This window comes from Sturnira hondurensis, unplaced genomic scaffold (assembly GCF_014824575.4).
Source record: "Sturnira hondurensis isolate 20B ecotype Veracruz unplaced genomic scaffold, ASM1482457v3 Scaffold0004136, whole genome shotgun sequence".
Lineage (NCBI taxonomy): Eukaryota > Metazoa > Chordata > Mammalia > Chiroptera > Phyllostomidae > Sturnira > Sturnira hondurensis.
Window position 1 is genome coordinate 56,095,177 of NW_028076767.1, and position 144,179 is coordinate 56,239,355.

The window sequence follows — 144,179 nt, forward strand, 5'->3', positions numbered from 1 at the left end:
CATTCAATATTAGCTTAATGTACATACAGATTACATAGAAAAATATTTGTAGATATGTTATGTATACATGGGATAATATACACACATATATTAATTTGTTCTGTCAGCTGAGAAGTCTTAGGAGCATTGATACCCTAGTAGTAATGAGCAACAGCAAAATTTAACAACAAAATTTTGGTTTCTACTCTCCAATAAGGGAAACAAGGGTTCCTTAGAGAAATGACTGATTCTATGACGGGGGCATAAAATGTACAAGAAGAGCATGGACTATTTTGTAATGCCAGAATAGAAGGAAGTATTTAAAAAACAGAAACAAAACAAAATCTTACAGTGATGGGGATATAGCAAAGGGACACAGAAGCCAACTGAATGAGCTTCCAATGGCCGTGTATGCCACAGTTTGAGCAACAAAATAAGTAAAAGAGCATTAGATTATAACCCCAATGTAACACAAATATCCATACATGAGTCCATGTATACTGATATAAATAAATGGCTGAATAAATAATAAATGGGGTGAAGAGACCAATCTCCTATGCAGAAGAATTCCAAGTAAGTTTTGTAGATACTGCACCCTCAAGGAGAGGGAGTATAGTTCTTCATTCCTTAAACATGGTGACTTTTTCCCATGAAGTACAGCATAAAAAGGGAAGAAAGAAGGTACCTCCACAGTGGAGAAACCCAACAAACACTATTCAGCCAGGCGATCAAGGTCAACATCAATAGTGACAGGTCACCTTTATGATGTATGTTTGATATGATGTAGAGAGAATGGCACTTTATCCTTCTTATATCCACAACATGGGTCTAATAACAAGAAATATTAGACAGATCACAAGAGAAATTCTACAAAATACCAACCAGTGCTTCTTAAAACTGTCAAGGTCATCAAAACAAGTAAAGTCTGAGAACTGTTATAGCCAAGAGAAGCCTAGGTAGACAGGATGCCTAAATATAATGTGGTGTTTTGAAAGTCATCCTGGAGCAGAAAAGAACATTAAGCAAAAAAAAATTATTAATAAATCATGGGCTTTAGTTAATAATAATGTATCAATATTGTTTCATTAATAATAACAAATGTGCTATACTAATATAATAGGGGAAACTGATTACAAGGTATATAGAAACACTCTGTACTATCTTTACAAATTTTCTATAAATCTACCACTTTTCCAAATAATAAAATTTATTAAAATAAGGACATGGAAGTTGATTAAAGATAATAAAAAGAAGCAATAGAAACAAGAGTGGAGTAAAAAAATTAATATGAATTAGAGAATTTAAATAAACATAACTACATTTTTATTATAAAAATTAGTCTTGAAGATAAATTTTAATGATGTGTGGAACAACATATGACACATAGATAGTGAGAAAATTTGTGAACTGAAAGATATAGGAAATTATCTTAATGTAGAGAGAAATAAAAAGAGAATGAAAGTATTAAACCAGGTTAAGAGTGTGGAGAAGATAATAAAAAGGCCCAATATATATCCAATGGACATTCCTGAAGGATGAAAAGGTGAGAGGGAGAAGGAGAAAATGAGAGAGAGGTGATATTTGAAGAACCAATGATTGAGAATTAGAAGGACTGATAGAAATCCGTGCATTATTATAGTCAGAAAGTTTATGTCTTGAACTGGGAAAATAAAAATAAGCCTGCACTCATGCATTATAGTAAAACCACAAAAAGCTTAAGTCAATGAGAAAATCTTAAAAGCTACCAGAGAGGAAAAACAGATTACAATGAACAATGATGCTGACAGAATCATGAACAATGATGCTGACAGAATCATGAACAATGATGCTGACAGAATCAAGTTTCTAAATGTGTAACGATGAGGAGGAAACCTACCACTACTAAATTCCTCCTGGTAAAGAATGCCACTCTGTGATATCTGTTGTGAGATTGTCTACTAGCTTATCCTATGTGCACAACTTAACTCACTATTGGTGGCATGTTCAATTCTCCTTTTTATATGTATGTGGATACTAGATAAAGAAAATATTAAAGGGACAAGACTTTTGGTGGGCAAATGAGTACATATGTTCAATTTTTTGTTTCCTTAATCATCCAAAAGTCAATGAACAGTTTTGAACCAATTCTAATCATTGGGAACTGTGTTAGAAACTCAAAACAAATAAAAATTCCTCGTAACAATACTTAAGAGTTCTGTCAGAAGACAAATATTTATAGTAGAGTATGGTAAATTCTAAGGTAGCGCAGGGAGAATAGAACCCCCAGAGACCAGTGCTAGAGAGTGGGAGCCATACAGAAACTCTTTTAAAAGGTGAGCTGAGGCAAGTGCCAGGGCTTGGCAGGGAACAGGGTCACACACCTGTGTATGCAGGAGGGGAACAGTGGCTTTGCTAACCAAAAACTCAAGAGGCAGAGAGTACAATGAAGGAAGGGGATGACCTGACCCAGCATGACTCTGGAGTAGAGGGCAACTCAGAGTGGAGAATTTGGGCAAACCTGTGAGAGAGCAGCAGGCTCAGGTCTGAAAGGCAGGAGTTGAATGCCTGAGATTTGCTGCAGCCAGCCAGAACCTTTCACAGACAAACCCAACCCCCACTGGATTACAGACTCTGGCTTGGTGAGGCCAGGCTCAGGAGTTTCCTGCTGTACACATTTCTTCAGGGGAAAGAAGAAAAAGCACTGATAGGGCCTTTCTTTAGACACTACTCTCCAGACGCTACATGGTGCACACAGCTCCTTAGGCCCCAATTTACTAAACCCAGCAGAGCAGCGATTATAGAGACAGGCACAACAAGGCACTATCTTCTCTCCTGCAAAGCTGTTTAACATTGATTTCATATCCTTCAAGTCTGGGCATAATATAGCATCAGGTTTATAATATAGTTTATTTCAAATATCATATATTGCTGTTCTCTTCTTCCATAACTTCGTTCTTCTCTCTTCATATTTTTGTTTTAAATTCTATCTTCTCTCTGGCTATGACTTGTTTCTATTCTACACTCTTACTATTGCTTCCCCCTCCAGCCTCTCAAAACCATTTATAATTGTCATTAGTCATATCATATTCTTTAGTCATCTCACATTCTTTTTTCCCATTCTTAAAATACATTTATTCTCTCTCCATGTTTATTAATCTTTGCTTGTAGCTTGTGGATAAGGTGGTTGTTATAGTCCTTCAATCTTATTTCTAGATAGTATCTTTGTATTTCAAATCTCAAATTTCACTGTTTCCTTCTCCTATTCCATTTTACCTTCCTCCTGCCCTTTCCTTTTTTCATTTTAAACATCATTTTTTCTCTGTCTTAGGTTGATTTTCATCCTGCATTCTTAGTATTCCTTCTCTCTGTATCCTCTCAAAATAACTTCTCTTTCTTCTACACATTTCTTAGGCTCTCCTTTTGCTTTCTTACTCCCATCCCACCTATATAAATCTTAGCTCATTGGTTGTTGATATTTCTGTGGGGGAGCTTTTTCTGCAATTTGGTACATACATATATATAATCTTTTTGTTGTGGTTGTCTGTTTCCCTCTCTCACTCTGTATGTATGTATGTATGTATATATATACAGAGAGAATATAAATATAATATATAAATGTATATTAATTTCAGTTTTAAAATGTAACAATATATGTTTCACTTCTTTTACTCTATTCCACCTTTCCCCCTCCCTTTATTACTTATTAAATAAATTTTATTTTCTTTCCCATTTTGCCTTGTCTTTATTCCCTACTCTTCTTAGTGCCCCTCCCTATAACCCTCATAAAATATCTTTTCTTCCAGTTAGTCATCTCATATTAGGTTTTCTTTTCTTATGATAGTCTTAATCTCTTTACACCTTTAATAATGTTGGCTCATTTTCTGTTGACAGTGTAATTGTGGGTGGGGATTATTTTAGCAGGTGTGAGTCTCTTTCCTGGGCTGTTTGATTTTTGTTCTGGCAGCATCTGTACAACAGTATACAAGATGTGGAGGAAGGAGTGACTCTCAGTCAGTCAGCTGGAGGGAAGAACCCACAAAAGAATGACCCAACAACAACCAAAACCCAATTACAATCAGAGAGCCCACATAAAGGGCAGTGCAAGAACATCAAGCTCAGCTGAGCAGCTGAGCACCACTGAGTCCCACAGTTCTCCTACCACAGAAGATCATTGAAAACAGGGACTCAGAGCAGATCAATATAACAAGCCAACACAAGCAAGAAGAACCACCTAAAATGGGGAGACCAAGAAATAACCACCAATCAAAAGGAAAGGAGAAATAAAGATTATTAAATGAAATTGAGATAACCAAACTATCAGACATTGAGTTCAGAAATGATGGTTATAAGGACGCTCAAAGAGCTCAGTGAGATCTTCAAAGAACTCCAGGAAATGTTCAAGGAACTTACTTTGAACTACACCAGCATGAAAATGTACATAGGAACTATCAATAAGAATTAGGAGGAAATGAGAAATATAATATGTGAAATGAAAAACAAAGTGGAAGGAATTAAAATCAGGTTAGATAAAACAGAGAATTAAATCAGTGAGCTGGAGGACAATATAGAAAAAAATTCCCAGAGTGAAGAAACAAAAAAAGACTCAAAAAGAACAAAGAGGGGTTAAGGGAGCTGCAGGACAACATGAAACATAATAATATCTGTAGAACGGGGTTACCAAAAGGAGAAGAAGAGCAAGTGATAGAAAACCTCTTTGAAAAAGTAATGACAGAAAACTTTCCTAACTTGATGAGAGAAAAAGTCACGCGAGTCCAGGAAGCACAGAGGGTCACAATAAAGATGAACCAAAAGAGGCCCACTCCAAGACATATCCTGATTAAAATGGCAAAATTCCAAGACAGAGAGAATCTTAAAGACAGCAAAGGAGAAATAGAAAGTAACATACAAGAGAGCTCTGTTAAGGGTAGCAGCTTGTTTCTCAACAGAAATAGTGCAAGCCAGAGGGAATGGCAAGAAATACTTCAAGTAATGGAAAGCAAAGGCCTGCAACTGAGACTACTCTACCCAGCAAGGCTCTCATTAAAAATGGAAGACCAAATAAGGAGCTTCCCAGACAAAAGAAGGCTCAAAGAATACACCTCCACCAAATCAGCATTGTAAGACATGCAAAAAGGACTGCTTTAAGAAGATGAAAAGACCTGGCTGGTGTAGCTCAGTGGATTGAGCGTGGGCCTGCGAACCACATGATCGCAGTTCGATTCCCAGTCAGGGCACATGCCTGGGCTGCAGGCCAGTTCCCAGTTCCTGGCAGGGGACACACGAGAGGCAACCATCCATTGATATTTCTCTCTCTCTCTCTCTCCTTCCCTTCCCCTCTAAGATAAATAAATAAAATCTTTAAAAAAAAGAAGATGATGAAAAAGAGTGAGAGAGAAGACCACAAGTATAAAGGAAAAAAATGGCAATGAATAAGTATCATCAATTAAGTACCTTAAATGCACTAATCAAAGACAGGGTAGATGAATGGATAAGAAAACACAATCTACATATATGTTGCCTATAAGAGACCCACCTCAAAACAAAAGACCTATACAGACTGAAAGTGAAAGGATGGAAAAAAATATTCCAAGCAAATAGATAGGAAAAAAAGCCAGGGTAGCAATACTTATATCCGACAAAATGACTTCAAAACAAAGGCCATAAAAAGAGGCACAGAAGGACATTTCATAATACTCAAGGGAAAAATCCATGAAGGAGACATAAATATTGTAAACATATGTGCACCCCAAATAGGAGCAGTCAAATATATAAGGAAAATCTTGGAAGATTTCAAGAAAGATGTAGACAGTAACACACTTATACTAGGGGATTTTAACACTTCACTCTTAACAATGGATAGGTCTTCCAAACAAAATATCAATAAGGATATTGTGGCACTGAACAACACTCTAGATCAAATGGACTTAACTGAAATCTACAGAATCTTTCATCCCAAAGAAGCAAAATACAATTTTTTAACTGCACATGAAACATTTTCAAAGATAGACTACATGATAGGACACAAAACAAGCCCCAACAAATTCAAGAACACTGAAATCATATCAAGCATTTTCTCGGATCACAATGGCTTGAAACTAGAAACCAACCTAAAGGAAAAAAACTCAAAAACAGTCAAATTCATGGAGATTGAATAACATGTTATTAAGCAATGAATTAGTCAACAACAGGATAAAGAAAGAAATTAAAAAGTTTCTGAAAACAAATAAAAATGAACACACAGCAGCCCAAAATCTGTGGGACACAGCGAAGGCAGTCCTGAGAAGGAAGTTCATAGCAATATAGGCCTATCTAAAAAAGATAGAAACATTTCAAATAAACAACCTAACCCTACAACTTCAAGACTGGAGGAACAACAGTAAACAAAACTCACATGGAGTAGAAGGAAGGACATAATCAAGATCAGAGCAAGAATTAAATGACATAGAGACTAAAAGAATAATTCAAAGATTAATGAGTCCAAGAACTGGTTCTTTGAAAAAATAAGCATGATGGACAAGCCTTTAATCAGACCCATCAAGAGAAAAAAAAAAGAGAGAACTCAAATAAGTAAAATTAGAAACAAAAGAGGAGAAATTATAAACCATACCACAGAAATACTCTATTTTGTTAAGTATAAAGAACAGCCATGTTTTGGGCCCAAACTTTCAGGAAAAAAATCTTCTGTTTTAATTTTTAATTCAATTATTTATTTATTTATATTTAGAAACAAAACCAATGATCATATTCCAAGGTATTAGTTTGTTTACAGCTATTGTTATTGCTTTCTAGAATTACACTTTTAATGCATAAGCATAAATAAAAGAATTAAAACATTTACATAGATATAGAATTAGTACTACACATATATACTAATTTTTTCCCTAAAAAATTTGGACAAAAAAAGCATGCATTATACATGGCAAAATACTGTACAAAGGATTGTAAGAAAGTACTATGAACAACTGTATGCCAAGAAATTTGAAAGCTTTGGAGAAATGGACAAATTTCTAGAAACATATAATCTAAAACTGAATAAAAAAAAAAGCAGAAAGCCTGAACAGACCAATAACAACTAATGAAATTGAAGCAGTAATCAAAAAATTACCAGTGCATAAAAACCCTGGGCCAGACAGCTTCACAGGAGAATTTTAACAAACATTTAAGGAAGAGCTAACCCCTATTCTTCTCAAACTATTCCAAAAATTCCAAGAAGAAGGAGGACTTCCAAACTCTTTTTCTGAGGCCAGCATCATCCTAATTCCAAAACCAGATGAAGACACAACAAAGAAAGAAAATACAGGCCAATACTGCTGCTGAACAAAGATGTTAAAATCCTTAATAAAATATTGGTGAATCACATTCAGCAATATATTAAAAAGATCATACACCATAATCAAGTGAGATTCATCCTAGGGATGCAAGGATGGTACAATATTCAGAAATCACTAAACATAATATATTACATAAACAAAATGAAACACAAAAAACACATGACCGTATCAATAAATACTGAAAAGCATATGATAAAGTACAACACCCATTTATGATAAAAACACTCGGCAAAGTGGGAGTAGAGCGAGCATGCCTCAACATAATAAAGGCCATATAGAAGAAACCTACAGCCAACATAATACTCAACAGGCAAAACTAAATGTTTCCCCCTAAGAATAGGAACAAGACAGGGTGTCTTCTCTCACCATTTCTATTTAACATAGTATTGGAAATTCTAGCCACAGAAATCAGACAAGAAAAAGAAATAAAAGGCATCCAAATTGGAAAGGAGGAAGTAAAACTGTTATTGTTGCATATCACATGATAGTGTACACAGAAAACTCCATCAAAAACTACTCAACCTAATAAATGAATTTGGTAAAACAATGGGGTGCAATGTCAATATTCAGAAATCAAAGGTATTTTTGTACACCAACAAGCTATCAGAATCAGAAATGAGGAAAAAAACCCTTTTTACTATAGCAACAAGCAAAATAAAGTACCTAGAATAAACGTAACCAAGGAGGTAAAAGACCTATACTCAGAAAACCACACAACACTGAAGAAGGAAATTAAGGAAGACACAAATAAATAGAAGCATACATCATATTCATGGACTGGAAGAATTAACATCATTAAAATGTCCATACTACCCAAAACAATTTATAGATTCAGTGCAATCCCTATCAAAATACTAATGATATATTTCACAGACATAGAACAAATATTTCAAAAATTTATATGGAACTACAAATGACCCCAAATAGCTCCAGCAATTTTGAGCAAGAGGAAAAAAGTAGGAGAGAGCACAATACCTGATGGCAAACTATATTATAAGGCCACTGTAATCAAAACAGTCTGGTACTGGCATAAGAACAGACACACAGATCCATGAAACAGAATAGAAAGCCTAGAAATAATGTCTCTATGGTCAATTACTATTTGACAAAGGGGCGATTGCATAAAATGGAGTAAAAATAGCCATTTTGATAAATGGTGTTGGGAGATCTGGACAGGCACAAGGAAAAAACTGAAACTAGACCACCAACTTACACCATACACAAAAATAAACTCAAGATGAATAGAAGATTCAATTAAAATCATAGCACCATAAAATCCTAGAGGACAACATAAACAGGAAAATTTCAGATATCCCATGCAGCAATACTTTTACCAACATGTTCCCAAGGGCAAGGAATATAAAAGAAAGAATAAATAAATGGGACTACATCAAATTTAAAAGCTTCTGCATGACTAAAGAAAACATCAGCAAAATGAAAAGGGAACCAACCATATGGGCAGACATATTGCCAATGATACCTTAGACAAGGGTTTGATCTCAAAAATATATATAAAGAACTCACATGACTCCACACCAAGAAGAAAAACAATCTAATTTAAAAAATGGGCAAAGAACTTGAGCAGATACTTCTCCATGGAGGATGCACAGAGGGCCCAGAGACGTATGAAAGGATGCTCAACATCACTAGCCATCAGAGAGATGCAAATTAAAACCACAAAGTGATACCAATTCACATGGGTCAGAATGGCCATCATAAACAAATCAACAAACAATAAATGCTGTTGAGGTTGTGGAGAAAAGGGAACCCTAATTTACTGTTGGTGGGAATGCAGACTGGTGCAGTCATTATGGAAAATAGTATGGAATTTTTCTCAAAAAACTAAAAATGGAAAAGCATTTTGACCCAGTGATTCCACTGCTGGGATTATATGCTAAGAATCCTGAAACATCAATTCAAAAGAACCTGTGGACCCAGCGTTCATAGCAGCATTATTTACAATAGCCAAGTGTTAGAAGCAGTCTATGTGCCCATCAGTAAATAAGTGGATCAAAAAACTGTGGTACATTTACACAATGGAATACTACCCCTTCATGAGAGCATGAATGGAACTGGAGAACATTATGTTAAGTGAAATAAGCTAGACAGTGAAAGAGGAATACTATATGATCTCACCTATAAGTGGAACCCAGTCAACAAAACAAAGGAGAAAAATAGATCCACAGACCTGGAAGTAAAGAACAAACTGACAGTAACCAGAAGGGCAGAGGGTGGGGTATAATGGGGGAAATAGGGGAAGGGTCCAGTCAAGGAACATGTATAAAAGACTCATGGACATAGACTACAGGGTCGGGACTGACTGTGGGAGCAGGAGTGTGTGTGCAGGGCAGGGGAGAACAACTGGGGAAAAATGGGAACAACTGTAATCAAACAAAAGATATATATATATACACACACACATATATGTGCACACACACATATATATGCATACATACAGATAGACACACACACACACATATATCCTGAAATGAGGGTTAAAAAAGGATATGCAAATATTTTAAGAGCCTATATAAAGGCCATCTAACTCAGACAGGATTTAGGAAAGTGTTCNCAACTGTAATCAAACAAAAGATATATATATATATATATATATATATATATACACACACATATATGTGCACACACACATATATATGCATACATACAGATAGACACACACACACACACATATATCCTGAAATGAGGGTTAAAAAAGGATATGCAAATATTTTAAGAGCCTATATAAAGGCCATCTAACTCAGACAGGATTTAGGAAAGTGTTCATTATTTTTCATAAACCTTTTTGGAAAAAAGTGCAAAGAATTTCACTTATGACATTAAATCAGGCATAATAAATGAAGTTAAATAATTGTTAATCTAAGCAATTCATGTTGATTTGAAGAAATATTTCCTTTTCTTTAAAACAGTGTCAATTTTCAGATTATGATCCAAGACCATCCTAGTTGGACTACAAATTTATTGCTGATAAAACTGTTCATGCTCAGATTAAAGAGCAGAGAAGATTGGATAGTACCCATTTTCTCTCCCAATGGCCATTTGAAGAGAGTATCTTGCATTATTATCACACTTGTTTCCTTTCTGAATCTGCAAACACTAATGAACTGGCAATACCAAAGAGAAAGCGAGGAAAGGGATAGTATTTGCACTATTTGGAGGGTAAAATTCTGTAATTGCCTTGACCTTCTAATGCACAGAACTAAGTTAATAAATAGGTCAATATATCTTCAAATCTCATCACTACTTCAGCTAAATAATACATAACATGAGAAAGAAAATAATTGACTAAACAATACTGTTTATAATTATGCAATTTCTTCATTGTAGTTAATCTATACTGTTCTTGACCATCAATAACTAAGTACATTTTTAAGTATTTTTAAATTGAAAAATTGGTAAAACATCAAAGATAATAATGAGTATGGGTCTGATCCTTACTAGCTGTCCTTGCAGACATAGTTGTCATTTCCTCACCACAGTGTGCGACACTTTTATTTTAGTTTCAAAACTACACACAGAGATACTGATTAAAAACAGGATGTGGTTGAATAGTCACGCTTAAACCTCACTGGACTAAACATGAGCTAAGATAGTGGTTCTGAAACAGCAGTCTTCAGACGACGCTGGCTTGCTGCATAAGAATCACCTTGAGGTGGATATAAGAGGACTAACTGGTAATGGAAAAACATATAATAAAGATTAAATTTAAAAAATGGAAAAACAAAGAGTGAGTTAGGAGGCTTACTAAAAAGTAGATCCCCAGGCATCGAATTTGAAAGAGTATGTCAAACAGATCTAGGCAGGGTTCAGGAATTTTCCTTTTTAACAAGCTTCCCAAGATGTTCTCTCAGGGGTAGCCAAGGAACCGCACTTGGAGAAACACTGCCCTAGGAACTAGCTAACTATTTCTCTGCTAGCTCTGGTGCTGGTAAAGGGTTGAACTCTGAGTGATAAGGAAAGAAGTATAAGAAAAATTGAGAAATGTCAAAACTATTAAAAGTGTCTTTAGAAGAAAGCCACCTCCTAGTAACTTCCTGTTAGATTTTCCATCATGGTGTGTGAAATCTTTACTCTCTCCAACCTTAACTACTCTTCCATTTTCGGTGAATAACTCTGACTCTTACTCCAATGAAGTGGAACCTATCTGAAAAAATGTTGTTAATTCTCTTACTCCCAAGAATTTTGTGTTTCTTTCCCTTTGTACTATTTCTGAATGGAGGTACTGACTGTGATAAATTCAGGTTTTTCATACCTCTCACATATTTTTTGCTTATCTACAACTTTGTTCTGCCAAACCTATATTTTTTATTTTCCTCATTTGGAATTTAACAAGTTAGATCTGCTTTACTTGCATAAAAAAAGAAGATTATACCTCTTCAACAGTTAAATTAATTTATGAGCTCCAGATTTGTTCAACTTAAACAAGAGGAGACTATCATGCACGGACCTTTTTCCATCTTCATCCCTAAATCCCTGAGAACTTTGGGGACCTATCTTGCTCTGCTTCCAAACTTCTGAGAAGAGAAATGGAGAATTTGGAAAGCCACTAGTGGGCCCAGGTTCAGTCACTTCTGTTGCTGTCACAAAATGTCATTACTGAAATCCTGCCCTGCAGAATTCAAGGCACTGACACAGTTTCTAGTCGCGAGCCTTCAGAATCTTAGTATTCTTGGAAAGAAGCCAGTCTAGCCAAGAGAATGTGAGCTCGCAAGATGGCAGGGTTTGTTTGTTTGTTTTTGCTTTTTCTAGTTTTCATTCACAAGTGCATTCTTTTGTCTTCAGGACCCCTTTTGTGATTGGATGGCTGAATTGGAAGGAGCTGTCGTCTAGTTTTCACACTGGAGTAACCCCTCTTTGCATGCTTAGCAAGGTTCTGGTAGTGAGCAAAGACCATGAGTTAAGACTACCTACTTCCCTTTTGGTGAAAGCTCCTTTATGAGATTTTGCTGTTAGTGGAACTAATTAAGTACAATATCGGTTCTTCAGAAGTCTCGAGTAACTAATTTTAGAGTTTAAACAGAGGGCTTGGTGTGTCATTTTTGGTTTTTTGGCTCTCCTCCAAAGGTGTCCAACTGTGCATATCAAGGGCAGCAGTTGTTAGCTGATGAAAGGTCTTGCAGTTACGTCTAGGACAGATGGTCACCAAGTGTGTTACACTTAGCTAATGGAAGAGCCACTCTAGTGATTCTTCCCTTAACAACAAAGTAAGTTTAGTTGCCATTTCTAGACTTGGAGAAATCTGTCATAATTTTATATGCCTCTAATTTATAGGTATATGTACATGTATATATGGACACATATATGTGCACACATGTACATATATCTGCACGTATACACACAGGTCCACATATACATACATCTATGTATATATACATCTTTTCTTCATTGATTTTCCCTTAAATCTGCTGTTGCTGTATCTTTTTCCTTCTCTTAACAATCAATCTTCTGGGAAAAGTGTTTCCCCCATTTACCGTCCCCACTTTCTTCTAACCCAATTACTCTGTTCATCCTCTGTGATCAAGTTTCTGCACCGCCACTCAAACAGAAGACATTCTTGTCATTGACTACCTCCTAAAGAACACCGCTATGACTTTTTATTGAATCTTGTCTTCTTCAACCTCTTTCTAACACTTAGCTGATGATACCTGTGTTAAGACTGTTTTCTTTATGAAATACTCTACTTCTGACTTCTTGATTATTCATTTTCTCACTCTTCTTTCAGCCGCATAAATGGAGACATTTCTTAAGCTCTGTCCCCTGCTCTCTAATTTTCCCTCCATACACTCTTTCCCTTGGGAGTCTCATTTTCTACCACAATTTCAAATATAATGTCTGTGTGCCTCAGCCATTTTCTCAGACCAGGATTCCTTGCTTCTAATCCACTCCTCTAATCCTTCCTCTCCATTTCTGCTACACTCTCTGTGTGCCAGTTGCTCGAATAAACCAACTCTTCTGTCTGTGTGATTACAAAGACTGAGCAGAATGTGCAAATGCGTGGTGTGGGCCGGGAAAAAGGCAAGTCATTTTGTAATCAACAGAGCCTCAGTGTGGGGACGACAGTGAGAGGTGGCACCAGAGAAGGCTGCATGGACGGAGGCCGGCGGCTATTCTGCTCCAGTAAATGTTTTCTAGGTTATCGGCTTTTATTTTTATTTTTTAAATTAAGTTGTACATAGTCTCCTGGGTTCTAAAAGGAAGACAACTAAATCTTAAATTTTAGAAAACACAATGCAAGCCAAAGAAAATGTATTTACTAGCTATATTTAGCTCAATCATTTGCAACTTCTGACCTAAATCTCAGTTATTGAAGAAACTCCCTGAAAAATCCATTCTCTTGCTTCAGATTCTGCCTATTCCCACTCACCCTACATGATCGCTAAATTAATCTTTCTAAGGTTAAAGTGAAGTGTAGATCAAGTTATTTTCCCAAGCAATGATATTTCATTATTCATCAAATTGACCATAAAACTTTAGCAGAGCTCTAAATGCTGTCCTCAACATAGTCTTGCTCTTCCTTTCAGCCTTATTTTTCCCTGCTTCTCTACGTGTACTTTCTGTCTCTTGGCTGCAGTAGAGGTCTTCTTAGCAGATCTGTGCTGACCTGCCTTACTAGACTCACTCAAGCTCTCCATTCTGTCGTGCATTCACGCCTGGTGTGCTCTCGACTTCTGCTCCTTCTAGATGAGGAGGATGCTATTTGAGGTTTGGTTGTTTTTGTTTCCAATTGTACTTGTTATTTAAAAAAATGGTTGCTGAAATTGGGCAGGATGGTATAAAAGATGGAAAGAAAATAGTAAAAATGGTCTAAAGATATTTATTGACATTTTGCCTTAAAAATAATAAAAAATATTAAAAAATAATAAAAAATAACAAAAACTTGGCTAGCAGATTAGAAAACAATAGAAATATCTGTGTCCTTTGGGCTTATTTTGTAAATAAAGAAGACTTTGAAAATGTCAGCTTTGTAAGAGCAGAATCCCCTTGTGAGGTGCCAGACCAGGGAACTTAAGATGCTTAACAGCAGTCAAACATGGATACTGAATGTCCTCGAACGAGAAAGTTCATGAGCCTTGCAGTGACAAAACAATTTTTATATTCTTAATAAGTCAAATTAAAAATGTTCCCAGTTTACTCTTAGTTTCTCAGAGGTATTGCTGTTAACACTTTAGCAAGTTTATTTATAGGCCTTTATCTGGTTATATGTTTAATTATACTTTTAAAAATAATGAAAAATTATATGTTAAATTGTAGGTGTTAATATCCAAAATCCCTAGTATTTAATATACTTACTTAAACTGAATTATGCTGGCTGTGATACTCAGCTATACGATGTTTTAAATTTTATCAGAGTTATATTTTCTGTGCCTTTGACATATAAAAATTTCTCTGCTTTCTCAGGTGAACCCTGTACTGGTAGCATAGTGCATTGTGGGATCTCAGTCCTTTCTCAATACAGTAATTAATATTTGGTTTTGGCTTCTAGTTTTGAGAATAAACAATCCAAAATCCATTTGTTCTCCTTCGATGGGTTTTTTCAAACACTTGTTCCTAAAATTAAAAATTTTTGCCTATAAATTAAACTAGGAGTACGACTGGTATGTGTTTTTATAAAACTTGTCTAAATTGATCTTTTGATCTTAAAATTCATCTTCTTTTTTCATCTCAATGATGATGGGCTTCTGTTTTTTCCTGTGGTTATTGCCTCTGCTCCATCTCTTTTTTTCCTCTTTTTCTTATGTTTCTACTTTTTATAGTTTAAAGATCTAAGTAATCTCTTCTTCAAGTCTTTTTCTTTTTTCCTTGCAATTTCTATTTTTCTTCTTTGTTTTTGTTTTGTTTATAGAAGTGTTTCTTTAGAAATCAAGGTCTCTTTTTCTATTCAGTAATACACTTATTTTTGTAAAATTCAGAATTGGGTTTTTAATATCTAAAACCTGTTAAATTTAATGACACCACCTTGAAATTAGTATTTATATGTATTTTTTCTTCTGATTAGCATATTAACTTGATCTTAATGAGAGTCCCCTGTTCTTTGGGATTACCCTTGCTCATGCTAATGATTTTCTGCTTTTCTTATTGTTTGCCTCTTGGTTGCAGACACTCAGTCACTCCACTGTACTCTGTGCTCCCTATCCCATTTGAAGTTTAAGGTTACCTAAACTTTCCAGTACTGGTGAAGGTCCTTATTATTATCTGAATCATCTTCCTTTTTCTTATTGTAGCTCTGTGAATTACCAAGGTAAAACTAGCCTTAGGTTTGAACTGAGTAGTGTTTGCTCTTTTTCTGTTCTCCCGAAGAGAAAAAAAATTATTGTTATAATTTTTTAAAGATTTTATTTATTTATTTTTAGAGAGAAGGGAAGGGAGAGGGGAAGAGAGGGAGAGAAACATCAGTGTGTGGTTGCCTCTCTCATGCGCCCTGCTGGGGACCTGGCCAGCAACCCAGGCATTTGCCCTGACTGGGAATAGAACCAGCGACTCTTTGGTTTGCAGGTCAGCACACTCAATCCACTGAGCCACAACAACCAGGGCTATTATTATACTTAAAATTTTTTTATTGTCGACACTACTAGAGATGTCTCCCATGCCCGCCTCCTGATCCCCGGCCTTCACCACACTGTTGACTGCGTCCATGGGCTATGCATGCATGTTCCTTACCTGATCCCTTCATTTTCTTTTTATCCAGCTGCTCCAACACTTCCCCTCCAACGTTTTCAGTCTGTTCCATGTATCCATGCCTCTGGTTCTGTTTTGTTCATGAGTTTATTTGTTCATTAGATTCCACATGCTAGTGAGATTATATGGTGTTAAGTCAGAAAACTGACTTATTTCACTTAGCATGATATTCTCCAGGACCATCCATGCTATCACAAAGGGTAAGATTTCCTTCTTCTTACAGCCATGTAGAAAGATTGACAGGCTCTGTTCCTTGAAGGCTTGGTGGAAGTCAGCTGTAAAATTACCTAGGACAGCTATTTGCTTTGCAAAAGAACTTCTAAATATATTTTTTATTTTCTCTACTAATGTTATTCAAGAATTGAATGTTTCTTGTTCAGACATTTTTAACAGTTTATGTACATCTAGAATTCTGTTTATGTTGTTTAAATTTTTAAAGTTTTTAGCAGAATGTTCTTCATAGTACTATTTTATTTTATTTTTTTTAGTCTTTGCTGAATTTTTAGTTGTTACCTTTGAAAAACCTGATATGTTTATGTCTTTTTATTTTTCTTCTTCATCTTTGGCAGAAGCCTGTCCATTTTATTGAAGATTAAATTTTATCTTTGTGAATTTATTGTATTTTGTCTTTGAATTTATTAGTTTCTGCTGTTTTAAAATTTCTCCTTCCTACTACTTTCTTCAAACATAGTGTACAATAATATTTCTAATTTCTTATGATAAATTTGTATTTTCTAAAGTAATCATTTCTGGCTATGAAATTCTTTCAAATTGCTAGTTTGGATGCATCCCATGGGGTGTGAAAAATGTTTGATAAGTATTTTTAAAAATTATTATTTAGTTTTAAATAGTTTACAATTGCATCATGATTACTTATTGTACAAATGAGTTCTATAAAATTGTGTTTCTTTCCAAATGTAAGGGATACTTTATTCAATCTTTTTGTTACTTATTTTTAACTGATTGCAATGCTAATGATAAGGTTTACATATATGTATTGTTTAAAGGTAGCTGAGATTTGCTTTCAGCTTGTTACATGGTGGATTTTTTTTTACTTCATGTGTATTTGAACAGATATGTATTCTCTAATTTCTGGCTGCAGATTTTTATATAATTCAATTTTTTATTCTTGGCCATTAAATTGAGACAGGTGTTTAAATTTGTCAATTTCTTATGATTAAACAACATTTTGGTTTATACATTTAAAAGCTATTTTATTAGATGTATAAATGGTTAGAATTACTGTGTCTTTCTGATGACTGGCAAATTTTATCATTATGAAGAGATGACTTTGTCTCTACAATACTTTTTGTATTAAAGTTCAGAGTTCTAATATTGATATGGATATTACAGAAGCTTTTATTGTTATTATTTGCCTGGCCTAAATTTTTCATATCTCAGTATTTTCAAATATTTATTTTTTGATGTGTCTCTTATAAACAAAATATAGCTGGATTTTAAAAAGTCCATTCTTAGCTTTGGCTGGATGGTTCAGTTAATTAGAGCATCATCCTGATACACCAAAGTTGCAGTTAAGTTAGAGCACATCCAATCTCAAGTCAGAGCACATCCAAAAAGCAACCAATGAATGCTTAAATTAACTGGAACAACATATCAGTGTTTCTCTCTCTCTTTCTTTCCCTTCCTCTCTGTCTCTAAACTTAATACATTTATTTATTTATTATTTTAAAATATTTTATTTATTTATTTTTAGACAGAGGGGAAGGGAGGGAGAAAGGGAGAAAGAGAAACATCTATGTGTGGTTGCCTCTCACATGCCCCTAACTGGGAACCTGGCCTGCAACCCAGGCATGTACCCTGACTGGAATCAAACCGGCAACCCTTTGGTTTGCAAGCTGGTGCTCAGTCCACTGAACCACATCAGCCAGGGCACAATACATTTTAAAAAGTTCATTCTTAGAAAGTCTATTTTATGTTTGGAATGTTTAGTTTTATTTTATTTACTAGTACTTTAATTACTCATTTATTAGCGTTTGTCCTACTATTTTATATTATGCTAGTGATTTGCTCTTTGTATTCTTTTAAAAATACTTCTGTTTAAATAAATGAATTTTGCTTTTGTTTTTCACATTTGGGTTGGGTTGAAGGGTATATATGCTATTTCTATTCTTTTAATAGACACCCTCAAACTTGTAATATGTGAACTTAATAACCCAGAAATTTCTGAATTAATAATAACAGTTACCTCCTCTTTTGAAGAAAGTAAAGATATAGCTAATAATCACCCTTCTCTAATCACCCTTCTACTGACTTGTATGGGTTTTTTTTGCAGTATTTTAACCCTGTCTTCTAACCACACAAGTTAAATATAATAACAATGATTATTTTGTAAAAGCAGTATTTATTCTCAGTATTTAAAGACAGTATCAATAAAGTAAAATTATTCTTTATCAATTTCTTACTGTTTTTCTTTCTAATATTGATTCTTTAGAAGATACTTTAGGGAAAGTCTAATGCTAAACTCTCTTTTTAACATAAAAATATTTCCCATCTTTTGAAATAAAAATTTTCTGGGTTCATAATTATAGGCATGTAGCATTTTCTCTCAACACATAAATTTTCTATTTCATAGTTTTCTTTATTCAGTTTTTGCTCTTGAGATGTCTGCTATCAGTTTATTATTTTTTCTGGGAACTTTTCAGCTACATCTCTTGGATATCACTTCTTTTTCATTCTCTCTAATTTTCTGCTAAATATGTAGTTGGATGCATGTTAGATAATTCCATTCTATGAGTCTGTGTTTTAACCTTTATTTTGCATTTCCCATTTCCTAGTTTCACTGTGTTTCATTGATTTCACTGTGTTCAACTTGATTTCTTCACATTTAACTAATTCTCAATAATTTCTTCATATTGTCCTTTCAGCTGTGTCTAATCTCCTATTTGATCCACCCGCTGAATGTTTAATTTCAATACTTATGTTCTCTAGATGTGTTACTTGGTTCTTTTTACAATTCTCATCATTTCTCAACCCTCTCTCATTTGTTGCTCATTTAAAAAAAGAATATTTTATTTGAAAAGTACCTAGTACATAGTTATTTTATATTCTGTATCTGATGGTTCTATTATCTGAAGATCTTAATGATACAATTTGTTGTTTCTGGTGACTCTTACCCAGGGTGAATTGCTTCCTTGTTGTGTTCTTGACCCCTTGTAGCTCTTCATGGAGTCCCTTAGAGTTCCTGATGCCATTAATTTCATAAGAGCATAGAACAGCATAGCTTAATTTTCTTCTAGTTGTTAGTGTATTGTTTAACTTAACATTCCCTGCCCATTTTTTTCATTGAAACATTTTTTGTAGCTTGTGGTTGAGTCTCACATTGGAATCTTTTTGTTTATTAGCCTTTTTTGGATGAGGAAATTAACGTGCACCTGCACTTTGAGGAAGAGCAGCGTGGACCAACAGCACTGGCTGGAACTGGGGCCATGGACAGCTTTACGCCAGGAACATTACCTCCGAGGTCCCCATCAAGTCAGCATTGCTTTCTGACTTCACAGCACATTACACTTCAGGGTGGGAAGGTGAACTTGTCAGAGGTCATCTTGGGTTTCAGCAGAGCCTCTTGGTTTACCACTGTTTTAAAAGTGATCATTCCAGATTTATTTCTGCTCAGTTGCATTTGTCTTTAACTGCAAGTTTAGGCTTTGTTCCCATTTTATTTTTCTCCTCATGTTACCTCCAGATGGTGTTTTGAGGTCAAATATTCAGCTTCAGCGGCAGTTTCTCTCATGCTATTTACAACAGGTTGACTTTGACATTTTTAGGGCTATACCTCGAGTTCTTTTGCGGCCTGCCATGCCCTATTCCTCCTTATTTTGTACAAAATTGCCAATGGAAAAGTCTTCAGTGATCCTCTGGCTTATTTTAAGATGTATAAATTTATAGCTTTCTTTCTCATTTTGGTTCACATTTTACTGAATTGCTAGAAAATCATGGGGTGTGCCCCACGACTTTTTGTTTGTCTGTTTGTTTTAGAGGCCTTTTTATGAACTTGTAATGTTCTTCCCCATTTAAAATTTTTTTGGTATTTTTAGTAGAGTCCAAGGAAAAGTATGGTATAAATATGCCTTTAACATGATATATTTTCCTGAAATTCCAAACCGAACAATTTGAGAAGGATAAGGCTAAAGGCAAGGCCTGCTTTCTTTCCCAACATAACCCTGCAGGGTAGCCCTTTGATGTGGTGTGATAGGGGATGCCATCTAAGGTGGCTGGCCTGAACCACAAAGCAGGATAAAAAGTGCGTACACTACTAACTTCTTCCCAGAAAAACATTTTTAGAAGGATCTTTTTCTCCAAGTTACTTCGATAATAAAAAAGTGACACCTTGCCTTTTCATTTCCATCCAAGAAAACCTTATAGATATTTTTGGGTACAGGAACACCGTAGGAGCTTTCAGGAAGAGTCTCCTCTCCCTGTAGGACTCAGACACCAGTTTATATGGAGAGTGGAGTTTGAGCTGATGGACAGATCCAATCAATACTAACCACCACCAACTGTAGCCTTTTAGCGGTATGTAATCGGGTTCAGGTCATTCCAGGAAGCTCCTCTGTCCTATAATTATTGCAGCTTGAAGCTTCATGAGAACATTGTTGGGTAGAATTGAAATTTTGCTCAGCATTTACGTAATATTTAGTATCTGTGCTCTAGCTCTCTTCAAATTCTTCCACAGATCACCCCACATGGCTCATCTAACTCACAGGGCCAGTTGTATCATTACTCCCATTTTTCTTAGAAGCAGACAGTGGCTCATTGTGCTTATATGTCTTGCCCAAAATAGATAGTGAAATATGATATTAGTCCAATTTTATAATAATGAAAAGTTTGGGTTTGTAGCCACGTCACTCTGGAAACAAATCCTGTTCCTTTTTTTTCTCACATTGTGATATGCACTAAGCCTCGGTTTCTTCAGTCATACGTGGACATGATAGTAGTATCTACCTGTAGAGACCTTGTGAGGATTAAATGGGATAAATTATGTATAGAGCTTAGCACAATGCCTGGCACATAGTAAGCACTCGATAAATGCCAGCCTTGAAAACAATAAATAATTCTTACCTTTACTGAAATTCATACCTAGTGTTATTTGCAAGAGAAAAAATGAGTAGTTTTGTTTATAAATTCATATGGGAAAAAAATAGGAAGCCGAAATAGAGACTTTCATGGGATCTTTAAGAAAATAATAAAGTATAAGACTGCATCCCGTATTATACTGCTCCTTTTGAAGAATTCAATCTCATAAAGTATGGCTAAACCCCAGCAGGCTGTAATTGGTAGGTGGTAATGTTGGAGCAGAAATTCATGAGATTTACCAATGTTGTTAATGAGTGGATTGAAGTAGTTGAGAGCTTGGACCTTAGAATCAGATGATGATGTTCTCTTTCTTTTTTTTTTTTAAGATTTTATTTATTTATTTACCTTTAGAGGAGGAGAGAGGGAGAGAAATATCAATGCATGGTTGCCTTTCGTGCGTCCCCTGCTGGGAGTTGGCCTGCAGGGAACTGGCCTGCAACCCAGGCATGTGCCCTGACTGGGAATCGAACCACGATCGTCTGGTTCGCAGGCCTGTGCTCAATCCACTGAGCTATACCAGCCAGGGCAATGGTGTTCTCTTTCTAAAAATTGTATAATCTTGGCCTATTTTCTTGTCTTTATTTTTATTATATTTTTTATTACCATTTGTCCCCCTTATATTCCCCTCTCCTTGCCATTACCACACTGTTACCCATGTCCATGGGTCCTTTTTCTTTTTCGTTAGGTCCCCCCACCCCCAGAGATGTCATCTGCTCTCTATCTATGAGTTGGTCTCTATTTTGCTTGTTAGTTCAGTTTGTTCTTTGGATTTCACATGAGAGAAGTCATATGGTATTTGTCTTTCTCTGACTGGCTTGTTTCACTTAGCATAATGAGGTAGCAAACACACACAATGGACTAAAGATAATTTATTCAACAAATCATGTTAGGAAAATTGGACATATACATGCAGAAAAAAATGAAATTGGGCTACCTTCTTACATCACACACAAGAATAAATTCAAAATGGATTAAAGACTTAAATGTTAGAACTGAAATTATAAAAATCCTAGAAGAATACACAGGCAGTAAATCTTGGACATTGCTTTTTACAATATTTTATCTGGTATACCTCCTTAGGCAAAGGAAACAAAAAAATTAACAAGTGGGACTACAGCAAACTAAAAAAAAATGCACAACAAAGGAAACCATCAACAAAATAAAAAGACAAGCTACTGAATGAGAGGACATATTCACTCATATGTCCGATAAGGGGTCAATATCCAACATTTATAAAGAACTTACAGCCCTGGCTGGTGTAGGTCAGTGAATTGAGCACAGGCCTGCGAACAAGCGGATCATGGTTCAATTCCCAGGGGACATGCCTGGGTTGCAGGCCAGTTCCCAGCAGGGGATGCACAGGAGGCAACCATTCATTGATATTTCTCTCCCTCTCTCCTTCCCTTCCCCTCTAAAGATAAATAAATAAAATCTCTTAAAAAAAGAACAAAACTCAACATCAAAAAACAATACAATCCCATTAAAAATGGGCAAAGATACTTCTTCAAAGCTGACATACAGATGACCAATAGACACATGAAAAGATGCTCAACATCACTAATCATCAGAGAAATACAAATTAAAACCACAATGAGATATGACCTCGAATGGTCAGAATGGCCATCATCAATAAATCAACAAACAACAAGTGCTGGCAAGGATGTTGAAAAAAGGGAACCCTTTTGTACTGTTGGTAGGAATGCAGATTGGTGCAGCCACTGTGGAAAGCAGTATGGAGAAACCTCAAAAACTTAGAAATGGAACTGCCTTATGACCCAGCAACTCCACTTCTGGGAATATATCCAAAGAAACCCAAACCACTAATTTGAAAAAAACAAAAGCACCCCTATGTTCATTGCAGTGTTATTTATGATTGTCAAGATATGGAAACAGCCCAAGTGCCCATCAGTAGACGAGTGGATAAAACAACTATGGGACATTTTTTCAATGGAATGATACTTGATTGTAAAACAGAAGAAAATTTTACCCTTTGTGACAACATGGATGGACTTGGAGAACTATTTCCTTATTTTTAAATTGGAGATCAAAATGTTGCATCCTCACAGAGTTGTTGGATGGTGAAATGATATCATTAATGGAAACTCTCAGTACAGTGCCTAGTCCATAATAAAGATTCAATAAATGTTAATTATGCTTAAAACTGCCATACTTGTCACCTATCTCCCCAACTCTTTTAAAAAGGGAAAGGTTGAGAAATTATTTTATTGGTTCTAAAATGTCTCTTTATTTTTTTAAATGGAATTCTATGCTGCAGAAAGGAAGAAGGAGCTCCTACCTTTTGCAACATCATGGATGGAACTGGAGAGCATTATGCTGAGCAAAATAAGCCAGGTGGTGAAAGACAAATACCATGTGATCTCACCTTTAATAGGAATCTAAACAACAAAACAAACAAGCAAGCAAAATATGACCAATGACACTCAAATATGGAACAGGCTGACAGGGTCCAGAGGGGAGAGGGGAGAGAATCATAGGGGAAAAGGGGAGGGACTCACATGAATAAGTATAAAGGACACATGGACAATAATTAAGGTAGGGGGCAGAAATGGGAGGGAGGTGGGGAGTACTGGGGGGCAGGGCTGGGAATATAAAACAGAAAACTGTACTTGAATAAGAATTAAATAAAAAAAATAAAAAATAAATAATTTTTAAAAAAGATTTTATTTATTTATTTTTAGAGAGAGGGGAACAGAGGGAGAGAAACATCAATGTGTGGTTGCCTCTCCTGCACTCCTAACTTAGGACCTGGCCTGCAACGCAGGCATGTGCCCTGACTAGAAATTGAACTGGCAACACTTTGGTTTGCAGATGGACATTCAGCTCACTGAGCCACAGCAGCCAGGGTTTCTCTTTATTTATAAATAAGTCTACTTGATTTCCTATAACTCACATCATTACTTTCTTATTTTTAAAATATTTTTCAATTACAGATGACAATATAATATTTTAAAAAATTGTTAAGTATATTTTATTGATTATGCTATTACAGTTGTCCCACTTTTTCCCTCTCCTTTATCCTCCTCTGCCCAGCAACCCCATCCACCCTCCAGCATTTCCCATCCCACCTCCTTAGTTCATGTCCAGGGGTTGTGCATATAAGTTCTTCGACTTCCCTGTTTCTTATACTATTCTTAACCTCCCCCTGTCTATTTTGTACCTACCAATCATGCTTCTTATTCCCTGTACATTTTTTCCCCAATTCTCCCCCTCTCCCTTTCCACTGGTAGCCCTCCATGTTATCTCTATTTCTCTGGTTCTGCTCCTGTTCTAGTTTGCTTAGTTTCAGTTTTTGTTTTTTAGTTTTAGTTGTTGATAGTTGTGTTTGTTGTCATTGTACTGTTCATAGTTTTGATCATCTTCTTTTTCTTAGACAAGTCCCTTTAACATTTCACATAATAAACACTTTGTGATAATGAACTCCTTTAACTTGACATTATCTGAAAAGCACTTTTTCTGCCCTTCCATTCTAAATGATAGTTTTGCTGGATAAAGTAGTCTTGGATATGGGGACTTGCCTTTCATGACTTTGAATATTTCTTGCAAGCTCCTTCTTGCCTGAAAAGTTTCTTTTGAGAAATCAGTTCATAGTCCTATGGGCATTCCTTTGTAGGTAACTCTCTGCTTTTCTCTTGCTGCTTTTAAGATTTTCTTTTTCTCTTTAATCTTGGATAACTTAATTATTATGTGTCTTGGTGTGTTCCTCATTGGGTTGACTTTCTCTGGGGCTCTCTGAGCTTGTTGGTCTTCCTGGAAGTCTATTTCCTTCATTAGATTGGGAAAGTTTTTCTTCATTATGTGTTCAAATAAATTTTTAATTTCTTGCTCTTCCTGTTCTCCTTTTGGCACCCCTATAATTTGGATGTTGGAGCATTTAAAGTTGTCCCAGAAGTTCTTCTGCTTCTCCTCATTTATTTGATTTCTTGTTTCTTCATTCTGTTCCTGTTGGATGTTTACTTCTTCCTTTTGTTCCATGTTATTGATTTGAGTCCTGGTTTCCCCCCTCCACTGTTGGTTTCTTGTATATTTTCTTTTATTTCACTTTGTATATCCTTCATTTCTTCCTTCATTTTGCAACCAAACTGAATCATTTCTGTGAGCATCTTGATTAGCAGTGTTTTGAACTCTGCATCTGATAGGTTTTCTCCTCCTCCCTTAGTTCTTTTTCTGGAGTTTTGATCTGTTCTTTCATTTCGGCCATATTTCTTTGTCTTGGCTCACTGTTATGTTGTAAGGGATTCTCCAGGACAGGGCAACCTCCTTCAGTGCATTGTGGTGCTGTATGTGGGGGAGGGGTCAGAGAGAGATTAGTGCTGCTTGCTCAGCTCTTCCCCCACTTTCCATCACTTCCCTCACTACCCACAAGTGGATTGTGCCCTTTCTGGTGCTGATTCCCAGGTGGTCGGGTTTGTGTATGTTCTAAGACTCTGTGGGCTTCTCCAACAGACTCTCCTGTGAGACTGGGAGTTTCTGCTGCTTTCACAGATATGATTTTTACCACCACAGAATTTTACAGCCAGAGGCTTTGAGGCTTTATTTCCCCGTGTCAAAACCCTGGGTTCCACAGTCTGTCTAGCTCCCCTGTTGTTCCTCCCAGTTCACCTGCATGTGAATGTGGGAGAGCCCTACCTGCCAGCCCCCACCTCAGCTGCATGGTCTGCCACCTGGCCTTGTAGTATATCTACCTCGGCTGTTCATCTCTGCCCCTCCTGCCAGTCTGGATGAATGTTTCTTCTTTAACACTTTGGTTGTTGGAGTTCCATGCAGTTTGACTTTCTGGCAATTCTAGTTGTGTTTTGTTTTTAAATCGGTTGTTATCCTTCTTTTGGTTGTGTGAGGAAGCGAAGCATTTCTACCAATGCCTACATCTTGGCTGGAACTCTTATAACGTTTCTAATATAATATTATATTATATTGCTAATAATGTATGTCAGGTCATTATTTTTCAACTAATAAAATTTACCTAAAATAAATCTATATTTAGTGCTCTTCTATAGAAACTCTGATCTTTTCTCTAAAAATTTCTTTGAGAAATTGCCTGCCCTGTAAGCCTTTCCTCTAACTTATTCTTTTTATCTTTAAGCCTATAAAAAAAAAGGGCAAATTTCCCATTACCTTCTATCCTGACATTCAGGGCAATAAGAAGTGTATTTGTGTCAAGAGGTGGTTGATTCATTGCCACGAAAAAAATGGCTTGATGTAATTACAGAGGAAATGCAGTATTTAAAAGGAACATAAATAAGGAATCCTTTCAGTTCTCTTATTTCTTGAATGGAATCTGATTGCCGTTAAATACAAAGTGATAAAGTTTTGCTACCTATACTAGCAATGGCACTGTGAATTAGATGTGAAGGTCCTCTAGATACTACCTACCATAGGTCAGGTGATTTGAAGGTGACATCTTATGTCCTAACATAGCTCTGTGAGATAAATTTTTGAGTCTTAACTTCACAGGTAAGGACAGTGAGAATCAGAAGTGTAAAGTAACTGGCCCAAGATTATCTGGCTGGTAAGTGATAAAGTATGTCTACAAACGTCATTTTTTACCAAGATGTTTGTGCTTTTTAAAAAAATACCACATAACTTCCCAATAAGTCATGAATTAAGCTATAATACATGATCTTGCTTTTGACATTATTTGTTTACGGATTTCCTACAACCGTCCATATATACCAGTTCTTTTTCCTGTTAATGAAAAATATTGTTTATAGAGGTGCTCACTGATACTTGCTGATTATCAATAAAAAAGGAAAATGTGTTCTTTACTTTCATATCACCAAATCCAATGTGTCCCTCCCTTCAGACCCATTATCTGATTTACCTTGGCCCTTTACCATGAAAAGTTCTATATAAATACTTGTTGAAGTGAGACCTCCAATTTTAACTCAAAGTACCACTTTGTTTTATTTATTCATGTTGACAAACTATTTTCTGTAAGCATTAAAAAATTAGTTAAAAGAGTTTAGAACTCTGAAACTTTAAATTTGTTCTGTTCCTTATTCCATTGCTAGAATGAGCTATTTCTTGTAATGAGCTGGTGAAGTTGGATGCTTACAATTGCCTTGAGAATTATAGAAGTAAAGCTTTATAAAATTTTCTGCAACCTAAGTCTATTTTCATGATGTTTCTATTGAAATTCCTTTGCATCATTTATAAGATTATGAATCCAGGTTTACCAAAATACCAAGGACCATGAACTTCAAGGCAGAAGCTTTCCATGGAAGGCCTTGTGTAATCATATTTGCACTTTAGGACTTAGCTTTGAGATCCCACAATATTTTTCCACCAAGTACAAAGGGTCTTGGGTATTACTTCTGTAATATAAATACAGGTTGTAGACTTTTTCTCTTGATTGTTAATATTCACCTCCATGAACACAAAGCTTTGACAGCTGTAATGTGATGATTTCAGATTCCCATTGCAATGAATTCAGACTTTTGCATTGCCTGTCAACCTGATACACAGTTCCTAGATCAGCCAACAGAAAAGATGAAGCAGACTGAGGGTAGAGGACTGATGTTCAGTAGTTAGGAACCCGATTTTTTGTAGAGCTTTTCTTCCAGCATTCCATAAACGTTGGTTTGGTCAACTCCTCTTTCACTAAGATAACTAATTTATTAAACCAAAAGATTTAGATCAGATTTTTTCCTCCTACTGAGCAGCTCATTAGAGGACTTCCAAATTTGCCTCCCTCGAATAGTCAATTCAAGTTTTCCTATTAACAAGGACATTTCGTCAGTCTTGGCCACCTTTTGAACTCACTCAATTCAAGACTTCCTTCGTTTGAAAGTACACAGGAACTGATGATTAGAAATGAGCTTACTTTGTAATTCCAAGCATGTTTCAGGCTTTTCTCCTCCATTCCACTTGTTCTCTTTGCTTCTACATATGTTTTCACTTTGATTTTATTTTCTCTTGTCTACACCTATGCTGACCAAATTTTATTTTATTTGTCTTTTTAAAATTTAATTATTGTTCAAGTACAGTTTTCTGTGTTTTATTCCCATCTCAGCCCACCCCCCAGTGCTCCCCACCTCCCTCCCATCCCCCCCACCTTAGTTTTTGTCTATGTGTCCTTTATACTTGTTCCTGTAAAATTTTACTGAAATTAGATAATAGGGTTGTGGTGCTCAATGAACTATCGTGCAAATTTTATAGTCTTGTATAAAGTGTAAAGACAGAAGTGGGCAACCTGTTATAATAGAGGAAGGAGGTGGAACATTTCACAAACCCAGAATCCCTGGTCTTCCTACATGGACCGCAGGGCCAGAGACTGTACTTTTGTTTCTGCAAGGGCCACCCAATCTGTTGTTCTGTGACTCTCTAATATCTGGTCTATCTTCTCATTCTCATACTTTCTGTTACATGGAAACTCAGTTTTTAATATCAACTTTGCATTCTTACCATGCAATGGAGAGACCAGTACAAAATAGACTGAAAAAGAAAGTACAGAAGTTGCTGCTTTGCTTCAATTCTTCTTTTTCATTCACAATGTCATATAAAAAATCTGGTTTCACTTCCAAAATATAACCTGAATCTGACCACCTCTCATAGTCACCATGTCTTCTCTCCTCCTGCCTGCAACAGTAGCCCAAACCATCAGCAGTTTTTGTCTTTATTACTGCATGTTTCAAAAACCTAGATGATTTCCCTACTTCCAGTTCCACATGCCAAATAGCCAGCATAAGCTCTTAAAAATGTAAATGAAACCCTATCATCCATTTCTTAAAATCTCTCCAATTGTTTCCTGTTGGACTTCTGTGAAAATCAAACTCCTTGTGTTTGTGAACATGTCCCTGCAGAATCTGGCTGTTGTCTAGCGTACTGACCACATTTCCAGCCACATTCTGCTTCTGCGCTGCAGCCACATTGGCCTCTCTTCCTTAAACAGGTCATGCTCACCACTGTGGTTCCCTCTGTTGTAACCATCTGGTGAAGGAAGTTCCAGCGGTAAGCTTCTAGTCACTCAGTTGTTTACTTCTCCGAGCCTGCCATAAACACCCAATCTAACTAAGCTCTTCCTCATCCCCATCCCTGATGCTTTTCTATATTTTATTACCCATTTTCCTTTGTAACACTTATCTCCATCTACAGTTATCTATTAATGTGTTGCCGCATTTACTGTCTGCCCTCCTAAAGCAGAACTGTGAGTTTGTGAGAGCACAATACTCATCCGTCTTGCTGACTGTGGTGTCTTCAGCCCTGAGAGCAGTGTCTTGCATGTTGTAGATGCTCAATAAATGTTGAATGAATATCTAAAAAGAGCCATGCATTGAGGGGGAAAATGGTGCAGGGCATCTTCTACTTAGTTCATGAGCTCTGTCTGAGTTAGCCACTACAGAAAGACTGGTCTCAAACAAATTTATTGTTATGAACATAAAGGTATTTAAATAACCCATCCACTTTGTTGTTTTAGTAACCAAGAATTTACTGCAGCTTCCCGGCTACTCAACAAAATGAGTCTCAGAGGTTAAATATGTAGTGCATTAGAATAAACATTAACAAAAAAACCTTAGCTACGTGTATGACAGAAACCACATGGGAAATCTATTTTAGTGATAGGTCATGTGATCTTAATTATTATCTTTGCTTATGCTAGAGAACAAGAAATGACAGTCTCTTACATATATCTTCTAAGATTTATTGAATAAGCTGTAACTCAATTTGGTTTATAGAGATTAATATGAAATATAGAATAATTGGTGGTTCTATATTTATGAATCATTAAGGGGTATCGAATGATAGAAATGTGAGGAAGGAAAAGATGAGAGTCATGGCTATAGTAAGTTCACCTGCAAGAAGGATCCCTGAGATTTTTTGCCCCCTTGAAAGTTCCAAATACTCAATTGTCTTCCGAGTACCAAAAAGTACTCTATAGTTGCATAAAAGAAACTACTTTGTTAACCTAAGATAGAGAGGTTCTGTGATTTTATTTCTGAATTATTGGTTAAGGGTATTATAGATCTTTTTGCAATGTATAAAGAACTATTATACTTATAAGTTTTGATTCCAACACCCTGAAAGTCAGGTAATAGTCCCTCTATTTTTCAAATGAGGAAACTGTGTCTGAAAAAGATTCAAATCTGCTTCAATTCAGCGAGTAAGAGCCAGGGTGGAACATGTAAAATTGATTCTTGTGTCCGTGTATATTTATATCTTGTTTTCATTTCTCGTTTTTTGGTCTCACTTGTTAATAAATGATCTGGATGAGAGGCTGCTGTTGAAAGAAGTAATATTATGTTCAATTTTGCCCTGTACTAAATATGGTACCAGTCAACCTATTATATACATAAGATCTAAGATTTAATATATTAATGTGAAGCAAAATAATGGTTTAGAGTTATGTTTTACTGTAATAGAATATTAGTATTGGAAGGGGCTATCAAAGAGACCTCATTTAACCGCTCATATAAAACAGAAGCCCCTTTCTATAGATGGTGGTATGGGATGAGCCATTTAAAGTGTCGGCCATTTATATCCCTTTTTAAGAACTTTTTTTCATCAGGTTGTAATGTTTTGCACCATGTGACTATATTACTCTGGTTCCAGCTGAGTAGACTGGGACTGGGTAGCTGGCCCAAGCCACCCGGAGGAAGCAGTCTGTAGGACAGCTTTTTCTTTCTCTTTGTGAGAGAAATCTAGTGATTTCTAGTACAGTGATGCGCTGTACTCGGCACTGCCAGGCCAAGCCAAGAAGATGATCTCCCAGAAGGTTTTGTGTTAAGTCAGAGAGAAAACCATCAGGTGGCAGAGCTGTCAGAAGCCAAACCTCAGAGAAAGGAACTAGTGAGGAGAAGGCATGGGGTGGGTTTTCTTGCCTTACAGCACAAGGAGCCATGAGTAGGTGAGGCCATGTGAAGGAAAGAAGTTAGTCAGTGGTGGGACAGGTGACAGCCTCGGAGCACAGTTCCGAGCACAGTTAGTGCTGGGTCAACGGAACAGGTGTTTGATAACCGAGGATGCCATTTAATTCTGGACATCAGTAAATAAACTTCTATTTCTTTTTTAAACATAGCTATGAGATTTCTGAGGCTGTCTTTTTCACTAATGAATTTTCAGAGTGGAGCCTGTCAAGTGAGGAAACTGGAAAAATGTCCCTGTTTTTTTGGCTAGTTCTAAGAATTTGTCTAACCAGCCTTCTCTTTCATGAGCCATTTTCTTCTGAGACAGCTCACTGAATCATTTTATTATGTTATACCTAAACTGAATTTCTTACAACTTTAATTTGTTAGTCTTAGTTTAAGACTGTATAAACACACCAATTGAGTCCACACCATTATTTTTATGACAATCTTTTAACTCTGGAGAGACATCTACCACATTCTAGCACCTCAAAACTCCAACTAACTGATTACATTCATAAAAATATGTCCAAATTCCCCAGTAATGTCATGTGACACAGTTCCAAGACTTTCAGCTTCATCATCTATGCCTAGTTCTCTTTTAATTTGTCAGCATTCTATTTCAAGGTTTCATCTAGAGCCAGACTTATACCTTAACCTCCTTTGATATAGGCAGTATACCTCTATTAATGTAGCCTAAGGTTTCTTTAACTTTTAACTTTATCGTTTTTTGACTCATGGTAGTGCTTCTCTGAGCATTTTAAGATACGGTGGGATTGAATTTTGTCCTTGCATATTTAGACTCTCAAAGTATCTAATGTGAGATTTAAATTTATCTGTATTAAATTTAGTCTTATTGGTTTAGCTCTACATATTACAGCCTTTCACTGTCTTTCCCGAAGCGCTTCCTGTGGAACATTTATGGACTCATGAAGGTGGTGAGAATACACACACACTTCCCATAATGTTATAAGTGTGAGAAGTTATGTGTTAAAAAGTGGTTAAAAGATTTATCTCTACATGAGTTTCAGGGCCTAATCTCTAGAAGAGAGAAATAGAATAAACTGCATTTCAAAAGTGATTTCCCACACAACTATTTTTGTACACCATCCATAAACATTTGGAGGAACACAGCTATCTTTGTGACCTCAAGGGCATTATGAATCTTCTGGAATCACAGCCTCCTAATCCATAAATTAGAGGTAATAATATTTATCTCATAAGGTTATGATGACTATTAAAGGAAGTCATGAATTTGACCCATAGAAAGGGCAGTGTGTTCCTCTTTCTTAGTCTCCTTTGTTAAGACTTTTAGTTCACTGTTTGCGACTTTACTTGATATATTGTCTTATTTAGTCATCTAAATCCAAAAAAATATTTATGCTTGTCTCTAATTTTTCAATAGAAATACCAAATACCTTCTCCGATTCTTTCTCTATTCTTCACAGCACATACTCTCATCTAGAATTATTTTAGTTTCTATTCAAGTACTAAATTAAAGTTCTACTTAGTTAGTTTGAAGTTCAATTCAACAGCTATTTCTTGGGAATTCATGCTGACCCTGGCCTTCTGTGCTGTGTCGTGAGTCATCATGCCCCTCTCCACCCCCTTTCTCTCCTCTCTGAGAGCCATCACATGGGCATTTCAGATTTTCTTTGACCCTCTAACTCAGCCTCTAAATCAGACACACAGCTTTGCCTACTGAGATGAATCACTGTTCACAATAAAGTAATTCTTTCAATTGATTACTCAAGTCCCAGAGTGATTTTAGATGATATATGCAAAGCTTCTCAGATTTTTAGTTTGCTTGTTTTTTCTTAATTTGCCTGTGGTAGAAATTGAAAGAGCATTAAAGAAACACATGAGCATAAAACAGGGATTAGGATCCTATCTGCAACTTCTCTGGTTTGCTGGATCCTCTCCTCACACAGAAGTAGCAGTGCCTCCTCTGTGTCTCCCTGCTCAGGTGTCTGCGGCAGTCCCAGATCACGTCCCAGCTGCCTCTTTGGGCTGCGATACACAGTGACCTAGAAAAAGAGCAAGGTGGTAAAGGGAAGGAAGCCAGTGTGAGGGGAAGATGTAGCCAAGCCAGCAAAGTGACTTCAAAATAAGTCCTAATTATTTGGACTATTACGATCTATTTTACTTCATTTTCTCATTGCTCTCTCCTCTGCCCCTAATAATAATTAGTCCATGAAAAGTGCTATGTTAGGAACTTACATATTGGCCAAACTGGTGAAGTTACTGAGTCTACCCTTTCTTCTCTTTTGAGAATCTGTCTTCCCCAACCTGGGTGTCACTGCTCTGGAAAATTTTATTTGTGCAAAATACCTGTTAGCCCTTCACCTGCCAGGTAGTAGGTGGAGATTATATAGGTCTTATTCAACATCCATGGGGAATTAGCATCCCCACCTTCATACTACAGTTTCCTCGTCCACTTAGTCCCATGTATGTTGGGACTAAGTCCCATGTATGTTTTATACCCACAGACAGACATGGTTTTGATAAATAAATGGTGTGTGTGTGTAAATTATACTGGCAAAAATTCAAGAAGATAGAATTAATCTTTAGCATGCCCTTCTGCTCCTAGTTTCCTCCATAAAGTGCAGGCTCATCCAATTGTCCTCCTGTTCTCAGCAAGATCCCAAACTTCCCCGCTTTTGCCTTTAGACCTAGGATTCTTTTTCTGTGTGCTGACCTGGAAGTTAACGGGTTAATCAAATACGTGTCTTCCTGTGACTCAAAAGATTTGTATTCACATTGTCACTATGCTACTTTCTACCTGGGCGATTCTGGGAAGTCTCTTGGTAATGCTGGGCCTCAGTTTTCTCATTTGTGAAATGAGGACGTTGGGCTAGAATGACTTTGAAGGTGCCATCCAGTGCTAAGCTAAACTTTAATTAGCCAAAGAGTAGTACATGTGTCCCAGGTGGTGGACATCCCCTTACCTTCACCAGTGTGCCATTGATTTCTGGGTGGAAAGAGCACGGAGCACAGAGCTGGGTAGCCTATGTTCTCAAAGTCACTTTTTGTTACATTATGTCATTATCTGATGAGGAAAAGAGAAACCGCTGTGGGGGACATAGTGGACTCCCTATGACTTCAGACACACTGATATCTTTTCAGAGAGATGTGGAGGCTTGTTCTCTGTGGAAATCGAAGAGTGGTGATGATCAGCTGTCCTACTAAATGAAAATAATAATGGACTTTCTTTCTCTTTAATATTTCATTTGTATTTCTGAAAACTGGCTCAAAGATGTCTAAAACATCATAGAAACATTATTGGGTTAGAAAATCCTATTGGGGTCTCGTCTAACAATTGGTTTTGGGGAGAATTCAGGGAAGAGGGGCGCAAAGGTAGAAGAGGGCATGACTTGGGAAGAGTAAATAGGAAGAATTTTGGCCTAAGGCTCTGGTGAGGAAATACAGTACTGTTAAGGAATACGAAGAAGAAAAGTATCTGGATACAAAACTCATAAACTACAGGCTGCCTTTATATGTAAAAAACAGGTGGCAACATGCATTACTGATCAGAACATTTGAGGATCACAGCCTGCCCTATGAAAATGTTCAGCAGGCAGCCAGTTGTCCCAAGCTTTGTTTTTCTCTGGATGAAAGCTTGTGTTGTTTAAGAAAGCTAAATGGATCACAAAATATTTTCCCAAGGATTGGCTATCCAAACATGATGGGAGAGTTATTTGGAGACCACTCATGCTTATTACATTGCCAAGAGCTCTAAGAAATGCTGGTAATGAGCACCTGAGGTATGCCTTTCTTGAATATAATAAAAAAGCAACAGTCAAAAGTTATCAATGGCAACAAAAACAAGGAAGGTAAAAAAAAACAAAATGTAGGCAGAAACTTGGAGTCTGAATAGTGGACAAATTGTAAGCGTCAGGAAGATATGGGAGCCCATTTATTTTCTGTGTTTTCTGAAGTAGGGACAAGGGTATAGAAGTCACCTTTGATTCTAACCAGATATACATGAAGTAACAGTAACAGCATTTGAACGGAGGAGATATTTTATCATCAAAAGTTGCTAGAAGTGATACTCAATATCTGTTGAAGAATTAAAGTTCTGATTGGATGGATGAAGGAATAACAGTTGCTTCTTACGGCAAGTGATAAACTCACTTTGGATGTAAGTCAATTGAAATACTTCTTTTAATATTCTACATCATGCTTAAGATTGACATCATGAACAACACTGTTATGGAGCTGGCTGGTGTAATAGAAAGAGAATGGATTTCGTAGTCAGATAGGCCTGGATTTTAACCTTGCTATGCCCTTCACAAGTTCCATAACCTTGAGTAACTTATCTAACTTTCTACATTCAGGTTCCTACTCCATGCAATGCAGACAGCATGACTGTTTCATTGGGTTGGTGGGAGAAGGATAGGAGAAATCATACACAAGAGAAAAAGTGGAGCTTGGTCGCTCACAGAGCACTTACACCAGACTCCTTGAGGGCAGATGGGAGACGGGTAGAATGCTGTTATCGGCTAACAGTCAGCCAGCCCAGCGTTCAGGAGATTCAGAAATCTAGGCTCCCATGAGCAACCTTGCATGCCAGACAAATGTCAGAATTTTGGCAGTCATCCTTGTTGCTTTTTTTATAAAGGACCTGAAGGCCAAGAGTCAAAAGTAAAGGAAAAGCTTAGTACTAGTTAAAAGGATTACATAGGCTTCAAGAAGCAGCTGAACAAATGGACGTGGTATGAGCTCTACTCATCCAGCTCCAAGAGCACAGGATTCTAAATCTACCTTTGGGTGGTCTTCTTCTGCAGCCTTTTCAAAGAAGACATTTTAATTGTAAATAATGGTTCTCATGAATAAGGAGACATCGGCCAGCATGAGGTTTTTGAAAACATTTGCACTGAGTTTGGGTTTAGGACTGGAAGATGCCTTCTTTGTGATGAGAATGTAGAGATGCTATTTTTTTTCTTATCCATTATCTAGGACTTAGGTATTTCAGAAATTAAAATGTCAGGAGCCCACAGGTAGCGTTAGGGATGTAGATGAGATCCCTGAAGAGAAACATCAAAAGTTCTCACCTTTTGGCTGTTGATAAAGGCACTATTTATAAAACACATTCTCACCATGATAGGGGACAGAGACTGAATTGGGAAGGGATTAGAGGAGACATTATAGTATAGGAAAAGGGCTTAGTAAATATACACTTGGGAGAAAAGTGCACGTCCTTGATCTAGTCGCGAACCTCATAGAGCCTGCTCACAAGGTTCTGGCAGACATTATAGAATCGACAAATAGCTAAGGGTTCTGTGAGCCAGGCTGTTGTCTCTACCTTACCTGAACTATAACTTCAAATCTGAGTGGGAGTTGGGTATAGACATTGTCCTGGTAGTTAACATCTGGAGGTACTTTTGAGAAGAGTTGGGGGAGCACTAATACCTTAAACACAATTGGCACTTGATGCACCTAAGTGTCAATTCAACACATCTGCATATTTACTTAGCAACAGCTGTGCACGCAGCACTCTGGTAGTTACCTTAGCACATACGAAAGAGGCAGGACGTTATCCCTAACCTACAGGAGGTAAAATCAGGTATCAAATGCAAGTTGCACCTTTATTATTTATTTATGAATGTTTTTTAAATTCTCTATAAGAAGCTTTGAGAAGCTGGCTTAGGAACCAATACTATGCACCAATTTTTCAAAGATGTATTTTTTCATAGTAATAATTAAAAAGAAGAAACTTCATTGATACCAGCATAATACATTAGAAACACATTTTTATAGATTATTTTTTATATACTAAGTTTATGAATTTTACCAAACCTTAACCCACCTGTACTTACTTAATATAAATCTATTTTCTTTGTATTTAAAATGTTTGAAAAAGAATGGAAAATTGAATACAAATATTGCTTGTTATAAACAGAAGGTAAGAAAAAAATAAGTACAATTAAAAAAATAATGCAATTAAATTCTAGATAAATGCTGTTATCTGTGAAAGGAAGGCCTGTGATCTATTCTCTCTTTGTTTAAAAGGGAGATTAACAAGTTCTAGAAAGGTGGGAAACCACACTAACACCAAACAGATTTCTTCTACTTATATAATTAGAAGAATTAAAAGAGAATTGTATTCTTTACTATGCTATTTAATGTTATTTACTACATGTACAACAGCCATCCAAAATCACCATATTCCACACTTTAGAATTCACTGTCTTGAGTCTCGAAGGTCATGTTCATATAACTGCACTTACCCTAAAAGAACCATGTGCAGTTGGTGTTAACAGCATATTCATTTAGTTACCCAATTTTACAGATGTGGAAGCAAAGGCACAAAGAGATTAAAAGACCCCCTGTGTTTATTCCGTGTTAGGTACAGACACAAACCCAGATTTTTGAAAACCAAATCTTTTTTCCATTATATAATCAGCATATTATATTCTTATGTTATATACTATTATTATATTATATACTATACAACTATCATTTTGAACTTTTTTCTCCTCCCCCAGCTTCATTTCGATATAATTAAGTTGTAACATTGTATTATTTTTAGGTGCCCAATGTGTTCATTTGATACACGTACATATTGCAAAATGATTACCACCATAGGGTTAGCTAACACCTGCATCACATCACATAGTTACCATTTCTTTTCTGCACTGAGGACATTTAAGATGTCTCTCTTATCAACTTTCAAGGATGTGATACAGTATTATTAACTGTAATCAACATGCTGTACATCATCCCCAGAACTTACTCATCTTGCAGCTGGAAATGGAAACTCTTTGGCCAGCACCTCCCCATTTCCCTCAGTCCCCAGCTCCTGGTACCCACCATTTCACTCTCTGTTTCTATGGGTTTGGCTTTTTTAAGATTCCCCATGTAAGTGATATTATACATATTTGTCTTTCTCTATCTGACTTGCATCTTTGAGCTGTTTTGTTATTGCATAGCTCATATAAATGAGTAACAATCGAAATTATCAGATATTTTTATCAAGAAAATGGGACATTGATTATCCTCAGCTCAATACCCTGATAATAGGCATTTTACTAACTAGAAAGGCATTTGCATCTGCTTGTGGTTTATTTCAACAGGGATCTAGATTGGTAGGTAAATTTTATTCATCTTCATTTGTATATAGCGTAATAGATGTTTGGAGCCAAAGAGATTGGACCTGGATGACAGTATAGAAAGTGAACTGGACTCCTTAGTTACATTTAGTACAAGAATATGATCGTGGAAGAACACGCTCAAGAATGGGGAGGTCGTTCACAATTAGGGTGTGAAGGTGATTGACACACAAGAGTAGGACTCTTCATTCCTTTTTGCTTTCTGTGGAAGAGACTGACTTCTGCACTAAATTGTGCAGAGTAAACATTGGTAAGAAAAATAAAAGTCAGATATGGGGCAAAACAGTATAAGAGATAATCCTGTTGCTAAAAATGAGTTCGATGTCCTTCAGTGGACAAAGCAAACCTTAGGCTGCAATACCTCAGTGGGAAAATGAGGACACGGGTATGTCAAGAAATTTGAAGGATGAAGGGAAGATGAAAGACGGGAAAATGCAAATGTAGATTCACATTTTAAAAAGAGGAACAAGAAGTATATCCTGGCATTTCAGACCAGTAAACTCTGAAGGAACACTGGGCAAGGTTCCAGAATGAATTATTAAAGAAATGACTCATGAGTTCATTATGAGCAGTTCATGGCAGAATAACATCATTTTATTATTTAGCAAGACATGTTGTCTGTTTTATGACTCTCCCTGATAGATATTGGGATTTCTTTCATGAAGTTTCTGGGGAGAGGATAGATACAATGGATAGAAGAATGGATTTAATGCAATGATCGATACCCTATTGTAAGATGGTTAACATGTATATGAAGAGAGCTGCTTAATAGAATGATGTCACACAAAGGAGGTTCGTAATGCTCCTTCTCAAGATTCTTTCATGTTTAACATTTCTTGCAGGACAGGTCTGCTGGTGACAAATTCCTTCAGTTTTGTTTGTTTGAGAAAAGTCTTTGTTTTATCTTCACTGTTGAAGGATAACTTCACAGGATATAGAACTCTGGGTTGGTAGATTTTTTTTCTTTCAATCACCTTAATATTGCACTGTACTCTCTTCTCTTGTGCTGGGGCTGAAAAGCCCAAGACTTTTCCCAGCTTCTAAGTTCCTGTGGCTGGCTAGTAGTCCAGACGACAGACAGCAGAGGTCCCCAACCTTTTTAGCACCAGGGACCGTTTTCATGGAAGACAATTTTCCCGTGGACTGGAAGGGAGAGGGATGGTTGGGGGGTGATTCCATTACATTTATTGTGCACTTTATTTCTATTACTATTACATTGTAATATATAATAAAATAATGATACAACTCACCATAATGCAGAAGCAGTGGGAGCCCTGAGCTTGTTTTCCTCCAAGTAGATGGTCCCATCTGGGGTGATGAGAGACAGTGTGTTGCTGATGTCCAGTCTACCCTTTAATCTCCTTTTGGTTGCTGTCACTGCAGAAAACCCTGTTGAAAAACAAGGTGTTGGAAATAGAAGCAGGATTTTCAGTGCTTTTGTGGCAATCTCGGTATATTCCACCTTAACTTTAATCCAGAACGTATGCATATTTGCAGTTGTCTCAAACATACTTCTGAGGCCACCGTCATTTGTGATCTTAAGTAGTGAATCCTCTTCCAGCTTCACCGGCCTCATTCACAAATGGGTCGCGGATCCATTCCTTCCCAGTTCAGGAGTCTTTTGTAGCTAGAAAGTAATTCTCAAACTCTTTTGAAAGCTGGGATAGGTGACCATGCACCAGCTGGGAGAAAGAAGGCCCTGGCTCAGTCTCTTTTAAAATCTCTGGTAATGTTTGAAACATGTCAAACATCCCAATGTTCACTTGTCTCCCCCATAATTCCAGTTTGGCTTTCAATGCAGCCACTTTATCTGCCAACTTGAACACACTGTCATTTTCCCTTGAAGTGACAGATTGAGTTTGTTGAGCAGGTTGAATATGTCACACAAGTAAGCAAGTTTTGCGGACCATTCTGTGTCACTGAAATGTGCTGCCTGTGGTGACTTTTTCTAAAACAAATCTCTGGAGCAGTTCTCATAACTAAATAACTCTGGCCAGTGATCCTTTAGAAAGCCAGCTCACTTCTGTGTGCAGGAGAAGACATGTGTGCTCTGGGCTCATCTCCTTATAGAGCTGTGTGAACAGATGTAAAGGGCATGTAATTTAACGTGGTTGATCATTTTCATCACATCCTGCAAAACGTTATTAAGTTGAGGTGACATTTTTTGGCTTGCCAGCATTTCTCTATGGATGTCACAGTGAGTAGACTCACATTCAGAAGTGACCCCTTTAGCCCGAGTAGTGAAACCAGAAAGCCATCCAGTCATGGCAGCCACTCCATCCATGCATGCATGCACTGACACAAAATGACCAGTTCAGGTTCCTGATATGTAATCATTCAAGGACTTGAACAGCTCTCCTGCTGTGGTGTGGGTCGGCAATGAAAGTGCACATAACATATCCTCACGCACATCCTCCTGAAAAATACATCGCACAAAAACAAGCATTGTTGCCTTGTTGTCAGCACTGGTAGGATTGTCAACCTGGATTACACACAACAGTGACTCACTAATCCTAACACTTGTGCCTCAATATCCTCTGCTGTTTCACCAATTCGTCTAGTCAGGTGCTGGCTGAAAGAGGAACACTTTCCACCTTTTGAACTGCAGCCTCTCCTATAAGTTCACAACAAATGTCCTTAGCCGCAGGCAAGGTCAGCTGCTCACCAAGAGTAAAGGGCTTCTCGGCATTGGCAACGCGGTTAGCCGCTAAGAATGATGCTCTCCATGCTGATACATTTGATGAAGTCATGGCCTTTAGCAATTGCTTCCACTCTTCGTATTCATGTTTCTTTTTTCTTTTGAAAAATGCCAAGACTTATCTTTTTATTCAGGGTGTTTGGTCTCCATGTGGTGAAGCAGTTTTGAAGGTTTCATGGCTTCGTTTGATAGTCGGTCACCGCATATTATACAAAACAGACTCGGAGAATGTGAATCACCTGTTGCAATAAATAATTCAAGTAGGACTATTGGTGTTTTCTGTTAAATTCCACTTTCTTTTTGTTGGCAGTCTTAGAGTCTCCTGCCGCATCATCATTGGGTCTCCCCTTTTTTGAAGAAGCTCCCCAGTGACATTTATTTTTACTCATTTTGGCTAGGGTTAGCTTGTGGGCTTACCGGAACTGTGGCTGTGACCAGTGTGCAGTGCGGGCGGGCGGGGTGAGAAGAGTCAGAAGTGATCAATAAAATAGTGGGTGGGCCACGCCCAGACTAAAATAAGTGTCGGATTCCGACTTCAAGCCAGCCACCAGATACAGCTTATTGTCATTTGCCACTTACCGATAAGGTTTTGCTATGAGTCTACAAGTAACGTTGCTATGAGATATTATGGACTCTGTGCAGTCAGACCCCTCTGCTAACCATAATCTGTGTTTGCAGCCAATCCAGGTGCTGGCATCACCGCCTTGGCAGCACCTCAGATCATCAGGCATTAGAGTGTGGTAAGGAGCGCAAAACCTGAATCCCTTGTCTGTGCAGCTCACAGAAGGGTTTGCGCTCCTATGAGAATCTAAGGCCCCCCTGACCTGTCAGGAAGCGGAGCTCAGGTGATAATGCGAGTGATGGGGAGCAACTATAAATGCAGTGAATCTTTACTCATTCTCCCACTGCTCACTTCCTGCTGTGCTGCCCAGTTCCTAGGGCCAGGGACCAGTACTGGTCCATGGCCCAGGAGTTGGGGATCCCTGATATACAAGAAATTAACAGAAGAAAAATATTATTTTAACATGTGTACACAGGGGATTCATGTGAGCATGACAATTCCAAAGACAGCAAGGCACGATTGGGTGTGTATGTCATTTTGGACAAAGGAGAAAAGGTGGGACAAGACCTTAGATTTCAAAACTGCAAGTGGATGATTTACAGGCAGCTGAGATAGAGGCAGACAAATTCTTGCTAGACAACTCAGAAGATGATGGGACACAGTAGTGGAGGTAGCGGGTGGAGAAATCTAGTCAGTTAGGCCCTTGCTTGAGGTCTCTCTACCTACCAATACTGAGTTCAATTAGGCTAAGGTGAATATGGTAAGATGAGGCACAAACATTCTTTCTGAGTCTTTTGTTTCTTAATAATCAGATTAAAATTACTATTCCAGAAGACAGTCTAAGGGTAGCAAAACTTTTGTCTCCTTCACTTGCATGGTTTCTGATGAGAAATCTGCTATGATTCTTCCTCTTGTTCCTTCATAGGTAAGGCACTTTTTATTCCCCTCTGGCTTCTTTCATGATTTCTTCTTTTTGTGTTTGGTTTTCTACAGTTTGAATATTATACAACTAGGTTGTTTTTTTAAATCCTGTTTGGTATTCTCTGATCTTCCTGGGTCTGAGAGTTGGCACCTGTCATTAATTTTGGAAGGTTTTTGGCCACTACTACTGTGAATATTCTGTTTTAGTCATTCTCTCTTGGTTTTGCTGGTATTCCAGTTACACATATTATGGCTTTTGAAACTGTCTCTCAGTACTTAGACACGTAATTTTTTTCTCATTATTTTTTCTCTTTGCTTTTTGGTTTGGGAAGTCACTGCTGACCTATCTTTGAGCTTGCTCTTTCCTCAGCTGCACTGAGTCTATTGATGAGCCCATCAAAGGTATTCTTTATTTCTATTACAGAGTGTTTTCTTTATTTTGAAATTTTTTGTTTGGTTCTTCTTTAGAGTTTCTATTTCTCTCTTTATATCATTCTGCTTGCATCACTCATCTGTTCTTGCACGTTGCATACTTTTTCCATTAAAGCCCTTGACATATTAATAATGGATATTATATTGTAAAATCCTTGTCTGCTCATTTCAATATCTGTGTCATGTCTGAGTCTGGTTCTAATGATTGCTTTGTCTCTTCAAACTTTGGGGGTTTTTCCCCTCTTTTCATGTGCCTTGAAATTTGTTTTGAAAGTCAGACAGGTAAATAGAAAACAGACCTTTAGTGTAAGCATTTCTGCCATTCTGGTTCGCAATTGGGTTGTGTTTAATGTTCACTATAACTGTATGTGCCAGCAGCTTCAAACTCTTTCTTATTTTTCTCCCTTTGACTTTGGGTTTCCCTGTATACTTTTCCTTAAAGAGAGTCTGCGCCTTGCAACTCCCCTCAGCTGTCACCCACTGTTGTTACCACAGAGCCGCATTGCTGTGCTGGGAAGATGGTGAGGGGATGTCAAAACAGAATAATTAAATCTCATTCTTTGGGGGGCACGTGTGTCTGGGCTCCCACCTTTGCCACAGGTCCTCCAGTGGCACGGCATTTTATGTTTCCCCTTAGGTGAGACGGGAAGGCTAAATAGGTCTGGAGCAGGGAATGCCTTCCCCTTGCTGAACTAAGACTCAGGGAAAGGTTTTTCCTCCCTGGACAGTAGACCACTGTCGTGGAGAAGATGCTGGGGATAGTTCACAAGGATTATTCTTTTCCATTTCTTGCCATAGCCAGTAGGGCTTATTTTTCATATCTTCCTTATGAGTACCTGGCTGGGTTCCTGGAGGTGAAGTCCACAAGAGTGTGGGGGCACCTCTGAGACTGTGGCCCCGAGGAAATTTCCCTCACACACCGGTCCTCGCTCAACTTCTAGCCATTTGTCAAAATTACTGTGAGTGTCTCTAGTGGTATTTGAGGTTCTAGTACCTTCTGCTCTAAGGAAGCTTATCAACTGTGTTCCTCCAGATTTAGGGGTAACATTTTTTTTCTGAAACCTCGGTTCTCTGATGGGTCCAAGAAAAATCATTGACTTTCAGTTTATTCACATGGGTTATATACAAGGATGGAAGCGATGACTTCCAACATCTCGTTGCATGTTGGAGCTGAAAACGGAAGTCCTTGATTCCTCTACGTTTAATATTTACAATCTTCAGTCTAGGTGAAGATCTAGAGACTGTGGCCAGCCAGTCTGAGGATGAAGTAAATGGGGAGGAACAGTGGTTCCATAGGGTGGCTGAATTATGATATTGACAGGTTGGAACAATGGCATGAATTTACCTAATGGTAATCTAAGAGGGATAAAATTAAGTTCCTGCCCTTGGGTTCAAGACACATTTTTCAAGGATGGGAAAGGGGAGTTGATCCTTAACAATGAGATTTATAAAAAATATGTGAGGTGCTGAGTCATCCTTTACCAAGCTGAATGAAGATCCACTTCCAAAATAATTTAAGCATTGGTTCATCACAGTGTTTATGGGCATTAAACAAGAAAAGGGTCAAGCTTCAAATACACTGGGTTAAAACACTTTTTAAATTGAAAAATGTCTTAGAATATTTGATGTGCTCATGATTTTCCAAGAGGATATAGAACCTGTAGCATTTCTCAAATGTATTTGGTTACCAACCTGTTTTTTAATTCTAACTCTGCCATTTAAGAGTTGTGAAACAATAGGCAGGATATGTAACCCCCGAGGATCTTAGTTTTCTCATTTATGGAACGGGAATAATGATGAGTGCTTCATAGTAATGCTATGACAAGTACATGAGAATAATGCTTGGGAACACTTGCCGTAGTGCTAGGCACAGAAGTGCTGAATAAAGTTGTTTTTGAAAAAAAAAATTTCAGGCATTACCTTTAAAATGATACTTAAGAATGGATCATATTTAAAGTATTCAGCAACTGATATGATTTGTTCAGTTACTAACCAACAAGATATTGGCCTAAGACCAACCTTTGGTTATCAGTTTTAGAGATGAGGGGAGGGTCCAGGTGAGGTGTGATGGAAATGGCAGGCATTGAGGGAGGGACTTGGAACAATGGGTTTCTTTAAATCAATAATAGTGAAAAATATTTCAATATTTTAATACAGTGTGTTTATAATAGTATATAGCTGCTTACTCTTAAATATGAACATAGGCAAATAAGAATGTGTTCAGAGAAGACTGTTAAACAGTATATACATACCCAGTACAGTGTTATATGAGGAACAGCTAAAGGAACCAGAGATGTCTGTCCCAGAGAGGAAGGGAGAGGAGGAGGGCCTGAAAGCTGTCTTCAAATACCCGCAAGTTTGCCAGTGGAAAACAAACTGGACTTATTCTGTGTGGCTCTGTAGGGTTCCATCAAGAACAACCAGTCTGTATTATATATAGGAAAGTAGCTAAGAAAGTAAGTCCTATGAGTTCTCATTGCAAAAAAAATATTTTCCTTGTTTTCTTTTTATTGTACTCATATGAGAAATGAATCTAGTTGAACCTATTGTGGTAATCATTTCACAATATATGTAAATAAAAACATCATGCTATAAAAACCTTAAATTTATACAGTGACGTATGGGGGTTAGGAAGCATAGTATTGCTTATGAGGCTGTGTGCCAGAATAACCTAGACTCTTATTTTTAAGGCATATTCTGTGTCTTAACCAAATCAGAATATCTGGGAGTGTGGTCTGGAAACCTGTGGGTTTTTTTTTTCAGTTTTCAATCAAGCTTTTAATGAAAAGATCATGAAGTAGTAGTTTCTCATCACTGTACATTAAGACTGTGCACTTCTGAATGGAGAGATCAGTCGTCGGTGAATTGCTTTTCTACGACACTTGAAGGCTGAAAACATGCAGCTCTGACTTGAATGTATCCAAACTGACAGGGGCAGTGAACTCAACGCGATGACTGGCACAGGCAGTGGCCAGTACAGGAGTGCGACCACAGTCCCTCCCCCTTTCTGGGAAGTACAGAAAGTGGGACTGAATCCCTTTTCCAGTTCCAGTTAAACAAAATAGCTATAACACATCCTCCCCGTCCCCCTAGAGGTATTTACGAGCGGGCCAGTGCCCAACCTGGGGTCCCCAAAGAGTGAAACGAGTGATGGGTAGGTACAGAGGGGCTCCCCTCAGCCCCTGGCTCCACAGGGCTCCGCCAAGCGGAGGGTCTCCCCCTTCACTAGAAACTCGTGTTTCCAATGAGTCGCCCTGGAGATTCAAGGCCAACTGTAGTTCGAAGACAACTGAGTAAAGCAAGAAAGAGCCCACTTTTCCTTTTCATAACAATAGGTTCATTTCTAGAGCACATATTTTTTAGACACCAGCCGTTGAGCTCTCTGAAGAGGATCCTATTTAACCTGCACAACGGCCCTGAGAGCGCAGTTTCTATCATGGTTTCAGTTTCTCAGATTAGGAATTACAGCTTTCATGGGTTCCATGATTTGCCCACGTTCTCGTGGCGAGGGGTGCACCGAGGGATGGGATGGGGGCTTCCCGGCCAGAATCGTGGTATGTCCCGAAACAGGTCAAACAAGTCACCCTGTCTGAGCACATGCTTCTTTGCTGAGGCTTTCTGTTCTGGCAAACCTCTAAGTTCGTCAGGGCTGATGGAGAAATCCCTCTACATAACGAGTATATTAGCAAGTGTATACAAGCATTCTACTGAGAGGCCTGTCCGGAAGGTGTGTGAAGAGCAGAACACTGAGAACAGTCCTGTGAGTCGGTGGAGCTGTGTTCATTTATTTTTCTAACTTAAATTCTGCCTGTCTACCAGTAGGTGGCGTCTCCTCTATCTATACCACATTTCTACACTGTGGAAAACAACACCACTTCGATCCTGAATCCCTAATATTTAATTAAAATAGATTTAAACATATTTATAAAGGAAGGATGAAAATGGGGTCAGGAGTATGTTCAAATGAATTTTACTGTCACATTCTATTGCCAGAAACCTCTGTTGTTGACTCAAATCGTATGTATACAGCCTAGACAACGATTTAGGTGCTATGCTTGTCGCCACAAAATTGAGAAATTAATCACACAAAGTTCGCAAGGGAGGACCCCCAAATATATTAACAAATAGTGTTATTACTATTGCTCAGATCTCACTATATGTCAGACAGTATACTGGTTGACTATAAGATGCACCTAGGTTTTAGAGGAAGAAAATAGAAAAAATTTGAAGCAAAAAAATGTGACAAAATATTTAATAACCTGTGACTCTGCTCCACCTCTACCCCCACTCCACAGCAAGCCAGGTAAGCTATGTTGGGACTAAAAGACATACCCCTGCTTTCCTCACAAATTTGGGGGAAAGTGTATCTTTTATTCCAAAAAATATGATATATATATTTTCTTGTACAATTTAATAAAAACTTCTATGAGACAGGAATTTTCCACATGCTCTAAGATTATGAAAATTAGGTAATTTGCCCAGCTTTTCAGTGGCAGGACAGAGACTTAAATCAGAGTGTTTTAATCACAACATAAGCTTTTTTGGTAATTAGGTAAGACAATTGCCTAAATAATTCAAGGAAACACGAAAACAGCATAAAGTGCTAAGGTGCTCAAAGAAAAGTACCAGTAGTGCCTTTGGGTCAAAATGTTGTACAATACTTTGTAGTGGATGTAGTACTTGAGGTGGGGCTCTGCCTTCACAGGGAGAGTGAGGACACTGCTAGGTGATGTGGGGAGGCAGGCGTTCCAGACATAGGGAAAACAAGAAGCTAAGACATGGACATGGGATATTATGTTTGGTGATATGGAATAGTTGTCTGTGGCACAGGGGAGAAAGAACTGGGTACTTTGGGTGATAAACCCAAAAAGTCGCTGGATCATATCATAAGGAGTTTGTACTTAATACGAGACAACAATGGAGAGATGAGCAAAAGCTGAGTTTGCGTGTGTGTATGTAGGAGATGTTGGCAAATCTTTTAAAATTAATTTTTCTCATAGAGAGTTTACTATGGCTGTGTGATGTACTATAGGATTTACAATATCATCTCAGTTTGGGAGTTGGGGGCAGAGGGTTGGAGACCGGAGGTGGGAGGCCAGTTTGAAGACTATTCCAATGGCCCACACAGACAATTCCAAGAGACTGAATTTTCTTTGTTGTGTGAACTGCCTTGCATGAGTGTGTGCTCTACACCCCATGTTTCTCTGGGTTGCAAGACTCCTGAAGTACATTTCCTGTCTGGCTTTGAGTTCTTGGGGATGAGTAAGCTAATCAATAAATAGAGCTTTAAAGTCATTTCTCTCCTCCTCTAAAGGTTAGGAGTACAGCTGTCCAATATTCCTTTTTTGGATTCAACAGGAAGGCTTTACAAGAGATTCTAATATATCTGCAGATATATTTCCCTCACTAAAATCATACGAATTTTTTCTGCTTTCCCCCAGTCAAAGTTCATAGAGCTAAATTATCAGAGGCATCTTAGGAGAAATTGTATTTGCTCACAATCACATCATTTGCACCTTCTTACAAAATCAGAGAGGACTGGTTTTTAATTTGTTCCTTAAGGAAAAATGTGTTTAATTATTTTGTTGTGTTTCTTCACTGAAAAACATGTCGCCTTAAACTCCTTAGTGACATTCGAAATAGTTCAGGAAGAAGGCTACTAACGGTGATAATACTTCCACTCAGCTCTGCTTCCCCAGGAGGATTATAAATGTTTTCAAACTCCCAAAGTGTGTGTGCAAACACACAGTTCAAAATTCTCTTTCTTTGCTTTTATAAACATCGGCACAGATTCCATTTCAATCTAGCTAACACTTACACAGAGTCCCCGTGAACAGAGAAGTCATTCTTTCCATTGAAATGTATTAAGAAAAATCCCACTGTAAGTAAGACAGAATTATAATTGCTTGGCTTAATGCTCCAGAAAGCTTAGTCCCTAGGGGGAGCTCTCTTATATCTGCTCTCTAAATTAGGACCAACAGAGGGAGACTAGTTTGTTTTGTGGGGCTTTCCACTTGCTTACCTGTGCAATTGCTCTGCCATGGTCTCATGCATGATTCAGTCTCTACTGCATGGATTCCTGAGAGAGAGGGATCAGTGGGCAAGGTCTACAGAGTCACCCTGTTATCTCACACTCTTTCAGGATCAATTTCCAACCAGCCAATGCAGTGGGTTGTTTGTGGTGGCCATATACTGGTGCTCACACACTAAACCCAATCCAAGGGAAGGAGAATGAAGCCATAGCACTCACCCAAGTTGTGAATTATTAGATAAAACAGATTCCACCATTGCTTGTAGTGACCCCTTGCAACAAGCCGTTCTAAAGGATGCCATTACTGAGTGTTTCCTGGGGACTACAGGAAGGAATAGGACTGAAGCCACATTAGGTCTAAACTCCTCCACTGGGTGCACCCTCTCAGGAGCAGGCATGTCACCATCCCCACATGGCTCCTACTGAGTAGAAAAAGAGCCTTTCGGTTATCTAACTTCACCCATCTCAGAAGTAATTTCAGAGTTTGGCTTGTTATGAAGAATTCTGTAGATGAGATACGCCCTGTTTTTTCTGGAGACTTTCCTTCTCAGACAACAGTAAAATCATGTGCACTCCTTAAGGAGGAGTGAGGAGAAGCGGTGAGAATTCCTTCAGTCCTGATTGTGAAGTTGGCCGTCATTGCTGTCAACTGTTTCCTTGAGTCTTGATTTAGACCATTTCTGACTGAAGACTGAATGTTAGGAGATTCAGTAGAAAAATATCAGGATGCTGGAGTGTTTGTAGTTTTTTCACAGTTCTTTGTAACCTGCTACCAGCTTCAGTCAAACTTGTAGTGTCGGAAAGATGAAGGAGAAGAAAATACAACCTTATTAGCAGAGGTATTTTTGGCCAGTGAGAAGCAATTCATGATAGTTGAATACCAGAATTCTTACCCCACAGATGGTTGAAAGTGCTGACTTTTTTGCCCCTAGCCAGTCAATGAAAATCGAGCCAGAGGATCACTAAATGGAGGGTATTGGTTTCCTGTTACTGCTGTGACAAATTACCACAAATTTAAAGACTTAAATAGTCCGAATTAATTTTTTCCAGTTCTGGAGGTTTGAAGTTTAAAATCAAGGTGTTGGCAAGGCTGTATTCCATTCAGATGCTCCAAGGAAGGATCTGTCTTCCTGCCTTTTCCAGCTTTCATAAGCGGCCTGTGTGTCTTAGGTCTGGAGCCCGTGCTCAAGTCACGCGGGCCTCTCGCTGTGTGGCCATGACCCGAACTGCTCTCTTCAACCTCGTGTTCCCTTCATCAGGACCTGCGGGATTATTCCCTGGGATTCAATCTGATAATCCAAGATAATCTCATTTTAAGACTTTTATTTTAATTGTATCTGCAAAATCCCTTTCATCGCATAAGGCAACATTCACAGGTTATGGGAATTAGGACTTGGCTGCTTTGGGGCTGGTCACCGTTCAGACTAACACATTCAGCTGGAAACTTCAAAAAAGACTGGACCCTCAGGTCCGTGCCTCCTAATAGTCACCTTCCTTGTAATCAAGGGAGAAAGGTTACCTGTGACATTGTTTAAATCCTTGGACCCAAATACGTGTGAAGCCAGCTTGGAACTTTCTGTGATGCAAACAGGCCTCACCCGAGGTCCCAAACCAGCAGAGCTGGGATTTCACTCCAGGTCATCTGCCTGAGTCTATCCTCTTGACCACTCTAGGGGTCACCGATGGGAATGCCCGTTTGTCCTCTGTTTGAGAGAGCCTCTTAATTCTTGCTTAGTGCTATCCCTCCCCCTCCCTCACCTCCGCTGTCTGGGCCACAGGGACTTACACCGGCCCCTTTCAGAGCCCTTCTCTCCACTAATCTTCACCAAATTACTGGCCTTTTTTCCCCAGTGCTTTCCTGATGTGCAGTGACTCGCTGGATTCTAGGACCATGAACAGATACACCGTTCCTGGGGTCTAAGAAAGGCTTTGTTTTTAGAGAAATGATTGACAACCTCCTGCCCCTCCACGCATGCACGTAAATGTGACTCACCCCTAAATTTGAAAAGCGTGCTGAATTTTCAGATTCTGTCACAGTAAATTCTTAAAACGGATGTGCTATTCAGTGGCTTTTGGGAGAAACCACCCTTTACTCTGAGATCTTGTATCACCAAAATGACAGCTGTTGCTTCACACTAGGCATAAGCGTAAACACAAGGCACTGAGATGGCACAAGGCAATCAACTTAATTTAATTTATACTAAGTGGCAGGCAGTAATTGTTTCTAAACTAAAATACGTGATTGGTTTCATCGTGTTATGACATTTTATATTTCTATCTTTTCAACTTGTAATGTTAATCCCTCAAGTGAAACACTTCAGATTATCTTATCCCCTGAGGGACATTCAGGGTTACACACTTCCTTGAAGCATTACTCTGTTTCCTATGGAAGATTCTGTGGGTTACTGTGGGGGCAGGTGGGCTAAAAGGGGCATTCCTGGGTGAGACTGGGAGGGCAGAGATGAAGCAGCAGCTGTTTTGTAGCTCACACAGGCTGTTTCTGGTCTGTCTGTTGGTTCCTGTGCGTCGGGCCGCATGGGGCCTGCAAGTGCTCCCTCTTCCCCACATCTTCCATCAGCTTCTCTGAGCCCCGCTCCTGACAAGGGGACCACTTCCCCTGGAGGACTCTGGTACCACTAGGGTCAGAGGCAGTGAGAACTGACACAACGTTTAGTTTGTCGCCGTGTGCCCCGCCTTGTTCTTCTCTCTCCAGGTTGCTCTTGCCCTAACCATGCATTTTCCCTCCCCACTTCCTGCCCTGTGGATGTTAAGTTCTGACTGCAGACTTGGCAACAGACTTAAGAAGACAACCCCAGCAGCAGCCACAATCCTGTAAGATCAAATCCCTTCGGAGTGATAGATCTCTTACTGGTTCTGCCTTTCTGTGTCAACCCTGATGGGTACAATAACCCTGTGTCAGCTATGCAAATATCTGCTTGTGTAAACATTGGCTCCAAGAAGCCAGGATAAAAAAAAAGCCACTTTTTAAATACATTTCCAGTTTTTAACTCAGTGCTTTTGGCTGTATGAACTATAACATTCACTTGTGGCTTGACTTTTCACATATTATTTAAAGGTCAGGAGCTTATGACTTTTCCTCAAATCTTTTTTCTGGACCCCAAATGGCCTTAACATTAATCATTTGGAGTTTGACAAGTGGAATGTAGATTATTCACATACTTTTATTTTGATACTTCACATTCCCACATGAAAATCCTATCATTATCATATTTTGTTATAGGTTTGATAATTGTTACATGGCATGATGCCATATTAACTCTTAAATATAATAACTGGAAAAAATTCAGTAAATCATCTAAAAAAGTCAGGTTTCAAGCAGTGGAGATCATGCAATGGTGTTTGAGTTAAGGATCATTAAGGCAAATTCTAACATACCTTTCAGATAATAGGCTGTTACAAACAATGGGCGGTAACATACCTCTTTGTAGATAAAATGCCCTATGTTTTATTTTTTTAGCTGGATAGACTCATGGTGGTGCTACATGTATTTTGTGTTGCTGACTACTTTCAGGAAAAATAGTGAGTGTTGTGAACCAGTCACCTGACCGCCATTGTTCTGCAGGACAGTGTAGCAACACTGCTTTTTATAGAGGGGAACACGCTGGTTAGCTGATGCTGCTGAAATATGGGTCATTTCTCTGGTTTTCAAAATATTAAATAATTCTAATGCCAGGAGAAACATGTCAAAGCATGACATGAAAAAAGAAGATACTTAAAAAATTAAACTCCCATAAATTCTAAGCCAGAGGTATAAATTGCAGGCTGCTATAAGGTCACAGAAATCTAGGTGTGGGAGAGATAAACTGAACCTGTGCACTCTGCTGTGTGCTGGAACTGAAGTGTTTGGCAATCTCCAGGAACATGAGAGGGACTGGAGACAGGTTTTTAAGGCAAATGTGAGCATTGCTCTGCATGTATGTTGCTGAGCATTGGGTAGGAATTGTGTCACTTCCTGTTCTTAAGGTTCTCACAATCTTGTATGCCTGGCTTTGATGTTGGTTTCTGTATTTTTCCATCTAACTCCATGAAGTATTTTCTTCACTGCCTTAGACCCTGGGCTATTTCCACTCCACGTCAGTGAGATGAACTGACCTGGCCCATCCAGCTTCAGATTCCGATCTTTGAATTAAGGGATTAATCCTTTTGTCCCTGGTGATAGGAAACTCCCTGGCCCTCCCAACAGTGTCCCCAGCAGCTGGGACGTCTATCTTGGGAAGGGCTTGCTACCACCTCAGGCACTCTGCTAACCTTTCCTGGCCACAACTGCTTCTGGCACACTTTACTGCCAAGGTGGGTAACTCATCAAGCTGGAGCACAGTGGGACTCACATAAGCACCCAGGCTGGATGGCACCATGCTGCAGATGCCCACTGGTAATCTTTCCAGCTGTGTGACTTGAGCAGTTTCCTTAGTCTCTCTCTGCTTTGCTTTTCTAGTCTGTTAAAGGGGATAATAATAGTACCTGCTTTACGGGGCTTTTGTAAAGATCAAAAGTGTTGCTATTTGTGAAGCAATTTGAATAGCACATGGCATATTGTAAGTTCTGTATAAGTGCTTGTCAAACAAATTAAGAACAAACGAATGAAGGGTAACAGGCTACGCCACCTAACCAAAATATATCTCTTTGGCATTAGGATTATGTTGAGCTGATTGATTTTGAGAAACTGCAGACACTAGAGAACAAAGTTGAGGATTTAGGAACATCCCGCTTTTGTGGGGGAAATGAGCATTTACAAAGAAACTCTCTATAAGTGTGTCTCCCTCTCTGCACCAGCAAAAGAAGGATGCCCCTAAACCACGAGAGGACCCAATCAGTGGAGAAGGCATAACAAAGTGGGTAACAAACCTGGCCCCATTCACCCTGCTTTTCCTGGTGACCCCTTGTAATGCCCCACCCTCTTCCTAAAACCTTTCTTCCTTTTGTCTTTAGTCGAAAGTGATATTTCAGTTGGTAGTAGCCTGGGCCATCTCAGGAAGTCACTTGGTTTCCCTGGGTATCTCCTATGCATTTGTGAAGTACACATGTTAATAAACTTCTGTTCCTTTTTCTTGTTTTTCTGCCTTTTATTATAGGGCCTTAGCCAAGAACTTAGGGGAGTAGAGTAAAAATTATTTTTCTTCTCCTACACAAACAAGTAATTAGCATGTTGGGGAGAGAAGCACTGATGATGACAAAGGAGAGGCATCTAGGATCTATTGGAGATGTCTTATAGATGCTTGGGAGAAGGATGGGACAGAGTCATGTATTTGTCATTCTTGACATAGACCTTAATGAACGAGCTCATCCTAGATACAATTTTAAAGGTGATAAATTTACAATTACTATCCAACCTTTCTTCTGCTCTTTAGAAAAGGATTAAAATGTATTCTCTTGGGAGTAAAATTTATTCAATTATATATATATATATTTGTTGAGTACTTACCTACTTCAAGGCAGATGTTAGAGTGGGGACATGTGTAATAAAAGTACACATGGGGCCCTGGCTGGTGTGGCTCAGTGGATTGAGTGTGGGCCTGCGAACCACACGATCGCGGTTTCGCGGTTCGATTCCCAGTCAGGGCACATGCCTGGGTTGCAGGCCAGTTCCCAGCAGGGGACCCACAAGAGGCAACCATACATTGATATTTCTGTCCTTCTCTCCTTCCCTTCCCCTCTAAAAATAAATAAATACAAATCTTTAAAGGAAAAAAAAAGTACACATGGGTCCTGCCCAGACAAAGCTTCGATCTAGTTGGTGAACGAGGCACTGTAGCTACTGACATCATCACTAGTTTAGTAACAGCTGTGAGGAGCACTCTGAAGGACAAAGAAAAGGTGTACAAGAATCCTGTCTTAATTCTGTGGGTCAAGGAAAGTGTCACAAAATGTTATTTCATCCTCAGAGCTGAGACTTCAAGGAGCTGGTTAAGACAGGGGGTCTGACCTTGAGGATGAGAAGGCTTTCCAAGGAGGTGGGGGCTGGGTTGGGAGAGGCCACATGGCAAAGGCTCTGAGATCATGTCGTACTATATGAGATAAAAAAAAAAAAAGAATTGAATTCTTCTTGTAAAAGGAAGGTGTGGTGGTGGCAGATGTCTTACATTATCACCTGTTCCCCAAAGGGCGGACTGTGTTGGTGCTATAGTATTTTACCAGCATCATGCACCATCAGCCAGGAGAATATTTCTGATCGAGGGAGGTGAAACTTCATGAAGGGAATTATACTAAAGGTTTTAAAGGATGGGTTGGGCTTCAATAGATATAAATAAACTAAAGGATAAGAAGCTGTAGACCAAATGTATTGCTATAAAATTGTAACATTTTGGTATTAGCAAGATGGCAGAGCTTTTTGTTTGTTTTTTCTTAGGTCTTTTCTTTGGGCTCCTGAAAGCATACCAGGGGACCTGCTGCCAGAACCACTTCTAATAAAGTTGTCTCGTGTACAGGTTTCTGATAAGCTGTCTTATTCTTGAATAAATAAGAAACGATGCCATTGTTCCCTACAAAATAGCTGAGGTTTTACTTGAGCAAAATCTGTTTGGAAATGTTAAGCTGGTTACACAGAACTAATATGCCTCAAGGTGGTCATTCTCTCTGGATTAAAGCTGTGGAACAATGGCAGCTCCTGTTACAAGGAAAATGACAAAGGACCATTATGAAGAGGGACAAAAATCTCTGTTCCCAGAGGAGGGCTGACAAGCTGAAAGTTCCCCTCTACACACCAACACAAAAGGCTGATTGCCTCAGATTGTTTGTTTATGTAAATCAAAAGGCAGCCATTAATTCTGCAAGTGGGACTGCTAAGCAACAAAGAAAGTGGTGGTTGGTCGATTAGTGGGCTGGTGGCATATCTGACAAATCCTATTGCTTTTGTTCCAAGCTCCTTCTGGGCACCTGTAGAAAAAAGAAGCTAGTTACTATGCACTAAAGTAAATGTTCTTGGAGTAGGAGTTGGAACTATAGGACTTGAAGGCAACAAAAAGTATCATCAAGGATCTGCTTACTCAGTTTCCTCAAAGCTTGCTCTAAGTTGGACTCAACTGCACATCATGACAGATGCTCCAGTGACAGTCAGTCAGGTGGAGTGTAATGGGGATATACCACCTGAAAATGGTAAACCACTGATCACTGAGGCCAATGAGGCAGTCAGCGATGTGGAGAGCACCCCACCCTACTTCAGGGTAGAACCCAGTCTTGCAGATTCACTCACAGAAGGAAATCAGGAGAAAAGTGAAAAACTACAAGGGAAGAGAATGCTTAACTGGTCCATGGATGAGAAGATTCTAAAAGGTAAAACATTTTCCTTCTCTTCAATTTGCCCAATTTGATTTGTAAATTCACTCAGGATTTCTTGATAAACTGTTAGGACAGGAATAAGCTGTACATCTTCCCACTCCCATCCTTGGCCAAATGTGTTCCCTTTTCCTCGGGGGGTAGCATAGCACAAGAACTAAACCTCTGCCGCAGGTCAAACCCAGACTCATGCATGTCATAACTCTATGACCCTGGACAACTTTCCTAGTCTCTCAAAGACTTAGTTTTCTCAGTAGAAGGCAGAAGAATGGTGCCAACATTTGTTGGGTTGTTGTGAAGATTAGTTAAATGTTAACTACTGTTATTTACTATTATTACAGACAGCCCCATTATTATTTGAGCAAAAAGAATTTCAGAACTTCAAGGTTTCCTTCTAAATATACCTTAACATGTCTGAATGGTGGTTATATATTTTAGATATTAAAGGAAGATCATTATGTTTATAATTAAAAAGGAAGCAATGAAGAAATGAGGCAATAAAATCATTGTTTTAAGTGATCATAATTAAAAATCAAAGAATCTCCCTAGTTAGAATCTAAAATGATCATATTGAATTAACCCTGAACTACTTAAATATTAAAATATTAATCTTTGGGGGGGGTGTTTCCAGAAAAATCAGAAGAGAATCTCTTTATTGTTCATAAGGCCATCACAGATCTTTCTCTTGAAGAAACAAGTGTTGATGAAATGACATTAAGAGAAGGTAAGAGGAACTGCCTCCACTATGCACACAGCATTTGTTTGACTGGCTGTGGATGACAGTTTTGGCAAGGGATGATGCAAGTGTGTGGTGTTGAGAACATAATCCAGGCAATGCCTTTCACCCCTCAAGGCTGCTATAGGCAGATGAGGGAATCTTCATTATCTGGGGGTTCCACCTTACAGAATATTCTAGACAATTCAAGACTGAAGCCACATGAGCTGCATAACTGATTGGCAAATTCTGACCTGACAATGTGTCTGTCTCTTATTAAGCTTGTCCACTAGATCAACCTTCCTTTTTGATTTAGTGTCTCCCAATCTGCATCAGGCACCTTGTGAAATGTAAATGTTTATCCTAAAAGTTTGGCATTGACATACAATTTAAAATAACCTTATAAATTTATTTGATCTAAAAGAAAATTCCAGTCCTCTGATCTAAGCAGAAAATGGTTACCTAATTCTTGTTAAAGAAATCTCCCAGGTGATAACGTAATTTTAATTGTGTTTTTCAGAAAACATGAGAATTAAAGGAACAGTGATTTTTAAGTGACCGCATTATATTTTAAATAAAGTCAAGGGACTAAGAGACATACAATCTTTTAGATTTCTCTTCTAAGGGAACACCTACATTTAAGCAATTTCCAAATACAGTGAAGGATAAAAATCTATTAATTAGTTATTTATTTCCTCTCTTGCAGCCATAAATGTCTCATTTCAAAGATGAAGTCAGCTTGTTAGACCTAAGCAGTTTAGTTTAGTTAGAACCTTAACAGGAAAAATATTATAGGGATTATTGGTTGAATTATTAGAGCATCACATAAAGAACAGATGCCAAGGAAGACACAAGTGTGGTTGGCAGTTTCCTGGATTTGCCACGTTGCCTGGACACCTGTCAGACTGTCCGCCATCCACATGCAGTGGTCCACTGTGTGGACACAAGGAAGAATGTAGTAAGCAACAGGCATTGTCAGGCTCTCACATTATCATGGATAATTTATGGGACTTCAGACTTAAGCCCCTATGAATGGCTAAACCTCTTTGCCCCAGTCTTTCTGCTCCTAATTAGTTCTTGAAGGCAGGATCACGATCTTCCATCTAGAGCCCTTTTCAAGCTTCTAATCAGAAGTCCAAAGGAGACACCAGTTTTTTTAAAGGGTCTTTCATTTTTATCAAAGAGAAAACAAAAGCAGTCTGAATTTTAAGGTAGTGGATCTCAGTGTGAATTGTCCCCTGAATGAATCCTTCTGTTTGGTGGAACATATGTTTTTCCTGTAAGCTAGATGTAGGTATATATTTCGTTGCCTTTTATTTTCACAATGGCGAACAGCTATAAAGTCTTCAAAGAGAATACCCCTGGTTCCAAAAATAGAAAGACCCTAAAAATACTGAGGAAAAACTACAATTTAAATACAAGAAGTAATTTTATATGTGATGACTCTATGCCCAAGCCATGAATATGAGTGAAAAGGACAGTTTCTTTGGTTCTTGTGGAAAAGAAGAACATAAAACAAACCTCAAGATGATACCAGACATCCTAATGCATGCTTATTTATAGTGTAAAGAACATGACTAGGTACCTGTGTGCAACTTGGTCAGAAGTGATAACCCATCTTTAATTCTGTCTTTGTAAATTTACAATTTGTTTTGTATAGCTGGGGAAAAATAGAAAAATAAAAAGGGAATGAAAAATTTTGATGGAAATGAACTTGCGAATATCTTTCAGTGAAAATAGAAAATTGTGGAGGAGAATGGCAAAGAGAAACCTCATCTCTCACTTTGGTTAAAAACCCCCACAGTGTTGAGAGGGACTTTGGTTAAAAACCCCCAGTGTTGAGAGGGAACAGTGAATCCAGGCCTGACAAGGGACTCTGCTCAGGCAGTGTTTCCGAATCATGCACTTTACATACTGACGCTTCCCACACAAGTCCCCCAGGGATGAAAGCTCCAAGAACTACCTCTACTCTTATCACTGATTCTTTTTTCCATTCATAGTAAATATTGTTGAGAACACCCTCTTATGGTCTGTTTGTAAAGTGAAGTTTGGAGTGGGTTAAGCTCCTTGAAAGTCAGAGAAGTGAACATCACATGGAGGATTTTCAGTGGGGAGGGGGAAGGGAGGAATGGGGGAAAGGTACAGGGAAGAAGAAGCATAATTGGTAGGTGTGAAATAGACAGGGTGAGGCCAAAAAATGGTATAGGGAACAGAGAACTCAAAGAACTCATATGTACAACCCGTGGATGTGAACCAAGGGTGGGGAATGCTGGAGGGTTAGGTTGTGCAGGGTGGAGGGAGGATAAAGTGAGGGAAATTGGGAAAACTGTAATAATATAATTGATAAAATATACTTAAAAAGATAAAACAATAAAAGTCATGACACAGTACCAAACAACTTGAATTAATCAGTTGTCTTTAGGGACATGTCTAAAATAATAGGCTAATCTAGCACTATGCAGATATGACCTCAAAATTGAAATCTTGGCTGTCTAGGAATTCATGGCAGGAATATTAGGCTGAAGCATGTGTGCTTTGGTGGGTGTTTCAGTTAGCTTTAGCTCATGACTTCTGACCATCTGCGCTCCTCTGTGGAAGCACCAGCTTCCACACCTGGTGCTTTAGGCCAGCTCTGAGAAGCACGGTGGCAAGTACTAAATGTGCTACTGTGAGCATGGCCAGGAGTGGGCAGTCATTGTTTCTACTATTGGAAGAAATCCATTTTTCTCCTGTGAGATATCTAGTTTTCCTTGAAGGGTGTGTGTGCCTGTGTGTGTAAGATAGAAGTTCAAATATTTATTTTATATATTCACATCCCATCATGACAGGCCAAACAAAATTTTTAGAAGCGTGTCTCAGGGAGGACCAGTCTCACTCAGTACAGTGGCCCACAACAACAAGAAAATCCACACTCAAATGAACTGAAGTTGTCAACTTTCTTGGAAATTTACAATGTTTATTAGCATGGCTTAGAATAATTCTGAAGAAAATTTCTTAACTGTGTTTAATTCAGGGTTTCCCAAACTAATTAAACAATATAGCCCATTTTATTGTATGAAATATATTAGTAACCCACAACATAATATTTCACAAAGCATATGTGGGGAAATGATTGTCCAGAAATATAATTTGGAGAATAACAGCTGAGGATTTTGGAACCTCTGCACATCTCAACTACCAATTGATTTTGCTACAGGGCATCAGTGGGAGAAGATTCCTCTGAGCGGCAGTAACAAGGAAGTAAGTGGACAGAAGGAAAGAATTATTGAACAACCTCTAGAAGAAAGAGAAGATGAGGGCAGGAAGGACATAGCTTACCAGGCAACTGAAATTGAATGGCTGGGTATTCGAAAGCCTTGCCAAGTTGATGTGGTACCCGAAGAGGAGCAAGAGGTTTGGGATGAAGAAATTAACAATGAAGACGATGATGAAGATGAAGTTCGAGTGATAGAATTTAAGAAGAAAAATGAAGAGGGTTCTCCCTTAAAAGAGGAAGGTGATCCAAGTGAGGACTCCCCCGTCAGCAGCTCCAGTTCCCAGCCTGTGACACCAGATGAGCAGCCAGCTTTTGGGAAGAAGAGTGATATTTCCAGAAGTACTTATTCAAGATACAATACAATATCCTATCGAAAAATCAGGAAGGGGAATACCAAGCAAAGAATTGATGAATTCGAGTCTATGATGCATTTATGAACTAACTGGATCTGAGATGTTCTCATGCCCACTAATGCAAAAGCTAATTCTATTTTCCTGAGATGCATCTTTGTGTGCTTTATTTCACTTACCTGCTTTAAAGTTGTGGAAACTTACTTCCTGTTTTTCTGTAGAATAATGTGAAAATAACCTGAGACAAAATTCAGTCTGGTAATTTGAAATCAAAATCTTTAATTTGTGGACATTTGTTTTTTTTAAATTTCACTAACATAGCATTATGGGATATGCCCTAAACAGCCAGAACCTTGGGGAATCTGGCATAATTTGGCTTTAAAAGGACCAGTGCTGGGAATGTATCATTAAGTGAAGAGACCTATTTGAAATGGTTCTTATATTTTTTCTGGGGTCTTTCTTCCTGTACCTTGAAGCTGACAGCAAGTCTGTTAACTCTTTCTTAACTTTTAAACACTATTTTCTAGACTCTGGCAATAAACTTTTCAAAATACTTTGCCTTTCCTATCATCTTCAAAAAAATTGGAGTGGTTTTCTTGGTATCCATAGAGTGAAAATTCTGTATGGGCCTTCTTCCTCAGTGTTACCATTCACTGAGTTTTCTCACTAGAGGAGCTGAACAATTGTTAGGAGGATTCTGTTTACTAAATGTTGCCTTTATGCTCTCAAGATGAATTCAACCCATTGTGAAGTAGACATGGGGAAGGGCTATAAAATGGGTGGGCAATAGACTAGAGTTTTATCGGATAATTTTATTTCTGTGATGGAAAATAAAATCTTGCCTAGCAAAGTTAATGTCATTAAAAATGAAAATGAGAGCTTTATCACATTTTAAGGAAAATACTCCCCTCCTTATTATCATGCTTTCCCTTATTAATAATATGTCAGAATAATTTTCTTTCCTAAGAAACACAAAAACTCTAGTCATAACTGTACTAGTTACTATGAAAATGGAAGTAATTAACTTAGAATATTCTCAAAGTAGAGTGTGAGTATATATTTTTAGTGAGAAAGCTCTGATAGTTGTTGGGAATATATAATTTACTGGACCTAGCCCAAATCAAGATGCTTAAAATTGTGCCTATGGAGTTTAATCAAACCAGTGTGTCAAATAATGTATTGAATATTTATGAAAATGAAGTCTATATTTATGTAGATTTCTTAGATAGTTTCATAATTTTTTATTTCATGCCTCCATATATATTACCATGTACTTTCTGTCACTACAGATAAAGATATATTTTTTGGCCCTGCAAATAAAAAGACAATTCCTTATTGTCTGAATGTAATACAGTCTTCATTGTACTATTCAACCCTTTGTTTATTTCTTTTTCATTCTGTAAAAAAAAAACCCAGTTTAGCTCTTCTTAGATTATTGCTTATTTATGTGTAACAGATCCCACACATTTTAATGGTAATTTCTTTAATTCTTCCTGGTCATATAATATATTTCCATAGTATCACATACTATTATTTAGTGTTTACAAGACTCGCTTTTGAATTAAGATCCCCGTGTTCCTTTTATTCTTTCAAACAAATACTTTGCAACTTGATCGTATAAAAATTCTGCCATACTTAATCTGTAGAACCTGTAGATTTCATTCTCGACAAGGCACATTTTCAAAATAAAGCTAGGAAAATCAGGCCTTTATTGATAAACTTAGGTAGAAAAGTGATATACTAGGACAATTCCCTGTTTGTGTAGATCCTCTAAATCTGTCCATCTGGACAATCTATTTCATTTTCTGGATTATTGATGACCCCGGCAATTTTCTATCTAAATTCAAAGCCCAGTGCTGTGTTATCTGTCATAGAACAGGACCATATTGTTACTCTACCATCAACAGAGCTTGCATTTAAAATTATTCCAGGGGAGGTGATGATGTGGTGGTGGACTATGACCGTGTGATATGGCCAAGCAACTAGCTGTCCTGGGGCATGCATATAGATGACAGATAGGTGATAGATAGATGATGATAGACAGATAGATAGTACTGCTGGCCTTTTTACCTCTGTACTCTTTAACCAGATGATTAACCAATCATGAAAGATTTTGTCAACAAAGACTTTTTCAGGGTATATTCAAAGAATAAATACTTACTGCTCATGGATGAGGCAATGTACTTGCAAAAGAAAAACTGTTCTTTGGCATTGCCCTATGCCACTGTCTTACACTAAGGCCATAGAGTTAAGTGACCATTAGTAACATGACACTGATGGGTGGCTGTTTGGTTCTTTGTAACCTAGGAAAGACAAGGGTCTGCTTCAGATTCCATGAGGGATATTATCATATTTGAAACTCACATGAGACACATTAAAGTACAAATTGCTAACTACGCAAGAAAGTTTACCACTTCTGTGATTCAAGGTTCAGGGTTGGAAGGACTCTGGTACCTCAGGAGGGAGAATTAATTTGCTGTGAGAATGCTGATATTTCTTACATGATTTTCTATTTTCCTTAGTTGCTGGGTGAATAAGAATTAATAATAGCTCTATTTCTTTGTCAATATGAAATTTACCTTTAATATAGTGCTAACTTTGAAGGCAGAATGTGTTAGAATCTATCTATCTATCTATCTATCTATCTATAATCTATCTATCTATTTATCTAGTAACAAATAAATTAAAGAACTTTTGTGTCTGACTCACTCTGAATAAAAGTTTGTGTCCTTCTTTTTGGTGTCTAGGTTTCATTTTCTTTGGCTGCCCTTTAAAATTAGGTAAAAACACTTGCATATCAGCAACTATTAATATGATCAATAAATGCTGCTTCAGAAAGCAAGAGAACATATTACTTTAATTCATTTGTATTATTTATATCAGATAGTATTAAAATGATTGTACATGAAGTTACAAGAAAATTTAAAATGGGTACCACATAATGTTCATGAAAAGTTCCCATTACTTTTATAGAAACTGGGCTATTGTTTTAGATGCATTACTCCAAAACCTGAAAACTATATCTTTGTAGTCATCAGGTAATACATGTAAACTATACTGACATTTGTATAGTAGTTGTTTCTGCATATTTACATAGGGTAGTATTTTTGAAACACTTTCAAATGATAAGTGGACACTGAAAAAAGATTTCAAATAAGTAATAGTAGAGAATAATGGGAAAAGATGAAGCACCAGAGTATCATAAAGAAGAAATACGTTTGACAATATGAGAAAGGCAACCACTTATTTTAAAGCCTGAACTTTCATTGTTCTATAGGAAAAAAAGGGCTATAAAAAGTAAGGTCAGAAGTTATAGCAAACATTTAACAATATTAAAATATCAGACTGTAACATAATAAATATGAATACCAAAACATATACGCCATTCATGAAGAATACAAGGTGACCAGGCCATGCACCCAGCACATAAGCAATGACATAGACGGGAGTCAGTTGCAGAAACCACTCAGATACATGACAAATTGTAAACTCAAATGACAATGTGTAGTAATTAATTGTCAGTTAGGGAACTTTTGGGAAATGAATTTGGAAAGTAGTTTAAATTTGCATGTAGAAACCTAAAAATCAAACATTACATGTTTGATACCTTCTTTATAATAACTTAAGTTGGTCAGAGGCAGAAACATTGGGTACTTAAAATGTTCAGATTAGTTATAAATTCCTTTATACTTCTTTATTCTAAATACTCCTTTATCCTAATTCTCCCATTAACAAATGTTTTCAAAAACAAAATTCACTATATTGACCTTTGCATTCTCTTATTTTTATGTTCACCTCTTACAGTTAATAGGTATAAAACTAGCAACAGTTGTGGGCAGTTGTTTGAAAGAGAAGAACTAAGGTGTGTATAACCCTAACTTCAATAACTGGCATTTTGAATTTAAAATTTGATTACTCCTTCCACGTCTGAAAAACACTGGAGTGAGAGTTAATCTGCACTTCTGTCCAGAAGGCCAGATGAAGACAAAGCTGTGCACTTAAAAAGAGTTAAAAATATCCAAAAATATTTCTTAATTTTCTTTATTTTAAGTAGAAACTCTTGGTTTTACTATCTCCCAATTAAAAATAAAAATATACAAACTCATATATACATACATAAGCATATAAATAAATATATGTGCATATATGTATATGTCCATATACACAAATATACACATATATTTACAAAGATTGATGTGTTTTTGAATGGTGAAGTACAATCTGTGCTTTATTTACATAGAGATTTATGACCAATATCCTTAAATTGGAAAACATCTATCAATTGATAATAAAATAGAAAACCTCTGTTTTAAAAGAAAATATTTCTTATTTGATGACATTTGTCATCATTAGGAACTAAGCATATTAAAAGTTGCTGTATTTCTGGAAGATGAGAATTTCATGCGTGTTTTTGCAAAGCAAAGATTCACATAAGCTTGTAAAGAGACTCTAATGGGAGTGGTAACTCTTAGGTGACTCATTAGGTTGAAAACAGAGACAGTAAGTTTGCTTAGCGTGATGGTAATTTTCATTTCCTTTCTTGTAGACACAGGCACCATCAACACCTAACATACCATCCATCAAAGCTCATCAGGAGTATATAATACTTTACATGGTTTATTCAAACCTGTCCACAAAATGGCTATTTGCCAAAAATAAATATTTTCTACATTAGCTTTGGTTAGTGATCCTGTTCTTTTTGCAAGGCATCTGGGTTTGCAGCAATTGTTGAATAACCTATGCAAAAGCATTATGGTGGCAGCAAAATGAAGGAAAAGTTACAAGTCTTGGTTCTTGTTTTAATTAAAGGATTCCTCAACTTTTCATTTCCCACCTCTGTTCAGATCTGTCAGCTTTGATTAATGGTTGGGGGAAGAAAGGGTTGGTAATATTATTCACAGAGAAGCAAACTCTCTATGTTCACTTCTTCCCCTCATATTTGTTCCAGGAAATGGGAAAGATTGTTTCCAGCATGAAGTCCAATAGGTCGACCATCGCAAGGCACGTGGGGATTGCTCTCCTTAAGTCTACACTTCCGTTGTACAACGGAAAGGGGTGTGGCTTCTATTTCCTGTCTGTGCAACGACCCTGAGAGAAAACGAAGAGGGATTTGACTCCACAACCAGCGGAGTTTGACTGAGCCCCACTGAGCTTACTGCCTACTTAGAAAAATACAATCATAGCAGTATGGTGTGGGGGAGTAGACTCTCCCTCTTTTTTCTTCTTTTTTTTTGATCCAGATAGGATAGAAACTGGGTTCTTATCTCCCACAAGTGAGATGATGAGATGACACTAGACAATTCCTCCTAGCCATCCTCTTATCTGCATGATGAGGAGAACCAGACCCACCTCACTGAGTTGTGCACTACAGTGAGATGGGGTGAAAACTGTGCCACCAAGCACACAGTAGATGCTTAATGATAATTCGTTCCCATTTTTTCTCTTTCCTCCTTGTCATTTCCTTGCTTTAATCCAAGATATTGGGGTCTTCATCTGAGGCATAATTTATTTCCTGTGTTTGAACATGGAAATTACACTAAAGATGCTAAAACAAATAAAGATGGTACTATTTGGTGTTCCTCAACCCCATTCTCTTGCAGAAGAGCCCCTTGGAAACCATTCTAAGCCATTCATGAAATCAAAGTTGACTAGGGGAATTGAATTTCTGTGTTATAACTATGCCTTTGCCCCTCTATAATCCCTATTGGAAGCAAGGTGTTTAAATATCTAAATAATGTTTTCAGATTAGTGTGGAGAAGCTGACACTGCATTGCAACCATGACACATGGTGGATTTGGCCTGGTGAGTGACGGCTGATTGAATGTCAGCAAGCAGAATTCAGGACACTCAATGCTGGTGATAGAACACAGTTGTACCAACAACAGCTGTGCCATCCTTCGGAGAGAGGAGGGTGGAAGCTTTGGGTAGTTGTTGAAAAAGAGGAAGAGTTGTGCAAACTGAAAGGCTCAGAAGCACTCAGATGGTTTGGTAAGTTAGTTTTTCATCAAATGAGTTCTGTTAAATATTAACATAACCACACTTGTGTTTAAGTTGATGAGACACATAGACATTTCTCTAAGAAGGGCAATAAGTCAAGCCAATTGAGGGAAAACTGTGAAGCACCCAATAACACAGCCCTCTAAGGAAAAAATCAGGGCTGGTGAGGACCCTAAGGTGCCCCATCCAAAGATTTCTTATTAGAAGTACCAGAAGACCTGGAGGCCTTCGTATCTTTATTGCAGTCTTATGAAAACAAAATTTAGAGCACAATGCTAAAGAAAACTCTTGGTAGTAGATTTTACAACTAGTCAAGACTGTTAAGCTTAGGCCTATAAAATTCTTAACTAGTGATTATTTATTTTGCTTCATAGAATAACTGAGCAAATACATGCTAAAAGCTGTTTTCAAAATTCTACCCAAGAATAACTATGTGATGTATGAAAACAATCCTTTGTTATATTGACAATACAGATTCAAATATATCTTCATATAGTGCACATGTCAAGGTAAAGTCAGGAAGAACATACACTGAACAGACTATAAGAAGGTCTTTTGAGAAAAACATTCAAATTTCTTCTGCTCTTATACCCAAAGTGAAGTGTATCCAAAACATAGTTCACCTTTTTCTGAACAGAGTTGGAGTTTTTGGTATAACAATAGAGTCTTTAGACTGGGGGAAAATAAACCTGCAACATTGCTCTGCTCATGAAGAATTGCACTCAGCACTCAGCATACTCAGTTCAGTCAGCAGTTCAGTAAGGCGTTTGGCAACCGCCTTGTGTTTTATCCGCTGCATGGCTCTGTGTGGAAAGAGTTGTCTCATAATCTAGTCATTCTCTGATCTCATCTGCAATGTCAATTATTTGTAAAATGCACCCCAAATATAATGTAAAAAAGCAAAACTTTCCCCCTTCTGATTCTTGTTTTATTGCTCTGCTCTTGTGGAATTAACTGGGAATTAAAAATAAACTTTAAATTGAAAGACAGAACTAAAGATGCCCAGGTTTATCATCAGCTCAGCTGAACAAAGTTTTTTTTTTTTTTTAAGATATTAACAGGCATATAGTATGATCACCCTCCAGGACCCAACTCAAGCAAAATGGCTTATGTATCTCTTTCAGAGAAATGCTGTGGAAAAGATTTGTTCAGGCCAGTGCGTGGGGCAATAGAATGAGCCTTGCCTCTGGAGATTCACGTTCTAATCCTGATTCTCTCACTAACCAGCCTGGGATTTCAGATGGGTAACTCGTCAGCTAGGCATCAATTTTCTTATCAGCATGAAGGTGAAGGGTATCAGGATTTCTAAGATCTTCTCTGATGTGCCTAAATGTTGACATGCCAGGGATTGGGGGCTCAGTTCGAATCAAAGGAATATTGGACTTTCCCCAGTGTTATCCTTAGCTCCTTATCTGAGGCTTTATTATCCACCCTGTTCATCAAGGTGGCAAATCCTCTATTACTTTTGCCATGAGTAAAGCATTTTCTTACCCCTTTTTCTGAGGATTGCTTACCTCATTCTCTTCCTCTTTTATTGTTTTCTTCACTTTATTTCTTTTTAAAAATCATTGCAGCCCATTTTTAGCATATTTATCTTCTAAATGCTGCCATATTTAAGACAGTATTTTATATAATAGAATCTTAATATTTCTGCGTGCTCTAGTTCTCCTTTGTTTCAACTCCACTTACTTGGACCTGCATTAGCATGTTCGGGGATTAAATGTATTTTGGGTTACCACAATGTGTTGTGATCAAGCCTCTTTTACTTTGCCTTTTTTGTTTCCTTCTTAATATTCATGTGAATCTACGAAGTTACTAATATGACTTTTTAAGTGTAGTTTTAAAAAGCACAAAATAAACTGAAACAATGTCCACATCTAGAATGGAATAAGTGTTTGACTCCCCAATTAAAAAATTTTCCATTGACTCATCTTGGTAAAAAGCACTATGTAGCAATCCAGATAAAATCCTGCCATCAAGGAGTATGATATGAATACTATCTCACACTGTAAGGTAAACCTGCATGTAGTCTGGGGATTTTCACCAAGGTGATAGCTGTGTGTTTATGAGGTCTTCCAGCCATAGAAAATAAATTTTTTGATGAAAAAATAGTAAACAAAGGACCAGGTTCTCACTGATTTTAACCTACTTTTGGGCCACAAGAGCTGGTTTTGACGCAACACAGTCATTATGATTATGATTGTACTTCTCCAAGTACTTCTGTCTTTATTTGCGGGTCCTTGGCGGGTTGCTTGGGGACGCTTGAAGGCTGATACTAGCCCAGGGCAGGAAGCAGGCAGTTCAAAAGGGTTCCTGGTGCTGGAGAAGGACTCCAATTCAATGTAGGACTGTTTCCCTGAGTTAATGTTTGGTATCTCAAATATTATGATTTTTAAAAATCTTCCATTCAAGTGTTATTCATTTTGAAAATTTAAATTACCATGGAGAAACATAGTCACTGAGTTTACTGTCATTTTCACAGTGTCTGATGGCCTTACTAGACAAAAACATCAGTGCCTCTTCAGTCTTCAAAATATTTTTCAAATTTCCACTTCTGATATGGCTTCTTTGGGTCACAAGCAGCAACTTTCAGGGTCTTCTGAGAAAAATTTCCTTCCAAGCATAATAACTGATGATAGTTTGCAAAAACAATGTGATTTACCTGCAGAGAAAGGTCATCTGGGAATGAGCCACAGACTGAATTTGACCACTGAGATGTAAAGAAATGGAAACCCATAAAAAATAGGTATTTACATTTTTGATTATTTAGGAATTATCCTAACTAAATTCATAACATAAACACAGGCTTTAGACACTATTAATTTTGTCTCTCTCTCAAGATAAGTTCTCACACTTCAAAGATGAATTTTCTGATCATATGGCTGATTACTATATTATTTAAAGAAAATATTACCAGATGGCATTTGCTATATTTGATGGATGATGGTCCCTCACTGATGGTAAGGAAGAAAAAAACACAAACCATGACAAATAGTGAGTTAGTTCATTTCTTAATTAAATCCATGCCTTAGAATGCAAATTTGAAATACAAAGTGCTAGAAAAATGATGTATTTAATTTACAAGCTCCCCATCATAATCTCTGAGTACATAATGCCTGATATCCAGAAAATTCAAATGCAATCAGGAAAAACATCAAAGGTACTTCAGGGCTCTATTATTACTTAATATTTATTGATATCCTAGAAATGGTCAATAACCTACTTAGAACTTGCTTATAACTTTGTAATTTTTTTCACTTATCACACTTCTCAATACTCTGGTTTCTCTTCAGATCATATAAATCTTTCGCCTTTTCACTTATCACACTTCTCAATTATCCAGGACTATGACAAAGATAATTTTATATNATAACACCTCTCCACCACTAGAGGTGTTCTGGATATTATATATATATATATATATATATATATATATATATACTATATATATAGTAATACTTTAAGAATATTATCAAATGGGAGGACTTAATAATTTATTTTACAGATATTCCTACAAAAAATATGTTAGAAAAAAATAGACCTCTGGTAAAATCATTCTAAATGCTTTTATCTATTGGAGCATTCAGGATGTAACTGAGATTTAACTTAAACTTAGATTACCAAGTGTGACCTCTGCACAGAAAGGGGGCTCCTAGACCATCAGCCGCATCACCTGGGAGCTAGTTGGGAATGCTGGGTCTCAGCCCCGCCATGGACATGTTGAATCAGACTCCGCAACATAGCAAACTCCATTGTGGAACTTTGGAAATCTGGTGCTTGTATAAGCTCAAGATTTTTGTGGAGGAATTAGACTTGAGCAAAATTATTATGGATTATCTACAATATTCTGCTGGTGGATTGTAAAGAGGTAACTAAATAACTGGTCCCCAACCCAAAGGCACTTGATATGAGAACTAGTGGTGGAGAGGTGTTATATTTCCCAAATCCTAGAAGCCACTCATGAAACTATTCACTTTTATGCGGCCATAACCTGGAGCATTTGGGGAAGGCTCACCTAGAGAACATCTTTTAAGTGCTGATTAATAAATGTGTAACTTGAATAGCTCACTGGTGTCCAGAGTCGAGCTCACTATTACCATTCCTCCTTCCATGAGGCTCCTGACTCCTAACACTTTCTGAAAGGAGAGAGATGCTTCTGCCAGTTAAAGTCTTATTTTCCACTTCTTTTGTTTTTTAAGACTTTCATGTCTTGGGGGACTTAGAAGGTTAAGTATGAAAACTACCAAAATACTAAAAAAAGAAGAATGACAATTTTCAAGATACTCATCTCCATGACATCTAGCAGCCTGAGATGGGGAACCCAAGGCGGAAGGGAGCTATGTACTGTGTTACGAGTCATAGGCACAAACAAGGTAGCAGAATAGCTTTCTATTTTTTGCCATCTTAATTAAATCCCCTTCTTCACAAATTGGCTTACCATTTCAGGAGACTGAAATTAAACCTACATAAAAATCAGCTAGCCCTGGCCAGGTGGCTCAGTTGATTGGAGCATTATCCCATGCACCAAAAGGTTGCGGGTTCAACCCCCAGTCAGGGCACATATCTGGGTTGCAAGTTTGATCCTGTGGCATGTACGGGGAAGTGGCTGATCTATGTGTCTCCTTCCTCACAGTGATCTCTCTCTCTCTCTTTCTCTCTCACTCTCTCTTCCTCCCCTTCTCTCTATCTAAAATCAATGGACATATTCTTGGGTGAGGATTCACATATAAAATGAATCCACTAATAAGCCTTAAATTTCTGAGTGGGGCCAACCCAGTTGGGAAATAGCCCTATGTGATTTAAGGATGACCTCCTTCTAAATCTTTTCTCACCAGCCTAAAATATTTTCTATTTTCAGATTCACTTCTGGAGATAAAGATTTTGTTCTCCTTCTTACATTCTCTCTCTCTCTTTTCCCCCTTTCCTTCATCCTCTCTCTCCCATCCTTCTTTTTCTTGCTCCTTTGCCCCTTCCCTCCTTTGGCACAGAGTTAGGGAAGCAAGAGGTAAGATGTAATTTATTTGGTATGTAGTTCTAGAATTTTCTAACGCTATATAACATAAAAATAGCAGTTTATACACTAGTAATTCCTCATTTTTAAAAATAACTCAATAATAACCATTGTCATTAAAGAGAAAAAAAATGTTCAGGAGGGATTAAAATGTAACAGAGAAAATTAAAAGGGAGGTAAACTGGAGAATGTGTGGCTCAGGCCCTGATTTTGACCCTGGGAAGGAAGAAAAGTATCCTGAAGAGAATAGTCACTGGCTGCGATATCAAAAGGGATGGAGGCACTCCAAGTAAAACAGCGTGCTTACTTTGGGGCCAGCCCTGAGCAAAAGGATGGTCTCCTATCTCAACGCATTTAGTGTATTTGTGGCTACCTCCTACTGAGATAGTGGAAGATTTGAGAAGGTAGGCCTGACAGTATTTCTGCCACTCCAAGATCCTATATGAATGCTTCTGACTTTGTACCCTGTTAAAATAGAATTGGGAAAAGCGGAGAGGACTTTGTGTGAATGGGGTATTACAGGGGTATTCTGGTACATATTAATCACTGGACCTCTGGAAAAATGCCCCCTGACTTGTAGCTTGGATATAAATATTCCCATCATGGCCTCTTTCAAGTTGCCAAAGCAGTAGCACTGCAAGTGTCCCTGGTGGGCTGGTGGGAGCTGACTCCAGCATCCCCAGAGAGCCCAGGCCTCTGGAAATTGAGGGCGCGAGACGCGTTCCTGTTGGCAAGAGGCAGAATGTGCATGCAGCTGCATACTGAAATGCAGGGCTGGCGGGGAGCACACTGCTTCTTGCTTTCCCCATGTACTCTCCCTATAAGGTTTTCCGGTAAACAATGCAAACCAATTCTCACCCATAAGCTTGCCTTTTGACATTGTTAATTGGCTGAAGCAAATAACTTTTAGAATCAGATGATGAGAACTACATAACTAACTAAATCTGGTGACTACCATTTAAAATAAAGGATTTTAAGTAAATTTGTAAAAGAAAAAAAGAATTTGATGATTTACAAAAAATATGCTTATCTCTCTGTAGGAACTTTTACATTGTCTTTATTGTCCCATGCTCTTTTATGTCACATTTCCTTGAAGGTTGGATTTGTGGTAAAGAAGGGATACAAAGATTGTGCTTACCAGTCCCGAATGGAAGGCTGATGTTGACTTATGCAGCCATTTCAGCCCTTTGTTTCTGTTGTCACAAGGGTGCAGCCTCAGGGCTCCCTTATCAGGGATGGGAGCCAAGCACCATTCTTCATGTTTGATGAGTCTTAACCAGGTGTAATTAAATTGTTGTAGCTGTGGGAGAACGAGTAGGAGAAAAGTCACTTTGAGCTGAAAACACAAGTATGTTAGTTAGTTGCAATGATACAATTTAGTACAGTTAGTACATTCATGTCAATAAATGCCCTTTCAGGTGTTCTGAGGCCCAGACAATGCGGGTGCTTGAAGGATTGGAGCGTGAGAGCACCACAGGATTATGGCCTTGAGCCACGGGGGCTACAGGGAGATCAAAGTCACAGCTGTAAACCACCTTGGCAGAAATTATTATGTTTCTTTGTTTAATACTATCTAGACAATTGGACTCTTAGAAGGAGTGTTAAGAATCTTCCTTTGCTGGTAGCACAAGGGGTCATCAGGTTGCTGCTGTGAGTGCCCCCAGTTCATAGAAACTGCTCTTGAAGAAGTCTGGTTTGGGGGAGTCACCAGGTCTAAGGGTCTAAAATAAACACTGATTCAGGGAATGGAACCACTTGTCAATTTTTGTGTATTTTCTCCAGTTATTTACAATCTAGTACTATCTGCCTCTTTGGTATACTATAAGGTTCAGGTCTGTGGGAAATGGTTGTTTTATACCAATATAAGCATATTAGGAAAAAATAGGCTGCTGGTAAAATCATCCTAAATGGTCTTATCTACTGAAGTATTTGGGATGTAACTGAGATTTAACTTGGATTACCAAGTGTCCAAGTGTGACCTCTGCACAGGCAGGGTGCCCCCTGGACCTTCAGCTGCATCACCTGGGGGCTAGTTGGGAATGCTGAGTCTCAGCCTCGCCATGGACATTTTGAATCAGAATCCGCATCATAGCAAATTCCTCAGGTGATTTGTGGGCACATTAATTTTGAGAATGTGAAAGAAAAAGGGGTTTTATGGGAAATAATTACAGGGTGATCTGATCATAAATTCCTCACTGGGCAGATCATGGTGGGTATTCACCCCTGTCCATTTTTCTGTGCATATAGGCTCAAAATTCTTTAAAAATATGTCTTGTCTTTTTTTATTACTTTATCTTTATATGTAATATGTTATTTTTCACTTGTTTTGGTTTCTGTTATAGTAGTGAACATTTGTGGAGCATGAAGTGTTAGGTATTATTCTACATCCTTCAAAATATTGCCTAATTCAATCCTCACACGCGCTTTAGGACAGGCACTCTTATCACCGCCATTTCCCCAATGGTTAAGAGACTTACACAATTAACACTCTTTGCAAGTGATGAAGCCAGAAACTGTGCTCCGGGCAGGCTGACTTCAGTACCCACATTTTTACATTTAGTGGTGGAGTTTCCCATCACCACCCTGGTGATTATATAAAAATTAACTATTGTTTCTATAGGAAAAAATAAATTTCTAAGGATCTGATGACTGTGTCACACCTTCCACTCATCAACTACTCCAGGGTCATCGACTGCACCTGCTGTGAGAGCGAGACCCCAGCTCAGCCTACCTCGCTGGTCCCGTCACACTCTCCCAGAGTGGCTGTGGTGTTCTCAATGGAAATGCACTTTCCCAAGGCCACGTTAATAAGCTAGGAAGCAAAATATACGATGTGCATTAAGAAAAAATATTTTAAATTGGAACAAGACATTCAGAAAACACAGAATATGAAACTACAATAAGGTTAAATGATAGCTAATAGCTTAGCAGTACTTAGCACTATAGGATTTTAGTGGTTGCTATCTCTAACAGAGACATAATGTGATCTTGCTAAAGTACAGCTTCAATCTGTCAATTTAGGCCTGTGATATAGCCACCGAGCCAACAAACAGAAGCTTTTAATTAACCCTTGCCTGGAATGCTGAACAGGGAATGAGCAAAAGGTGGCATGGGAAGTAGTTATTTTCTTGGCTCAAGTTTGATGCATATATTAAAAGTCATTGCATATACTTACAATTTAATCAAACCAAGAGTTACAAGGCTCTCTTGCCAGGCTAACCCCTCCAAACTATCTGACTGCTTAGGTAGTAAATCATAGATAAATTGAGTCCTTCAAGAACAGCAGATTTCCAGCTGATTCTCTGTCAGAATCTTCCTAATGACTCAGGCAAGCTACAATTGATTACAGGAAAGTCACGAAAGCTAATACAGAGCCAAGCTTAAAGGCAGTTCCTGGCAGGCCCCCAGATTTTTAATGGATTTGCAGGGTCAAATATGGAGGCAGCTTTCTATAAGTCACCATTTAATGCAGAAAGATGTTGATTATCTTGCTCCCTTTGATATCCTGGGCAGGGCTAACAAGATGGTGGGTCAATACTGCAATTTAGACTTCTCCAATGCATAGAAATGCTGCATAGAAACATGTTTCTACTCTGGAAAGCCTGCTGACGTGGGAGGCAGTGAAGGGCTAGTTGCCAGGGACACTGTCAGTGTGCTTTCCAGTTCCAGGTGCCAAGCACAGAGTTTGAACTCTGGGGTGCTTGGGATGCAGACTGTGTAGCTCGCAGAATTGCCAGTGTTCTTAACTCAGTGCTCAGTGGGTTGTCCTCACTTTTACACGCATAGCTTAGTTGGCCAGAAAGTAAGGGGCCAGAAAGTAAGCTGGCCAGAAAGTAAGGGACCAGAAAGGGCAGAGTTTTAAAAAAAAAACCCAAAACTAAAAGCAAGTGGAAAAACTGCAAATAATGTAAGTAAGGGACCGACGTTTTAAGGATAGGAGAAAATTTGGCCATGGATAGGGCAGAGAGGTAGAACTGTGGTCTTCCACATGAAGATTAAAAACTAGAGCAAGACCCTCAGTGGAGTGGTGTCCTGGGAAAACAATTTACCCATTAAGGGAGTGAACAGGGAGGCACAGGAAGACCACAGGGGGGCTAGATTTTGCCTGGGCTAAAACCTTACAGTGACCTTCCTTTGGGTTTGAGACGCACATTTACACTACTTGTGTCGCATATGGACCCTGATAGACCCTCAAGACACAGACACAATGTCAAAACAGTACCAAGTTGGTTAGTTCTGGGATAGCTGGAATGCAAATACCATTCTAGAAGGAGAGGAACTCTGTTGGGAACCCTCAAAGAAAGCCCTATTCACACTTTAAAATGGCAAAAATGGAGAAAACCATCCACCATCAGTAAATGGGAGCAGTCACAATGCACAGAAGGAATCAACCACTGTGAACTTCAGAGAAGAGAGTTAAGAGAGATGCATGAAGGTAGAATAATCCTGGAGACTAAAGAAAGGAAGTGCTTTCTCAACGGCTCTTTGGATCTTAACAGAGATAAATATGAACCCCTGTACTCGTGGATTGTTTAGAAAATATTCTGGCTTTGACAAAACTGGCTGCCATGCAGCTGCACAGGTGGTTTTCCTCCAGAACTTCCCAGAGCCTTCAGTACGTTCATGTTCGGCTTGCTGCTCTGAGAGGAAATTCGTACGAGTGGTTGCCCACTGCATTTGACCAAGGATTCCTATTTTTGGCAGCACAACTAATAACATTGCCCGGAACAGTATTTGGAAACGCCGGGTTCAACAGATTTCTTTGTATTTATTTTGTATAATTTCTTCTTCCAACAATGAAAGGTAAGCGAAATCTTTTCCAGCTTTGCCCCCCTTCCCCACTGCACCCGACGATCTGTTTCCCTTCCCTCTTATCCTCTTATCAGAGATTACTGGAGAAGTTTCCTGGAGACTCTGCTTTTCTTCACAACAAAGTCTATGAAGTGCTAATAAACTCTTACTGTGTATTCATTAGGAATGACTTTTAATATGGAGTATTTATGTTATTTTTAAAGAATTGTATACATGATTTTATGACAAATCATTTAAATCTCTCTTGGTTAGAAAATCAAGTAGTATATCAATTTTGAACTTTTCATTTTGAATTATTTTACTGCCTAATTTAGTAATGGGAGTTACTCCCATAGTTTATCACAGAATTGTTACGCATTCAGCTATAGGCCATTTGCTAAGAGTTTTATCCAATATAAATACACATTATTGGTGAGGTTATTTTATTTATGGCAACTATTTTCATTTTAATAAGAAATGGTTTGTTCTGATTTTTTAAAAATAACTTCACTGGATTTAATTCCTAAATATATAGGTTGAAAGAAGGGAAAATGTCAAGCAAGTAACAAAAGTTGTGAGTCCATTTTCTTGGAACTTTTCAAGATCGTCTATCCAAAATAAAGGTCTAGTTAATCTTACTCTGCATTGCTTGGAGAAAGGTCCTATTTTTTTTTAAATGGTAATAATGCTCCCTACTGGTTGCTTCAGAGGGAAGCAAATGGCATCTTTATTAAAATTTGTCTAAGAAAAATGACAAATAGTGAGGAAAAATAGAAGAAAAACAACTTGGTAACATCATTTAGATTTTTTTTTTTGCATTTGATATACAATAACTCCCGTATCAGCAGATGGCTGTTTCATTAGGAGAGTTCTTAAAAACTTTTGTAGGCAGGCAAACGAAGCAGCCTTGCAGAGGAGGCAAAAGACAGTTTTTTAGTTCCCTCTGGTGGTTAAAGTTCAGTACTGCTCTTGCTGAGATTTTGTGTTGTTAAAACCAGAAAAATGACTATGGTGGCATTTTTTTCTTTCGTTCTCAAGACATATTAAAAATATAAATTTATTTTACAGACATAACACTTTTAAATTTTATTTATTTATTTGTTTTTAGAGAGAAGGTAAGGGAAGGAGAAGGAAAGGAAAAGAAACATCAGTGTGAGAGAGAAACTTCCACCGTTTTCCCTTCATGTGTGCCCCAACCAGGGACTGAACCAACAAGCCAGGCATGCACCCTGACTGGGAATCGAACTAGCAACCTTTTGCTCTGCAGCACAAAGCCCAACCAACTGAGCCACACCAGTGAGAGCCAGACATACCATTTGAATAGTGTATAAATCCAGGTCATTCTTCCTAATGATTTCTCTAAGAGAAAACATCGGATTGAACCACCTCAAGTAGTGCTATTCTATTTGGATCTATAGAGATGGCAATTTTATAAAATATTATAGTACATACAAACAAGTCATATGTACCCATTTGTCAGTTGAATTTTATAAAAGCAGAGCAAATTTTCAGACTAGTTTCCTCTCTTTCAAATTCTTCCAGGATCTCCCTATACCAACCAGGAGAATGGCTTTATTAAGTCCTTGTCATCAGGGAATTTACTGGGAAGAGAGTGATTGGATTGCAAAGTCTACTTTCTAGGAAGAACTGGAAAAAGTTGGCTTTCAGTTTTCCCTCTTCCTTGATTTTTTTCTTAGCTTCGTACTCTATCCAATCTATCTAGTTTGGTTTCTTCCCTTCGGTACATTACATTGTGCCTTGGAATTTTCTTTGCTATTGTCAAACAATTTGTTATTTTCAACCCATGTTGGAAACCTATCAAACTCTGATTAAATCATGTCATCCCATTACTTAACCCTACTCAATAACTTACCATTACATTCAGAAGAAAAGGAAGGGGTGGGGGAGGAAGGAGGGAAGGAAGGAAAAAGAGAAGGAAGGAAGGAAGGAAGGAAGGAAGGAAGGAAGGAAGGAAGGAAGGAAGGAAGGAAGAATTCTTACTCTGCCTACAAGGGTGTAAATAATCTGATTCTGTCCTGTCTTTTCAATTTCATCGGCTACCATTCTTTCCTCCTTCCCACCCTGACAACAACATTCATCTTTTCCCAGTTCTTGAATGCCTCAGACAGACGCCTGTCTTAGAGTTTCTGCACAAGTGTACCCTCTACCCTTCTTTAGAGCTTGGCTGACGGATGGACTTTCAGGACCAGCCTTCACCATTTCCTCAGAGTTGACCACTCAAACTTAGAAGACTTTTCATTTGTGGCTGATTCCCTAAATGAGAGCTATTATATTTATTTATACTTCATTTGCTTGTTTGTTTATAATTTTTTTCTATTTTCAACTTTGGGCCTCACAAAGAAGAGGTCAAGCCTACATTATTCATCCTTCTATTACCCAGTTTTGAAATATTGCTTGGTTTATTGATACTCAGTAGGTATTTGCTGAATTAATCATCAACATGGCTGCCTGTTGAGGAAGCCTTCCTCAAATTTACCTTTATTTACTCCTCAACTCTGTTTTGTCTCATCTGCACTCATACTTGCTATTTATTTATAATGTAATAATATTATTCCTTCCCACACATTTTCAAAAGTGTTTTGGCACTTTATTTTTATGGAGTCAGACTTTAAATTGCTGCTTGAACTTACCACACCACAAGCCCTCACAATGGGAGCCTTCAAGTCAGGAAAAACATTTTCCAAGTACCATTTGAAACTTTTGCACTTTAGTTTCTTTCGAAGTTCTCGTTGCTGGGTGAGGTTTCCGACATCAAGGCCTTGGTCTATGAGGTGATCCCCATGGCCGTAGAACAGCTCCTTGTACTCATCAAGCCAGACCTCAGCCACCCGCACTAAGTTGCGTTCCACTGTCTTCATCCGGTCTTTGGGGAAGGAATACGGATTGTCATTTCGGAATATGTGGCCCACTCTGGAACAGGGAACGATCTCAATTTCACCACCGCACATCCATACCTAGAACAGTTTAATCACAGGCATCAATCATCAAATCACTGTCCACAAATTAAAGACAATTAATGGCAAGAAACCACATGACAACCCCCCTCCTCCACCTTGTGTGAAGTAGTTGTCTCACTTTCTAAAATCTTCAATAGAAAATTAGACTCAACATTTATTTATTTCTGTATATTGCTGTGGACCATTTCAGGATTAAATATACTTTTTTCCTCCCCTTCCATGCAATGTAAATTTCTTTTTCCTAAAGAAATCCTCACAGAATTTCAAAATGTAAAGGAGTTCCTGCTTTAGTTGAATCAGGGAGAGGAGTATATATTTACGTTTTTTTAAACACAACTCAAAAACCATTCTTCTTGTTCAGGAGTTCAAAGTACTATCCTTTTTTATTATATGTCACACCGCTTCCTAGGAAAACAGTTGCTTTTTGGATGCTCTTTACTAAGGTTGTTGCCATGGCTTCCTTATATATTAATCAATGGTTGTATAATTACCCAGAGTTGCTGCACTGTGGCCTTTGGTGGCATGCCCTGGGGTCACTTTTTGTACTTCTGTCACTTGTGCTCTCCAAGATGAGCCATCAATGAATGATTTAATAACTTCTAATGTATTAGAAAAATGTTCTAGGAGAGTTATTTTATATTAAGTATGATTCCTACAGTGTTTACATTGAATGGCAGACAATTATTTCCCTCATATTCGGATGCAGAAACAGTGCTGTGAAATATTAGGGAACTCTCATACATTTCATGAGTGCTATTGATTCTTCCAAATTCAATCTTGGATATGAAAACATTAATCTAGAGGCCCTAAAATTTCTGTGAAATTTTCTTCCAGAGGCAATAACATATCTGATTGTATTAGTAAAAAGAAACCATTAAAAATGATAAAGTCTTAATTGGAAATAGAATTTGAGAAACCCTTGGTAATACCTTGAATGACAGCTCCATATTTTCTCCACCCCAAACATCAAGTCCAGGGTCATATGTTCCAAGCTCAAAAAAGTAATTTTTATCAATTGAAAATAATCCACCTGCCATGACAGGGCACCTACAAAAAGAAAAGTTTGGTTTTTCACACTTGCATGTCATGGGACCTTGATTTTTAGCATAGATGCTCTGTACAGTTGTGATGGACTTGGGGAGCGTTTCAGAATGGCCACCATGTGTGAGGTCTTGGAACCGAGTCACAAACAGCACCTAAGGGACGAGTTCCCCGGTTCATGCTGGTGCAGCTTAGCTGGCGTCAGCAAAGGTGGGGCCTGGAACATGGATTGTCTGTATCCCAGATTATTCCCAATACAGTCTCTTCCTAATATTGTGCTAAATATAATTGAACTCTGTCACTACACTGACCCTCAAAATGGGAGTCTGAAAAAGGCAAAGAAGTTCTTCAGGAGCAGAATCAGAGCAAGAGCGTTAAAGTCAGGCAGATCATACCCAGGTATGAATCCTAATTTCTTCTATTAATGTCCATATCTCCCTAGAAAAGTTACCTAACTCTTCTAAATCTTTCTTTTCTCATCTCTATAATGGAGATACTACCACCTCTCTCCTACGGTTATAGACTGGGTTAAACACATAGAGCTTGTGAATACAGTACTCCTGTTTCACTGGCTAGGAATGTGAATCCTGAAAGCACACACCTGGCAAGGGATGCGTGTGTTTTCTTAAGGATTATAAGCTCAAGGAAAGCATGCTGCGGTGCATGGACTGGTCTTGGGCTTTCTCTGGGAACTTGCTGCCTGGAGTTCACATAGGTTCCTTCTGCAACAGGGAAAGCTCAGGGCTCCCACCGCACAGCCTGAGGCTGATGGCCTGCTTGTCCCTAAGGTCTCCTTGGGGGAAGTGTCAGGAAGCCTCCACTTTGGCTTCAGGTATAAATTCTGTTTTTCAATCCAGCTTCTCCAGCAATAAAGCCTCAATTTTAATTCATATCCAGCTTCTGTGTCTATTTACTAACTCATTTACAGAAGTTGGCACCCCTCCCATGGAAAGAGTAAGACTAGACTCAAAAAAAATCTTAACAGTAGCTATTATTATCATGATACTTCTATTACTATTATTTACTCTCTTAATTTTTACTCATGTTGATTTTAATATTCTGTATGTTTATATAGCATTTATGCAGCATACTCATCTAGCTTACTGTTCTTTTAAGTTGTAAATCCCAGAGAACAAAAATCATGTTCATGAATTTCTCTACATTCAGGGCTGACTAGGGTGCAATTGACTGTTTAAAAAATGAGCTTTGGTAGTCAGAAATTAATTTCTTTGGAAAATTTTGTTTACTTTGGTAATCTGTTGGCTACAACTGCAAATCTTTTTTATTTTATTTTATTTTATTTCTTTTTTACTGTTTTTTAAAGATTTTATTTATCTTTAGAGGGGACAAGAAGGAGAGAGGGAGAGAAATATCAATGTATGGTTGCCTCTAGTGGGTCCCCTTCTGGGAACCGGCCCGCAACCCAGGCATGTGCCCCAACTGGGAATCGAACCTCAATTGTCTGGTTCGCACTCAATCCACTGAGCTACACCAGCCAGGGCCTTTTTAATTTTATATGATTGACTTTAGAGAGAGAGAAAGGGAAAGAATGAGAGAGAGAAACATCTGTCTGTTGTTTTACTTGTTTATGCATTCATTGGTTGATTTTTGTGTGTGCCCCAACTGGGGATTGAACTCACAACCTTGGCATATTGGGATGATGCTTTAACCAATAAAGCTACCTGACCAGGGCTACAAATGTAATTCTCAATGTCCTATAGAATGACAGGACATGCTTCTTTTGTGTTATTGCTACCTATATCTTTAGAAAAAGACACATGACTGCTTTCTAATCTTAAATTTCACACACTTACCTTATTATGTCAGTTTCTTTGATCTTGTTTTTTGCAACAACATCTGGAGGAATTGTTCTCCAACCAAAGTTCATGGGCCACACAAAGATACCTCTTTGAAAGTTGTCCACTGTCATGTAACTAGTCCAGGGAAAAACGAAAAGTGCTACCTGAGATCATACGTGTATACTTAACCAACCTAACGCCATGTCTTGTGTAATGAATACAGTAAGTGTTTCTGTAGATGATTTTAGATCATCACAAACTTTTAAAAGCCATTTCAAGAAAATTTTAAGTACAATTTACTTTAGTGACCCATTGGCTATCTTGCTTATTTTTAAGTTGAATAATATTATAGCCATTTTGAGGGGAAAAAACCCAACTCACAGGCATAATTTTTTTTACCACAAAAAAAAATCTCATCTTAAGAAACATAAATATTTTTCAGTTCAGTTGAATAGAAAGGGGAAAGAAGTGGACAATGGTGTTAAGGGTTATGAATTTATGATAATCATATAATCAGATTTTCCCACACTGATCCTAAGATATCTACCATGCATTTCTATTTATTTAAATTGATACACTGTGTATTTTTTAGGTTTGCAAAAATGCACCCATGAGGAGTATGACCAGTACTTCCTGTTGTTGCTGGCTAAAGACTCACTTAGAAGTATCTTGTAGAACATGACAGTATTACCTCATATCCTTATCATTGATGACTTCAATTACTGGACATGCTACTTTTTTTCTACTTAAATAAACTCTTTCCAGAAGAGGCTCCAACCAGCCAATGTTACATTCCACGTGAGAATCTAAGAATGTCAACACATCACCTAAAAATCCAGAAAAAAAATCCATTTGAAAATGTGATATCAGGTCTTAGATATTGTTCCTGAAGTGTGGTTGTAAAGGCATTACTCTTTCCTTTTCACTGAATTCCTTGTCTCTATAATTTTATAGTGAAATAACAGAAATTTTGTTTCTTGCAGTTGTGTGGGGCAAGTATCATTTATGCTTGGAAAGATTGCTCAGCCACTTAGAATGGGTAGCCAGGACTCTGCAGGGGATACTCAACATTGGAAGTGGTTGCTTATGTCCCTTCGAAGGAGATGTGTCCCACTAACTGTGGGGGTGGAGAACTGGGACTTTGTTTTGCAGAATAACAGGAGAAGTTTGAGATTCCAAGTTTGACTTTAGGAATGATAAAGAGGAAAAACTGTTCCACATAATAGGGGTAACAATAAGTTGAAGTGGAACAACCAGGGGGACTAGGAGGTAGTGTTCAAAAGGTTGTAGGGAAGAGAGGAGCACTGGGGAGTTGTTTAGCGGGTACAGAGTCTGAGTTTTGGAAGAGGAAGAGAGTTCTGGAGATTGGTTGCACAACGGTGAGAATATGTTTTGCAGTACAGAACAATGATATACTTAAACATGGTTAAGGTGGTAACTTACACGTTATGTATATTTTATCATAATTTAGAGAGTTGCAGGAGAAAACAATCTTAGAGGCCAGAAATATTAAGATTTATTTTTTTAAATTAGTTGTGTGAAGCAACACACTTTCTCTTCCTGAAAATCTCAGCAGCATCTAAATTGTTACAAATGGAGTGTGTGTGTGCATATGAGTGTGCATATGTGAATATTAATAACAGGATAAATATGGCTCCTGGCCAGAATCCTACTTTAATCTTTGTGGCTCCACCACAGGCAATGACAAAGGCTTTACCCTGCAGATGTCATGAAGGAAGCCACCCTCCCCATGCCAGACTTGGAGCACAGCTGGTTGCTACAGTATCTGAAGGGAACTACAGTCCCAGGTTTGGGCTTTCCCTCTCCCTCAGCTGGACACACTTTTATGCATACCTACCTTCTCAGGCTGGGTTTTTCCATTTGGAGGCCTCTCTCTCGACCAGTAAGTCTGCTCTACCTTATGGGAGGTGGTTGGATCTTGAAGACGTTTTTCTGTATTCTGACTCAGTATTTCAGTACTTTTCCACTCCTAGCCCTCCCCCTGCTCTCTCATTCTGCTCCCCCCCCCCCGCCCCGGGCCATAAAATAGAAGGGAACTTTTATTCTGGAGTCTTTCCACAGTGAGATCAATATCTGCTCTTATCCACCGACTTAGCACTGCTCCACAGGAAAAAAATGGAACATTGAGGGAGGCAGCCAGTGCTTTCTTCTCCTTTAGCTTCTTTCCTTACACAAGTGCAGTAAGTGATTGAAGGCTTGACTCTACTTCCCTGTTGGATTATTGTGCTAATAGATCACTCTGACACCTGGCTGCTCTCTTCTGCTCTTGACAAACCTATAATGACATCATTTATCATCCATTAAGTGCTTACTTTATGCCAGACAGTGTTCTAAGCATTATACATTGCTATCCTATTTAATCCTCGCAAAAAACCTGAAGTGTAGGTCTAATTTTTATTCCCATTTAAGAGAGAAGAAAACTGAGGAACAAAGAACTTAGGTAACTTTCTCAAGGTTGCAAAGCAAAGCAGCAGCATAATGTTAGAAAACTGTTCATTCCATAGCCTGAGTTTTAAAAAATGACATGATGAGGCAAAACTTTGAGTACAGGAAGACCTAAAGTAAATGTAGGAGACAGTAGTGGGCAAAGAACAAGATGAAAATGGATAGCTGGGTGGTAGATCTTTATTCACTGAAATCTATAGGTTACCTCCCAAGCTACCACTCAGATTAATCCAGTATGTTATTCATTACCTGATCAACAATGGCATTTTGGCACGAAGGTAAAGAGCCTGTCTTAGCCAAAGCCTTGCTGGGGCAAGTTCTTGAAAAGGCTCTTCAGACCAGACCAGGCTGTGCTGGTCAGAAGCCCTGCATCCCCACCAGGTCCCCTGCTCTTGGAGACAGCAGTCACATGTCCTGATTGTGCTGGGAGTGTCCTATCTTTAGGGAATTATAGCTTGTTTCATAATGAAAGGCCATTTCTCCTAAGGGTGTCCTCTTGCACAGACTTTCCTCTGTTGTGGGAAGGTTTGCAGGGGCCATCTGGGTGTGTAAAGCACGTAAATGTAGTCTGTGAAGGCCCTGCTGAGGGGCCTAGTAGAAGTTGTAGAGGTTTACAGGACAATTGCTGTTCAGGAGTCCTCTAAGTTGGCCAGGAGCTAATGTCACTTCTTAACTTTAGCCAGCTGATTGGAATGCAAGCAGCAATGTCAAGTATGTTGCTAAAGGCCGTGAAGGAAATGAAAATCTGATCTGACCAGTACTGAGCGTCTCCATCTTCTCAGCACTCCCACTTCCACTCATTCAGATCCACAGCTTAAAGAATGGTCTCTGCTAGGCCCTGTCCCTATCCCCACAGCAGGCTTAGAAAGTTAAAGGGGCTTGGATCGACTTCCTCAGTCCCCAGTAGCAGCAGAATGAGTCCCCAAACTTGTATTCAATTCCTGCCTGTCCCAAATCCCCACAAAACTTCTCATTCACTTGCAGTCAGGGCCCATGGGAAGTAGCATCTGCCTAAATCATAGGATGAAATTCTATATTGTATTTCAGGAGAGAAGAGAATCCTACGGTGCAAGAGTGGCATCGCTCCACATTCAGACATTTTATTAAATAAGATCTCAGGAATCAGAACAAGGAGTTGTGTAGCTACCTTGGGTGGGATTTCTAATTGTCCTGGATATTGTCAGTGGACATTCTGCACACTGTTCCTGACTCTGAGAGGCTGCGAGGCAGAGGGAAATGAACATAGGGTCGAAGTTACACGGAACTGCCTTCATCCCGGTGCCGCCGCTGCTCTTAGCCACCTTCAATACATTAATTTTAACTTCTTTGAGCTTTATTTTGTGGGGATATTTCTAAGATCTACCCAATACCTAAATTCTTAATATGTTCTTATTATCAACATTTTTTTCAATGAGTGTTTAAGCTACAGCTCAGAATAATTAATTTGATCTTGATTGCCACCTGGTAGGTTGTTGTTTCCTAAGAGTAAGTCCCAGTAATGTTGGAGTGCTTGCGTTGTGGGTTTCACTGTAACCTATTTTTTTATTTATTGGACAGTCCATAGCCACTCCATGTGCCCAGCAGCTTTGGCTCCTTTTGGAGCACGGACTCCCACTTATATTTAGCGGGCCAGCTTGAAAGATTGCTGCCAGCACCAATTAGTGCTGGAGAGCTGTGTTTCGGGTTCCCGGAGGAATGTGGACCTGGCTGGCCCTTTGATTTCACATGATGATTTATAAGTGATGCTAGGGAAACCGCCTGTTTGGACTTCAACAGAAACAAGTTGTGGAAATTCACAGGACTGCTTCTCTTCAGGACACCTGATGTCGCTTCTTAAAGTTAGCCAATTGATGCTTTGGAATGCAAGCGGCAAAGTCAAGTATGTCGCTAAAGAAGACCATGAAGGAAATGAAACTCTGATCTCTACTCTGACTCCCTGGAGTGTACTACTGAACCTACCTGACTACAGGCTCTTCCTGGCAGGGCAATAGGCCACTGGCCCAGCTGGTTGTTTTATTTCCTTTGACCTCAACCACCCCATCTCTTCTTACTTCTGCTGCTTGTGTATAGGGGTCTCTCCCTAGAGACTCATTGACCATGGCCTGCCCTTTACATTTTGAAATTTTACTTGGCCTCTCTAACTTCTCATTCCCAGTAGACAGCTGATTGGATCCGATTTTTTTTTCCCTGAATCAGATTCAGATGATGAACCTATCAAGCCCTGGAACTTGAATGTGTAGTAGACATTGCTAGTGATCAGAGTGTCACTGCTTTGCCCTTATTATTTTGTAGAAGGCTCTTTCACAATTCCTAACAGTGATGTAGTTGAGACTGAAAGAGGCCACTTGACTTCCGTTTCTTCAGGTCCTTGACTCTCCAACCTCATCCTTGCCTGTGGCTCCCCTTCCCTTTTCTCAAAATTCTAAAGGGTAAATCTACAGGGAATAGTAGGTGTCAAGACCTGTTAAATTCTGGACTCAAGTTCTCGTTTGATCTCTTCATTTAGCTAAGGCATTCTAGAGAAAATTTCTGCCCTGAAATCTTCACTGATCTCTGATTACAGAGACTCCTCAGATCCAGAGATGCCTCCTGCCTGTGTGCTACTTGTGAGATTGGGGGGTGGCCAAGGAAGGGGTGGGGGTGGCTGGGGGGCTCAACAGGCTGAATATTTTCACTCAAGGCTGGTCCTTGGGTGATACTTGAGTCATATCTTTGGCTAAAGCTGACACAGTATCCTGAATCTCCTTGAATTCTCCATGAGATTCAGGCAGTTGGATATATATCCTTACACAAGGCTGTCACTAACTTCATCCAGACACACCTTTCTGTTTTCTTCCAAACTCAGGCATTGTCCCTTCACTCAAGCTACTCAAAGTGTAGGCTATGAACCTTGCTGTCTACAGGGAGATAGAAACAGGAATTGAGAACAAGTGTTTTGAAACTTTAGAGTAGTTTGCCAGAGTAATTTATTAATATATTATCTGTGGACAATTTCATATAGATGTGTGTGTATATATATATAATGTATATTACATATACAAATATGCATGCACATATGTAATATATATGATAAAATTATGCATATATAGTATATAATAAAAATATTTATATATCAATATCCATGGTGATGGAGGCATGAGAGGGGAGGAGAAAGGAGGGAGGGAGGGAGGGAAGGAGAAGAAGAAAGAGAAATTGCTTATTTAAAAAAGTGAATGACAGTTAATAAAAGACAAAATGATAGAATTAGAAAAATAAGTTTGTGGGTCAGTGTAATAATTGATTCAAGGATTCAAGCATTGATCATCATTGAATGCTAAACTACTAGATAAAGTCTTCTGAGGAAAACAGGATCCTTGCATGGATCAAAGTATCACTCTACCTTTTATTCCTCACTATCAAAGGAAAACTCTAGCTGCCAATATCTTAACCAAGCACTCAAAATTTGTATCTCCAACAGTGGGGTGACTTGACATCATGTGCATCTTGATTTGAAGCAATAAGTGCACAATTCCTATCACCTATATAGTTCAAGTCTATAGTTCAACTATTCAACTCTATAGTTCAAGTCAATAGCATCTATATACTATTTTTTAGTATTCATACCAAAAAATACTTATCTTGTAGGGAACATGAGGAAAGAGAAAATTTTAGAATGTGTTTAATTATATAAAACAGATGGCCTATACTCTTCAAAAAAAAAAGCCCAAGTCTATGGAAGTAAACAATGGTTCAGTGGGGTGGCATCGTCTCTTCTCCATTGACAGACTAAGGAGATCAAACAGCCAAATGCAGTGCATGAAATTTAATTACATCTCAAATATCAAAAGAAAGAACAGCTATGTAAAATATTTTGTGAGCAGTGAGAACATTTGAAAAGACAATGCATTAGGTGATATTTAGGGATGAAAGTTATCCTTAATTAAGAGAATGTCTGTTTTTCAGAAATGCCTACTGAGGTACTTAGCGTAAGTTCCTTTTCAAGAGTTCAGGAAAAAAGGTGTGCATGTACATACAGACATGTGTCTATGTAGGTGTGTGTTGAGGCACGTATTGCAAAAAATGAGATATTTGGATATGCACTATATATATTATTATCTTGTATTTAATGTATAATTTTTGAAAATAAAAATAGAACAAATATATAACCAATCAAAACAATTAGCAGCTTCTCACCTGTTGCATTCTGTGCCCCTGCCAGTCGGGCTCTTATTAAGCCATGTCTCTCTCTGAGGCGAAGAATCCGAACTTTTGGAAATTGAGACATGTATTTATCCAAATTATCTTTTAGGTAATCTAAATGAAAGTTTAAGGAGTAACAAGAAATAGTTTAACTAGATCTGGATAATACCAGAAATAGTGCTTCCTCAATATCAAACTACAAAAACTATAATATTTAAATTAAAAAATTCAATTGCCATTGACACACAATATTATATTATTATCATGTGTAAACCATAATGATTAGACATTTATGTAACTTACCAAGTGATCTCCCAATAAGTCAGGTACCCATCTGACATCATACATTAGTACAATATTATTGACTATATTCCCTCTGCTTTATATCCCTCTATATCCCTGTGACTACTTTTATAACTGGCAATTTGTACTTAATCCCTTCATATTTTTCACCCACTTTCCAACATTCCTCCCATCTGGCAATCATCAATTTGTTTTCTGTAGCTATGAGTTTGTTTCTGTTTTGTTTGCTCATTTATTTTGTTTTGTTTTTAGATAACACATATAAGTGAAATCATATGGTATTTGTCTTTTTCTCTCTGACTTATCCCACTTAGCCGAATATCCTCTAGGTCTAGGTCCAGCCATGCTGTCATACATAAAATATTTTATTTCTTGGGACATGATTTTATTTTCTGATGTCACTGTCTTGGATGAATTTTTGTCTGGATTCGATACTCTTGGATGAATTTTTGTCTGTTATCTTAAATCCCATGTCCTTCTTTTTAGTGTTGCCAAATCACACAGAGGAGGGTTCACCTTTTCTGAGTGTTTGTGAATACAGGGGAAAATTTAATCTTGAAATTGATGAGAGTTGTACAACCCTCCCCCCTTAGAAAAGTCTGTTCTAAAGCCCAGGGAAGAGACTGAGCATAATATGCAGATTGAAAATTTTGCAAAAGAAAGATATCACAACTGTCATTGTATAAGAACACTGTTACTTCTTAAGTGTGACATCCCTGTTTAGTCAGTCATACCCACTCTGTTTTGTTGGATGGCCAACGATGGATCCAGCTAAAGAAACTTTTTTTGTGTTTTGTTTTATGAGGTATTTTGATGTGCCTTGCTGTCACTTCTAAGTGTATTTAAACTATTGACAGGTATCCCAGGGAGAAACGGCTTCTGTTACTCACTTTCCTATTAAAATCATGTTGTTTTTCTTAAAGAGACTCCATAGAAGCTTCAGGTACCACAAAATCTGGATATGTCATTCCTAAAGAGATTATTACCTGCTTAGCAACTACACACTCTTTCTGTTTATGCTTTGTTAAAGTTTTCAAGTAGTTTTCCTTAGGCATCTCACTGTTCTTGTGGCTCCATGTGACTTTGGTCGGAACTCAGAGGCTGAGGAAGGAAATTGGCTGTCATTGTGGTCATGATCAAGGTTCAGCTGTTCTGTCAAGGTTTGTCACCTCTTCACCATTTTCTAAAAGTGGGTTGCACTTTGGGAATGCACAGTGTGTCAGTGATGAGACCACTGATAGTCATGAGACCACTTACATACACAAATTCTTTGGCAATCCAAAGAGAGAGATTCCGCTCCATAATAAATAAAACAGAAGTAAAGCCCTACCATGGTGGATTCTGCTTTTGAATGATTAGAGCCTTGTCTCTCTCATCCCATTGGAAATGTGTCTCCTGAACACTTACCTGAAAACATCATATGCTTTGCCCTTGAGGAAGAAGCCTTCCATTTTCTTGTTTTTTTTATAAAGTCTAACTTAAGTTCAGGAATGCCAAAGTCATTTTCACCAGAGAGCCACATCAGCCTCGCAGTTGCCTTCAAAGGGCCAAGTGTAATTTTAGGACTGTATAAATATAACTATTCCTTACTAGGGGCAAGGAGCTCGGTGGTACTACGGGGTAGAAACAAGGTGCCCAGCCAGATAAAACAAGGTGGAGGGCTGGATTTAGCCCACAGGCCTTGTGTTTACCACCTGCGCTCTAGTTATAGGAAAGGCAACCTATTCATTGTGGGGTACTTGCTTATTAGATCCCATGAAAAGATATTTGTGCAATCATAGAGAATGTCTGGTTGTCTACATCACTTCTACATGATAGAGCAGTCACAGCTGAAAGAAAGTTTGAGGAAGCCAAGTAAACAGGGTCCTAGATACTAGTTAGAGCTGGCTTTCTGTAACCCATAGATGCTTGGTGAGACACCAAATGAAACAGTGATTTGGTGTTTATAAAACACGTATGTTTTTTCACATTACCCTGTAATGTTGCCATCTATCCAAAATGTAACTGTCTTATATCAAACTTTATTTTTCAGGATTGGTTTTCTTACCTTTGGTGCTAAAGTCATCCACCAGCAGAATCTCCTTGATGAGATGCGGAGGAGAGCGATTGAGGACACTATGAACCGACCTCAGGAGAGTGGACCATACCTCATCCACAAAGCACATGATGACACTGGTGGTTGGGAGGTTATTGTGAACCAGCTGCTTTGTACACCTGGGCCAGGACACAAGCAGAGCACACACAATGTGCTAATAAAAGCCACAAGATGGTTTTAAAAGTTATAGAGTGTGATTGTGTGTAAATATGCATACCTATCTATTTATCTATCCATCCATTCATCTATATCTATGTATATCAAAGAGAGTACTATTGTGTGTTTTTTCTTAGGGAGGAGTACAAAAAATAAATGAGGAAAGAAAGAATGCCTCCATTCTTTCTTTAGTGTTTCTACAAAAAGGCCAACAGCACAAGACATGAACACATCCTGTGTAGGCAGCACACTGTGGTGGAAAGGACATAAGCTTTGCAAATGGTTAGACGCTGTTTTGAATCCCACCACCAATATTTCTAAGATCTTTATTCACTGATACCTTTCTTAATCTCTCTGTGCCTCTGTTTTCTCCTGTGTAAGATGTGGTAACGTTTCTTACTGAACAGAGGTTTACAGCCTAATGAGAATGTATGTAAAATGTCTAGCACAGTTCTTGGTACAGAAATTCACCAAATGAGAGCTATTGTTATTCTAATTAGATTATGTACCACAAGAGAACATTTAGAATTATATAATGCTATCAAGAAGTTTATGACTGTCCTTCCGACTGGCCTTCTGCCAATGGCAAGAGAAAATATCTTTCTGCTACTCTGCATGTAAATGCATTAATACCAAATTACGTATATGTGTGTGTATATATGCTATATATAACAATTAGACTCTTTAGCCTTTTCATCTGTTTGGGGGTTTCTTGCCGAGACTCTGTCTCCTAAAGATGAGCCACAGCCGAAATCCGTTTGCTGGCACAGAAATGGGAAGAAGGCCACGGTAGGAGTGGGAATTCAGGTGGGCTGTAATTGGTCTTGGTGTTTTTTCATGCTGTGCACTGCATCCTGCCCCACTGCTGGCATTTTTCCATCTTCTGCCTGTGTTACTATTCATGGGATGGTGCCCAATGGAATCTCACAAAGAGGATGTGCTATCCTTTATCACAACTACTGTTAGCAATGTGATAATTATGAAGATCATGAGTGAATGCTATATTCACTCTGTGTTATTTCTATTTAAACCCTGAACCAATGGCACATCTTTCTCTTTTTATAGGTGAATAATTGAAATCATGGGGAGACTAGTCCATGATTATACTCGTAGTAAATGGCAGAGTGGGGACTCTGCTTTGCTTACTACAGTGCCACAAGCATAATAATTCTTTGATAATTATGGATTCAATGGATTGAATAAATGGAGTTAGAATGGAGCTTAAGTCAAAAGTTTAAAAGGTGGAAAATTATATTTTCCTTCAAGATAGAAAGAAAAAAGATGGTAATATATGCTGGTAAATTTAAATATCTAGGAAGAGAAGTTGAAAGTCTTTGGAGCTCATGCTGGATGAAAGGTTATTTGCTTATGGAATAGGGTGGAAACTTGAGGATGACAGAGAATATGTGGGATAGCCGGTATGAACAATTGGAGACCATGTTGGCTGGCTACACATACACACACACACAGTTCTGAGGGGCATTGAGCACTTTTCTGCATTTTGATATCCCAGAATTTCAGTCAAAATACAGTGTGGTTTCCTCTACCAGTGTCTGGAAGCCTAGATGTAGGAGAAAATAAAGCAGATTGTTGGATTAATTCAAGTTTAGGGGTCATCCCAACAAGTGAATTGGAAAGAGAAGTGGCAAAAGATTTTGAGGGTACTGATGTAGAATGATTGAATGTTTCATTGTGGGCGCTCATCTGGGAAAGAGGAAGTAAAGTTAGAGGAGTAGAAAATGACAGGGAAGGTAGAAAAAACATCAATGACTTCCCATGCTTTTTTAACTGAAAAAATTGTAAATTAATGAGACATATACATTCCAGGCTTAAATGTTCTTTACAAGATTTGGTGCTGAAAAATAAAGCAGTTCTAAAAAGGAAGAGTCAGCAGCACAAATTCTGCATGGGCCATCCAGAACAAACAAGCTTAGCTGGGAAGTACTGAGGACTGTGTTATGGCTGGGATTTGGTTGCCGATGGGGTCATCTAGTAACATGGGGAAGAATTAACTAAGAACACTAATGTTGGTGAAACTTCTTGTATTCTGAAATCAGTAGACTTTGGTCTCTCTTAGAAGGAAGTTCTAAGACATGTTATAATGCTAGCAGGTCTGACATTGGAGGTAGGAAAAGCTCTCTGAGATCTGAGACATTCAGGGAAGGCATTGCCACTCACTATGCATCTGATCCTCCATTTGCTGCAGCTGGTCATGGCGCCTTAACTTTATCATGGACACATAGACTCGAAGATTATGAATGACTAGATGCTAGATGCTAATATCCCAGAAATAGGTAGTACCTTTCTTAATTATTGAACAGAGGAGTTTTAGATGTATTTAAGGGATCACCCTGAAGAAGACTTTGTGGAGGATTATACTGTTCAGATCATATTGGTGCCTGGTGACGCGGGCAGCATTAGACGATGGGGAAGTGGGCCACAGGAGGAGATGTGAAAGGGTTCAAACACAACGATTCAGAGTGTGCCTTGCGTTGGGTGGTTGAGATGTCAGGCCACTTTTATGTTTTTATATGTACGTGGTTTCCTGCATTACCAAACAGGTTTAACATGTTTTCAGGTATCTAGAAAAATCGGCATGCTGTCTTGTTCAAAGATGCTGTGGGTCAGACCAGAAAGCCTTTCAGCATTTTTAGCTCTTGCACCATTTTTTACATACTGACAGTCATCTAGTTTTCACAGGTTGTAAAAACTATTTCTAGTTATCCTACACTGACCCAAAGGGAGTAAATTTCCTTTCTTCCCATCTGCCCATTGGAATCCTTGCTTTCTGCTGTATTTGGGTGAGGAGTCACAGCTAAAGTCAAGTCTACTTTAAATGCAAGATATGGGTTGGTAATATTACCAACCCATTATTATCAATAAATAATATCGATATCAATGGTAATCCCATTATATTATCAATAAAACTGTGGTTTACCAGAAATGGGTTGGTAATTTTTTTTGAGAATTAGAAATTATATTTTATTCTATATGCCCATTTATTAAAAAATTAGATATTTAGAGTCTTCAGCCCCTATGTTATTCTTAAAAATGAATCCAATCTACTTTGTTTGGTAACAGTCTAGACTTTGATTGCTGTAGCCAATTCAATGCTGAAAACAAACGGGAACACTAATGCGCGGGATTTCACTGCCCTACACAAAGTTAGTACACTGCTGTGGTGGGACAGGAAGACTCTGAACTTGAACAAGATCATGGAGGACTGAGTTTTTAGTCCTTTTTGACACTATTGTCTGCACGACCCTGGGTAAATCCCGTGACTTTCCAGAACCTCAGTTTCCTCACTTTTAGGATGAAGATTACAATGCCTTCATCACAGAAAGTCCATGAAGATTCGATGAGATTATGAATATAAAAATACTTTTAAGCTCCATGGTGGAACACCTGTGTGAGGACCTGCAATTACCCACAATGCAAATACATACATTCGGACCGGGCGCACTGCCCTTTTCTCAGACAGTCCTTTAATCCAAACCTATCTAGGGCTCATTATTTATCAAGAGACTCAGAGAGTGATATGTTTCACCTTCTTGGTTTGTGTGCTGAATCCTCAGCCACTAACTTGATGTGAATGCAGCCTATCAAATAAAAAAGGTTTCAAATCAGAAGATTGAGGGAATGATAACATTCTCTCACGTCTATGAATTTTTCATTTTATTCCAAGACAGTCAAAATGTACTCTTGTAGGTCAGGTCTCAGTGTTCTCAGGTTTGAACAGAAGGTCGAGGAGAATATTTTCTCAGCTTCTATTTGCAATTCAACGGCTGCCTCATGTGAGCCTTTGGGGGCTCACTCCCCACGCTCTGCTATCTTCAGGATGATCGGAAGGAGAATTGAGCACCAGGCTGAGCAGTTTTGTCTGGAATAATATTATTTTCTCCAAGACCTTAGAATTATTGGGGCTTCTTTTCCCTCACTGATAAGAAAGTATAGTTATATAACAATTTCACTTTTATGCTGTTATTTTTATGGTAGACTACTCCTGGCATTCAGTCAGAATCAGCTGGCTTCTCATTTAGAAGATTTTAGTTAAACTCACTACCTGTACTCCAAAGGTCTTAGCCAGCTGAGGCTGTGGTTCCTGAGGTAACTGTGCATCAACACTACTGAGCTAAGGCTTAGACATATAAACCACCAGCATCAACATTCGTCACTTCAACAATACTCTATTTTGAGCAGGCAGCTGTCAGAGAGAAATTGGGAGGGGAAGGAGGAGAGCAGGAGGTGGTGTGATGTAGCAGAAATAGTTCTGGGTGGAGGTTAGGGCACCGTAGGGCCAGTTCTGCCCCACAGTGCATGACCTTGGACGAGTCACTTTCTTCCTCAGACTTCTCTGTATATAAGAGACTGATTAGATTGATTTTGAAGTTTCATCTAGTATTAATGTTCTCAGATTCTCTATTCAGCATCAGCCTTGTTCATCCATAAGGGTTTTGCTTTTCTCTGGGTCATGAGACCTCTGAGAAAAGGTAATTAGATTGTTCTCTGTATGACTAAATTTTTCAATGTTTTCCACTGGCCCTGAGATGAACATAAGGCCCTGAGCAGTGTGGGTTCTTATTTCTACAGTTTCACCCCATGTCAGATTTTCCTCACTTCCTCAAAGAATTACTCCTTTTACTCCCTTTCCCCACTTCTCTAACTCTCTACCTTTCAGGTCAGAGCTCAGACACGTCTGCCCTGGCGCAGGCCAGATCTGCCTGTTCTTTTGCTTACTCCTTTAGTGAGTCAGGAAATTTTCTTTTGAATCCCAAACATGCTATTGGCTTTGCCAGGACAGCAGATGTATCATTTGGCTTTTAGAGCCTCACTTTTCTCCTCTGCAAATCATATAAAAGAAATCATATGTCTTTCATAGTGCTTCTGTGAGGACTGATCAGAATAAAAGTATATACATGTAAAATGTAGCACACACACACATATTGCTGCCTCGCACCTAAATAAGCACATTTTTTCTTTTTTCTTTTTTTTGGTGAGGCTCAATAAGGGACAGCTTATTCAGACAGCTTTGGCAAAATCAGTCTAGAGGGAGGTGAAGACAGTCATGATATGGGAATTATGGCTNATTTTTCAGTGTTTTCCACTGGCCCTGAGATGAACATAAGGCCCTGAGCAATGTGGGTTCTTCTTATTTCTACAGTTTCACCCCATGTCAGATTTTCCTCACTTCCTCAAAGAATTACTCCTTTTACTCCCTTTCCCCACTTCTCTAACTCTCTACCTTTCAGGTCAGAGCTCAGACACGTCTGCCCTGGCGCAGGCCAGATCTGCCTGTTCTTTTGCTTACTCCTTTAGTGAGTCAGGAAATTTTCTTTTGAATCCCAAACATGCTATTGGCTTTGCCAGGACAGCAGATGTATCATTTGGCTTTTAGAGCCTCACTTTTCTCCTCTGCAAATCATATAAAAGAAATCATATGTCTTTCATAGTGCTTCTGTGAGGACTGATCAGAATAAAAGTATATACATGTAAAATGCAGCACACACACACACATTGCTGCCTCGCACCTAAATAAGCACATTTTTTCTTTTTTTTTTTTTTTTTTTGGTGAGGCTCAATAAGGGACAGCTTATTCAGACAGCTTTGGCAAAATCAATCTAGAGGGAGGTGAAGACAGTCATGATATGGGAATTATGGCTGAGTCTGGGGTTGGGGGAGAACCAGTTGGTGTAGTAGATTATTACTGAGAGGGGTAGAATCAGAAGGGCAAGGGTGGATGCCAACCCTGCCATTTGTGAGCGGTGGGCCCTTGGGCAGCTTCTGTTTCCCTGGCTTTTTTCCCTCATCTGTTAATGAGGAGAGGTAACTCTTTACCCACCTGACAGGCTGTTGTCAGGATCAAACTAGCTGACGTGAAGGATGAAAGGTCCCAGCCGCCTGGCATGGTGTGCCCAGCTTGTGACTGTCAATGAGCAAGTAGCCCATGGAATGAAATGAACTGCCACCCTCTGAGTTGTCTGCCACAATGAGAAACCTCAGTTTCCTCTGGAAGTCTCAGCTTCTTCATAGGTAAAGCTGGGATAATGACAGCACCGGCCTTGAGGAGTGGTTTTAAGGATAAAATGAGAAGGCAAGTCATAAAGGCCCTTGCAAACACTAAGTTTCTCTGTATTCCTTCTTCTCACACATGTCCACATACCAACATTTTAAAAGCAGGGCCAATTTAGAAGACGATATAGTTTGGAATCATACAGACTTTGAATTTGTTTTTTAATTGAATTTTATAGGGGTGATATTGGTTAATAAAGTTATATAGGTTTCAGATGTACAATTTTATAACATGTCATCTGTATATTGTAGTATGTGTTCACCACCCCAAGTGAAGTCTCCTTCCATCACCGTTTATTTCCTACTTTACCCTCCTGTTCCTCCCCTTACACCCCTTTCTCTCTGGTAATCACCACACTATTGTTGGTGTCTGTGAGGTTTTTTGTTGTTGTTTTCCTAGAGGAAACTCGACAAAGCTGCTTTCATTTCGAAAGCAAACAAAACAGAACTTCTAAACATTGCTATTTTTCCCTAATTTTCTGACCCTTGAGAAAAAAAATGTTTCCTTCTTAAAAGGCTCTTGTTCTAAATGGGTCAGCCAGGAAAGCCCAGGGGGAAGTTATTTTCTGGTACAAGAGTACCTGTGGTGATATTATGGCAAGAAGTTGATAAATTAAGCTGATGGCTAAATTGGGACTAAATTGGGCCCTGGATTAGATGTGTAAAAAGGAAGTGTAAACAGGTTTGAATTCTTACCTTTACTAATTAATCGCTCCAGGTCTTTGGCAGTATTTAGGAGAAAAAGTCACTGATTTGATTTAACATTACTTAGTTTTACATTAATTAGACACTGTTTAACTGTTTTCTTCTCTTTGAATTAGTAGCAGCAATGTGTTTTGCATTTCTCCCCTCTGGTCATCTTTCTTTAGATTATTCCCCTCGTTATGGGGAAACTGTGGCAGATAAAAGTATCAAAGGGCTCTATAATCATCTTTTAGCCACATTCAACCTTTGTTATGTTATATTCTAGTATGCACCCTTTAAACAAATTCTGCTTTTTATTTCTTACTCCCTACATGACTTTTTAGTGAAATAGTGCACTGTGCTGTAACACATGCAAGCACGCAAATGTGTCCAGGTACACACGCACACACGCACACACGAATGTACACACTTCAAAGGCACCACTGCACTGTGTTGACCCATAAGGGTGAAAGCCAGACAGAACCACTTAAATCTGTCTTATGAGATTCCTTCTCCTGTCCCTGTTTGTTTTTTTGGGTAGGTCTTACAGCTTTTCCAATTAATTTTATTTTAGATGATGTTCTCCAATCATTACCAGTCACAAAAGCAGTGTTGTGTCATCAATTAAAATACTCATTCAACATAAAAATAAAAGAATCTGAACTTCATTTAACACTAAAGTTTCTTTTTTCTCCAAGCCTGATAAACATTTAAGGGCCTGGAGTTTAGAAGAATATGTGTGGTCAGTTTATTTTCTCTCCTATTGCTCCTTCTCTTCCTCTTCCTCCTCCAGTATTTCACTAGTTATGGCTTTTGACCTCACATTGGAAAGGGAATGAGGGGATGGAAATCAAGTTTCCAAAAAGGTTTTTCTTTCCCCTCAGTAATTTAGACTGGTTTGTGGCAAATGCATGGTGCTATCTTTTGCTTTTCATATGTGCCAAAAGAAAAGTCTCTTTAGCTGTGTAGGAAGGAATCAAATTATTGGTTGACAGTCCCAGCTCTGGGCTAAGATAACAAAGACCAATTTGGGTAATTTTACAGAGAAGTTTGCCAGAGCTCTGTAGGAAAAGCAAGCACTGAATGAAGTGATCAAATGAAGTCACGACACAGCGGAGCGTGCTGTAATTCTTAGTGTACTTCAAAAACTAAATGCTGGCAGCAAAAACTTTTTGAGTCACTTCTCTCTAAATACAGGTTCAGGAAGTGCACTTGTAAAATGAGTTCATTTTTTTTTTGTAGTTTCATCTCAACTATAGCTGCCAGCGGAAAGAGAGACTTTAAGTAGAATTGTCCTGCATTTTCAGGAGACAGGACCATACTTTAACTAAACACTTGTATGGTGTACCGGTTATCACTGACTGAGACAAACTTTCATAATTAACAGCAAGAACTATAAGGATTAGCTTTCTATAAAGAATTGGTTCAATATGGAACTTCAAAATGACTGTCAAAAAAGTAGTTTATTTTCCACATACTTTAGAGGCAAAAGTGAAATTGTATTTTACTTATTGATGTAAAACATTCTTGTAAGTAAAGTCAAGAGATTTTCCTCCCCTGACAGTGAAAACATTATAATTAAAAACCAAAACAATAATGAATAGATGCACTAAAGAATAAATGTGAGTTAATGAGTGTATCATAATGTTAGAATAGAAGGTGCTTACCTTTAACCTGATACTCACATATTCCATATATTCAAAATGAAAAATTAGGATGTCACTATTAATGTATAAAAGGACTCATTGCAAGTTTTATTTGAATAGTTACCTCTCATTTACTTTATTTTCTTAGGCCTAGCCTGGGGAAGCAGAATTCCCCACATCAATCAGTAGGACCTCATCTACTTGTAAAAAAAAGTGCCAACTTTAAAAAGTAATCTTACAAGCCCTGGCTGGCGTAGCTCAGTGGATTGAGCACAGGCCTGTGAACTAAAGGACTGTGGTTCAATTCCCAATCAGGGCACATGCCTGGGTTGCAGGCCAGTTTCCAGCAGGTGATGCACAAGAGGCAAGCATACATTGATATTTCTCTCCCTCTCTCCTTCCCTTCTCCTATAAAGATAAATAAATAAAATCTTTTAAAAAAGTAATCTTAGAGAAATATCTTTTAAAATGATATTTGGTAAACTTGTATCTTTTGAGTGCACAACGCTGTGATCAGAGCTAAGGAGTACAAAATAAAGTAAAAGAGTTTTCCCTCAGAAGGTTATAATTTCACTAAGAAGGCAAAATAGACTCTGAAGGCTCGAGTTGGTGGAGAGCATACAACAAGGAGTGTTTCAGTGACCACAAGAGCAGTAAGGGTCATGGGGATGCAGAGGTCCCAGCCAAGTCATGGCCCAGGTGCAGATAAGCTGCAGTTGGATTTTGAGCAGTGTCAGAGCGGAAAGAATGGTGAGAACCATGCAAGGTGAGGATGGTGGGTGGCTGTGGGAAGGGACCAGTTAATAAAAACATCAGTGGATGGTAATGAGCATAAAATGTAGGAAAGGGTATTGAGACTAACTTTTCTCATGCTGAGGGTCCACACAGGAGAGAATGTCACACCCAGAAAGCCACAGCTACACTGCGAGGGGCAGACATGTAGGCGACACAGACAAAGACAGTGAGAAGAATGCTGGTAAGAGAAAGGAATACTTGTGCTTTTGGAAAAGGCCATGATTACATCTTAACATCTTACAGGTGGGTTTTTAGATTCAGGAGAAAGGAAGCAAAAAGCAGGCTTGGAAAAGAGAGTCTGATTTCAGAACTAGAGTAGGTGAGGTTGTCCTGCGTGCCTCTCCTCCTTCTCAATGCCAAGCTCCTCCTAGTGTATCTGTTACATCATCCTCCGGTAAGAAGGCATCAGCTAGTAACTGGTTATGGTTATCATTACTGAAAGGAATTGAACTTAAATAAGCCTATGGTTTCTATCCTTTTTTTGGTTAATCGATATTCAATTGGTAGTTACGATAGAGCAGGAACTGTGTTCATCGATCTGTAATGGTGGCTTTGGGGGAAATGTAAAGGGCAGCAAGGGAGATGTTCCCCAGAACTCTTAAGATGTAAAGGTTTCAGTGGGCTGCTTCTGTGGCTAATTTTAAGGGGAGCCCTCCTGTATTTCTCTCTCTCTCTCTCTCTCTCACACGCACTTTCTTATTATATTCTATAACAATTTGCTCTTGTGTTAATGTTTAAATTTTATTATCTTAAAAATCTTAACCTGCCATCTCAAATACTTTGTGAACAAGGCTGAAAATAAATAGAATCAGAGTAAGAAAACTTTACTCCAGTTCCTGCCAACCCGATGAATCAAATATTTTTCTTTCCTATTTTCTCCCAACCTCTATCCATGTGGCTAGATATTTTGCATGTATTTGTAGTCAGTGTGTTTGACTAAAAGAACAAAAAACCGTTTGTCCTCTTTCAAGGAAGAATGGCAGGAGAGGCCTGTAAATACTTCGGGGGGTCCATAGGTAGAATCCCTGGGGCTAAACTGCCGCCCCCACCCTGTCGGTGGAGTGCAGCATCAGGTGGGCAGCGTGCAGGAAGCAGCTGTGTTTGGCGAAGGTGGGTTGTGTGATAAGAGGGAGGCGACCGGGCCACATGCCGTCTGACTCATCCTCTCAAGCGCACGTGTCAGTGTCTCCCACAGTCTGGACAGCCTCCTTCACGAGACACAGCGTGACTGTAAGAGCAACAATCCTGGGCTGCAACCCCTAACCTCCAGGCACCAAATTTTAGAAACTAACAAGAGCTGGGTGTCAGGAAGCGTTCAGTAAATCACATGCATAAGAACATCATCATTACTTGCTTTTGGCCCCCACACAATTGCCCTTTCTCTGGTCTGGAACTGCAGCCATGCCTCTGTGCAGTGTCTGATTCTTCCCCAGGACCCATAGCAATCCGCTGAGATACCAAAGTAATGTTGAAATGGAGCTACTTTAAGCACTACCTCAAAGCTGGCACATATATAAATCATGTAAAATATATGTGACATGTAATATGTAATATACAGAATTTCAGATCAGAGCTGGTCCAATATAATTTTTCAGGTTTACTGAGGGGAAGAGTATAATTAGCAGGAGATGAGAGATAAGCACACAGCATAATTTTGAGCACAGATTGAAATCATTTCTTTACAATTACTGGCTCTATGACCACAGACAATTCCATTTCCTAGGCCCTCAGTTCATTTATCTTTATTTTGGGTGTGTTTGTGTGCTCTGCAAGGTTGGCGAGTTTCGTCAGAGGGAGGAACACGAATGCCACGGTGGCTGGTCTAGCAAGCAATCAGTACACGTCTGACAGTCATTTGCCAAAGGCTAAGAGAGTGGAAAACGGACTCCTTATAGCTGATATCAGGGGCTCCTCTTCCTAATATGAATACAGGCTCATTTATATCTGCCTTTCTCCTGATAACACCAATTACCTGTATCACAAAAAGGAATTTGCTACAGAAGCCAAACAAAGCCCTTGTTTACATACCACATGTGCTAAGTTTGAAGCTTGGTGTTCCCTAATTCCAAGTTCCAAGCAAACAATGTTTGGCTCAGGGACGTGAATATCATGGAGCTTTGATATTACTAGGTAGTGACAACATGGCTACAAAGTACCCTAACTTATGAGAGAATTAAAAAGAGGTGGGAACCCAACTGTATTTGACCCAGAGCATATAGTTGTGACTTGATGCACCTTCTGGTGATGCAGTTATGGGAATTTAACTCCCTGAAGCCCTGGTTCATGAAGACTCATTGGGTAGCTTTAGAGCTTTGCTACTTTGGAAGAGCGATACAACCTCTGGGCACCTCATCTGTTAATCTGAACCCATAATATCTGCATCCTCTTTTCTAGGGCACTTACGAGGTTCATTTGATTTGTATTCAGACTCATTGTAAATGGTGCAATTCTAGAAATATAAGCAGGCATTACTATATTCTTGTATAGGTTTTTGCTAGTTATTGGCTGATTGACTTTTTCTAACATTGCTATTCCTGTATAACTGAACTCCTGAATTCCAAAACATATTACATTTTGGGGAGAAAACTCACTTCTTCACTTGCTATTATGGTGATCATTTTTCACAATTAGGCAGAATTTTGCTGGTTGAGATACAATTTTAGGGGGGCCTAGAAGGATCCTTCTCTGTGCTCCATTCTCAAAAATATTCATGACAAACTTGCTGACACTGTAAAGTTTTGAAATTAGGAATTCACTTCACTGTCACTCTTTAAATGGAATTACATTTTAAGTTCTATCATTTATATATAGCTTATTAGGAGTCGAGTTAATCTAATCATTTTATGTTTTTAATAGGGGAAATTAAATATAACATAAGCTATAGGAGTGAGGGCCAAAGACTCAGAGGAACAACAGCAGAAAGGGAACACAGTGAGTATGCAAATGTTGGAATTTTTCTTTTTTGTGGTGGTAGACTATGTGCACTGTGTCTAATAATTAATATTGCTTTAGTTTTTGAGGTGACAAGAAATCATACAGAGTTATCTAGGGATAAACTTTCTCTACATCAATATGTGGTGTGGAAGAAGAAGAGAAATGGGTCTTACCCAACAGGTCTTGTGTCTTCAATGGCTCTGTCCACCGGGATCAAATCACTGAGGTAGACATTGAAGTTTCCTTCTTTCCATCTTCTTTCTGCCTCCTTCTCCTTTCCATGGGGAACAACTACAGGACGTCCAAACTGACCTGGAGCTTCAGGGTCCCTTGGAGAAAGTGTCATATCAATGCTTAATACCTGGTGCATTTCGTGGTCTTCAGGTAGAAGGACTTTTGTATGCCTTTGGTTGAGTTCTTTATTCTGGACCTTGGCAGTTAAACTGATTCTTGCTGGCTTTGGTCCCCCAGCTAAGACTTGATTGGTTTGAGATGCCATTGCTCTATGCAGAGCAAGTGCAGAGAAAGATGCCTCAGTTCTATTCCTGGAACTGTGTTTCCCTTGGCTTCCATCCAATACTAAAGGAAATACAGTTTTGGTTTTAGGGTTGGGGACCTGTTTGGTGTCTGTCTTTAGCTCCTCCTCCTTGGTTATAATCACAACATGGCTTTCAGAGAAATTGAGTTTCTTCCCAGCAGCCACTTTGGCTCCATCATTCTTTGGCAAGCCTCCCAACAGTGTCTCATTAATAGATTGCTTCTTTAAGTGATTTGAATTGGCAATGAACTTGGAAAAGGGACGGTTATTGGCTTTGTGATTATATGCATTTAGTTCTTTGCTCTGAGTCTCAGTTTTATTTAAGGCTATGGCTTCCCTAGATTTTGGCAGTGCCGGGCCAGCAGTGTATATCCCCTCATTTGCTACTGCCTGTGATTGCTGCTTTGATCTGTCACTATTAAGCCTGATGGTCACATTCAGGTTCCTTTCAGCTGCTTGTTTGGGTGTGTCATTGCTGTGACTATGTCTCCTCTGGACCTCCTGGTTTATACCAATGGGTCCCATGTATACAGATATTTGGGGCAATGACGTTCCTCTTGCTGCTAAGAGTGTGGCTTCCTGAGCTCTCTGAGCTGTTGTTTGCTTTGGTGTCACAGAGTGAGAGTGGGCTTCAGGTTTGATGTCACGTTCCTCTGTCATCAGCTTGGTAAAAGTCATAAGGAGGGTCTGCAGATGTTCAGGAGGCCACAGAGGTGCAATCTTGACACTTCCTGGAGCATTTTGCATTTTTCTTTCCTTCTGCATTTGGCCCAAATCATCCTCAGTCTTGAGCACATGCTCCTCAGTTTTTCTAAAGTTCTCTTTGCCCCATATGCCCTTCCCATGTCCCCTTAGTGGCTGCTTCATCTCTCTTATGCTGCTGTAAAGGATCTTCATTTGGTCTGGCTGAACCCTGAACCCTACCCTCTCCTTTTTGATGATGTCTTCCTTCAGGACCCCAGTGTTGATCTCACTGAATGAGAGGCGGAGAGCTGCCATGTCAAAGAGCAGCCAGATGACAGAAGCTACAAATATAAATGCCAGGACTCGCCCACTTCCTCGGAAAAACTTTCGGATCTTGTTCATGGTACAAAAGTGTCCCTTGCAGCCTACCCTCCCTTTGAGCCTGCTTACCTTGAGTGGAGAGGGAGCTGAAGTAGCAGCAGCAGCAGCAGCAGCAGCAACAGCAGCAGCAACACCAACAGCAACAGCAGCAGAATTGCCAGAAAGTGCCCCCCTCCCCTGAACACAGCAGGAAATAGCGGTCCACGGGGAAAGCTCAGCTCCTACTGCTTGTCAGTCTCTGCCAGCGTGGCATTTCGCAGCAGAGCATCTGTGCCTGCTAGGCTGGCCCCTGGCTAACCCCTGATAAACACTGTCCTTAGGTCACTCTGGGAACAGTCGATTCTAGCTGCCAGATAGTTGAACGTATCACTCGTTTCGTCTCGGGGAGCCCATGTCCACCTTCCTACAAGCCCAAGAAAAGGTGGGGGCCGGGCTGGAGCTGCTGCTTCTCTCCTCCCCGTTTTCAGCCTGCACGCTGTAACTCAACACCACTTCTCATAAGGAAAACATTTCAAGCCATTACCCAGAAAACTTCATTCAGCTCCCACCTTCTGTGTTATGTGAGAGTGTGTATGTTTTCAGGGCAATTAAGGGGAATGAAAGCTATCTCACTTGGAGGGCATGTGTTCCTGGTTTGTAACCCCACCTACCCCATTCCTGCTTGTTAACCCTGTTGTACCCAGGTCTTTCAATGATCTGCCTGAGCAATCAATCACTGGCCTTAACGTTTCAGCTTTAAGAGATAGCAGCTGAAAGAAGGCACCTAACATAACCTCAAAACCAGAGGCGTTGTATATGACGCCTTCCTTGAGGGGCTATCAAAATGTTTCTTTGTAAGTCAGTCTTTATTTAAAACTAGTCCATCTATTTTTATTATTTGATTTAATAGATACAAATGCAATTTGTCACACTGGTATACAAATTTCTAAAAACCCACTCTCAGTTTCTGTACCTATCTCATCACAGACCATAGCTGTTTGCCGATTGTGCTGAACTTGGACCAGACTTTGAGCGGTGAGTGTAGATGTGTATAAGAGTGGTCCCCACACAGGCTTCGCCTTAACACTGAAGAAGTTTCCCCAATCTGATTAATTCATGGGGAGAGAGAGTAGAGATGACAGTTCATCTGGTATTGTTTTTAAGAAGCTTCCCAGGCCTTTCTAATGTACAGCCAAAGTTGAGAAACACTATCATAAAATGCCTCGGTGTTATTTTCTGTTTTTTGTTTGTTTTTGAATTCTACTGACAGCTTTTGTGAAATTCCTTCTTAGACAGAATAAAACTTTATAAAACCTAAACGTTCCCAGGACAACTGAATCAGAATCTGCATTTTAACATCACCCGTGATGAATATTGCCCATAAAATGTGAGCAGCATTGCCCTGGAGCACTGTTTTCTGAGGAGCTCTGACTTTTTTAAAAAAGAGTTTATTTATTTATTTATTTTTAGAGAGGAAAATGGAAGGAGGAAGAGAGAGGGAGAGAAGCGTCAATGTGTGGTTGCCTCTTTCGTGTCCCTTACTGAGGACCCGGCCCACAGCCCAGGCATGTGTCCTGACTGGGAATTGAACCAGTGACCCTTTGGTTCACAGGCCAGCACTCCATCCCCTGAGTCACACCAGCCAGAATGGAGCTCTGACTTATTACTTAGTGTTAGGAGGGCTGTAGTGTCACTGACTTGAAACTATCTTAGGCTCCCAAAAACTTGGGAAAGAAAGAAGGAAAGATTCTGAATTCTTTATACTTATGCCATCGCCTTGCATTTGGCTTTTAAGTTTATATTTGGCCTCAGGGGAGGGAACTCTGATAAATGTAGCCATGGTAACATGTTTCTTGCATCCCTGATTCTCCCCTTTATTCAGTGACTGCTCACTCTGATTTGGAATACTTACATAGAGGCTAGCATTGGTAGCTTCACCATTTCCTCCATGCACTTTGTCTTGCTCCATTTACATTTCCAATGTTTGTTGCGTGTTTTCTGTGGCTCAGGCCCTATATCTGGTGTTGAGGGTGTTGAATGAAAGGACTTGGTTCTTGTCTTTGAGACTTCACAGTCAAGTAATTGGATACAAACAGGTAGGTATATATATAATTCACAGCAAGTAATATGAGAGAATAATACCCTAGATTCTATGGGGATATAGTTTAGTTTTAGAATGCATGGACAACTTTTGAAGAAGATGTCCTTAGACTCTGGGGATGAATAAGAACATAATAATCTCTGCTTATACTGTGGTCCAAGAAAATAAATATTAGTTGGATGGTCAAATGTAGATAAATTAGCCAAAGCATAGAAGTGAAGAGAGAGTATAGTATCTTATGGGAAGCACGAGTTTTGGAGAACCAGCCTGATTGGAAAGAGCAGGCCTTGGTGTTAACTTGCGTACATGTGTGCACGCACATCCTGAACACTTTGTTAAGCTCTTTCCATTAAGTATTTTGGTCTTCACAAAAATAAGGAAGATACACTTATAACTATACAGTGGCACCTGGGTACCTGTCAGCTTCAGAACTCATCAAACATGGTACTCGTCACATTTTGACAAAAAAATTTTTGGCACTTGGCATGTGCTCGCCAGTCATGGCACCTGCTGGAACTTGTATGAGCCATGATGCCACCCTGGAAGGGAAAATGATTCATTGATCATCACTCACTCTCCACTCATCAGAATGAATTAATGATGAATACTGAGTACCACTGTATTTTGTAATCAATGAAACAAAATCTTAGGGAGGTGAAGCAACTGGTGGAAGAGATTAGAGGAACTGGATCTGGAATAAGTGACTGCATGATGCTATAATCCATGTGCTTAAGTACCACACAGTACTGCTTTTTTAGCTCTATGATTTTGCAAGTTAGTTAATATGTGTTTTCTTAGCAATAAAAAGTAAAATAATTTCTGCTTTTCAGGTTAATGTGAAGATTACAGAACATGATTTAAAGTTCTTGTTATACGTAATGCACTCTATAAACGATACTTACTGCCATTAATACTGCTGCTGGTGCTTTGTTACGACTGGAATGTGGGTACAGTGGAATACAGTATACCAGCTCATTGCAAAACTCAAATAGAACGCTGATAGCTGACATGATTTTGGCAATGGGTCAAGAAGTACATCTATGTATTTTATTTTATTTTTTGCCGTTTCTATTTTATTTTATTATGGATTTAATCAATGAGCAGTTGTTCACAGAGAGCTAACTACATGACCAAAACATGAAATAGGTGACATAATTTTTGCCCCTAATAATCTTAAAACTCACTAAATAGAATACCTTCAATACAGAACATGGCACAGCTATTAAGGATCCATGTTCTAAAATAAAGTGAGATCTTTTCAGTACCAGGAATAAGTGATTTGCATTATAATATTGTTTTAAATTTGAAAATAGAGTGTTTGAAAATATTTTTACTAAAAAACATTTGTCTTGTCCAACCATGTCTCCACCACAAATGGCAGCAGAAAATACTCAAATGCCTATGAGAATTGTTAACACTTGTTGCATCCTTATTACACTTGACAGCTTTAAAATACTGCTTGGAAAATATTCTGAGTTTTTTATATTCATTTGATCTAAGAACAATAATCTCTCTCTCTTTCTGTCTCTCATCTCTGATTTGTCCTTAATAATAGAAACATAAGTTACTTGCAACAGAGGAGAAAAATGTTAAGAGAAATAAAGGAGAATTTTGACTTTAATTTGGGGAAAGTTCCTTATTACCTCTGGCTTAGTCTTCCATTTTAGTAAACATAGAATTCAGAATAAGACATAAAAGTACGTAAGAGAGGAAAGAAGCATCATCTAATTCCCCCACAAAAGGAGAAGTGGGTTGATAGTTAGAACTAGTCCAAAGTACTGACTTGGTTCCTCAAAAGTTGTTTTCCTAACCTCTTCTTCCCTGGTGAGTCCCCAGCAGATAAACATCTGTCCTCTTTTTCCTCTCTTGTCTGGACATATATGACATTCAGCCCATTGACAAAATATGGATAAAAAGGAATAGAAAAAATAAATTAAGAAACTTTACCTTTGCCCTGGCTGGTGTAGCTCAGTGGATTGAGTACAAGCCTGCAACCAAAGGGTCACCTGTTTGATTCTCAGTCAGGGAACATGCCTGGGTTGCAGGCCAATTCCCCAGTAGGGGTCATGCAAGAAGCAACCACACATTGATGTTTTTCTTCCTCTCTCCTTCTCTTTCCCCCTCCCTAGAAATAAGTAACTAAAATATTTTTTAAAAAGAAAAAAAAAGAAATTTTGCCATTAATAGAAGTCAGGACACACATTATCCCACAGGTGACCTTTCATAGGCAAATTCTGCTGTTTTTAATTTTAGTTGCATTAACATCCATGTTGCCAACAAAAAACTAAGTACATAATTTTAATTTGGGCTATTTTGAGTTATCTGACTGTCATCTCAAATTGTACCTTTGGCCAGTCAAATTTTTTAAGAATATCCACATACTAAGTTGAAATGAATATCAACCTGAAAATCTAGTTTCGGAGTGCTCTTTGGGAGGCTCTAGAGGGGTTATTCTTGTTCCCCTTTTGAATCTTCCTGCATAGTAAAAAATTGAAAATACATTTTGAGTTTCTTCTTTGTCATGTGGGTATACTAGTGGGAGGACATTCCCTTTACTCTACTTCGTTGATTGTCAACTTGTATGCCATGAGAATTTTTTTTAATTTTATTTATTTATCTTTAGAGGGGAAGGAGAGAGGGAGAGAAACATCAATGTATGGTTGCCTTTTCTGCATCCCCTGCTGGGAGTTGGCCAGCAGGGAACCAGCTTACAACCCAGGCATGTGCCCTGACTGGGAATCGAACTGCGATCGTGTGGTTCACAGGCCTGTGCTCAATCCACTGAGCTACACCAGCCAGGGCTCATGAGAATTTTTAAAACATGCAATACCTGACTATTTAGTCAGTGGCACTGACCTCTTTACCCTTAGATTGTCAAATAATAATTTAAAAAAAAAGCCCTGGCTGGCATAGCTCAGTGACTTGAGCACAGGCTGTGAGTCAAAGAATTGCTGATTTGATTCCCGGTCAGGGCACATGTCTGGGTTGCGGGCCAGGGTCCCAGTGAGGGCCATGTGAGAGGCAACCACACACTGATGTTTCTCTCCCTCTCTTTCTCTCTCCCTCCCACTCTCTCTAAAAATAAATAAATAAAATCTCCTAAAAAAAGACTGTTTAAAAAAAACAGCCCTGAATGGTAAGGCTCAATGGTTGAGTGTCAGCCTGTGAATCAGAGGGTCGCCTGTTTGATTCCCAGTCTAGGGCACATGCCTGGGTTGTGGGCCAGGTCCCTAGTAGTGGGTGTGTGAGAGGCAACCACACATTGGTGTTTCTTTCCCTCTCTCCATTCCCTCCTCTCTCTAAAAATAAATAAATACAATTAAAAAAAATATCAACAGCTTACCGAACAACAGCCATCCTATGTGAATGAAGCAAAAGTACACCTATTTTTGTCAGACTGTGAAAAATATATTTTTGGTGTGTTGCAGAATTGTAGTAATTAGTTTATGTGTGCCATGCGATGAAGAAAGGTTCAAAGGATAATCATATTAATAACAACCATTTATTGAGGATTTCCTGAGTGCCTGCCACTAGATTCTTCCAGACTAGATAGATCACGAACTGTTTAGCAGGAGAACTCTGTATAGAGTGGGATCTGTACCTTTGTTCTACTTTTCACTGCACATATCTCTGAATCATCCTCGTTAGTAATCACTGGGAGTTCAATAAACATGTTTTTATTCCTATTTTTAAATTTCCCAAATGGGAATAGAGAATCTCAGAAGAATTGGTTCCAGTTCTTTGACTCTGCATCAGAAGTTTCACTCTCAGGGTATATGAAGGCCTCTTGACTATGTGAGTGTAGTGTAAGTGTTAACTAATGGCTACTGTCTTTTATGATATTAACTCAATAGTTTACCCTAATTATAAAGGATATAAAGAAAAATATAGTTGAACATATATTTTAAAGAGAATAATGGTAATCTATAGATGCATTACTGACTTTGAATTTAGGTTTAAATTTGGGGATTCCAGTTAAAGACAGTATGAGATGAGGATATTTGAATGAAAAAAAAAACCCGAGTAAATATTAAGTATCATTTTACTTTCTTATTTTAATATGGTCATTTTTTTCTTTAAAATTTTTTTTAGAAGAAAACAAATTATACTCAACAGAATAATACTATCTTGTGGGCAAAATCCACACACACACCCCCAAAAATGTTAAAATAGAAATTTAAGGACTAGAGTTATTGCAAAATTTATGGCCAGCTAAACACACAAGTGACGGAGTCCCAGAATTTGTGCTTATAATCAGTTTCCTAACGAGGCTAACGATGCTAGTGCCAGGACCACACTTTGAGAAACGTTGGCTCTTGCTGAGCATAAGGAACCTGGGTGAGAAATGTTTGTGGAGGATGATGACAATTTTGATTGTGGTCATATTGAGTTTGAATTTTCAATGATGTATTTGATTAGCAATATTCTTTTTAAAAAATTGGCTTAAATTTTAGTAAAGAACCCAGGGCTGAAAGCCTTTGTGGAAATGTAAGAATCTATTTGATACTGTATGCATAAGGTTATTCAGACACTGCACACAGACCACAATATGAGAAAATGGTGGGAAAACTGATGCAAAGAAGGTAGAGAAGTATATAATAAGAAATAGACTGAGAAAGAATAGTTAGAGAAAGCAAAGGCTGGTAAAGAATAACGCCATAAAATTCCAGAGATGAGAAAATAGAAAATGTTCAATAGCATCAGGTGTTTCTAAGAAGTTAAACAAAATATGTAAAAGTAGTCCTTTAGATTTGCCAGTTGAGTTTATTGGTGTCTTTATTTTTTTTTTTACTGAGGTAAAATTCATATAATACAAAATGAACTATTTTAAAGTGAACAAGTCAGTGCCCTTTAATACATTCACAATTGTACAACCACCACTCTACATCCCACAATTTTTATCACTCCAAAAGAAACCCCCGTAGTGATTAAACAGTCACTCCCCATCCTCCTTTTTTTCCCTTCCCTGGCAATCCATTCTGCTTTGTGTCTCTATTCTGTACTTATGTGTCTCTATTCTGTACTTATACTTAAAAATATCATATGCTATGTGAATTTTAAAAGTAGCTTCTTTCACATAGAATGTTTTAAAGGTACATTTACTTTGTAGCATGTATTAGCACTTCATTCCTTTTTATGGTTGAATAATATTCTATTGTATATTTGTGCCACTTTTTTTTTTTACCCATTCATCTATTGATGGACATTTGGGTATTTTCCACTTTTTGGCTATGGGGAATAAAGTTACTATGAACATGCATGTAGATATATTTGTTTGAGTACCTGTTTTTAATTATTTTATGTATATACCTAAGAGTGAAATTGCTGGCTCATATGCTAATTCTGTTAAGAAACTACTAAATTGTTTTCCACAGAGACTGAACCATTTTACATTCCTACTAGCAATGTATGGGGTTCCAATTTCTCCACATACTTGCCAACTCTTTTTATCTTTAATTTTAAAAATTGTTATTATAGGACCTGGCTGGTGTAGCTCAGTGGATTGAACACAGGCCTGTGAACCAAAGGATCGCAGTTCTATTCCCAGTCAGGGCACATGCCGGGGTTGCAGGCCAGTTCCCAGTAGGGGACTCACAAGAGGCAACCATACATTGATATTTCTCTCCCTCTCTCCTTCCCTTGCCCTCTAAAGATAAATAAATAAAATTTTAAAAAAATTAGTATTATAGCCATCCTTGTGGGTATGAAGCAGTGTCTCATTGCGGTTTTGAACTGGATTTCTGCAATGACTAACAATATTAAACAGTTTTTATGTATTTGTTGGTCATGCACATATGTTCTTTGAATAAATGTACACTTGAGTTCTTTGCTTATTTAAAAATTAGGTTGTCTTTTTGTTGTTGAGTTGTAGAAGTTCTTTTTGTGTCCTGGATATTAAATTCTTATCAAATATATGATTTGCCTATATTTTCTCCCATGTTATACGTTGTGTTTATTTTTCGCTTTCTTGATATTGTTCTTCAATACATAAAAGTACAACTTTTCTATTTTTTTCTTTTGTTACCTGTGCTTTCAGAGTCATATTTCAGCATGCTTTGGTAATAAAAATGTCATTAACATTTAATCCTATGTTTTTAAGAATTTTATGATTTTAGTTCTTAGGTCACAGATTCATTTTGTGTTAATTTGTATATGGTGTTAAATGAATCATTTAAAAAGAGTAGCGATGGTAAAAACAGAAACTGAAGAGAAGAAATATAAATTTTTAAAAAGAATTGTGCTTATCTTTACCAAGTATATTAATTGTGTGTTTCCTTATTTAATGTCTGACCCCTCGCTAGGTTGTAGGTTCCATAGAGGTAGAGACTGTATTTATTTTATTCCTTATATCTTTATATCCTCAGAGCCTAGCACTCAATCAATATTACTTTTCTTCATGTTCTAGAGACTGAGAATATAACAATGATTAAAACAGAGAAGGTTTCATCCTTCTACAGTTCACACTTTAGTGGGGGATACATAAGTTATTAAACAGACAGAAAATGTAATTTTAGGCCGTGATGAATGCTAGATAGAGAACTAAAGGGAATGGGGAGAGAAACTGGGGGTATAGTCAGGGAAGTCTCTTTAAAGAGAAACCATCTGAGCGGAAACCTAAATCAGGTGAGGAAGTGAGCCATGGGAAAATCTGGGACGAGAGATTCCAGATGGAGAAAACAGTAAGAGCCAAAACCTCAAAGTGGACATAAGCCCGGCGTTCTGGAGATTGGTAGGAATGGGAGTGTAGCTAGAGTGGCAGGAGAGGGAACGAGAGTGAAAGATGAATTTGCAGAGATAGACAGGGGCCAGGTTTCTTAGTTATTTTATTGCATATATGATTATGTTGGTTGAAAGTGTGGACTAACATTCACAGAATTACAAATATTACCTCAAGTAGTCTTTTCTTAAAATCATCTTTGTGAAGCAGCTGCTAATATCTCCATTTTATAGATAAGAAAATGAAGGCACAGCAACATTAAGAAACCAGCTGAAGGTCACACAACCAATGAAATAGTTTTATAGTAAAATTTTCTTATAAAGAAATTAATGCCTTTCTTACAAATAAAATTCTCTTTGATACATAAATACTTTTTGCATATTTTTCTTAAAATATGGAGAAATAAAAGGGATAAATTGGTACCTTGATGAGCCTGCCTTTTATATGAGGATGGGCAAAACCTGAGTGTTTTTGAAGACTAAGGCATAGAGGTGATAATATTGAAGCTTAACTGTGAATAAGACCTTATCAGATTCAAGTGAGGTCCCAGAAGAGACAGGAAACCAATTTAAGAACACAGGCAAATTCCTTAATTCATTTTAGATATGACTGGGAGCTCGTTTCATTCTGAAATTGTACCTGTTCCAGGGCAGATAAGGTCGAGTGGAGTTGAAAGAAGGGAAGTTCAGGGAGTTTGTGGCCACTTTTTAAGATACATACACGGCAGACAGTGAGGAGTAGCCGGTGGGTGGGAAGGGGATCAATGTATTGGTAAAGATTGGAGTCAGTTGTTATGAAGAGAAAGAAAGGCTGCTTACTCAGAACAAGAGTATGGATTGTCAGACAGTTTTTGAGAATCCTGCTGACATTTAAACCAATGCCTCTAATCTTGGTAAGAACACACTGAATCGTGCTAAAACAGTGGGGATCTGGAAAAATGCATTGAATCAGCTAGAACAGTGGGGATCTGGACAGTCAGTCCCACAGCATCCATGAGACAGAGCGTTCAAGGATGATAGGGAAGCAGAGAGAAGTGATGATTTCTAATCAGCTTGGTAGGGAGCCGGATGTCATGGAAAACTTCATGAAGGGAGTGGAGAGGTTGGATCTTGAAGCCTTGAAAGAACTCTTACAGTTTAGCGTAGGAAATAAGTACTAGGGTTTGCTTGCATTCTTATGTTTTTCTTGTTTTTGTTCATTTGTGTGTGTAAGGAAATATTGTTCAATGACCTCGGGCATGTCAGGGGTTTCGTCTTTTGAAAATCTATCTAATCACATAAAAATCCTTCATTGTGTCTTTTGGCAGAAACTGGATTAACCTTCAGCTGCTCTCTGACATCATTCACTTAGAAGTTCCAATGATTCATATGCAAAGCTTGGGCTGAAAGACAAAAAAGACCCAGATAAGTCTCTTTAGGGTGTGGCCAGAGTCAAATTTTCAGGTGAAGTGGAAGCAGTGATTGGTGTCCAACCCTCTTTCCTGGCCCCCCGGAGCTCCGCCCACCTAATGTGAGTCACCTCTGTGGTAGTCCAGGTGCTACACCAATAATGACCTCAGAATGTGTCCTGACTCCTCTTCCTCTTCTCGTCTTTCCTACCCTGAAACCTGACTATTCTCTCTGTAATCTCCATTTCAGCAAAGAGAATAGAAGGAAGAGGAAAAGAGTAGAAAAGTAAGTGCTGTGGGAGGGGCAGACTGCAGGAACTTTGGAGGGCGTTGGAGGGCACTTTTCACGTGCTGTGAAGAAGTGGGATGAGACGAAAGCCTTTCAGAAAGAGCTAGATGCTGCTTCATATCTTTCCCCACCACCACCACCTCAGCTTCTGCCCCAAGGGGGAAGATCAAAATAACTTTCTATGGGGTGAAATGATGACAATGACCTTGGATCCAATTGCGTTATCATAACCAGGAAATAACCCTTGCCGAGGTACTTTTCAGACTTGCTGAAGTACTGAACTGTGAAACTCACATTACAATGTGAGATATCAAAGAGATTTGAACTCAGGGTCTTTTGGATATTTCCCTCGATATCAAAAAAAATTTTATTTCTCCTCTCTGAAAACAGGATATGAAACAGACAAATGACAATCTAACTGTGAAATGGTGGAAGCAATACCTAATTTGAAATGAAACTAAAAGAGGAAAGGAAAAATGTGTTCAGATTAACGTCAGGCTTGCAGTTATCAAGGGATCACATATTTTCAGGATTATGGAATGATGTGAAGTGTCTAAGTGTTTGCCCTACCCCTGGGAGTTGAGGATTAAGTAACTTTTCAAGGCTGGGCACACAGCAGACAGGAGTGTGCAAGGATCCACTCATGGTTGAACTGAGAAACGTAAATATAGCTTTAAAGTCCCCTACTTCCTTTCCAGAGGTATGAAATGATCCTGGAAATAGTTAAACTCCATGAATTTGGGCTGGATTAGAGCCATGCAAAGAAGGAGCATGTGAGAAAGAAGAAAAGATGAGCAATGTGTATATTTTACATGTGCACACATATGTGACTATATATTTATATGCAGACACACAAGCTCCATGTGTGGTTTATGTTTGTGCGTGCATGTAGATATTTATACAAATACGTATGCATAGAGTTCACAGAGCACACTCAAACAAACACACACCAGATGTGCTGATTTGGAGGTCTGTAAGAAAGAGAGAAATGAAATGGCTTTTGAGGACATTGGTCATACTACCAGATATACCGCTTTTTGGAGGGCATATAATGTGTTTTATGCTTGTTTATTTTGGGTAAGAGGAGACTCAGGGGCAATGAAATAACTGCTCAAAATTTTGGATATCATGTGAAAAAAAGGATGTAGCTCATTCCATATGGTTCCGGCGGGTAGAAAGGAGCCTGAAGCATAGCAGATTTCTGTTCTAAATGAGAACAACTTTCTAACAATTAGTACTATACAAAAGAGACACGTATTCCTTCTAAAAGTAGATAATGATCTGCCTGCTCTTGGAAATGACATGTGGCAGAGGCTGCATGGCCATCTGTCACGAAAGTTGCAGGGGGCATTTTACCATTTGGTGGGGTCTGGACTACAGTCGGTTGTTGTGCCGTCTCTGTTCTGAAATTCAATGGTTGTCTCAAATACATAAGCACATTTTGAGGAAAGTCAAGTCATATAATAGTTTTGGTTTTCTGACTATTTTTATTTTTTTTTCAGTGAATTATTAGCAGCTAACTCCTATCTCAATAGGTTCTAGAAATAGCAATTTTTCTGTCTTTTATTTGATTTCTCTTCTCTCCACTTCTTTTTGTCACCTTTAATTTCTGTGGGTTTTTTTGTTCTATTTTCCTTGTCTTTTCTTTATTTTTCCTGTGCCGTATAGACATGAGGGATGGAATGAAGGCAATGTTCACTGAGAAAATAAGATGAGGAAGAAAAGTGTTTGAGTCAGTTAACTTTTATTTTCACTTCAAATCCTGGCTGTGTCTAAGTATGTGAAGGTGTGCATGCACACTTGAGTGTGCATGTCTGTGGGAGTATAGACCCTCAGTGAGCTGTGGTGTTGCCTGGAAAATAAGACTTGTAGTATTTTTAACTGAGACAGTTCATTTCCAAAGTAAACCTTTGTAAGAGTTGGGGGTTGGGAACTTCTGATTGTCACAATGCCTGGGGACTGCTACTGGCATTTAAGGGGAGAAAGGAAGGAATGCTTAGTGCCCTGCAAGTTTTGGGACGGTCCCATCCAATCAAGTATTATGCCACCCAAATGACAATACAGCCACATTGAGGAATACTAGATAAAGGCTCTAGAGATAGATTATCTGGGTTTGAATGTGGTTCTGCCAATTTTAGCTCTGTGATCTTGGACAAGTACTTTAATCTCTCTGGGCTTTTGTTTTCTTATCTGTAATATGGAGGCTAATAAGAGCACCTACTTTCTGGTATTGTTGGGAAGATTAAATAAATTAACAAAATGAATGCTTAGGGGAGCACAGATAATAAAACACACTTAAAAAGTGTCAGCAAGAATTTTTATTTTTTGTAGTGGGTATTTAGATTCATTTACACATTGAGTACATGAGACTTTCTTCTATTGTACGTGCTTTAACCAGTTTTCGGGAATCAGAAGCCAATGAACCAAGATGTAAAAACTGTTCTGTGACCCCTTGAAGTTATGGAGCTGCTGCGATATCACCATGGACATAAGTGTGCAGTAACCCTTGATGAGATAAAATTAGTCTGGCTTTCCTCCTCCTCCTCTCACGTATATGTACCCAGCTATTTCCCTAGCACACACACAGTTCTAATTAATAAAATATGCACTCATTTAAAGACCCAGGGGTTTTTTCAGTATGTATTTGTTCAATAAGTGTATACAAAAATGCATTTACAATATGTAGGGACTATGGAATTTTAAAGAGTGTTTTTTCTTTAGTTCGTTATGCTTAAAAAGCATGTGATTCATACTACAGACCATTCCTAATCCTACAATAATAATGAAGATTATTTTATCCTTTTAAAGACTGACTCAGATGGCATTTCAAGATTCGTTACTTTTCAAGGTCACATTTGTGGACTCTAACAATAATTCTGTTACAGTTCTAGAGGGCACATTTGATTAAGTGGAACTTGTTAAAACAATGTAATAGCATAGAAATTGCTTTTAGAAAAAAATCCCTTACATTTAGTTTACCTTTCATTTTTAACCTATTTTATGAAAATAGAGTCAAGACTCTTCATAAGGGTGTGTCCTTTGGGACAATAAACAATACTTCCACCTGATTTTGTCCTGTCTGTTTCAGTAATTTCCCTATGCTTTTTTGACGGGCTTATTTGGAGAGAAACACAAATATGTATGACAGTATATGGATCGAACCACATGATTCCTCCATGATATGACTATTGTATTTTTTATGAATATACAATGAGAGGTGTTAAAACTTTTCCCGCCTTTCCTGAATGCACTTTTTGGTCTCCCTCTGGTGCAGGTGACCTGCATACACTGCATGCCCCAGATTCCATGGAGAGAATGGAGACATTTTACAGTTTATTAAAATATGCATGCTTACCTATTTTCATTATTTATTATGAGGATTAAATGACTTCTTACAGGTCAAGTGCTTAGAAAAGCACAGACAAGTTAAACACATTCAGTAAGTGTCAGCTACAATTTTGATTTTTCTGACATAGCTTGGAATGGGCTATTTGAGTTCATCTTATGTGTTGAGTACATATAAAAATTCCTGTAGCGTTAGCCAGTTTTTAGCAAACTAGAACATGCTGAACTAGGACTCAACAAATTGTGTGGTGAGGATAGAGGTGTCTTGCACTTTATTAAAATAAGAGGACTCCGCATACCACTCTGGCGCAAGACCTTGTCAGCTGGGGAGGCTGTGCCTTTCTGGGGGCCAAGAGTAAAATAGATGGGAACTCTGCACTTTCTGCTCAATTTTACTGTGAAAATAAAACTTCTTTTTAAAAAGTCTATTAAGCACTCAAAATACTATTGAGATTAAGATTTGAATTGTAAAACAATAAAAATAACGTTTGAGTAATTAGGCATTTTTAGTACCAAAAATTTAAATTACTTCTTTTCTCTCATGTATATACACTCACACCTCCAATTCCACTGGACTTTGACATCATGAGAAACTGCACTTACTGATTTGTGTTTGCCTGCCTCTGAGGACACTCAGTCTAGAGAGGGAAGCCAACAAGCAGACATCTTTATGGCTGTATGATTGGCCGGTTCAGGGTACTGCTGGTTGATCTGAAATGCTGGTGGTCCACTGGTTTACACAGCTGTGATCTGCGTATTGTTTGCATTATTTTCTTTCATCTTTGCAATTCTGCTTGTGCTTTTGTGCATTAAAAGTTTTACTATGTTCAAAATGTGACTACTCACCCATTATTATTTTTTTTTAGTGAGGACTCAGAACATTAAATAGAAAACTTCATGTACAAAAATAAGTTCTCTACAGAGAGATAGCCTGGTATAGTGAAGAGCAGACAGCGTTTGAGGTCACCAAGTCTCAAAGTCCTATTTCAGCACTGCCATTTTCTAGTGATGGGACTTTGGAACCCCAGTATTCTCACTGACCTTCAGTTTCCTTGTGGGAAAGCTGTGAATTTTGATGCCTCTTTGTTGGAGTTGTGAGAATTAGAGGATGAAGGTAAAAGGTAAACAGAATTGAGTAGGAATGCAGACTGGCACAGACACTGTGGAAAACAGTATGGAATTTCCTCAGAAAACTAAAAATGAAACTTCCGTTTGACCCAGCAATTCCACTGCTGGGTTTAAGCCCTAAGAACCCTGAAACACCAGTTCAAAAGAACCTATGCACCCCAATATTCAGAGCAGAACAATTTACAGTAGCCAAGCACTGGGAACAACTTAAGTGCCTATCAGTAAATGAATGACTAAAAAAACTGGTACATTTACATGATATAGTACTGTACAGCAAAAAGAAGAAGGAGCTCCTACCCTTCACAACAGCATGGATGGAACTGGAAAGCACTATGCTAAGTGAAACAAGCCAGGCAATGAAAGACAAATACCACATGATCTCACCTATAAGTGGAACCTAATCAACAAAACAAACAAGCAGGCAAAGTACAACCAGAGACATTGAAATGAAGAACAATTTGACGGTAACCAGAGAGGAGTGGTGAGGGGGATAATAGGAGGTAATGGAGGGGCATTAAGTAACATGTATGAAGGAAACATGGATAAAGCCAAAGGGGGTGGTTTCGAGTGTGGGAAGTGGGGATGAGTGGGGTGGGTGGCATGGTGGGGTGAAAATGGAGACAATTGTACTTGAACAACAATATAAATAAATAAATAAATACTTAAAAATAAAAGGTAAGCAGAATTATGAGGAGAGTAAAAACACCTATCTCTGTGTCTGGCACATAGTAGATGCTTACTAAATGCTAATGTATCAACTAATGGCAATTGTTATTATTAACATTATGGTAGAATTTTTCAGAAATGAGTTTTGTTAAAGTATTGTCACTTGTTTTTAATTGTGACACTATAGAGTGGTGCCTTAACAGCAGCAACAACGACAAAGGATTGGAGACTAAGCTCAACAATTGGCTAAGCAAATACATGGAAGTCTATAGTCCCCAGACAATATTACCCAAAGACTTTAGGGACAAGATACAAAAACTAACCCATGTGACCAAAGTGTACAAATAACTCCTTATCATTCATGAAATTAGAATGTGCTTGAAAATTTCCAAGAAATAATTCATATTGGACTATGATTCAATGTGGGTAATCAAAGATCTAATTTATAATCAGTGGGAGCTGACTAAAGTACAATAAGAATAAATGATAAACCAGGACATTTTAAATTTATTTATTGCCTATTCATTCCACAGTGTTATGTGGTAGGTTTTGTGTTATGTGCTGGAAGTGAGGGTACAGAAATTCCTAAGATGTCATCATTAAAATCAAGTTTCTTAGGCTAATAAGCTAGCATCTGTAACATTGATAAGTGAATATATTATGGAGAATTTTATGCCAAAGTTGGTACACAGAAGGACATTTGGTTAACTTGGAATGGTCAGGGTAAATAATTATAGGGATGAGGAATGAAGATTGAATAAGAATTGCCAAGAAAGACAAAAGGAATGGATAATTCCAGTTAGAAGGGGCAGTGTGTGCAAAGACAAAGTGATGTAAGCCCCATGTGACACAGGTGGTTGATCAGGGAAAATGCAGGAAATAAGTCTGGAGGCAGAAGCAGGGACCCTGATGGCATTGTTTATGTGCTATACCCTTATGTGCTATACTAAGATGCAAAAGAAGAGACCCAACAATCAACAGTAGTAGAAGGAGTTTGTTCGTTGCCACCTGTGGTCAGTGAGCTAAACTTTTCAGGGCCCCACATAAGTTGGGTTTTTATTACAGGTTTTCTCTCAGCTTCTTTTTCCCTGTCCTGACTCTGCTCCCCAAGGGAATCACATCCTTGTGGGCACACTGGTCACGGATGCTCCAGAGCATTTTTATGCCTTACGTGGAAGACACAGTTCTTAGGAGTGGAGTTTTTGGTAGAAGAACAAAAGTTATGGTAATATGGTAAAAAAAAATCTCTGTTGGTGAGCTTATAAGAAACAGAGCTTGTTCTATAAAATTATCCTGGTATCTTCTCAACCACCAACCCATATCTCTGTTTTACTAGTTAGCTTGATTCTCTCCATTGTTAAATTTATTTTGGGATTTAAGAGACTGCCAGGTGTTTTAAAACTCTCCCTCTGTGATTTTTCATTTGAGACTGTTCTTGTGGTATTGGGTCCCACATAATGGATTTCCCCAACCTCTCAATCTTCTAAGCCTCCTTTCAAGCAAGATTATCCTGCATACCTAGTGTCTAGTTAGATCATCTGACCAAGTAATCTATTCTCCGTTATTAATGGCTTATCATGGCTCAATAGCTTTACTTTACCAAAGAAGAGTATGCTTAATGTCTTCACCATGATGTTCCCATTGCCTCACCTTTCTTGCCTACACCCAGTTTAGGCTCTTTGGCAATACCTCATGAATGGGAAATCAGTTTTTTTCATAAACCTTGTTTTTAATAATTTCCCATATAACCCTTTTCCCCACCCACATCTGACACATAGCCTCCCCCATTTTCAACAACCCCCACCAGAGTGATACATTAGTTACAATCAATGAACCTGCGTTGACACCTTGTGATTGACTAGAGTCCATAGTTTACATTACAGTTTACTTTTGGTGTTGTACATTCTATGAGTTTGGACAGATGTATAATGACATGTATCTATTATTGTGGTATCATATAGAATTGTAATATTACAAAATCATGTTTTCACTGCCCTAAAAATCCTCTTTCCTCTGTTTATTCATCCTTCCTCCCACCCATCCCCTCACAGCCACTGATCTTTTTACTGTTTCCATAGTTTTGCCTTTCCCAGAATGTCATATAGTTGGAATAATACATTATATAGACTTTTTGGATTGGCTTATTTCACTTAGTAACAGGCATGTAAGTTTCTTCCATATCTTCTCATGGCTCGATAGCTCATTTTTATTGTTGAATAATATTCCATTGTCTGTATGTATCACTGTTTATCTATTCACCTAGTGGAGAATAGCTTAGTTACTTCTGAGTTTTGGCAATTGTAAATAAAGCTGCTATGAAAATCTGGGTGCAAAACTCAACATTTAAAAAAACCCAATTGAAAAACAGGCAAAGGATCTAAATAGGCACTTCTCCAAAGAGGACATACAGATGACCATCAGACATATGAAAAGATGCTCAATATCACTAATCATCAGAGAAATGCAACTTAAAACCACAATGAGATATCATCTCACACATGTCAGAATGGCCATCATCAATAAATCAACAAATGACAAGTTCTGGCAAGGATGTAGAGAAAGGGAACTTTTTGTACTTTTGGTGGGAATGAAGATAGGTGCAGCCACTGTGGAGAGCAGTATGGAGATACCTCAAAAAAATAAAAATGGATCTGCCTTTTGACCCAGTGATCCCACTTTTGGGAACATATCTGAAGGAACCAAAAACACTAATTTGAAAGAACATAAGCACCCCTATGTTCATTGCAGCATTATTTGCAATCACCAAGATATGGAAGCAGCCTCAGTGTCCATCAGTAGATGAGCAGATAAAATAACTATGGGATGTTTACACAATGGAATACTACTCAGCCATAGAAAAATAAGAAAGTTTTACCCTTTGTGAAAGCATGGATGGACCTGGAGAAAATAATGCTAAGTGAAATAAGCCTGTCAGAGAAAGACAAATACCATTTAACTTCACTTACATGTGGAATCTAATCAACTAACAAGAAAAATAGAGATAGATGCATAAATAGAGAGCAGGATGAGAGCTAAGGAGGGGAAGGACTGAGGAAAAAGGACTCATGGACATGGACAACAATGTAGTGATTTAGGAGGAGGAAATTATAAGGGGACTGAGTGGTAATGGAAAAAATACAATAAATAATGCAAATGAAATCTGTGTGAAGGTTTTTGGATGTTGATGTAAATTATTTCCAAACTTTTTCTATTTTTTGAGGCAAGCACATTGAAGTAAATTGTAGAGGCGACTTTTCCTGCATATCCCCCCTGACTGCCAGGGATGAAAGTAAACAAGACAAGAGACATGATGTGATCTGCTTGGGGAGGAGAAGTGGCCAGTTTCCCAGAGGAAAAAGGCCTTGAGCAGTGGCCAGTTTTTCAGCAGAAAAAGGCTTTGAGCCCCTTCCTCCAAGGGCTTTTATTGGGTTGTAATACACAGAAATACAGGGCAGCAGGGATCAAATAGTAGATAACATTTCAAAGAGATCTGAGAGCTTAGTCTGAGTCAGTGTTTGTCAGGAAAGGGGGTTGCAGAACTTTGGGGAGATGTACTCATTTCCTCTCAGACCATTATCATATGAATGAAAACATTCTTAGCAGAGCAGATTTCACAGGTTTATCAGGAAGTCTCTGTGATGCTGATTTTTCCCCAGGACATGCTCTAACTAGGCAAGGAGCTGCACCCCTCCCCATCAGGTATTCAGGCTTAGGGGGATTAGAGCCGGGAAGCACTTTTCCCAGAAGACTTGGGGACTCAAGCTATCTCAAAGCCAGGGGGCAAGAGTCCATTGCTCCCTCTTTGTTGCAGCCTCCCTGAGTCCTTCCATTATGGCCTCCTAAGTGGTCGTGTCTGGCTTAGGTTGCCCCCCCACTGTGAGGGGTCTTACCTGTCAAGGACTTCCAACCATGTTTTGGGGGCACGGAGGAAACTGAGGCAGCATTTGCTACCAGAGACAAGCTTTGTCTCCTGAAGCTTGCATTCCACAGAGGTCCCTAGTTTAATCTTAGCCACAGGGGGTAGAGTTACAATTCCTAGAACCAGGCAGAGCAGTCCACAACAGTAAATAAAGCATGAGTAAAACAATATCTTTACTGTCAAATTATTCTTTAATGTTAAAAGTTGAGATAGGTTTCCATAAGTGGAATGACATCAGAGAAGGGCAATATTTGTGGAGAGGGGTGTTTGGTCTCTCAAATCACTTAGTCCTAGGAGGTCACAATTTTGCTATATTGAGGGGTTTTTTTTTTGGTAAAATTCAGTGATTCTCACCCTTTTCAATATCAGAGGTATACTAACTCCTCATATATTCTGCTCAGCTCAATGTTCATCTGATAAGCCACAGTAACATTGTCCATATTAACTAGAATAAAATTATATCTTGTTCTGGACTTAAGGTCAATCTCAGCACTGAGTTCTAGAGGGTTGAGTGAGATGGGTAGAGAGTATTGTGACTATTTATCCTTGCATAATTTTGTCCTGATTACACGCTTTCATTTGTAGCAAAAGTACATTTTACCTGTATATTGAGTCATCTGTATTACCTTTTAAATCTTTTAAACAGAGTGACTCTACTTGTAGTCAGACAATTTATACACAGATATTTATACAAAGAACTTGTCAGTATAGCCATCAAAGTTTATAAGCCCTTTGAATTAGGAGACTTGGTTTCTTTCTTTGTTGCCTTTGTATTGCATAAACTATTAGATCACCATTTTGATTTTCTTTCAGTCATTAGTTGGAAGAGCTTTCTAGTCGCACAGAATAATTTGTCTTGTTATGCTATTATCACTACTTTGAAGAGTCTCTTAATACTTAAATGAGGAACTCCTCATCTTTGAGTGTTGAAAATATAGCCCTTCATTCTATTTTTAAAGTTGCAGAGGTATGGCCTTAACACTTGTTCACACAAATGCGACTATTTTCTCAAGGGAGAAAATGCTGTTCAAATAGACAGAAATATAGTCATAGAGAAACTCAGTCTATTGTGCTTGCAGTTGGTAGCTAAAAGAAAATGATTTGGCCAGGCTAGTAGAAATAATTTTAGAGGTCAGGCCAAGAGCACAAAGTTTAAAAGTATAGAAGGTTGTCTTGGGAATTCCTTATGAGAAACCTTAGATGACCTGCTATTCAACTGAGCTGTGTCAAATAACAGACTTGATTTTTTCCAAAAACTTCCCTCAGCTTCCTCCATCTCTTTTAAAAATAATAATTTCTTAAAATGAAAAAGATAGTGTATAATAACTAATTGCTATTGGAAATTTAATACAGAGATCTTTATAATTGTTATAAATGTGCATCTTTCTCTTTTTATTTTTAAAGTTTTCTTATTTTATTTTAGTATAAAAATAGATAGATTATTTAATATCCACATATTTCAGAAGTTGTCCTGAACCTAGGTTTAAACCTTTAGTCCCTGCATATACCACTACTCAAGAAGAGAAGAATTTGTAGCAGGAAACCATTTCATGATCCTCAAGTATCTGAGGAATCTTCTTTTTTTTCATTTTGCATTTATTCACTTATTATATCCATGTACCTCATATGGTGCTAAATGTTTGGAATATCAAAATGGAATAAGTTTTTGTCCCAGCAATCCAAAAGTTCTCTAATAATGGCATAATGCAGATATGTAAAAATACCTAGCTAAATATCAATGAAACTGAGCATCCATGGAACTACTGAGAAAGGAGAGGCAGACTGTGTCTGAATATCTAAATTTACCTTTCTGCTTACTCTCTGACCAAGAGCTGCTTTATCATCTTTGGTTGTGAATCATTCACAGGCTTTTCCCATGAGTGCTGCCCTCACGTTGTGAATCCTGGCTTCTAACATGTCATCCTCTATCAACTAGTTATTGTGCAAAGCTTAGCCAGGTGTTAGCACATGGAGTGCGATGGTCTAGTTTTCATTTGCTTAACCAAGATCCAATTAAGCAAATAATGAGTTGACTGAATCTATAAATCAAATTTTAAAAAAAGAAATATAGAATACCAGTGAAGAGTTAAAGCTCTGGGGGGAAAATGTGTAAGTCTAAGAATCACTTTTTTTAGTACTTACATCTCATCCATAGACCATGAACCCTGAGGTGAGATAAATTGGTTTATAATTTGTCATAACCGAGTATTTTTGTTTTTTTGTGAAGAAGAAATAAGATAATTATGTAAAAATATAGCACGTTACTAATCATATAGTAAGTATTCAATAATTGTGGGCTTCTACAGTTTCCTGATTAGCATCATCGTATTCCTGTTTCTACTGCTAAAGGATGGCCCTTCTGCTCAGGGATGAACTTGGGGGTGACTTAGGTGCTGTGATTTGTGGGACAGTGGAAAGAAACATGTCAAAAATATTCTCCCACAGGTCTATAGTATTTTGAATTTGTAATAGTGTTTTCATAAATAATTAACTCTAAATTAAAATGTTTCCCATATTCTAATCTATTAACATCCTTATATGCAGATGCAAAAGAAGACTGGTTTGAGACCCAGGGTTCTCCTTCCATCTTCCTCTGTCATAATTGACAAAAATTACTGGGCACTTGGGGGAGAGAATCCAAAATGGCACTAAAGGCAGACTTTGCCTGTTTTAATTTTATGAAAAGATGAAATTTCTTTACCTCTGCTATTAGATCTAACTCCCCCAAACCCAGGGTATCAACCAAAAAATACAATTTAGATGGCTTTTTAGCTGCCTTTTGACCATGTCTGGTCAAAGTTTGAGAAGAATGATTCAGCCTGTGGGAACTACTGCCTCAGAATGCACTAAGTAGTCTGTTACCTACTGTAGGCACTGGGTGATGGTGAATGAGATGTATCAGTCCAGCCTCCTGTTGAGAACAGCTAGAAAATTTAGATATAAGGTAAAAACAAAACATTCACTTGAATTCTTAAGAATTACCAGGACAGGGAGAAATCTTTGCAATCTCCTTGTTACCCAGAATGAATTCTATCAAACAGTTTGAAAAAAATACATACATTTAGATCAATTTTACCAGAAAAAAATACTCATTAACTGTTTTATGTGGCAAGCATAACCTTAGTACTAAAGCCTCATAAGGATACTCTGAATAAGAGCATGTACAGGACAATCTTACTCATGAACACAGATACAAAAACCATAAACAAAGCATTGGCAAACCCAATATAGCAATATCCAAAAAGGATGTTATGATTAAGTTACACTTATTATAAGAATGCATAATTAGCTTACAATTAAAACAATCAGTGTATTTCACAAACAAATGAGAACAATCATGCTGCCCATCTCAACAGCTGGAGAAAAAAATTATGATAGAATTCCATTCTGATCAAATGTCTTAGCAAACCATGAAAACAAGGGGACTCTTAATTTGATAATGGGTATCTATAAAGACTTCCAGACATACCATCCTCAATGCAGAATGCTGAAAGTTTTCCTCCTGGTTTCAGGAAAGGAAAAAAGTGACTAAACAGTCACTTCTTTCCAAATTGTCTTGAAGAGCCTAACCAATGCTGTTGGTCAAGAAAAAGAAACGAGAATTGGGAAAGAAGTACAATGGCAATTATATTTCAGATGATATGATTGCATAAATAAAAATGTCTGAGGCATCTATGTAGAAATTGTTAACATTTGTAAGTTAATTTAGCAAGGTTGCTGTGTAAGAGGTCAGCAGAAAAAGTATCCATTGCACTCTTATATAGTATACACAGCAGAAACTGAAATGGATTTCAAAGATAATTATTAGGTAATCCACCTAGCCAAATGCAAAATATTAGACAGGATCAGAAGTAGTAATCTGAATCTGTGGAAGGATTTTATTCCGAATGCCTTTAACATTCTCTGTTTTCTTTTAATGAAAGGGACCCCCCAAAACCCTGGAATTATCTTCTGGAGGGAGGGCCCCTTGTAGTACAAGCTTACCCAGCTAGGTGAGTGTTCTAGGAACCCATCTGTCTCAGTTTATCAGCTGGTGTTGTGAGAGGCTGTGTTTGGCTTCAGTGAATTTGTTTTAAGACTCTTTCAATATCATTGCTCATTTCATGATGGGTGATTTACGAGTGCACCTGCCCATACTGTACTGAGTGTTCAGCAGTTTTTGACCCAAAATGGCATGACCCCCATCCCCTACCCTCCCTAGTTTTCTGATCTGGCCCCTAGTGACTTTTTGTTTGTTTGTTTCCCTGGATGAAAAAGTCCTCCAAGGGAAGAGTTTTGACAAGGTGGAAGAGATGAAACAAAACACAGCAGAAGCACTAAAAGACACCAAAATCGACAAATTCAAAAGCTGTTTGAAGCAGTGGGAAAAGTCTCGGTAGGTGTATTGCATCAAATGAAAAGTACTTTGAAGGTGACTGAAGTTTAAACATGTAAAAATAAATACACAATTTTTTATAAATAAATTCTGTTTTTTGAGTAGGGGGTCCCCCCTCATATAATCTTTTTTTGCAGCAGAATCCACAGGAATGTGATAGTTAAAGAATAACTTCAAATAAAATAAGTTACTTAAAGAAGCAGCCAATTCTTTGATCTGGGCATATCAATATCTATTAACTTCTTCCAACATAGCGATGACTAGCAAAATCTCAACACCATCATCAATAGTTAAATGGGATTTTGTTCTGCTACATTTCCTTGCTGCTTTCTTCCCAAGTGTCAGCGTTTCCTCATGATCAGCCTCTCTCTTTCCAAGCTCTTCCTGTGGTGAACCCAAATGTTGTTTACCAGGTGGGTGTAATTCAACCCACTAGGATGCATCCTTGCCAGTGGGTTTCGTGCTATAAACTCCAACCCCCTCTACCTAGTGGCATGTGCGTGTTGTTCTCAAATCTGCGTCATGAAGATCTGTAGGCAGGTGTAGGTGGTACCAAACAGATGCAAACATTTTTTGAGCTTTTCCTTTGTCATTTGGCACAATAGTAAAAAAAGCAATCAGTCCTTAGTTACAAGGATTTAGACAGTTAACTGTTGGGCCTATTCCCTAATCTTGTCTTGCCCTGTGTATTCTTCCAGATCTTAGCAGGGAAAGGAAGCATATAAGCCTTGAGTTCTGCAGCTTATTTTAGTCCCCTCACGCTTTGTTGTGTTTCTACACCTAGGTCAAACTTATGTCCCACACATAACTAGGAATAAGGGCATGAGGTTCCTGCATGGAATCTGGACCTATAGACATATCGTTTACTTTCACTTTTATATCAATAAAAAATGTAATTGATATAATTTGCTTCTAACATTGAAACATTTAAAATTGACTTCTCCTGCTCAGAAAATATAAACATGTTTTAATTACTTAGCAATCCTTTGTAGATTTAGTAGACATTTAAGAAATATGAGAAAAGAAAATGAGAATATTATGATAATACAAAATTTCCTTTTCAGGTACTCATTTTGTAATTTTAAAAGAGTTTTATTTTAAAAGCCACATATCCATATTAACAAATGTATAGAATATCTTTAGAAGCATCATAAGAAACTGGTAACAGTAGAAAACTTGTAGAATTGGGTGGCACAATAGCAGAGAGTTAGGTACATTTTTACTGTGTCCCCTTCCATATCTTTTCAGTTCAGCACCATGTTTATTCTCTATTTAAACACAAATGGTTTTTGAAAAAGCACAGTGATGGGAAACATGACAGACATTTAAATTTTTCCTATTTAACTCTTTCCACATCCATTAATAGAGAATTTCTTTTAAAAAAATATCCCCTCTCTTACCAGGAAGAAGAGCAGGTAACTCCCTATGTTCGGGATTTGGAAAAACCCTGGTTTAGTTAAATTCTAAGTTAAAAAACCAACTCCAAATATATGACCTATGCTATTTTCTCTTATTTTTTTCCAAACTGTTTAATCTAAGGTGAATTTCAAGGTCAGTTGGAGACACTTCTCAGTTGGATATTTCAGACGTTGTTTTCAAAAGGTTATTCATAGTAGTTTAAATGAACGTAAAAGACTCTGAAAACAAGATGTGCCTTGTTACATCTAAGCAAGATCATTTTAGAAATCAAAATTGTGACATTTGAGAAGGATTTAAACTTGGCAGAATTGCATCTAGAAAAAGAACAGTAGATCTTGAAAGTATTGGAAGCCATGTGGTTTATAAAAAAAAATTTCACCACATTATCGAATCACTTGTTTAAATTCAAAATCTTTCCCCCTCTTCTAAATAATGTATAGTTCCATCTCTTCCTGTTTTCAGATTAGTAACTAAATACTGGTTTAGCTTCAGGAGTATTGCTTTTAATTTTTGTTTACAAGTATCAGCTTTGGAATGTCTTGTGAATTACCCAGTGGATTCACCATATTAAATCAGGAGGGCTGTTTTTAGAAAGGAGAGAGAGATTCACACTTAGTATTCTGATTGACCCGGATATAAATCCCGGATATAAATCTCATCACTGTCTGTCCATGGATGAGTGAGGGTGGCCACTGCGCTGGGTCCTTGACTTTTACTTGTAATAGTCTACCACTTTGGGAATGTTGCCAAGAATACCATGTTATTTTCTAANCTTCTCAGTTGGATATTTCAGACGTTGTTTTCAAAAGGTTATTCATAGTAGTTTAAATAAACGTAAAAGACTCTGAAAACAAGATGTGCCTTGTTACATCTAAGCAAGATCATTTTAGAAATCAAAATTGTGACATTTGAGAAGGATTTAAACTTGGCAGAATTGCATCTAGAAAAAGAACAGTAGATCTTGAAAGTATTGGAAGCCATGTGGTTTATAAAAAAAATTTCACCACATTATCGAATCACTTGTTTAAATTCAAAATCTTTCTCTCTCTTCTAAATAATGTGTAATTCCAGAGGGTAGAGGGGAGAGAAGCACAGAGTAAAAGGGGATGGACTCACATGAATAAGTATGAAGGACACATGGACAATAACTAAGATGGGGGGCGGAGATGGGAGGGGGTGGGGAGCACTGGGGGGGCAGGGCAGGGAATACAAGAAAGAAAACTGTACTTGAACAAAAGTTAAAGAAAAAAGAAAAAAGAAAAAAAGGAAACAAAAAAGAAAAAAATAATGTGTAGTTCCATCTCTTCCTGTTTTCAGATTTGTAACTAAATACTGGTTTAGCTTCAGGAGTATTGCTTTTAATTTTCGTTTAAAAGTATCAGCTTTGGAATGTCTTGTGAATTACCCAGTGGATTCACCGTATTAAATCAGGAGGGCTACTTTTAGAAAGGAGAGAGAGATTCACACTTAGTATTCTGATTGACCCGGATATAAATCCCAAGGTTTTCACTGTCTGTCCATGGATGAGTGAGGGTGGCCACTGCGCTGGGTCCTTGACTTTTACTTGTAATAGTTTACCACTTTGGGAATGTTGCCAAGAATACCATGTCTAGGAGTCCTCCTCAATATCTATTTTCAAATGGCCAACTTATTTTTTAAGACATCTTTATTTATTAACATTAAACCAAAGACTTATTTAATTAAGTTAAAACGGCTTAGGACTTTCATACTCACGTTTCCCTCTTTCTTTTCATTGCACAGCCCTCTAAGCCATAACAGCCATAGAATATTGATAATTCTAAATATTCTTTAACACAAGATTCTTTAACCAAGATTCTTTAACACATGATTTTTTTGTATCATTTTAAGCATAAGCCTGCTACCACAGCATACAGATAATCATAGATTTTTTTTCAAGATTTATATTTTAGAGTTGGTCATGATTCACCATTTGATATTCATACTAAATATTGATATTTGGAGTATATAAACTCCTTTAGCAAATGGTCATCTGCCCCTTGTCTGGAACACAATTGTTTTGTTGAGACCTGCACCCATTCCCTGGCACAGCAGTGGGCTCTGTCTCACCTCCTTTACTTCCTGACCTAGGGCAACACCTCACTCAGTCCCTTCAACCAAGAAGGCAGCCGTCTGGTGTAGAATCCCATTGACTTGCTCTGAGCCCAGTTACTTCAAGTGATGACCACTTGCCCAAGGAGACCTAGGTTTTCCAAGCCCACCAACTGCTGAAAGGACAGGTCGATCTCACAGCTGAGCTGTCTCCTCTGACAACACACCCAGGTCCTTGCTTTCAAAATCTACTGAACTGAAGGCAGATGTCAATCTTTTGTTCATCTATGGTCCTGGTGTCCATGGGGATGGCATATAATTTTAGTTCCGTCATTGGGTTATTGAGAAATTGCAGGACTCTTATCACTGTGCCTTTCTTTCAGTATGTAGGCACTTGATTTAAGTGTGAATGTTGCTTAAGATGAAAATCAGGATAACAACGACAGCTTTATTTTTTTAAGAGTGGAATTAATACAAACACAGTTGATGAAACAATTTACTGATGAAGTGACTTTGGTGAGTCCTAGGCTGTGTGGAATTATTCTACTCTGACTTGAAGAAGAAAATATTTCTCAGTTCTACTACCTCTTTTGGTTTTATGGGATTTTCAACCTGATCATTTTCATTAAGCAATGGAATATCTATTGTAAAGTGAAAGATATTTTTACAATAAAAATGAGTGTATTTAAACGAAGTGAGACAAGTGTATAGCATCATTTTGAGCTTAAATTATAAGCATTTTGAGCTTAAATTAGTGTAGCTTCCAGTTCCTTTCCATCATTTTTGCAAGAATCTAATTCCAGTTTTTTAAAATTATTTTTATTTTTCTTCTCTGGGTTATTTAAATTCTGTATTATTTCTACCTTTGTCACAAACTGAACTATAACAATATCCAGGATAGGGAAAACGTAGGTTTACAGCTGTGAGCATGCAAAACTGAGTTTATTCTTGTGTTATTATTTATTAATTATATTATTTTTCATATGAACAACTGTAAACTTACTTTTGTCCCACCTTGTATATTTATCTTTACAAATGATAATATTGAGCAGAATTTTAAAAGTAATTCATTCATCAGATGTATGTTTAGGTGCTCTTAATAATTGGGTTTTAAATTTTTTAGGCAGGAAAGGATGAAAATAATCTGCAAATTTAGTGAGGAGAAGGAAAGTGTCAAGGAACAACTGGTGAATTGGGTACAGCCAGTACTAGCTACATCTCTAGTCAAGTTGCTATGCAACTTAATGATTATACTTTGATTTTTATGGTGCTAACCCAAAGTCTTCATACTTTAAACTCCTCTGGGGGTAAATGAGATAAAATGCTCATTCATGGGACTGAACTAGAGATAACCCGAATGGTGGATTCCCCATTTGTTCTCACTGATGTTCAGCTTCTACTCTTGAACCAAATCAGTGCTCTCTCTCCTCCACTAGAGTGCATTGCTTCTCAAAATTCTCTTATGTCCTTCTTTTTAACAGATGTTTGGTCAGTCCACTTAGTCAGTCCTTCAATTGTGTCCAGGCTTGATGTGCCTGAGTCAGAGAATGAGCATAGCTTAGTGTAGGATGCCGACAATACTCTAAATGTATCTATTTTATGATTCATTGAAATTACCAGTTAACTTCTTACTCAGTTCACTTGGAAACTTGGCATAAGTTTTTAGTATCACCGTTTCCAACATATTTTCTTATTCATGTAATTCACTATTAACCAGAAAAAACATTTTAAAAATTCTTGGTTTAGATCTATATTATCCAGACGAGTTAATGGAGGAATAATGTGTAGGGTCATCTATATATTTTACAGTTTGTAAAGATGTCCTGAATATATCATGATATCCAGGATCCCTCTCTGCATACCTGCATTTTAATTAAAGATATGGAAGGAGAAGGTAGTGGTCACCATAGAAAAGAGTGCAATTTTGAATATGGATGAGCACATGTGCACAGCTGTGCATTTAAATGAGAGTTGTGGCTAAACAGTGGGATGTTTAGTATTGATAAGATAAATGTTTAGCATGTAGTGTGTGTTTTATGAAAACAAATATTTAAAAGGTGTTAATGTGCTTTTCCTTATTGCTTTTATCTGAATTACCATGAAATTAAAGCCCAAACCCTGGGCAAAGTCATATGATATTTCATATTTTTCATTTGGCTAAGTGTTGACAGTTCCATCAAGGTTTGTAGAGGATTGAATTGGTCCAATACTATTTTGTTCCCCAAGGCCATTAAAATTTCTGGGTTTTGAGCATTATTTTATTCAAGAGATATACAAATTAATCTCATTAAAAAGTTAAGATCGTGATATATGTGTTTTTGTGCATGTACCATTCTCTGAAATAGCACAAAAACTGCGTTATAACACACTTTGCTTCCCTGTGCATCCCACAGTGTAAAAAGCCCAGCAAATTTCAGAATGTAAATGAAAATGAAACTAAGGCTCAGTAATTTACAAAGAGGTTGTGTTTCATCAATATGTGTCTTATATACACAGTCAGCATGCAAAAAGAGATGGCAAATATGACCAAGAGTTTAAAATTATGAATTATACATAAAGTGTGTGCTAAATTAACTAAAGAATTAATTAAGAAGCTTAAGTTAAGAAGAAAACTTGTTGATGTCGGACAATATTGAATAATGGTAGCCATTTTCTACAATAGGTTAATAAAATTTGACTCATAATATTGTCCTTTGGTAAATTGTTATAACACTATGTGATATATGCAGCTTATTAACAGTTTCATTAATTGCTATTAGTGGAAAAGCTATAAAAGCCAGTACACGTAAGAACAAATGTGGAGGCAGATGGTTGAAGTCAGTGAAATGTGAGCAGTTGCTGAACTAGTGTACTTAATTAGCTTTCTCTATCAGAATAGTTGAAATGAACTTATCATATTGTCTTCTGAAAATTGAAATCCAGGGAACAATGATATTATATTAAAAAATACAAACACCAAATAACTGTGGTTCCTGAACCATGACCATTAGCTTGTTCTACACTGGGTCTGCTTAGAATGAGAGGGACCTTTCCCCGTTAGGGAAGACCACCTGCCCTGACATCTTTTCACCGCCTATAATGGGGACAACAGGGGAGAAGAGCAAGTGGAGCTTGGCTATTGACCACAAAAGTTTTTTGATGCTGTTTCTTCTTGTGAATGATTCGCAGAGCAGGTGAAACAGGCTTTTGAAATAATTTCACAAAACAGTTTCATCTTCAGTGAGAGTCCAGAAAATTCTAACCATCAAAAATTATAATAATTTTTATGCTCAGGCCATTTCTAGCTATATTCCTGGGAAGAAAAGAAGGCAAATCAATTTTTTAGACACTTATCTTTAGTCAATTCTTATTGATTTGAGTTTGACACTAATAAAACAAGTAGTTAAAGATGGTAGAGATCTTGATCAAAACATGGTTCATATATTGGAAGAAATGACGGTATTCTGAATTGTTCAAGGAAATTCTCTAAATTTTGGTTGAGCATTACACAGTTTATGTCTGCGGAGGTGTATATAATTTTGGAACACTTTATTATGCCTTCTGACGGTAATGTTTTACTTTTTTCTGTATTTTTAAGACACATTTTTGAACTTTGTAGAAGTGAATAACTAGGCCATCTGTATACAAAAGGTTTCCATGGCACAGTCTACCTATTTTTTAAGAGGTAGGGGAATGGATAGTAATTGAATGCCTACTATGTGTTTGGCCCTATGCTAGGTCACATTAGAAGCGAGCTCTGGGTGATCATGTGTTTACTGATATAAATCTGAATGACAGCTATAAACAAGTATGACTCCTTAATGACATAGTTACCCTTTCCCCTATTAGGATATACTGTGAGAGTCTTTCTGCTTGTGTTAGTTTATGAATTGTTTGATTTAGAAAGTACAGAGCAGCAGCTGCTAATGGTTTGGCCTTTGTCACCTTCCTTGCCTTTTTCATCACCCTTGGACTTAGGAAAGAAGCTAGAGTAAGATCATTTTATTCACAGCACATTTATTGTCACTGTGCCAAAAACCTTTGAATTTTTTGAGGTCTCAGAGAATGCATACTAAACTATTAAAATTTATCTTTATAATATAAAATCTACCAATAAAAATTAAAATGAGTAAGTTCTTACATATCTACAATGTATAATTTAAAAAATAATCAATTGCTATTTTACTGAACTTTTAAATAGTAATGAACTTATAAATAATACTTATTCTGGAAAATGGGTCCATATTTTATGTGTTTGCTATGAAAAATACTTTAATATAAAATACAGTCAATCCTTATTAAACTATATTTCAATTTCCAGGGTTACATGAAGCAAAAATTAGTTGCATTAAACCACTTAAGGCCATCATATTTAAGCCCTCAGTTTAATATTTTTATAATTGAAAAATATATACAAATTTTAAAAAATTATAATTTTTCATAAAAGATGATAAGATATTAAACATGATGTAGCTTATTAGAATTTAAGAATAAAGTTTAGAAATACTAAGATGATCATTAAAAAAATAAAGAAGTTTGCCTTGTGGGGGCGCCTCAGGTGGTTGGAGCGACATTTCATACATAAAAGGTGTCTACAGGAGGCAACTGATCCGTGTTTCTCTCTCTCTCCCCTCCCTTCCCCCTGCCCTTCCCCTCCTCCTTTCTCTCTCTCTAAAATCAATAAACACATCCTCTGATAAGGATTTAAAAATTCAAAAAAGAAGTAAGCTTAATGATAATAGGTATAAGACAAAGAATGCTATTACAAACATTCTATATGCGAAAAATCTAGACATGAGAGTATACCGCAAACTAAGTAATTAGGCCAATGGTACTACTATTTTTAATATTGAGCAACATGGGGCTGGCTCTCTAAGCAAAATTGGAATCAGCATAGTTAATTATATTTGTATATTATAACATAGTTTGGTGACTTAGACTCTTACCTTAAAGTATTCTCACTGAACTTTTAGTATCTGTTACACACTCATCCTGCACCATGCACTAGAGCTGTAATGCCTTCAGAATAGAGACAGTGCTAGTTCCTGTAAATCCTTCCTCTTAAAGGACACATGGACAACAACTAAGGGGGGGTGGAAATGGGAGGGAGGTGGGGAGCACTTGGGGGGAATGGGCTGGGATGGGAGTAAAAGACAGAAAACTGTACTTGAACAACAATTAAATTAAAAAAAGAATAGAAATAGTACACCACTACTCATCTTTCCAGTCATTGAGAAAAACAAATTGCTAGGTGCTCCAAGAATGTCTTGATTCAAAAGTTTTTACTCTGAATGTTAGGAGTATTGAGAAAGCTGCTTCGAATTTGGATATAGATCACTCCTATTCTAACAGCAAAAAAATATGGAATAATCTGCAAAACCTTAGCTTATTTGTATTCATTGGAGAGATTGCAATGCAGTGTTTGAATTCCAAAGGATGACAAATTTTTATGTGGAGAGGAGGGTTACACAAAATTTGCCTTTGGTAGAGCACAGTAAAAAGAGGAAGCATCCACCACGGCCACTGTGGCTCAGTTGGTTGGAATATCGTCCCATACACTAAAAGGTTGCAGGTTCAGTTCCCGGTCAGGGCACATGTCTGGGTTGAAGGTCCATCCCCTGTTGTGGCATGTGTGATAGACAACCAATCAATGTTTCCCTCTTACATTGAGGTTTCTCTCCTTCTCTCTCTTCCTCCCTTTAAAATCAATAAGCATGTCCTCAGGTGGGGAATTTTTTTAAAGATGTTATTTATTTACTCTTAGAGAGAGGGGAAGGGAGAGAGAAAGAGAGCAAGAGAAACAGAAGGGTGCGAGAGATACAGGGATCAGTTGCCTCTCGCACACCCCTAACTGGGGACCTGGCCTGCAACCCAGGCATATGCCCTGACCAGGAATTGAACCTGCGACGCTTTGGTTTGCAGGCCGGCACTCAATCCACTGAGCCACACCAGCCAGGGCTATTTTCTAAAAAATAAAAAATAATATATATGAAGCATCCATATAATCAGGTAAGAAAAAAACAAGTATGTGATTGTTTGGTTTATTTGTCAACTTGACTGGACCATGGAATGCTCAGATATTTTGGTAAACATTCTTTATTATTATTGAATTGTGTTATTATTAACATTATTTTTGGATGTGCAGATGTTCCTGGATGAGATTAACATTTCAAAGGGAAGGTTTAGTAAAGTAGGTTGCCCTTCTAGATATAAGTGGGCCTCATTCGATCCATGAAGGCTTGAATAGAATATAAGGCTGAGTAAGGAAGTGTTTGTCTCTCAGTAAGGAAGGAATTAAGCTGAGATGTTAATTGACTCCGTGCGTTCAGACTTGGACATGGATGGGAACATACACCACTGGCTCTCCTGCTTCTTGGGTGTTCAGATTTGAACTAGAACTTCTACCATGTGTTTTCTTCTTCACAATATATACAAATAAAACCACCATAGTATATGCCTTAATCTTATATGGTGATATATATCAATTATTTATCAATAAAACTGAACTAAAACTTAGTTCAAAAGCAAAAATCAACACTGTTGTTGGTTTATAACATAATTGGGGTAAAACATATAAAAGCAATAAAACAAGGAATGAATGGAAGGAAATAAGGTTGTGTGGTTATTACAACATATTGAAGATACATTTTAAGAAAGTAGGTTGTGAGACATTAAAGATGCTTATTGTAAACACTATAGAAAACACTAAGTCCTGGCTGGTGTAGCTCAGTGGATTGAGCACTGGCCTGTAAACCACACAATCGTGGTTCGATTCCCAGTCAGGGCACATGCCTGGGTTGCAGGCCAGTTCCCAGCAGGGGACTCATGAGAAACAACCATACATTGATACTCCTCTCCTTCTCTCCTTCCCTTCACCTCTAAAGATAAATAAATAAACTCTTAAAAAAAAACACTAAAAAGTAAGACAAAGACCTGTAACTAATAGACCTATAAAGGAGATCAAAGTGAATCAGACAAAAATAGTAATTTAACCTAAAAGTAGGGCAGAGAAGAGAAAATATACAGACTCTATGAAACATTTAGAGAACAAAGAATAAAAAGGTAGATTTAAATCTAACCATATTGGTAATTATATTAAATGTAAATGGTGTAAGCATGTCTGTTAAAAGCTAGGTATTGTCAAATTGGAGCATGATACAGCTATATTTTGTTCACAATAAGCTCACTTTAAATATAAAAATATAGATATATTCAAAGTAAAGTAATGGAAAAAGATATACCATGCAAACACCATCAAATGAAGCTGAAGCCAGTGTGTTAGCATTAGACAAGGCAGACTTCAGAGCAAGAAATATTACAAGAGACACAAAAGATATTACATGATAGTATTTTAATCCATAAACTATAACAATTCTAATTATGTATTCTTCAAATAATAGATGGTCAAAATATATGAAGTAAAATCCTGAGAGAACTGAAATAATACAGAAACAAGTACACAATTATGGATAGAAAATTGCAAATATCTTTCTTTACAGATGATACTCACAGGCAAGAAAGTCAGGAAGAAGACTTGGGCAGTACTATTAATCACTCTGATCACACTGACATTTACAGAATACTCCAACAAACAATAGAAAATCATATTTTAAGTGCACATAAAACATTAATGAAGATAAAACATTTTCTAGGCCATTGGAAATGCCACAAATAATAAATAATAGAAATCATGGGGAATGTGATGGTCAGATGAAAATATAACCAAATTAAAATTTAATATTAGAAAGACATCTGGAAAAATCCCTAAATATTTGGAAATTAAACAATATGCTTCCAAATGTCCAATAGGTTAACAATGTATCACAAGGAACTTAGAACTATTTTAAACTGAATGCAAATGAAAATATGACATTAAATTTGGGGGGACACAGCCAAAGAGATCCTAAAATGCAAATTAAAACATCAAATTCTTATATTAGAAAAAAGAGGTAATGACTATTTTTGGATATAACAACAAAAGCCCAAGATTCAAAAGCAAAAATTAACTGAGACTACATCAAGCCAAAAAGCTCTGCACAGCAAGATAAACAATCAACAAAATAAAAAGAAAACCTGCCCTGGCTGGTGTAGCTCAGTGGATTGAATGCGGGCCTGTGAATCAAACTGTGGTTCCATTCCCAGTCAGGGCACATGCCTGGGTTGCAGGCCAGTTTCCAGCAGGAGACACACAAGAGGCAACCATGCATTGATATTTCTCTCCCTCTCTCCTTCCCTACCCATCTAAAGATAAATAAATAAAATCTTTAAACAAAGAAAACCTATAGAATGAGAGAAGATATTTGCAAATGATATATTTGATAAAGGTTAATATCAAAATATATAAAAGATTTATACAACTCAATAGTAACCATCCCGCCAATCTCTCCAAACAATTTGATTTTAAATCAGGAAGAGGACTTGAATACTATATTTTTTGAACTATAAGACTCCCTGCCAAATTTGGGAGGAAAAGGGGGGTGCATCTTATAGTCAAATGTAGCTTACCTGGCTTGCTGTAGGGGGGTGGCCTATATTATTTATGTTATTAAATATTTTACCACATTTTTTGCTTCAAAATTTTTTTCCTATTTCCCTCCTCTAAAATCTAGGTGTGTCTTATGGTCCAATGTGTCTTATAGTCCTAAAAATACAGTAAATATTTTTCCAAAGAGAAATACAAGTGGCAACAGGTACATATAAGGTGCCCAACATCGCTAATCATCAAAGAAACTCAAGTCAAAACCAAAAGCATCTTACATCTGTCGGAATTGCTATTATCAAAGGACAGGAGATAAGATTTGCTGGCGAGGGTGTGGAGAAACGGCAACCCTTTTGTGCTGTTGGTGGGAAAGGAAACTGGTGCAGCCAACATGAAAAACTGTGTGGAGGTTCTTCAAAAGGTTAAGAGTAGAACTACCGTATGATCTAGGATATTTATCTGAAGAAGATAAAATTATTTCTTTGAAAAGATAGCCTTACATCCATTTTCACCAAAGCATTATTCTCAATAGCCACGACATGGAAAAAATCTCTACCTATAAACACATGATACATTAAAAAATGTGATAGGTCTTTCCAGAATGTATCCACCCTTGTACTATGAAAAATAGAGACATCTAATGAAGAAGATACAAGATATAAGAAACATTGTACATTAGACAATGATGCCTAAGTCTCCTTCAATGTAGGCACTTGGGGACCTCACATAGTTTTCCAAATCGCCATCAGCTGCGCCATTGTGTTTTCTTGAATGTCACTGATGGTCTGAAATTTCTTCTCTTTCAAAGGTGATTGTAGTTTTGGGAAAAGCCAGAAGTCTCAGAGCACCAACTCTGGGGCTATAGGAGTGATTTGAGGTTTCACCAAAAAACTGCATAAGACATGAGGCATGAGCAGGTACATTGTCATGATAAAGGTGCCAATCACCAGTTGCCCATAGCTGTGGCCTTCTGAATTGTCCAAATAATTTCTGTGGAGGAACGTTCAAGCTTAATGCAAAATTTGATGCAGACTCATTGCTCTACTTGCTCATTCATGTTGAATGGGATGGCCACACAGGACATACGCTTACTCAACTGGCATTTACCACCCCCACTGACTAGTACAGTGAAGTCATTTTTCCTACATGTGCATTCCAGTGCACTCTTCTTGGATGTCAGGTTACATCGAACTCAAAACATTCTCATTATATTAACAATAGCTGGACTGTCTTCAGACATACCTGTGTGTGTGTGTATGTGTGTGTGTGTGTGTGTTTTATAAAAGGAAGGGAAGAAGTTCCCTAGCCTGGTAGCTCAGTTGGTTAGAGCATCATTCTGACACACCAAGGTTGCATGTTCGATTCCCAGTCAAGGCACATTGAGGAATCAGCCAATGAATGCATAAACAAGTGGAACAACAACAAATTGATGCCTCTTTCTCTCCCTTTTCCCCTTCCTCTCTCTCTCAAACCAATAAATATGATTTTTAAAAAGAAGAAAATCCTGTTGTTATAACATGGATGAACATTGAAGGCATTATTTTAAGTAACATAAGTCAGAGAAAGACAAATATTGTATGATTTTGCTTATATCTGGAATGTAAAAAAAGTCACATTCACAAAAGTAGAGAGTAGAATGATGAGTGGCAGAAGCTGGGAGTTCAGAGAAATGGAGAAATGCCGGTCGAAGGATGCAAACTCTAAGTTACAAGATGAAAAAGTTCAGGGGTCTGATGTACAACCTGGTGACTACAGGTGTTTAACAATACTATATTGTATATTTGAGTTAGAAGACTAGGGATTTCATGTTTTTACCGTAACAAAAACAACAAAATGTTTTGTGAGGTAAACAATGTGTTAACAAACCTTACTGTGATAAATGTTTTTTGATATACAGGGTCCAGCAGAAGTAACACCTGCTTGCGGGTGGTTGGTAGGATAATAATATGGGTATAATCATTTATAGTTTTTAAAATAATTTTATTTATTTATCTTTAGAGGGGAAGGGAAGGAGAGAGGGAGAGAAATATCAATGTATGGTTGCCTCTCGTGCGTCCCCTGCTGGGAACTGGCCTGCAACTCAGGCATGTGTCCTAACTGGGAACCGAACTGCAATCCTTTCATTCTCAGGCCCCCACTCAATCCACTGAGCTATGCCAGCCAGGACCATTTATAGTTTTAATTTGAACATTTCACCTAATATGTCATATGGTGTGCTTGAGTGTGATATTGTTATGGTACAGAATTACATGTTTATGATTTTGCAATAAAAATTGTGTAATAAAAAGGGGGCATTTTGTGCTGGACCTAGTATATATGTCAGTTTATCCCATTGTGTATTTTAAACTTACACAATGTTTTATGTCAGTTGTAACTCAATAAATTCACACATCTAAGCTTCCATTTAAGACTCTATAAAAATACCTAGATTGATTATTCATTGCTTTGTTTATGATAGCCAGTCTCACCGGTGTAAAGTGGTATCTCACCGTGGTTGGAGAGGGTGTGGGGAAAAGGGGACTCTAGTCCACTGTTGGTGGGATTGCAGACTGGTACAACCATTATGGAAAACAGTATGGAATTTTCTCAGAAAAGTAAAATTGGACCTGCCTTTTGACCCAGCAATTCCACTGATGGGATTGCATCCTAAGAACCCTAAAACACCAATCCCAAAGAACATATGCACTCCAATGTTCATAGCAGTACAATTTACAATAGCCAAGAGTTGGAAGCAACCTAGGTGCCCGTCAGTAAATGAATGGATCTAAAAACTATGGTACATATACACAATGGAATTTTATGCTGCAGAAAGAAAGAAGGAGCTCCTACCTTTTGCAACATCATGGATGGAACTGGAAAGCATTATGCTGAGTGAAATAAGCCAGGTGTTGAAGGACAAATACCATATGATTTCACCTTTAACAGGAAGCTAAACAACAAAACAAACAAGCAAGCAAAATATAACCAAAGACACTGAAATAGAGAACAGGGGGACAGCTACCAGAGGGGAGAGGGGAGGGAATTTCAGGGGAAATAGGGGAGGGATTTAGAGGAACAAATATAAAGGATACATGGACAACAACTAAGAAGGGTGGAAATGGGAGGGATGGGGGGAGCATGGAGGGTGGGATGGGATGGGAGTAACGGACAGAAAACTGTACTTGAAAAATAATTAAATAAATTTTAAAAAAGACAAAAAAATACCTATGTTGAATAAAACTAGTGTGAAAATATTAGATCACAAGAGAACATGATAAATGTTGAAATTTCTCCTTTGCAAACAAATAAATAATTAACATTAAAAAACACTCCATACAAACAAGAGGATATTAAATGTAAATAAACAGAAGAAAGAAAATAATAAATATGAGTAAAATCAATAACATAAAAAGGAAAGCTAATAGAGAAAATTGATAAAACTAAAATCTGGTTCTTTGAAAAGATGAACAAAATTAATAAACATTTAGCCAG

At 38.0% G+C, this 144,179-nt stretch overlaps 2 protein-coding genes across 2 annotated transcripts; one reads left to right on the forward strand and one right to left on the reverse strand.

Moving 5' to 3' along the window:
* The first annotated feature begins 55,388 nt into the window (after window positions 1-55,388).
* ERMN (ermin) lies at window positions 55,389-63,149 on the forward strand. Its single transcript, XM_037044677.1, has 3 exons — window positions 55,389-55,983; window positions 56,618-56,710; window positions 59,898-63,149. The coding sequence occupies exons 1-3, from the start codon at window positions 55,743-55,745 to the stop codon at window positions 60,392-60,394; spliced, it is 831 nt and encodes a 276-aa protein (XP_036900572.1). The 5' UTR covers window positions 55,389-55,742; the 3' UTR covers window positions 60,395-63,149.
* A 1,307-nt stretch (window positions 63,150-64,456) lies between these two features.
* Window positions 64,457-105,238, reverse strand: GALNT5 (polypeptide N-acetylgalactosaminyltransferase 5). The gene is made up of 10 exons (XM_037044676.1): window positions 103,425-105,238; window positions 90,920-91,086; window positions 88,564-88,683; window positions 82,616-82,751; window positions 81,940-82,059; window positions 80,014-80,131; window positions 78,758-79,081; window positions 74,047-74,127; window positions 72,454-72,615; window positions 64,457-68,966 (listed from the first exon to the last, which is right to left on the reverse strand). The coding sequence occupies exons 1-10, from the start codon at window positions 104,873-104,875 to the stop codon at window positions 68,826-68,828; spliced, it is 2,820 nt and encodes a 939-aa protein (XP_036900571.1). The 5' UTR covers window positions 104,876-105,238; the 3' UTR covers window positions 64,457-68,825.
* Window positions 105,239-144,179: the final 38,941 nt, after the last annotated feature.

Excerpts from the sequence above, each read along its gene's own strand:
- ERMN (XM_037044677.1), top strand. The coding sequence starts at position 55,743 with ATGACAGATGCTCCAGTGACAGTCAGTCAGGTGGAGTGTAATGGGGAT. Across the intron at positions 55,984-56,617 it reads GGATGAGAAGATTCTAAAAG|AAAAATCAGAAGAGAATCTC; the intron begins GTAAAACATTTT and ends GGGTGTTTCCAG. Across the intron at positions 56,711-59,897 it reads TGAAATGACATTAAGAGAAG|GGCATCAGTGGGAGAAGATT; the intron begins GTAAGAGGAACT and ends ATTTTGCTACAG.
- GALNT5 (XM_037044676.1), bottom strand. The coding sequence starts at position 104,875 with ATGAACAAGATCCGAAAGTTTTTCCGAGGAAGTGGGCGAGTCCTGGCA. Across the intron at positions 80,132-81,939 it reads AAAGAAACTGACATAATAAG|GTGCCCTGTCATGGCAGGTG; the intron begins GTAAGTGTGTGA and ends TTCTTTTTGTAG. Across the intron at positions 79,082-80,013 it reads ATATGGAGCTGTCATTCAAG|GTATGGATGTGCGGTGGTGA; the intron begins GTATTACCAAGG and ends AAACTGTTCTAG.